At 49.2% G+C, this 105,982-nt stretch overlaps 2 protein-coding genes across 2 annotated transcripts; both read right to left on the bottom strand.

Moving 5' to 3' along the window:
- Positions 1 to 31,035: 31,035 nt before the first annotated feature.
- RAMP1 (receptor activity modifying protein 1) lies at positions 31,036 to 82,123 on the bottom strand. The gene is made up of 3 exons (XM_081241847.1): positions 81,934 to 82,123; positions 65,443 to 65,581; positions 31,036 to 31,638 (listed from the first exon to the last, which is right to left on the bottom strand). The coding sequence occupies exons 1-3, from the start codon at positions 81,983 to 81,985 to the stop codon at positions 31,383 to 31,385; spliced, it is 447 nt and encodes a 148-aa protein (XP_081097973.1). The 5' UTR covers positions 81,986 to 82,123; the 3' UTR covers positions 31,036 to 31,382.
- Positions 82,124 to 93,954: 11,831 nt separating this feature from the next.
- On the bottom strand, positions 93,955 to 101,661 carry RBM44 (RNA binding motif protein 44; the record flags this gene model as incomplete). The annotated part of the gene is made up of 5 exons (XM_081241768.1): positions 93,955 to 94,078; positions 94,214 to 94,359; positions 98,975 to 99,263; positions 101,407 to 101,480; positions 101,584 to 101,661. 5 exons carry the CDS (start codon positions 101,659 to 101,661, stop codon positions 93,955 to 93,957), a joined length of 711 nt encoding a protein of 236 aa, XP_081097894.1.
- Between the last annotated feature and the right edge of the window lie 4,321 nt (positions 101,662 to 105,982).

Here is a 105,982-nt window from a genome sequence, read left to right as displayed (position 1 = left end):
TTTGTTGTTCTAAGCATCTGACATTGTCCGTTCCGGTGAGTGATATGGGAAGAATGCCACAAAACCTAGGCAATGTGGCATTACATAATGAGACAATGTGATTGGCTCCCTAGAATATCCAAGAGGCAACTGAAAACTAAAAAAGTTTTAGTTTAGTAAAAAACTAAAACTGAACAAAGTGACTCAAATTAAAAAAAAATCAATAGGTAAATTTTATGTACCAACATCAACCGATTAGAAGTTATCAAGAAACCCTTTTCACAATGGGGGGGAGGGGAGAGAAAGCTGTAAAATATTTAAATAAGCTTGATGGCAAAGAGGCATGACCTGGGTAAAGAAAATTACAGACTTTACATTTCTCAGAATGTACATGTCTTGATCAGGGAAGAGTTTGAAGACATCGTCTGCATGGAGAAGCCCATATCACGTGAAGGAACCATTGAGAATCAGCTAGCAGGGGAGAGTGGGACCTGAGCCTGGTCAGAGCCCGCATGGGATGTCAGGTAGAGAGCAGGTTACTATCACCCCATCACTGCTGTACTGTTCTCAGCAGCATCAGCCTGGAAGCGACCTAAGACTCTACCCACAGGTCCTTGAGGAAGTCAGGTGCTTCAGGGGGTGAGGTTAGGTAGCTACTCACAGAAGCAGCAGACGGGCACCTCCTGGCATGGAAATGTGTCCACCATCTATCATAAAATGGAAAAATTAGTGGCATAATTTCATGAATAGTATAATGACTGTGTAAAAATAGTCTGTTTAGAGATAAGTTTACAAACTATTAGAAAATATTTAGAAGCATATTGTATTAGTTTGCTAGAGCTGATGAAACAAAGTACTGTAAGTGGAGTGGCTTAAACAAAAGAAATTCATTGTCTCTCAGCTCTGGAGCCTGGAAGCCCGAGACTAAGGTGTCGGTGATGTCTCGAGGGGGAATCTGTTCAGGCCTCTCTCCTTGGCTTGTGTCTTCTCCCTCTGTCCTCACATCATCTTCCCTCTGTGCGTGCCTGTGCACAAATGTCCCCTTCTTACAAGGACACCAGTCATATTGGATTGGGCCCCACCCCAATGACCTCATTTTATTTTAATTAAATCTGTAAAGGCCCAATCTCTAAATAAGGTCACATTGTGAGGGTCCAGGGGTTAGGGCTCCAACATAAATTTAGAGGGGACACAATTCCACTCGTAACACTTATACACCGACTGCTGACAGTTGCTCTGGGCTATGGGATGGGGTGGAGGTGGAAACCTGGCTTTTCACTTCTTAGAACCCTGCACTGTTGGGATTTGTATGCGGTGGGGAGGGAGGGAGAGCCTAGGACCTTGTTCAAAATATTGCCCATCAAGTGCTGAGAGGGGTGGGAGCTGCTCACCTTCCAGGTTCCAAAGCCACATAGGCAGCCCGGCCGTGGATGGTGGGGGCACTGCCCGATTGGAGGTCCCTGGGCCCGCCTGACGTGGGGAGCTGGGGGCAGAACAGCCCTGGGGCTCAGAGAACATCTCAGAGACCTCTGTAAGTGGTCTGGGAAGGTAAGGGTCTGAGACCAGGCAGTCCCGAGCGAGATAGCCTCCCCCCATCTCCTGTCACTTGGCATCTCTTGGAGGACGGGGAAAGGGAGGAGGAGGGGGAGGGGAGGGGAGGAGGAGGGGAGGGAGAAGGGGAGGGGGAGGGGAGGGAGAAGGGGAGGGGGAGGGGAGGGAGAAGGGGAGGGGGAGGGGAGGCAGGCTGCTGGGCAGGGCTAGGCCCGCAGCTTCCCCACCTCTTCCGGGGGTGGAGGGGCCGGAGGGGGGGGAAGCCGCCCACCCCCAGCTCCACCCGAACCCGCTTGCCTCTCCGAGGCCACGTGGAGGCGCCTCCAGGGCCGGGCCCCGAGGGGTGTCCTTCCACCAGGGCGATAGTGTGCGAGGTGCCTGCCTGCCTGCCAGGGTAGCCCGTGGGGAACACGGAGGTAGCTCGGGCATCCTGGGCCACCGCGTCTACACCAGCGGGGCACTCGCGGCCGCTCTGGATGCCCTTCTCGGCTCAGGCCTTAGACTCGGCCGGGCTGCTGGGGTCCAGCCCCTCGGGAGACTCCGGCTCGGTGCGACCCGGAAGGCCGGGTGCCCACCCGGTGGACGCCGTGCTCCCCCGGACCATGGGCGCGCTGACCGCAAAGGCATGCGGTTACCCTGGACTAGGGGACACGGGACGCGGGGTTACAGGGGGCGCGGTGGTCCGGAGCGTACGGTCGCTCGGGGCGCGGCTGGGGGCACCGCCCGGCCGCTGACACCACCCCCCGGGGGCCCCCTTCTCGGGCGCCCTCCGGATCGTGAGCGCAGTGGCCTCTCCCCGGCTCCACGCAGGAGGTGGCCCAGCGCCGCAGTTTTGCCAGATCCCGCAGCCCGGGCCGCCTGGGGCTGGGTGGGAACCGCACTCGGGCTGTGGGCCGCCGAGCGTGGCTCCAAGGGTGGGCCTGGGACGGTCGCGGGCAGGGCGGGGCCCGCAGGGCCGACAGCCCAGCCCAGGGCTGCGAACTGCGTTCCCGCAGCCGGCTGTCCTGGCCTCGGAGGAGGCTTTAGGAGCTGGCTGCAGGGCAGGACCAGCCTCCAGGGGGCATCTAGAGGAGCCGTGGAGAAGCAGAGCAGAGGAAAATCCGTGAAGGGGGACGCTTTATACGCCTTTGGGAAGAGCTTCCCTGCACGGGGGAGGGCGGCTACCCCTCCCAGGATGGACTTTAGGACCCCGATCCCAGCCCTCCCGCCACAATTGCTCACCACCTCACACGAGAGATCGCAAAGTGTTTCCGTTACAGGTGGACTGTAGATCTAAATGTGAATGGTAATAATGCTTTAGAAGAACTCATAGAATACTTTACTCGGAGAAGGCAAAGATTCCTTAAACGGAACCCAAAAAGCACTTAACCATAAAGAACAAAAAGAATACCACGGACTACATTAAAATTGAGACTTTCTCTTCATCAAATGATACCATTAGAATAGTAAAAAAAAAAAAAAAAGCCATAGAGGGGAAGAATATATTTGCAATATGTGTACTCCACAAAGGCTTCAAGTCCAGAACCTATAAAGATGCTGCAGATAAACAAGAACAGGGAGAAATTCCCAAAGAAAAACCAGCCAGAGACTTGGACAGGCGCCATGCAGACAAGATTACTCAAATGGCAAGAAGCACATGACACATGCCTCCTCACTAGTCGTCAGGAAAGGCAAATATTGCATTTTTTTCTGTACAGAAAACCAGCTGTTCCAACGGTATGTCATTGAGTTGTCAGCGCTCTTTCCGCGCTGAAGTGTAACGTCATGTCAATCATAGGTCAAGTACCCAAATGTGTCTGGGGCTGTTTCTGGACTCACTAATCTGTTCCACTGAGCTATGTATCTTCCCACCAATACTACCCTCTTCTCATTATTAGTTTTAGGATGGTAGATCTTAATCTCAGGTAGCACGAATTCCCTTCACAAATTCATCATCCTCCCCCTGCACCCCGCCAGAAATGCCTTAGCAGTTCTAAAATCTTTACTCTTCCATATGAATTTTAAAATCAGCTTTTCTAATTCTTTCTGAATATGTATTGGATTTGAATTGAATCACATCCTGATTCTGACTTAAGAAAACAATTAAATTTTTCTTTATAAAAATACTCCAGGGCTTGGGCATTCCCTGGCAGTCCAGTGGTTAGGACTTGGTGCTTTCACTGCCAGGGCACCCCTGGTGCCCTGGTCAGGGAACTAAGATCCTGCAAGCCACGTGGCCCAAAAAAAAGTACTCCAGGGCAGATCAGGTTTTGGGGGTCTATGGCTCAATGTACAGTTTGGAGCCCTCTTTAAGAAAGATTATACTCAATTATATAAAGTTGGTATACAAAGTATACTTAAAGAATTCAATGTTAGAGATGAAAGTGAATATTCATTTAGAGTGAGAAAATAAATAATAAATACTAAAAATATTATGAAACCCCCAAAATATGATCACATAATATTTATATATAATATGTAATATATAATATAAAATTTATTTATTTAACAGAATATATTTATTTTACTTAATATATAATATAAAATTTTATTTTATAGTATATAAAATAAAATTATAAGTAAATACAATATGTGAGTTATATCTTTTTCTGTTTTTTCATGTTTGTGGTATTTGCAATTTACTTTCTCATTCTAAATAATGTTTACTTTCATCTCTAATTTTGTAGTCATAATTGAATGTCTTCTTAAAGAGCCCCCCACCACTATATAACAAACTTCTCCAAAAGTTTTTATAGCCATTGTGATATGCAGAATATTGCGTGCACACACACACACACACACACACACACACACGCCACTTAACACCAAGATATCCTTATCCTAATCCTTGGAACCTATGAATATGTTACCTCCCTTGGCCAAAGGGATTTTGTATATATGATTAAGTGACAGGTTTAAAATGGGGAGATTAGCCTGGATTATCTGGGTGGTCCCTAAATGTAATCATAAGGGTCCTTACAAGAAGGGGGCAGGAAGGTCAAAGTCAGAGGGAGAGAGATGTGAGGATGGAAGGTCGGAGAGAGAGTGATTTGAAGATGTTGTGCTGCTAGTTTTGAAGATGAAGGAAGAGGGCCACAAGCCAAGAGAAACAGGCAGCCTCTGGGAGCTGAAAAAGGCAAAGAGACGGATTTCCCCCGAAGTCTCCAGAAGGAACACAGCACTGCAGACCCCCTGATTTCAGCATTCTCACCTCCAGAATGATAAGAGAGCAAGAGTGTGTTGTTTGAAGCCACTGGGCTTGGGGTCATTTGTTACAGAAGGAAGAGCACACACACAGCCTTGTCTCCATAGCTACCTCTAGAACCATCTCTTACACAAGCAGGGTCACACTCTACCTGAGCTCGGCAGCTTGCTTTGCCCCTTTTCCCAGCTAACAACAGTCCTGAAGGTCTTTTCTATACGCACACGCAGAGCACCTCACTTGTGTTAAAGGCTCGCAGTGTTGACGCTCATGAGCATTCCCACTGCTCCCCCAGACCCCGGGGAAGTGGGGTCACCCACACCCAAGTGCTACCCCCAGCCCCACCCCACCCTAATGCACAGCTGCCTTGCAGACATGGTCTGTGCTGCTCAATTACTCTGCAACATTAGCGGGGGAGAGGGGAGGGGGGAGTTTCTGGGGGAGAGGGGATCAAGGCATACGTACATCGAGGCCCACAATAGCACGCAAACACCAACACGGCTCCCCTCTGGGCCCTGCAGACGATCCACGTGCTGCCTGCACGTCCTGTCTTTGGTTCTACCTTCCATTAACCCACCTTGCTTTAGTCAAGATTCTTTGGTAGCAACACCCAGAAACCCACTCTAACTTGCTTCCAAGCTTGGCATCTCTAAACTGGGGGCAGATCAGCCAGCAAGCATCAGGATACTAGGAGGCCTTCAGGAATGGAAGCTTCTAGGAGGCTTGCTCGGTCCTGCCTCTCCACCACTTGCTCCCTCCTCATCAGGCTCCCTCTGCCCGGTGGGAAGCCCAGCAATGTCTACCTGCTCCCATGGCCACCCATAGGACTGGTGGGTGCTGAGTTCCAAGAAATAATATGTCAGCCAAGAGGGGGCTTATCTAGCCACCCAATTTATTAGTTAGATAGCATGCACCAGACCTTGTGCTAGGTTTTTATCATAGTTGATAAAAACCTTGATGCTGGGTTGATAAAAAGACAAGGTAGGCACGTACTTTTGACTAAAGGTTGAGGGCAGGCAGTTTACATGCTTAGCGGGATCTGGGCAGCCCAGATAGGAATCACAGAGGGGGCCTCGTTACCCACCATGACAAGATCAGGTTGGAAAGCAAAAGTCAGCTAATGTGAACATAACCTCCAGAGAACACTCCCCTTATAAAATGACCATTCTCTGTGCCTTTTAAGTTTATTTTATTTATTTTATTTTTGACTGCGTTGGGTCTTCGTTGCTGCGTGCGGGCTTTCTCTAGTTGCGGCGAGAGGGGGCTACTCTTGGTTGCAGTGCGCGGGCTTCTCGTTGCTGTGGCTTCTCTTGTTACGGAGCACGGGTTCTAGGCGTGCAGGCCTCAGTAGTCGTGGCACGTGGGCTCAGTTCCTCCACGGCATGTGGGATCTTCTCGAACCCGTGTCTCCTGCATGGCAGGCGGATTCTTAAACCACTGAGCCACCAGGGAAGCCTTCTCTGTGCCTTTTAAAAAATGAATATGGGGGCTTCCCTGTTGGCGCAGTGGTTGAGAGTCCCCCTGCCGATGCAGGGGACACGGGTTTGTGCCCTGGTCCGGGAAGATCCCACATGCCGCGGAGCAACTAGGCCTGTGAGCCACAACTACTGAGCCTGTGTGTCTGGAGCCTGTGCTCCGCAACAAGAGAGGCCGCGATAGTGAGAGGCCCACGCAATGCGACGAAGAGTGGCCCCTGCTTGCCACAACGAGAGAAAGCCCTCGCACAGAAACGAAGACCCAACACAGCAAAAATACATAAATAAATTAATAAACTCCTACCCCCAACATCTAAAAAAAAAAAAAAAAAGGAGAAGGCAAATCTCAGCAAGAACAGTTAGAACTTGTGGGTGTCAACTTACGCTGGTCCCATCCCCGGCTCCCCAGCCCAGCAGTAGCCGAAAAATGAGAGAGACTGAAATATAAACAGACAATGGCCAGCCCGTGTATAAAAATAGAACTCTGGCCCACAGCCTGCAGCAGCGGCCCAGGTCACTAACCCCTTCTCGACAGTACACAGTGCAGGAAGCCGGCTTGCTGTAAGTCAGACTTGCAGGGAATGGGATTGTTGTCTCTAGTAACAATCCAGGAAGCTAAACAATTACTTCTGTAACAATCTGCCCCAAATGGCCAGGACTGGATTAATAACTGACAGCTTCCCTAATTTTTGTCCTCATGTCCAGCTAAGGACCAACCAGAGAAAGCCAAAAATACTAATCACACGGGCCACCCCAGGCCCATGGCCCCATCAGGCACTCTGGAGCCTTCCCTGTCTCCCACTGGAAAGCTCTCCCGCTCCTCTGCCTGTCTTTGAGTCTCTGTCAAACACAAATGATGGTGGCTGACCCTCTTACTACAGCAGGCTCTGAATAGATAAGCTTTTTTTTTTTTAAGAGATGTTTAAAATATAAAAACTTGCATTTATTAATAATTACACAACCTGTTCCTAAATATAACTGAGTATAATTAATACTATGAAAGGGGCATATATGTATGTGTGGGTGTTATTATCTGTCTATCCTACTACATACTATTTATTATACACTTTAATGGTTATGAATAGATAGGCTTTGCTCTTCTCATTTGGTTGGTCTTTGTTGACTTCCACAAAAATAACAGCCCACGTTCCCGGCAGGGGGAAGAACAGACCTTCACAAAGAATTGTCATTATTTGACCTACCTGGTAACTAACTCCCTGAAAGACCAGCTCAAAAGACTTACCCTCGTTTCTCCTGACTTGGAACTCGGCCCGGGGCTTAAGCCATCCTGTACGGGGTGTTTGTCAAAAATATTCACAGGTGGGTTGCTGCTGCCAGAGGTGATGGTTAACAGGTGGGGCAAATGACAGACTAACCCAAAAGCTCGATTCCTTTTCTTGGAGAATGGTGTTAGAAACCCACATCTGGAGCTTCCCTGGTGGCGCAGTGGTTAAGAATCCGCCTGCCAAGGCAAGGGACACAGGTTCGAGCCCTGGTCCGGGAAGATCCCACAGGCCGCGGAGCAACTAAGCCCGTGAGCCACAACTACTGAACCCGTGCGCCACAATTACTGAGCCTGTGCCCTAGAGCCCATGAGCCACAACTACTGAAGCCCGTGCGCCTAGAGCCCATCCTCCATGACAAGAGAAGCCATCACAATAAGCCCGCGCACCACAAGGAAGAGTAGCCCCTGCATGCCGCAAGACCATGCACAGCAATGAAGGCCCAATGCAGGCCAAAAAAAAAAAAAAAAGAAAGAAGCCGGTGTCTGGGTGCTTGGAATGCCCATTGCTACTGGGGTTTGGACCTGGTTGGAGAAGCTGTAGGCACAGCCCACTGGATACCGGAGAGGCTTGCTGGTTTATCCTGGTCAGAATTGGTCTGCAGTCACGGGGCTAGTGGGAAGCTATCCTCCAGAGCTCCGGCTGAGAACAGCCCATCAGCTACCAATGCCCAGGCAGGCACACAGAGGGAGTGGGGGCTAGTGTTAATCCTCCGGGTGCAAGGGGATGCAGGTAAGACATAGTCAGGGGCCAGGTGTGTGGGTGAGCAGACGGGATCGGGGCACTGGTGTGGCAGGAGACCTGGAACTCGTGGTGTATCAAGGGGACCATAGGAAAGTTGTCACCAGATCAGGCTGCAAGGCTCTTAAGGGGCCATGTGTCCTCAGTACATGCTGGGGACAGAGCAGCAGCCCGCGGACCCATCCTACAGCAGCTGCAGGCAGGTGAACCTTTCTTCTTGATGTGTCCCTACAGCGCCCTCTGCTGGGGAGCTTAACACTGCTCACTGTGAGGGGAAAGGCTTAAAGGAATTACTCCATCACTGCAGGGCAGGCACTGAAGGGTGAATTTGGAGCTGAGAGGCAATAAATTGATTACTGGCATCAGTCAGGATAACTGCCTACAGATTCCCATCTACTAATTCTAACACCTGTGTCAACTCTCCATCAGTTTCAACTGATTGGTTTTGTCCACATCATGGGTCACATTTTCCTGTTTCTTTCCATACCTGGTACTATTTGCTTGGATGCCCAGTATTGTGAATTTCACATTGTCAAGTGGTGGATATCGACAACTCCTAGAAATATCCTTGAGCTTTGTTCTGGGATGCAGTTAAGTTGCTTGGAAACCGTTTGATTCTCCTGGGTCTTGCTTTTAAGACTTGCTAGACTGGACCAGAGCAGTGCTCAGATTAGGCTAATTATTCCCACTACTGAGCTAACCCCTCTGTGTACTCTACCCAGGGTCCCAGGAGTCATAATGTTTTCCAGTTTGGCTCGTGGGCACCGGCGCTATTCCCAGGTTGACGTGACCTCCAGGCACCCTTCCCTCTGCTCCCTTTGGCCGTTTCAGCTTCGGGTAGTTTCCTCACACACATGTGCTGATCAGTGCTGAATGCTCTCTCTGTGCTCGCCCCTCTCCGGGGCTCTGTCCTGAGAACTCCAGCCTCCTTGGTCTCCCTGGACTCTCAGCTCCATCTCCTCAACTCCAGGTCCACCAGGCTCTGCTTCAGTCCTCCTTCCTGTGCTGCAGCCTGGGAACTCCCCGGGCAGAGAGCTGGGGCCATGATGGGGCTCCCCTTGTTTGTTACCTGTCTCTCAGAGATCACTGTCCACCTTGTCTGGCATGCAGTGTCTTGAAAATTATTCTTTCGTATATTTTGTCCGGATTTATTTGGTGGTGTTCCAGGCAGCTGCATAAATCTGGTCCCTGTGACAACATCCTGGCCAGAGTCAGAGTCTCCTGAGATGCCCAGCAAACATCCAGATGGAAATATTGAGGCCATAGTTAGATGTGTGTATTTGGAGTTGAAGGAAGAAGTCTGGGATGGCAGAATAAATTTAGGAGTCTTCTAGAAATATAATAGATGGTATTTAAATCCATGAGAACCATGGAGTGAGTGGGGATCCAGAAAAGGACCAAGCCCTGGGTCACTTCGAACTTTAGAAGGTGGCGAAATTGGTGGGGTGATGTCCAGTAAAAGAGGTTGAGAGGCAGTGGCCAGTGAAACAGGAGGAGAAACAAGAGGCTATGGTGCCTTGAAAGCCAAATGAGGAACATACTTCAAGGAGGTGAGAAAACTGCATTGAAAATCTCTGATTGCTCAAGTTAGGTGACCTGAGAATTGGCCACAGTGAAGTCGTTGGTGTTCCTGCAGGAGCTATTTCGGAGGAGTAGCAGGGATGCAAGCCTGCCTTGTGTCACTTCAAGGGAAAACAGGAGGAAAGGAGTTGGAGACGGCAGGGTTAGAAAATGCTTCAAAGGAATTTTCTATAACGGATAATGGAGAAATGGGGTAACAGGAGGGAGATGTGGGCGTGTCCAAGGAGGGTTCATTAAGGGTGGGAGGTTTTGTAGTTTATTTGTAGGCTATCAGTAGGAATCATTCCATTAAAGAGGGAAACATTGAGGATGCCAGAGAGAGGTACAGGATCACTGCTTATGGGATGTCCTTGACAGGAGAGGGTGGGGCTTTAAGCAGAAAGCCACAGTGACAGGGAAGGCAGGGCACGTGGACGGTCCCTGCTGTGCGTCAGTCACTAGGAAGCCAGGCCATCAGCTGAGAGTGAGGGGGGGAAAGTGGGGAGCGTGGGGAGGAGCAGGGCTGAAGAATTCAAGAGCACCCGAGAGAGGGCTGGTCCCTCCTCCGTAGCCCTGGGAGGCACAAAGGGCCCTTCTTGGGGTCACGGGTTTGTAGGACTAGACATGTGCTGAGACAGACATTTTTGAGCACAAAATTCATTTCTTCTCTAAGGCTGGAGCCCAGGGAATTGAGTCTCCTGGCCCTTCACCTTCCTGAAATGAACCCCAGCGGCAGGGGCCGGGCTTCCCAATAGCCACCCTGCCCGGCCTCTGCCAGGTGCCCTGAAAGCAGGGAGGTTCTTGATCTTTGCCACTCCCAAGTTCTCTAGGGGAGTCCCCCGCTTTCTTCCTCAGAAGTAGAGGCAAGAGTGGTTGGAGGCCTAGGGTTGGGTGGGCCTGCAGACCCGGGAGGGGGCACAGTGCCCAAGCCTGGGGGGAGGAAACCTGCGGGGGAGGGACACAGTGGGGGCAGTGCCCTTGGCCAGCAGCTCCCCTGTCCCGGGTCAAAGGTGAACACACGAAAGCTACGGAAGGGGACTTCCCTGGCAGTCCAGTGGTTAAGACTCTGCGCTTCCAGTGCAGGGGGCACAGGTTTGATCCCTGGTTGGAGAACTAAGATCCCGCATGGCGTAGCCAAAAAAAAAAAAAAAAAAGCTATGGAGGAACAGGACTCCAGGTGAGCAAAGTCAAAATAAAAATTTTGCTTGGGAAACTGAGGGCCAGGTTTGGGTCGCTTTGTTTTGGGAGGGGGATCGCTTTTTTACTGAGCCTGTTATTTGGCATCACATATGTTAAAAAAAAAAAAGTTAAAGCTGGCAGAAATCATTGCACCAGGGAGTGCGAAGCAGGCGCTATTAATCCATGGAAATAAAGGTGTCCCGCCTGATTTTCCACCCATTAGTGGTGGGTTATGTGTAGTTCCAGCGGCCGACGTTCATGCAGGTTGGAGAGATTCATGTCAGCGTTAACCAGTCACCGCAGGATGGGGGCAACCCAGGGGCACTGCCCACACAGGTCCAGGTGAGGGGTTTGCGCTCATAATGCACAGGTATTGGTGTCCCGCAGGTGGAACCAGGCTCTGTGTCAGACAGACCTTGCCATCCCAGCCTTCCCTTGACAAGGGTCTAAGCCTCTTCAAGCCACAGTTTTTCATCTTTCCATCTGTAAATTGGTATTTATAATTGTACCTGTCTTAGAAGACCATTGGGAGAAATATGTAAAACATGGTAAGTGCTCAATAAATGGGTGGCATTGTCGTGAATTATAAGAATTAAGGATGACACAAGAAAAAGGACTGCTGTCCTGAAATTCTGCACCTTGTATGTTTATTGTTAATTGAAAAGCAGTCTTGGGCCGTGCCAAACGTCTGGGAATAATTTAACAACCTGAGGTTTTATATCATAATATCAATGTCATAGCATGTAATTGCGACATTGCAACTGAGATGTATTGTGGCAGTGGGCCGTCCCCACCCATGTGACAGCTGTGACAATCATTGCTCTGGAAGGATCAGGATTTTCATTGGAGACTCCAACTCAATTTGATGCTCCATTTCTAGAGACCCACCCAGCAGTGGGAGAAAATAAACAAACACTCAGAAGCTGTGAGTTTTGGACTGCCTTGGGTAAAAACAGTCAAAAATTCCAGAGAAAATATTTCAAGCTTTCTGGATGTGTTTGGGGAATAGAAAAGTCAAGGACTAGCTAGGAAAGAGGGTGTAGTGTAAAGTAAACTCAGCTGCACAGACATATGGTCCATTGGTGGAACTGGAGTCAGACCAAATATTACTCCTCAGAGAGGTAAGGCTCTGAAAAAGCCTCTCATCCGCAGGTGTGATTCCGGGCTGCCAGGGAAAGTTGTGCAGGTGTGCACTGCACAACTCAGGGCCACCATTAATATCACACATAATCTTACTTGGCAAAAGTTTTGGCTAGGATGCAGCCTTTTGATCTTACTGTGCTAAATGCCTTTCTCAGCAAGCCACTGTGAACCTGAGAGCCTGCCAGGGCACAAACACTGCAAGGCTCCCCTGACCCTTGCAGTGTGGCATCCCAGAACTCTTCCCCAAGCGCCCTCCCAGAGGCAGCTCCAAAATCTCCTCGTGGGGAGTGTGGCAGACAGACCCTAGGGTGGCCCCAAGTTCATGCCTTGTAATGCATAATCCCCTCCCCTTGAGGGTGGGTGGAACTGGTGACTTGCTTATAACCCATAGAATATGGGGAAGGTGATGGTGTGTCACCCCCATGACTATGTTACGATGTAGTTGTGTAAGACTGTCTTACTAGCACACACTAGAGAGTCTCCTTGCTGGCTTGATAAAGTAAGGAGACATATTCTGGAAGTTCACTTAGCAAGGAACCTAGCAAGGACCTGACGGGGGCGGGGGACCTCCAGTCGACAGCCAGCAAAATGCAGCACCCTCAGTCACTCAGCCAAAAGAAGATGAATTCTGCCAACAACCTGAATGCGCTTGGAAGCAGGTCCTTCCCCAGTTAGGCCTCCAGATGAGAATGCAGCCTGGCCAACACCTGTATTATAGGCTTGTGAGATGCTGCAGTCTCCGAGGACCCAGTGAGGCCATGCTTGGACTATGACCAGATAAGAATCATCTGTTGTTCGCACTGCTGAGTTTGTGGTGCTTTGTTACACAGCAATAGGTAGCTGATGCAGAGTGTCTTGGGAATACAGTTCAGTTGGAATTGGAAAATAGGTGAAAGACATAGGGAAGAAATTTGTCTTCAGGTGGTGAACATGCTATTTTGTGTTAAATTATGTGTTCATTTGGGGTGACATGGGAGTGCAGATGGAATTATGGTAGCTAAAGTCCCTACGGGCCACCCTGGGACTCAGAACTGGGCCCAGGAACCTGGAGGAGGGGGAGGCAGGACTGGAACCTGGCTTGTTGAAAGGATGTTTGCTTGGAGCATTCTTGTACCATTAACTGGTGTGAAAAGGGTTGTTGGTATCATTTTTAACTTTTGGACCCCGTTTGGTTTGGTTAGATTTTAAAAGTTATAATGTTACACATGAAATATTATGTAATACATGAACCTATAATATTCTAACAGTTTAAGAGGGTACACAAGTTTCCTTCCTAACCCGGTCCCCAGTAACTGTCCCCCAAAGGCAACCACTGTTAAGTTTCCAGTTTGACCTTCTAGGCATTTTCAGTGCACAAATGGGATCATATTGTTATGCTCTTTTCACTCATCAGTATTCACGCATCTGCCCTGTTCTTTGTAGTGGCTACATGGTTGTCCGTCGTATGGGTGGATGTGTGTTTACTGTGTCGGCCCTCCCTGGCAAAACACTCAAGATCCTCCAGAACAAGCCACAGTTCAAGGTCAAGGTGATCTCAATTCACACACACAGTCATCTACTCTCGCCTGAGGAAGAGGAGACAAAAACCTCAGCCACAGCTCCGGCTCAGCCAACCCCAAGTTCACCCCACTCCAGAACCTGTGAGGCTCCTGCGGCCAGGCTGCCCCCGAGAAGAATTTTGGGAGCAGCTTTGAGGGTTTGTAAGCAAAGGCTGCTGCTAGTGGTTTTCTCAAAGCACAGAAAGAGGTGGCGCCAGAGCTAATTCTCTCCATCCTAAAGAGAGATCTGCTTGCTACTTGCAAACAATGGACCGCCCTATTCTTCCGGCCCATCTCCCAGCACCCCACCGCCAAACACACACACACACACACACACACACACGCACGTCCAGCCCCTTCCCTGCTCCAGGTGTGGGGTGCACCTGTAACCACGGAGGCCCCCTCCGGCCCACCCCAGGAGAGCCAGAGAAGGCCTTGATAGCATCCGCCGTGAGGTCTGTGTTCTTCAAGTTGCAGCTGTATATTTAGAGCCTGTAGCCGTGTGGGTTTGGGGCCCTGGTGTCCCTGGGCATCCCTCCTAAGTAGAGCCCAGGTGGATTCAAGTGATCCAGGCCGCCAGTCCATCATGGGCTGAGCTCCAAGTGCAGCTCCAGGAACCAGGACCCATCCTTTTCCTGGGGATGGTGCCACCTGCAGATTCTCAGAACAAAGACTCCATCAAGCATTGACTGGGGTCTCAGCAGCCATGAGGTTGGCCAGCGTGATGTGACGTCCTGCCCAGCATGCTTGACTTGCCCAAGAAAGAGGGGCAGGTTTGCAAAACTGCTCCATCAGCTTTCTCAGCGCCTCTCTAAGACCTTTAATATTTAAGTCATTCTCTTGACCCACCTCCACTGTCATTTTTGCATCACATTAATTAATTAATTTTTAATCTTTGGCCGTGTTGGGTCTTCCTTTTTGCATGCGGGCGTTCTCTAGTTGTGGCGAGCGGGGGCTGCTCTTCATTGCGGTGCGCGGGCTTCTCATCGTGGTGGCTTCTCTGGTTGCGAAGCACGGGCTCTAGGCGCGCGGGCTTCAGTAGTTGTGGCATGCGGACTCAGTAGCTGTGGCTCGTGGGCTCTAGAGCGCAGGCTCAGTAGTTGTGGCTCACGAGCTTAGTTGCTCTGCGGCATGTGGGATCTTCCTGGACCAGGGCTCGAACCCGTGTCCCCTGTGTGGGCAGGCGGAATCTTAACCACTGCACCACCAGGGGAGTCCCTCTGCATCATTTTTAAATTGCAGTGTTGGATATTTGCACTCGACAATCTACAGGGACACTGACTCAGAAAGACTGGTGGCAGAGGGACAGCCACAGTTTCTGTCTTTTAAAAAATAAATGTTTTTATTTCAGGATAGATTTAGATTTACAGAACAGCTGCAGAGAGTGCAGAGTTCCCACACAGCCCACACCGTCAGTCCTGTTATTCACATCTTACGTCAGCAATAGTACATTTGCAACAATCAGTGAGCCAGTATGGACACACATCATTATTAACTAAAGTTTATACTTTATTCAGATTTCCTTGGTTTTCCCCTGAAGTCCCTCTTATATTCTAGATCCCACCTAGGACACCACATGACATGTTGTTGTCATGTGTCTCCTAAGGTTGTGTTTGGCTGTAACGGTTTCTCAGTTTTTGATGATCTAGACAGGTTTGGTCACATAGTCCCTCAGTTTGACTTTGTTTGATGTTTTTTTTCATGATTAGATGGAGCTCATCATTTTGGGGGAGGAAAACCAAGGAGGTGAAGCACATTCTTAGCACATTATATTAAGAATACTATGATTGGGGCTTCCCTGGTGGCGCAGTGGTTGAGAGTCCGCCTGCCGATGCAGGGGACACGGGTTCGTGCCCCGGTCCGGGAAGATCCCACATGCCGCGGAGCGGCTGGGCCCGTGAGCCATGGCCGCTGGGCCTGTGCGTCCGGAGCCTGTGCTCCGCAACGGGAGAGGCCACAACAGTGAGAGGCCCACATACTGCAAAAAAAAAAAAAAAAAAAAAAAGAATACTATGATCAACATGAGTCACCGCTGAAGACGTCAACTGTCACCAGCCAGCTGAGCATGTGTCTGCCAGGTTTCTCTACTGTCAGGTTACTTTTATTTTAACATTAGTTGTTTTTTTTTTTTTGGCAATTAAAAAAATTGAGATATAATTCACTTAACATAAAACTCACCATTTTAGGACTTCCCTGGTGGCGCAGTGGTTAAGAATCCGCCTGCCAATGCAGGGGACACAGGTTCGAACCCTGGCCCGGGAAGATCCCACATGCTGCGGGACAACTAAGCCCATGCACCACAACTACTGAGCCTGCACTCTAGAGCCCACAAGCCACAACTACTGAGCCCGCGTGGCACAACTACTGAAGCCCACGTGCCTAGAGCCCGTGCTCCGCAACAAGAGAAGCCACCACAATGAGAAGCCTGCGCACCACAACGAAGAGTAGCCCCCGCTCGCCGCAATTAGAAAAAGTCTGTGCACACCAACGAAGACCCAATGCAGCCAAAAATAAATAAATAAAATTTAAAAAGAAACAAAAACTCACCATTTTAAAGTATCCAATTCAGTTGCTTTTAATATATTACCAATTTTGTGCAGACATCACCACTGTCTAATTCTAGAACATTTTCATTATTACCAAAAGAAACCCATACCTATTAGCAGTCACTCCCCATTCCCCTCTAGCCAGCCCCTGGCAACCACTAATCCACTTTCTGTCTCTATGGATTTGCCTTTTCTGAACATTTCATATAAATTGAATCATACAATATGCGGCCATTTATGTCTGGCTTCTTTCACTTGGTACGTTTTCAAGATTCAGCTGTGTTGTAGCATGTGTCAATTCTTCATTCCTTTTATGGATTAATATATTCCATTGTATGGACAGACCACATTTGTTTATCCATTTAGACTTGATGAACATTTGGGTTGTTTTCACTTTTTTTTTTTTTTTTTTTTGCGGTACGCGGGCCTCTCGCTGTTGTGGCCTCTCTCGTTGCAGGGCACAGGCTCCGGACGCGCAGGCTCAGCGGCCATGGCTCACGGACCCAGCCACTCCGCAACATGTGGGATCTTCCCGGACCGGGGCACGAACCCGTGTCCCCTGCATCGGCAGGCGGACTCCCAACCACTGCGCCACCAGGGAAGCCCTGTTTTCACTTTTTGCCTGTTACAAATAATGATGCTATGAACATTCACATACAAGTTTTTTTTTCAATTATTGAATCTGTTTTTATCGAAGTATAGTTGATTTACATCATGCTAATTTCAGGTGTACAGCACAGTGATTCAGATATATATGTGTATACTCAATATTTTGTAATATAGCTTATTACAAAATATTGAGTATAGTTTCTTGTGCTATACAGTAGGTCCTTGTTGGTTATCTATTTTATATATAGTAGTGTGTATATATTCATTCCAGACTCCTAATTTATCCCTCCCTGCCTTCCCCTTTGGTAACCATAAGTTTGTTTTCTATGTTTGTGGGTCTATTTCTGCTTTGTTAATAAGTTCATTTGTATCTCTTTTTTTCGATTCCACATATAAGCAATATCATATGATATTTGTCTTTCTCTTTCTGACTTACTTCACTTAGTATGACAATCTCTAGGTCCATCCATATTGCTGCAAATGGCATTACTTCATTCTTCTTTATGGCTGAGTAATATTCCATTGTATATAGGATATATGTTTTCAATTCTCTTAAATATATACCTCAAAGTGGAATTGCTGAATTAAATGGTGAACTGTCATATTGGATATTATGACTCAAAATTTTGCCAACATGATGTACAAAAAATAGTATCATTATTGTTTGAATAATGCATTCCCTGATCCCCTTGAGGAATTATTGCTTGAATTTGCATTTCCCTGATCCCCTTGAGGAAGGGCATCTTTTCATATACTTATCATACATTTGTCACATACCTTTTCATACATTTACTCATATATTTCCATTTTCTTTCTCTGCATTCCTCATGCTCTGTAAACCATTCCAGGGCACAGAATAACGTGGTAACACAAATCTGATCACAACACACAAAATCATGACAAAAGGATTCCCCAGAAAAAAACTACAGACGCACTTAAGAATATACACGCAAGAACGCTAAAGAAAACAGAGGCATTTTGTGCATTAAATATGTTCCTGAAAATGTGTATATAGTCAAGTTGTGCAATCAGAGTGCTATTGTGGAGTGAAATCATCTGGAAATGGGTAAAGGACCTGGGAGGTAATTTGCTCCAGAAGACTCCCATGGGCAGTATCCAAGAAAAGGCTGGCCTCGAGGTAACCAGATACGCACAACACAAAAAGCAGTATATGCGAGTAGAGACTCAGGCGCTGGTGGGTGGGTGATGCAAACGTTCAAAATGGATCTAGCAATATTCACAGAAAGCTTGAATCCACTTGCTCCCCAAATTCTATTTCTAAACACTTGTTTTAAGGAATAGAATAAGGACATGCACATCCGAGCATTATTTTTACACAGCAATAAGCAAAACAGACAAACGCTGTCTTTAGAAATTTATAAAGACTGTGTAGTCATTTTGTTAAATGACGTTTTAAAAATTTAAAACGTCATTTACAAAACTGTATGGGCCCATTTTATTGTTTGTTTGTTTTTTTGGTTTATCTATCATCCATGTACTACCTAAGTACAAATTAAAGTTTGGAAGACTGTATGCCAAAACGTGTGTTAGAATTACCTGAATGGTAAGAATGAAGGCTTTTTATTTGCTTATTTTATTTTGTTTCTACAATGTACAGGTTACTTCTATTGATATAATAAAAGTTACTTATTATTGGGAAGACAATAGAAATAGAGGGAAACTGCTAATACGTTAAACGCCTGACAATGCAGGATTGGCTGATGAGGTTGCAATTCACTGTTATTATCGATAATTACAGTGAGTTAATTCAATAAGTACTTTTTGAGTGCCAACCGTGTGCAGGGCACTGCTTTAAACACTGGGAAGTTCTTTAGCTGTTCTGCGCTGTACATGTGACTAAGCCCTTAGTGAAAAAGATAAGGGACTGGAGAAAGAGAGAGAAGTAAAGACGGGTCCTGGGCTGGGCAGGTGGCAGGCGCTGCTGCTCAGCTGACAGGTCGCCTCCTGCCTTGGGTCTCCTCCGCCCCGCCCCACGCCAGCCGCGGCCTCCGACTCGCGAGCGCCCCTAGCGGAGGGCCGAACACCTGGTGCAGGGTTTCTTTTTTTTTTTTTTTTTAATTTTTTAAATTAGTTTCTGCTTTATAACAAAGTGAATCAGTCATACATATACATCTGTTCCCACATCCCTTCCCTCATGCATCTCCCTCCCTCCCACCCTCCCCACGGTGCAGGGTTTCTTACCTTGTCGTCTAAGCCAGGCAACGCCAGCCAGGCACTGTCTGAACTGCACCCCAGTTTTCTTTCCAGAGTCCCCCGCCCTCCACGGAGCCAAGTCAGGACCCAGCCAGTGGCAGCCAGGTGTCCCCCAGGCCGATAAACGGGCAGAAAAGGCATCCGGGCACAGGCCGCGTCTGAGTGGGTGCCTCTCCAGCCTGTTTCCTGATCCGTAAAATCATTTCCAGCTGTACATGACCTTCTACAGGGCCAGGACTTGAAAATCAGAAAGCAGTTATCTTTTTAAAATCACAAGGAAGGAAACTATGAACTAAGAAAGTCCCTCATCCAAACCCATCAACAGAAAATCACTGTTCTATTGGTACCAGTTTTGGAAAAAAAAATTTTTTAATTGAAAATTGGGGATTGAGAAGAAAGAACAGTGATGGAAAGGAATGTTCCCATTGGCAACCTTGGGTCTGGGTTGGGGGCTGGGGGCCTATTAGGATGTGGAGGCTGAACAAGGCAGCAGGAGGCCCGGGGTGGGGGGTGTCTGCTTGGCCCCTTACTCCTGGGACAGGGGACTGAGCCCTACTCCTGGGCTACACAAACATTCCTCCCTCAGACACGCCACCTTATGTCCCCAAAGTTTAAGCACAGCTTGTCCTGGTTGGGGGGCCAGCTGTCATCCTTCCTGGGGGCACAGGAGGCTGAGAGGCAGGAAGACTTATTAACACCCTCTCCTTTCCATAAGCTCTGGGGAGAGGCGGGGTGGAAGGACCCAGAGGCCTCCCAGTTCCTTCCCCCAGGCAAGATGGAGAGCCTTCCTCCAACCTGGTGGGCCCTGGAGAACCAGAGCACCTCGTGGGGCTGCAGGGGATGGATGGGGCCTCCCCGAGGTGGTCTCCATCCCACGGTTTCCCAAAGGATCAGTCGTGGGGCTGCAGGGGATGGATGGGGCCTCCCCGAGGTGGTCTCCATCCCACGGCTTCCCAAAGGATCAGTCGTGAGGCTGCTGTGTGGGGACAGAGGAGGGCCAGGAGGGCTTGGGGAGGAAGGAGCATGAGTCCTGCAGAGGGGGGCCCACTTGTACTCGAGCCACCTGGGGTCGCGAACACCCAGCTGTGACCCACCTCTCCCTGTCGCCCTCTTGGGACCCTCAGTTCCTGACTGTTCTCCACTCTCCTGAACCAAGGGAGGTGGCACAGGTGAGGGAACCGGGGGGCTGGGGGCCAGAAGGCTCCAGCTTCCAACCTCGGCCCCAGCACCCACGGTCAGGGACAGCTGGGCGTGTGTCGTCACCTCTCTGTGCCTCAGTCTCCTTACCTGCAAAATGGGCCTAACCTCCCAGTTCGATGAAGGCTAGAAGAGCAGAGATAAGTCAAGAGCATCCTTCACCGTGGAGCTTCTCCCCGGCCTGGCCTGCTGTAGGTGGCTGGCTGGCATCTCTCACCCTCACCCTCGGGAAGCAGGCCCAGGCTGCCCTCGCCCGCCCTCCTTCCCCGCAGCTCACAGCAGGCTGATTCTGCAGGCGTCTCTTTAACATTCTCTAACAGTCTTCCTCTTTTCCCTGCTCTCCTGAAGGTTGACCTGGTTAACTCAAGAAAAACATCTGTACTTTTTCTTCCTCTCTCCTTAGCCCTTCATTTCTTTGTTCCATTTCTGGGCCCAAAAAAGAAAAAAAAAAAAAAAAGGAAGAAAAATGACTGTGCAGAAACGCCAGCATCAGGCAAGAGGAGAACTGCCCCTTTTTCAAAAAAAGACAAGATGAAAAGTCTATGTTGCCAAACTGCCAATGCCCTCAAATGCACCATCTCTGGGGGCCTCTTAGGAATCACCACCGAGATCTTCCCCTGCCCCTGCAGCCTTGCTCTCTCCCAGAAGGAATGTGTAATGCATCTTAAAGCAGGTGTTTTATTTGATCTTGTGATGTTTCTATAGCAATCACCTTGCTACAATGCTGTTTTCTGCTAATTTTCATGGTGAATTACAGCCCTTTAGTTCTGTTGCAGCTTAAATTGGCTGCTGTAGGCCAAATGGAAAAGCTGACTGCCACCTGAGTGGCAGTTCCACGGCTGGGGAAGGTGGGCCCTTGTTAGCGCTGAGTTGTGTCCCCCTCACCCCCAGTTCATGTGTTGAAGTCCTAACTCCCAGTTTTTCAGAATGTGAGTATATTTGGAGATAGGGTCTTTATTTTATTTTTTTTTATTTTTCATTTATTTATTTGGTTGTGCCGGGTCTTAGTTGCGGCAGGTGGGCTCCTTAGTTGTGGCATATGGGATCTAGTTCCCTGGCCAGGGATTGAACCCAGGCCCCCTGCATCGGGAGCGCAGAGCCTTAGCTACTGTGCCACCAGGGAAGTCCAAGAGATAGGATCTTTTTTTTTTTAATACATTTATTGATTTTTGGCTGCATCGGGTTTTCATTGCTGCATGCGGGCTTTCTCTAGTTGCGGCAAGTGGGAGCTACTCTTCATTGCGGTGCATGGGCTTCTCATTGCGGTGGCTTCTCTTGTTGCGGAGCAATGGCTCTAGGCGCATGGGCTTCAGCAGTTGCAGCACACAGTCTCAGTAGTTGTGGCTTGTGGGCTCTAGAGTGCAGGCTCAGTAGTTGTGGCGCATGGGCTTAGTTGCTCCGTGGCATGTGGGATCTCCCCAGACCAGGGCTCGAACCTGTGACCCCTATATTGGCAGGCGGATTCTTAACCACTGCGCCACCAGGGAAGTCCCCGGAGATGAGGTCTTTAAAGAGGTAATAAGGTGAAAAGAGGTCACTCGGGTAGGCCCTAATCCCATATCCCATATGACTGGTGTCCTCAAAAGAAGAGGGGGTTAGGACACAGAGATGCACAGAGGGACGACCATGTGAAGATACAGGGGCAAGGTGGCTGTCTACAAGCCAAGGAGGGAGGCCTCACAAGAAACCAACCCCGATGACACCTTGATCTTGGATTTCCAGCCTCCAGAACTGTGAGAAAATAAATTTCTGTTGTTTAAGCGGACCCATCTGTGGTACTTTGCTACAGCAGCCCGAGCTAACACAGCTCTGCCTGCACCGAATGGGATGGACCCCAGGAGTGGGAGAGAATCCCCAAATGTCACCACTTGAATTATCATGATTCTTGTCCCTTTACACACCTCCAGCCCTCTGCGCAGTGGGGCTGGAACCACACTGAGAGACAGAAATGGATACCCAGGCACGTGCATTCACACACCCCCGCAGCCATCAGGCCCCAGATCCTTCGTGAAAATGCATCACTATGGCCAAGTGAAAGAGGGTTTATGCTGTGCTGGGCACAGTGTCAGGGGTTTTCTACAGCGACGCCCCAAAGCACCTGTGGCCATCCCTTTACAGGTGAGGAAACTGAGGACCGTTTTTACTGTGCAGAGCTGGGATTCAATTCGGTCGCAGGCAGTTTGGTGCCGTCGCCTCTATACTACCAGTTTTTTCTTTCTTACTGTGGACTGTTTCTTGTAAGGAGAAGGTGCTAGGGTGAGAGGCTGAGTAGCCTCTTGGTGTGACCTTGGGGAGCCTGGGCAGGGGCTGGGATGTAGGTGCCATCATGATAATGGGCTGCACTGACCTGCAGGCACCCCTGCCTGTCTCCACCCCCACTCAGAAAACAGTCAGGGAGCCATCTGCCCAGCCTCCTGTGAGCATGTCTGTTGGGAGGAGGGCCCAATGCAGGGAAGGAGCTCCTCAGTAGCCATCCACAGCCCAGGGATTGTGGCTGGGGGACGTTAGCCAGGAGGGGTGCTTTCGAGGGCCATACGCAAACTATTCTTCAAGCTGCCATCAGTCTGGTGTCCTCTCTCCCTGTAGCACATTTATGAAACCAAGTAAAGATGGGCAACCTCACGGCCCATCTCAGCATGTTCCTAGGGAGAAGAAACCAAAGTCAGATCCAAGTTCAACTCCAAAAATCGCCTTGAGAAATACTGCAGATCTTTCCTAAATTTGTTTTACAAGGAACCAAAGGGCAGTTACGCTCATAAAAGAGAGAAAAGTGTCTTAAAACCTCTTTCCTCTCGCTCTCTCAAAGCCCCCAGCCTACTGTTTGTTCTCCACACCCCACCTCCACCCCTACCCCACAAACATATGGATCCTCTGGCCAGGGGCCTGCTCTTTGGTGCTTAAACATAGTCCTTGGGATGGAGCTTATGACGGATGATAGGCCATCTTTTCCAAGCACGTAAACTCATCAGAGGGATGAAGAAGCTGCTCAAAGCCACACAGGTGGACAGGGGTCCAGCCAGATCCCAGCGAGCTTGAGTCTAGCCCTGGGACCCCCGACCATGGCTCTAAATGGCCTTCCATCCCAGCAATTACAGCACGGCAGCTAGATCCAAACTGTAGTGTGTTGTTACCATTTCTGTGAGTCATATTATACCGTCTTTTCCTGGTTAGATATGGCCTGGGGACACACACTCACTCACACACACAATCATACACGTACCCCAAATTGAGATCATCTCGTTTCCTTGTTTTGTAATCTGCCCTTTCCAATCAACTCTATACTGTGAGAAAAATTTCCCATGTACTTAATTTTTAAAGTTTTTCACCATCATCTGCATTTAATCTACTTGAACAGCCATCTAGTGCGGGCACTCAGGACATTTCCACTCACTCTCATATAAATAACCCTGGGGGCAGGTCATTCCACACAAGTCCTTTAGCACGTCTCTAATTATGACCTTGGAATACATTCCTAGGAAGGAAATTACTGGGAAGAAACATTTCAAGACTTTTGGTACATATATCTAATTTGTCCTCCACGAAGACTGTACTGATTTTCATATTTGATGCACAAGAGGGAATTTCATCTCCAGGAGACTCAGGGTTTTTCTCCAGAGGGAATGCCACGTGTCCAGCCTGAGGCTCACTCTACATTCTGCTGGATCTTAGTTCTCTTGGCTCCAGGCTGTTGCACTCTCCTGAGCTGCCATCTCCATCAGGGATGTCCTTTCTGTGAAGATGATCTCAGTTCAGAGCTGCTTCTTGGCTTGCAGGAAGCCCTGTCTCCAGAGCAATTGTATTCCAGGGAGCTCATTAATGTGAGCAATTTGGGAACAATACATACCTGGCCAAGTCCACTTCCCAAATCCTTTCCTTTTGTTTTTTTGGGTTCTTTGACTTCCAACCAAGTATTTTCTGGGGATTTCCATGACAAAGCTCTGGAGAAGGGGCCATTTACCTAGCTTGGGACACAAATAAAGCTAGTTCATCTTATTTTTCAAATTAAAACTGTCCTCAGCTTCCCTGGTCAGCTTAGCGGAAATCCCTGTTGGCCTGTCAGGGAAGCCAAAGAAGGTTAGCTGCTTCCATGCAGCCCTCCAGGGGCCCACCTGCTCGGCTGGGCGCTCCTGGTGGGAAAACAGGAGGGTGATCGTTTGTGATGGTGTGTAATCCACCACTGTCCCTCTTTGACTTTCCAGGCAGCCCCAGGGAAAGACTCATGAGAAGAGTGCAGAACACAGGGGGGCAGAGGGAGAGCAGTGCCCGGCGTGGTGATGTCATGTGTGCACATCACCCCTTGCCTCCCCGGCTCACCCTGGGCCTGAGCAGTGCCCCTCGGTGGGGAGGGCCCACAGCTCCCGCTTTCTTCCCCGACCCCACCCCACGGCGGACCCCTGAGCAGGGGGAACCTGAGGAGCCCCACAGCTCCTGCCTGAGGTGGCCCTGGGGAGTCTGGCATCATCCCACGCGACCCTGGCAGGTGCCCATTCTGCAACAGCGGCTGCCAAGGTCGGACGCCTCACACGGCTCTTGCCCCCTGCCCGCACCTCTTCAGGGGATGGGCGACTCACAATAGCAATTCCAGGAACACTTCTCAAGGCATCTTAGAAACTCGTTTCCTGGAAAAGTCAACCATCTACTCAGTGACCCTCCAGGAGATAACGTGGGAGGGGCCCTCACAGCCCGGGGTGTGGGACGGAAGTGGTTGAGAGTGGCTTCTGCCCAGAGGACTAGGGCTGGGGGCCAGGACAGAGCTGCCAGAGGCCTCTGCTTACCTCACCCATGTGTGCACACACCCAGACATACGCACATGCACGGACACACACACGCAAAGACACACACACGCAAAGACACACACCCAGACATACGCACATGCACGGACACACACACGCAAAGACACACACCCAGACATACGCACGTGCACGGACACACACCCAGACATATGCACATGCACGGACACACACACGCAAAGACACACACCCAGACATATGCACTGCACGGACACACACACACGCAAAGACACACACCCAGACATACGCACATGCACGGACACACACACATGCAAAGACACACACGCAGACATACGCACATGCACGGACACACACACACGCAAAGACACACACGCAGACATACGCACGTGCACGGACACACACACACAAAGACACACACGCAGACATACGCACGTGCACGGACACACACACGCAAAGACACACACCCAGACATACGCACATGCACGGACACACACACATGCAACGACACACACCCAGACATACGCACATGCACGACACACACACATGCAAAGACACACACTCAGACATACGCACATGCACAGACACACACACACGCAAAGACACACACCCAGACATATGCACATGCACGGACACACACGCAAAGACAAACACCCAGACATACGCACATACACGGACACACACACACAAAGACACACACCCAGACATATGCACTGCACGGACACACACACATGCAAAGACACACACTCATACACATGCATCGACACCCACACATACATGAAAAGACACACACCCAGACATACGCATGTGCACACATGCACACATGCAAAGACACACACACATACGTGCATGCGCAGACACACGCACAGACATACACACATGTACACACGCATGCACGTGCACACACACACACACACACGGAGTGGTCCCTGGCTCTCAAAGGCAAACCTGAAGCAGCTGTTAGAGTGGTCTGTCTATGGGAACAATGGCCTGCACCCTAGCCTTCGGGACAAGGCATATTTCTCAGGAGTTCCTGGGACACCTGGTCTCGTTCTATCACCTGATTGGTTGGGCTTTGGAAACAGCCTCTGCAGCAGGTTATTAGATGTTGTCCCCTCTCATGGCCCGGACAAAGGGGAGGACCGAGGTGGCACCAGGTCTTGAGTGTACTGGATTGAACAGTGTCCCCCACCAAATTCATGCTCACGTGGAAACCTCAGCATGTGACCTTCATTGGAAATAGGGTCTTTGCAGATGTAATTAGTTAAGTTAAAATGAGGTCATGCTGGATTAGGGTGGGCCCAACCCAATGTGACTGGTGACCTTATAAGAAGGGAAGACACAAAGACACACAGACAGAAGGTGGCAAGAACTGGTGGGACGCAGCTCGGAGCTGGGGAACACCGAGGAATGCTGACATAAGCAGAGGCTGGAAGAGGTGGGAAGGACCCTCCCCTGGAGCCCTGAGAGAGAGCGTGGCCCTGACAGGACCTCGATCTCGGGACATCTAGCCTCCAGAAAACTGTGAGGGAAAACACATTCTGTCATTTTTAAGCCACCTAGCTTCTGATAATTTGTTAAAGGTAGGCCTAGGAAACTACAATTGTCCCTTGGTATCCTCAGGGGATGGGGTTCAGGACCCCCATACATACCAAAATCTGCAGAGGCTCAAGTCCCTTGCAACTGGCCCTCTATCTGGGGATGCAGAAGGGCTGAGTGTAATAAGAAAGTCATTTGTGTGACTAATAATAACAAACAAACTAATAAAACAAAAATTCTGGTTTGGTTTATTAATTCTCATTAAGCACCTTATTCACTAGTGTTGGGTTCTTTGCCCTCAGCCCTGTGATGTGCAGACGCTTGACCACAAACTCGAACTGGACAGAAAGCCCCTGGCGAGCAGAACCTGGCCTCCATGCCAGCCAAGACTGGTGACCTGACGAGGAAGAGGGAAACCTGAATGCTCTCTGGGTCCTCCTAAAGCTTTACAGCAGAACTATTTCACTTGAAGGAAAATTCCAGATCAGGTGCACATATACTCAAATGTACTTACAAACACACATTCCAAAGTCCAACCTAAATGTTTAAAAATTATCCACAATAGCCAAGCTGTGCAAACAACCTATATGTCCATCAAGAGATGAAGGGATAAACAAAGTGTGGTCTATCCATACAGTGGAATATTACTTGGCCTTAAAAAGGAGGGAAATCTTGTCATATGTGACAACATGGATGAATCTTGAAGACATTATGCTAAATGGGATAAGCCAGTCAAAGAAAGACAAATACTGCAGAACTCTATTTACAAGAGGTACCTAAAACAGTCAAATTCATAGAATCAAAGAGTGGAATGGTGGTTGCCAAGGGCTGTGGGGAGACGGAAATGGGGAGCTGCTAATCAAGGGGCACAGAATTTCAGTGAAGCAACATCAATCAGTTCTGGAGACCTGGTGCACGGCATCGCGCCGACAGTGAACAAGACGCCACTGAACGCCTGAAACCCTGCTGAGAGGGTAGAGACCGCACGCCATGTGTGCATACAACAACGCAACATCTAGCGAAAGTTTATCTAGCAAAAAAGATTCTGTGTCACACAGGTGGCCAACAGGCACATGAAAAGAGGCTCAATGTCGCTAATCATTAGAGAAATGCAAATCAAAACTACCTTGAGGTATCAACTCACACCCATCAGAATGGCCATCATCAAAAAATCTACAGACAACAAATGCTAGAGAGGGTGTGGAGAAAAGGGAACCCTCCTGCACTGTTGGTGGGAATGTAAATTGATACAGCCACTATGGAGAACAGTATGGAGGTTCCTTAAAAAACTAAAAATAGAATTACCATATGATCCAGCAATCCCACTACTGGGCATATACCCTGAGAAAACCATAATTCAAAAAGAGTCATGTACCAAAATGTTCATTGCAGCACTATTTACAATAGCCAGGACATGGAAGCAACCTCAATGTCCACTGACAGACGAATGGATAAAGAAGATGTGGTACACATATACAATGGAATATTACTCAGCCACAAGAAAGAATGAAATAATGCCATTTGCAGCAACATGGAGGGACCTAGATATTAGCATACTAAGTGAAATAAGTCATATAGACAAAGACAAATATCATATGATAGCACTTATATGTGGAATCTAAAAAAAATTATACAAATGAACTTATTTACAAGTCGGAAACAGACTCACAGACATGGAAAGCAAACTTATGGTTACCAAAGGGGAAGGGGGGATATAAATTAGAAGTCTGGGATTAGCAGATACAAACTACTATATATAAAATAGGTAAACAACAAGGTCCTACCGTATAGCACCGAGAACTACATTCAATATCTTGTAATAACCTATAATGGAAAACAATGTGAAAAAGTATATGCATATTTATAACTGAATCACTTTGCTATACACCAGAAACACAACACTGTAAATCAACTATACTTCAATTAAAAAAAAAATTGTCTCTAAAGACAAGACCCAATTTTTTTGTACTTTAAAACATATTTAGAGCCTGCGCGTCCGGAGCCTGTGCTCCGCAACGGGAGAGGCCACAACAGTGAGAGGCCCGCGTATCGCAAAAAAAAAAAACAAAAAAAATTTAATAAACCTGAAAAATACTTTAAAATGATCAATCACTGTTCTCTTCCATTAGCTTGGGTAATTTTAAAATAATGATATTGTTTAGTGTTAGTGACACCGGCTGGAAAACGTTTTAATACTAACAGCTACCATTGAGCATGCAGCACGTGCCTGCGCTCTGCGCTTTGCAGGGGTGGTTCCTGAGGAAGAGTCTGGCAGGCCCTCCATCACCGGGAGTGGGGCTGCCCCACGGCCCCCTGCCAGCCCTGCTACCCATCGGGCCTTTATCTGCAGGCCACACTCCACGAGGCCCTTCGCGAGAGCGGGGGGCGGGCAGGTCAAGGCAGGCCTGCTCGCCGGGGCTCCGGGCCGCGGACTTTGGCGCAGGGACCCCCATGGCTTCGCCGACCCTCCTGAGATCACATGGCATCTAGAACCTCCCCCAGCTCATAGGTGCTGTGCCAACAACCGCCTCACCAGAATCCCATGCGGGCGGAAACCTGGGGCTAAGACATTTTACTTAATTAACGCATCCCCCTTCGAGGGAGACCCCATTACCCTCCCCACTTTATGGACGAGGAGGTGCGGGCACAGAGCCATGGTGGGGGGCACAGTAGGAAGGCTGTCGCGTGGCTGAGCTTGGCCTTTTCTGTCGGGTTTAACACGATTAGTCTTCATAGGCTATGATGGCAGGAAATACACTTCCAAAGGTTTGAAAACAGGTACCCAATCGTTTATCCGGAACACGCGACATTCTGACTTCATGAAATTAGGTGACAGCTTTCAGAGCAGACCTTTCAGACCAGAGCGCTCGGAAAACACATTCTTCCGATAAAACCGTCCTCTGCCTCGTAGGGACCGGCTCCCCTCAGTCCGTTTTCTTTCAAGTGAAAACAGTCATCTGGGGCTACATGTTGAAATGTGAGAAACAAGTGGCCTGCTGGCCCGCAGAAGGTTACTTTCCTTGGTCAAAACTGGAAAATCTCATTAACCTGCTGTCGGTGGTGCAGAAGTGAGCGGCCACTTAGGAAGACCTGAGGCAGGAGACGCCTTTCCACCGAGGGCGACCCCGTCCCCACCCCACGCACCTCCGGCCAGCAAACCACGTGGGGAGGGACGGCCTGGTCCCTTAAGACGCCACAGTCGGTAAACTGACTCTGGAAGGACCCCTTGCTCAGCGCTGGGCCTTGGGCCGTGCGGCCTGGGGGCGAGGGCCTGCGGGGGTCGGGGGTCGGGGGTCAGGGGTGGGGCGCGCCCTGCGGTGCCGAAGGAGAGGAGTCCCCGCGAATCACCGCGAGCGGCCGGACCGGCAGGAGGGAAGCAGGGGCCGCGGTTCCGAAGCGCCGCCTCCGGCAAACGCACGTGTCACAGGTCACGGGGTGATTCCCCGGAGGCCGGCGGGGCTGTCCTTCCGCGTGCGCACCGCCGCCCTGCTCTCCCGGGACGAGGCTCATCGGGACCCGCCCCGCCCCCGGTCCCGCCCCGACCGCGGCGCCTGCTGCCGGCCCCGCCTGCTCCCGGCCGCCCCTCTGCCGGCCCCTTTCCAGGAGGAGGATCTACGCCCCCTGAGGCGTCCGCGTCCGCGTCCTTGGGGGGCAGCTGCTCTGGCGCCGAGTCCGCGCCGTGGGGAGGCCGAGGAGCCGGGCCAGCCCGCCCCGGGGTCCGGAGTATGGACGCGGGACGCCCCGAGCTATGGCCCGTCGTCCCTGAACGGGGCTGCCCAGGGAGATGGTCGGGGCTCTCGGGCCGGCGAGGTCCAGCCCCGGGCCCGTAGCCACTGGGGCGCCCTTGCGGTGGTCCGGCCCGTTCAGCCCCAGCGCGGATTCAGCTAATGTTGAAAAGCTCGGGGGCCGTGGCCTTGGCCCCGTGTCTGGGTGGCTGTCCAGCTGGGAGGAGGGGAGACCGATGCGGAGGGCAGTGGGCCTGAGGAGGGACAGGTCCTGGGCCGGAGGCGCCGCAGCCAGTTGGGGGCTGTAGGGACCTCAGAGGGGGGGGTCTGAGCTCAGGAGACATCTGGGAGGGATGGTGCAGGGAGCTCCCTTTGGAGATCCAGAACCTTCTGGAAGCTGGAGCTTGGGAAGCATGGTGAATGGGGCGCAGCAGCAGCCTGGATGGGTGCAGAGGAAATAGCCGCTGAAACCCTGGGGGACAGAATGGAGGTGGGTGCCTGGACCGGGGGCTGGCGAGGCATCTTGGGGGAGGGGCCTCAGTAAAAACTGCACAGACCTGGCCTCCTCCTATCTGCCAGTCGCAGCCCATTGAGCCACCAGTTCTAGACAGAGTGGCAGGGAAGGGGCCGGGGCCTCAGAATCCCGGGGAGCAGCTTCAGCGCACGCACAGCGCTCAGCCCCCAAGGGGCCTCACCATCATCGTCCCCCATAAAGGTACCTGCGAGGGCGCCTCCTGTCAGAGAAAGACAAAATCCAAAGGGGCTAGAGTGTCTCCCATCCGTCTACTCCCGAGGGTCCACATCCAGAAAGAATGACGCTTCCCAAGTTCAAGGACATCCTTTAATCACAAACTACTCATCCATGATCGAGCCAGGGGGTGGTTCATAAACACCTGGGGAGACAGCTCAGAACCCTCCCCAGAAACGCTGACGGCTACGCCCTGCTCCCTCCCAGCACCTGGGCTGCCCTTGCTAGGGTGGCTTCTAGGTCAATGCCTGTGCCGCGACCACACCAGGATCCTGCTGTGAGCTCTTCTTGGGTAGAAGAAGAGGGGACCGGGGGTCTGCTCTGCTGCTGGAGTCCCAGAAGCCTTGGCCAGGCTCGGCCCCCACGCCCACCCTCTGGCCTACCCGGCAGCCTCCCCCTCCCCCGCTGGGCGCGGGAGCCCGCAGCCTACACGATGCCCTCTAGGTGCCTGCTCCTCCAGACCACCAGTGCCGTCACGAGCAGGGTCACCAGGATGGGCACCGCGATGAAGGGGCAGAGGACGCTGCTGGGCGGGTCCTGCAAGGCCCTGCCTGAGGCCGGGCAGTTTCTGAAGTAGCGCCGGTGGATGGTGAGGAAGAACGCGTCCACCGCCGCGTTTGGCCAGAAGAGGTCCAGCTTTTGCGCCACTTGCCTGGTGCAGTCCGAGAGTTCTTCATAGCTCCTGCAGATGGAGAAGCAGGTCGTCAGTCCCTGGTGGGCAGGGGATCAAGGTGGGACTCCAGCCAGAGGCTCCCCACCCCACTCCCCACTGGGGCGAGCTCCCCCAAAGTCCAGGCCCTGAGGCGGTGGCCCTGGCTTGAGAGACACAGGTCCTGCGCGGGCTCCCTAGATGTCCTGCACGTGCTCACACCCCAGAAGGCAAGCTGGGGCTAAGGGATTCCAGGAGCTGGGATGCCACACCAAGGGCAAACGAGAAGGCGGACCAGCCAGGCGTCTTCAGAAGGCAGCCTGGGACAGCGAGCCCTCAGGGGTGGGCAGATCTGCAGCCTCTTGAGCCCCTTGCTGTCTGCATCCCCCCGAGCAGACGCCCCCCAGCCTGAAAGCCCCCCAGGTGTCCACAGGACTCACTGTGAGGCCTCCCATGCCTCCCTTGACCTCCCACCCCTCATCTTCCCACGCTTGCTGAGGAGTTTCCCACAGCACTGTCACCCTTCACTGTGGCGGGTGACAGATTTATTTTGCTTATTGAGTGTAAACGCCACGAGGTCAGGGATTTGGTCTGTTTTGTTCACCTCCGTAATCCCAGTACCCAGAAGAGAACCTGGCACATGGCAAGAACCAGGAAATTTTTTATTAAAAAATTGTGGTAAAATATGAAGAACATAAAATTTACCATTTCAACCATTTTTACCTGTACAGTGCAGTGGCATTAAGTACATTTCCATTGTCGTGCAACCGTCACCACCATCCATCTCCAGAACTATTTCATTCCCAAACAGAAACTCTGTCCCCATTGAACTCTCACCCCCTTTTCTCCCTCCAGTCCCTGGCAACTCCCATCTGCCTTCTGTCTCTATGAAATCTGACTACTCCACGCACCTCATATAAGTTGGCTCTACAATATTTGTCCTTTTGTGATTGGCTTATTTCACTGAACATAATGTCCTCCAGGTTCATCCACGTTGTAGCCTGGGGCAGAACTTCCTTCCTTTTTAAGGCTGAATAATATTCCATTGCTCGTACATACTTCATTTTGTTTATCCATTCATAGACAGACGTTCAGGTTGCTTCCATGTTTTAGCTATTGTGACAAATGCTGCTGCTATGAACATGAGTGTGCAATTATCTACTCGAGTCTTGGCTTTCAATTCTTTTGGCTATATATCCAGAAGTGGAATTGCTGGATCATATCATAAGTCTGTGTTTAATTTTTTGAGTAAACTGTTTTTTAATTTAATTTTATTTATTTTTAAAAAACTTATTTATTTATTTTTGGCCGCATTAGGTCTTCGTTGCTGCCTGCGGGCTTTCTCTAGTTGCGGCGAGTGGGGGCTACTCTTTGTTGCAGTGTGTGGGCATCTCACTGTGGTGGCTTCTCTTGTTGCAGAGCACAGGCTCTAGGCGCACGGGCTTCAGTAGTTGTGGCATGTGGGCTCAGCAGTTGTGGCTTGCGGGCTCTAGGTGCACAGGCTCAGTAGTTGTGGCATACGGGCTTAGTAGTTGTGGCACGTGGTCTCAGTATTTGTGGCACACAGGCTTAGTGCTCCACAGCAATGTGAGATCTTTCCAGACCAGGGCTCGAACCCGTGTCCCCGGCATTGACAGGTGGATTCTTAACCACTGCGCCACCAAGGAAGCCCCTGTTTTTTAAAAAATGAAGATTCAGTGTTGGGGGAAATTAAAATGTATTCAGTAGTTTCCAGAAAGTGTCACTTCTGCTCAGGATGGAGAAAGCAACACAGAGTGTTGATCCCATATGAACAACAAAAAAAGCTGAAGAAACTACAAAATCATACATTTTCTGGAGTCCATCAGAGAGCTGAGACTGCAAGGCAGCAAAGTAACCTGAGTTTCAAGGAGGAGAAAGATGCAGCTGCTGTACCAGCTACATAATAGCTGAACTGCCCAGGGTTTAGCATGGGCTGGAGGGTCGTTCTGGAATTTCTGGGGCCCCAGATGCGGTGAGCGGGGTTCCATGACTCTCTGCTCTCTCCCATGAGGCTCCAGGGGGTGCTCGTGAGAAAGGTTAGGAGCAGGCAGGGGATCGGCTGCTGTTTGGGGCCAGGCACAAACACCACACGTTTCCCAACTCTTCTCACAGAAGCAGCAACAGGCTTGGGCCCCTGGAGGATGAGCAGCTGATCTTGATGATCAGTGGCTTCAGCTGAACAGGCCTGAAGCCCTTCCTATTTTCCCAGACCCTTCTCTCCAGGAAGCAAAGCCTTGACTTGAGGGAGGGACGGCACAGCCTGTTAGCTCCAGGGCACAAGAAGGCACACTGTGCCTGGGAGAAGGATGGGTGAAAGACTCTTTTCCCTTGGGAGAGCAGCAGGTAGCCATCCTGGACCTATGAGCCTGCAAGATACCGAACTGAGGTCTCCTACCACTGGGGGAGTGGCAGGAATCTCCCACCAGGACCCCACAGATACAGGGCAGAGTCTGGCTGCCACAGGGAGGAGAAGCAGGAATCCTGAGGTCGAGGGCACGGTGGCTTTCTAAGCTGAAGCTGGACCAGGAGAGAGGGAACCCCTCCCTCTCTCCCAGTACAAACCTGGTATAGACAAGCAACAGCAATCTGCCACAGGGAGGTGGAGAGAGACCCACTCTGTGGCACAGGCATGCAGGGTGGGACACACCACCAGAAGGAAAATTCTCTAGCCCCACCCTGAGCACAAGGCAGTGGTAACCCATTGCCAGAGGTATTTGAGGCCTGTGGTGCTCTGAAGGAAACCACAGCAACAACAAATCCCAAACCCAGCTCAACTCCTCACAAGATTGACTTAAATCCCACACTAACAGCCTGACACAAGAGGCTTACTCATTTCCAGATGTAAATACTATTTATCTCAATTTCTTCTATTCTACACATGCAAGTTCAACATTCAATAAAACATTAGGGGCTTCCCTGGTGGCGCAGTGGTTAAGAATCCGCCTGCCGGTGCAGGGGACATGGGTTCAAGCCCTAGTCTGGGAAGATCTCACATGCCATGGAGCAACTGGGCCCATGCACTACAGCTACTGAGCCTGCACTCTGGAGCCTGCAAGCCACAACTACTGAGCCCGTGTGCCACAACTACTGAAGCCTGCACACCTAGAGCCCATGCTCCGCAACAAGAGAAGCCACCGCAGTGAGAAGGCTGCGCACTGCAATGAAGAGTAGTACCCCCACTCGCCGCAACTAGAGAAAGCCTGCATGCAGCAGTGAAGACCCAACGCAGCCAAAAATAAATAAATTAAATAAACTAAATAAATTAAAAATTAAAACATGGAGACCCATTGTCAAAAGATAAAGCAATCAACAGAAGCAGATTCAGAGATGACCCAGATATGGTAACTATCGTACAGGGACTTAAAAAATATTAATATGATAAAGGGACTGGTTGAGAAGGTAGAAAATATGCATGAACAGACAGAGAATTTCAGCATGGAAACTGTAAGAAAGTCAAAGAGAAATGCTGGGGGGTGGGGGGAACCCCACAGTATCAGAGAGTCCATCTTTGATGAGCTCGTCATCAGACTTGACATCTGAGGAGAGAATTAGCGAATGTGAAGGTGGTCAGTAGAATTACCCAAACTGAAACAAAAAGAAAAACATAGAGCATCCAAGAGCTGTGGTAAATTAACAGCACTGTCAGTGATGTCAACTCCAGCATGTAATTTGAGTTCCAAAAGGAGAAGGAATATTTAAGAGATAATAGCTGAGACTTTTCCAAAAATAGTGAGATGAAAAATCACAAATCCAAGAAGGCCAGAGAACCCCCCACCCCCCAAAAAAAAACAGGATAAAAAAAACAAAGCAACAGCAACAACAAACAAACAGCCACCTAGACATTAAAGTCAAACTGCTGAAAAACAAAGATGATGAAAAAAATCCAAGAAAAAAGTCTTGGAGTCATTCAGGAAGAAAGACACCTACAGGGAATGGGTGATGTGAACTACAGCAGACTTCTTACTGAGACTATGCAAGCTGGAAGACAATGTGTGGCATTTTTCAAGTACTAGGGGGTGGGGCCCCAAACCCCTGTCTGCCCAGAATCCTCTACTCAGCAAAAACATCTTTCGAATATGAGCTTGCAATAAAGACCTTTTCAGAAAAAAATCCTTATAGAATTCATTGCCACCAGACCTGTGCTTCATGAAATGTTAAAGAAAGTTCTTAAGTCAAAGGAATATAACAGAAGGAATTTTGGACCCATACAAAGAAATGAAGAGCTCCCTAAACAGTAGACATGAAGATATATAAAATATACTTTTCCTTATTTTATCCAGGAAGTGAGTACGTGGAACAGAAGCCGTAAGTTAACGTTGAGGAACTGCTCAGAGAGGTACTGAAAGGCTGTTGAAAGGAAAAGTGTGGGGCCCCTCCAGCACCTACCATACGGTATCTCAATCGCTAGCTCGCTGTTTTTTCTGCCCTGGCTGCCCTCTGGATTATGACCCCAAGTGCACAGGGCACACAGGGCCTCCCTCAGTCCATGTGAGCAGCTAAGTGGATGGGGCACAACGGGGGAGGGAGTGGGCAGAGGCAGTGGAGGGTGTGCAGGACCCGTGCCCACAGGGGTGCGTGGTTTTCCTAAGTGAACGAGGACTCAGGTTCCATGTAGAAAACAGAAGTGGAAAAAGCCACGGAAAGTCAGGACAGACTGGGTCTCATTGTGAAAAAAATGAATTAGCACACGTCAAGGGCCTGTCACAAGGTAAGTGCAAGTGTGTCAGGGATTATTAAAAACCAAAGTCCAGACTTTTGAGCCGGTCGTCCATCAACCACAGGGCTGCATGTTACTAACACTAGCTTGAATGGTCGTCTTTTTCCCCACCTCAGACCCACTGAATCAACGTGTGGTTTTAGGTGTTCTGCAGACGCAGTGACACAGTCAGTCCTAAATGTTGTTCCCTATGCTCTGAGGAGTGAAGCTGGGATGTCCCTAGAAGGAGGTGTTGCCACCTCCGGGCTGGCCAGCCAGGATGGGAAGGACCCCTGACCCAGGGACCTGTGACACCAGGGACCCCACGCTGAGGCCACGATGAGGCTGAGCCGGTGGTGGGCTATTCTGGGACGAGGCACTCTCTCCTTGAAATATCCTTCCAGTCTGCAAAGCCCTCCCTGTCTAAAAATATCCCTAATATGCAGTCGGCTGCCCACTTCATCCTGTTTATTTATACCGAAGTAACAGCTGAAACTTTCAATAAATATTGTGAGCCCTGTCAGCAAGGATGTGATAAAAGAATTTCCTCCAGAGTACAGACATTCTTCTGTTCAAAAGAACATTGTACTGACTGAAGGGGCCAAAATAATCATGAAAAACTATGCTTGCTTTCACCCTCTATTTTCAGTTCTCATGTAATGGAATGATTATCCTTTTTTTTGGCCAGGACTTTCTATTCTGGGCCCCTAAGTGAACTTTGCTTGGAATGTTCCTGAACACTGTGGTGGGAGTAGTTCCCAATATGTCTGGGTCCCAAGTCAAGGCTTCTGGTACCGTGCTTCATGGTTGTTTTACTTGTTTGACAAGAAGGTGCCCACTGATGCCCACAGGGGAGTCGTCTGCTCTGGGGACACCAACTAGCCCTGTCTGGCCCTGACATAGAGTATGTGACTCTGGGCCCTGGTGCCCCGCAGAACTGGGTTCAAATCCAGCTCCACCTCTTATGCTGAGTGATCCCAAGGGCCGCATCTCACCCATCCAAACCTTGGTCTCTTTATATTCAATGAAGAGACAGGTACCCACCTGACAGGGTTACTGGGCAGATCAAGTTAAACAAGGTCAAGGGCCTGATGTATAACAGGTGCCCAGTAAGTGGACAGCTTCCTGACAGTTGGTGTGTGGCCCCTTAAGGGTCCATTTCTTATTCCATAAACTCGAGTGAATGTTGACCAGGCAATGTGTGTCTAAGACCTCAGAATATCTGAGGAGCAACCACTATTCTGGTTCACTTTCTCTGGACCAGTATTTGCTTCCATCAACCCAGGACAATTCACAACCTGGTGGCTTCCAGCAGCTTTAAATACCTGCTGGGAGGAGGGGAGGTGGCACCCTCGGCACCCTGGCAGCCGGGGCAGGTGAAGGTGAACAGGGCCCATTTGAAGCCGGCCTGGGGAGCCTGACTAATAAGCAGCTGAGAAAAATGTCTAACCTCACTTTTAAGGAAAAAAGAAGCAAACATCCAAATAGAATCCATTTTCAAATGGAGAATACTCAGGACTTCCCTGGTGGTCTATTGGGTAAGACTCTGCACTCCCAAGGCAGGGGGCCCGGTTTCCATCCCTGGTCTGGGAAATGGACCCCACATGCATGCCACAACTAAGAGTGCGCATGTCGCAACTAAAACCTGGCATAGCCAAAATAAATAAATAAATATAATAATAATAATAAAAGAACAAGGTAATTTAAAAAAATGAGAATACTCAGTGCTGGTGAAGGTATGGTGAAATGAGGCAGGTGCTTGCATCACTGCTAGTAGAAGATAAACTGGTAAAATTTTTCTGAAAAGCAGTTTGGCAGTTATGTATCGACAACTTCAAAATCACAGACAGCCTTTGAGCCAGTAACTCCATTTCTGGGAATATCCTAAGTTAATAACATGAAATGTAGACAAAAATAATGTAAGAAAATGAACATTACAGATTTATAATTATGAAAAAGAGCAAACAATAGGAAAAAATTGCTTATAAGAGCCTCGGCTATGTAGCTATTAAAATGGTATTTAGGAGGAGGAAAATATTTACGTTACAACGATGAACAAAAGAAAAAGCAGTTGAGACCAAATTATACAAACAATGTGGTTTCAGCATGAAATGGTCCATGTAGGAGGGGAAGACCTCAGAACGTTAGGAGGAGTTGTCACCACTAGAGGGTAGTGACATGAAGGCCTTTTATTCTCCCATCTCCGCTTTCGGGGGCATTTTCCAAGTTTTCCGCAGCGAGCATACATTATTTTTATAATTATATTTTTAGACAGCTCACTGAGGAAAAGCCCTGCAGAAAACTGGACATCGAGGTCCCTGAATCCGCAGCCGTGGGGCGCACATTTCCTCATTTCTGGGGCAGCGGGGGGCCTTCGGCGCAGGGGACACGTGTGCTGCTCTAACTCCCAAGCAGCTGGGAGGACTGGGTGGGAGACGGGCTGACAGGGGCTTGCTGGAGGCCGCAGCCCCGGCTGCCCGGAGGGTTGCACCTTGCTGGAGGCGTGGCTCCTCCACGTCTGGCGCCGCCCAGGGCTCAGAGGGCTGCGGTGGCCCCTGCCCGCCTCCCCGGCCTGGGGAGCCCAGTCCTGCAGACCCCGGCCCTGCTGAGCCGGCAGCCAGCGCGCCGCCTTTCTTCCCTCCACCCACCTACCTCTGCTCGAGTTGCGTGGGGTAAGCCCCGTCCCAGGCAGGGCAGCGTCCCCACTGTGGGGACACCCTCTCTCCCACCCTCTGCTTCCAGCACAAGGAGTTCTCGCCCGGCCACTCCAGTGGAAGGCGCTCTGGGACCCCCCTCCTAGGGGGCACCTGGCTGGCAGCCCTGCTCCGGGCGGCAGTGCTGGGGGCTGGGCCCCTCCAAGCGACATAATGCGGCAGTTGGGTGGCTCAGCCGCCAGCGGGCCCTCGCACACCTTCAAGGCTGCAGAACTCCGGATGTCCGGTCACTCCCCGAATGTCCCCACGGCCTGGGCGGGCCGGCGGCTTCCCTCCATCACTCGCCTCCTCCCGGGTCTGGGTTGCCTCCGGGGTGGGACGGACCTCCCTGCCGTCCCCGCACGGATGCTGCAGGGATTAGACGCCCAGTCCCGAGGGGCGTCCGGACCTGGGGGCAGGGAGGGCCCTGAGGGTAGGTGGGGGGCCGCAGGGGTGGGCTCCGAGGGCAGGACCCCCTTTCGCACCCATCCCCGCCGGCTCCCCGCCCCAGGCGCCCAAGGACACTTGGCTCCCTGGAGCGGCCCGGCCTCCCGGCCTCCTTGCAGGAAGGGCGAGGCTACCAGATGGCGCCCCCTTCCCGGGGACCTCCGCTCCCTGGTTCCCTCCTCCCCTGATCCCTTTCCTAGGGACCCTCCCTCCTCCGCCTCACCTCGCCCCTCGCCGTCAGCACCCCGCTCGCCGCTCCCTCCCTCCCCCCTGGCTCTCGAGCCTTCTCCCCCATCTGCAGCCCGGCGCATCTGCCCCCTCCTTCCCGCCAGGTGAGGGGCGTTGGCGCTCTGCAGCCCTCGCTCCTTCCCTCCTCCGCCCAGACTGCAACATCCGACACCCGTGACATCCCCACCCCCATCTGAAGCCTTGGTCCAGTGCACAATGGGCGTCCACACCTGACTCTCGGGATGCCCCCCACCCCAGCCCCATCTCTCATGCCTGGGAAGTCTTGCCCCCTCTGAGTTGCCATGGATCCCCCCATTTCCGGGGGTCCCCTCCCCTCCTCCAGCCCTGTCACTGTGACCAGGAGTAGGCAGAGTGACTAGCCTTGGTGGGTTATTACAACCACATTTCTAATACCAGCTTCCACTTCTCTGCACTGAGCATGGGCCGGGGCCTGGGCATCTCTGCACCCCTTCTCCTCCCCCAAGCCAGCTTAGTCAGGGCAGCCATCAACCCCTCCCCTGCTTTCCTCCTCTCTGAAGCCCTGGGCTCCATTCACCATTGGCTCTTGGGGCCACAGCCCTGGCCTCTGCCTTCCGCCTCCCCCAGCCCACTGTCCACACAGACTCACCCTTGCTTCAGGCTTTCAATGCTTCCTGCTGCACCTGTGCTGGATTCAAAAGCCCTCAGGTGGCCCTCACCTCTCCACTCTCAACTGTACCCTCTCCCTTTCACTGGTCACCCTGACTAATACTTCTGCCTCAGGACCTTTGCACAAGCTTCACTTTCTACTTGTAAGTCTCTTAACCCCATCTTTAAAGGTCGACCTCTGTCGACCTCAAATGTCACCTCCTGAAACAGGTGTTTTTTTATGCTTCAACCTCATTTGGATCCCCGGCAAAGTGGGGTTTTCCATCATAGTGGTGTCTTACTTTGTACCTGTACCTTAACTCTTGATTATTCACTCACTGTTGGTCTCAACAACTTGACTGCAAACACCATGAGGGCAGAGAGAGTGGAGGAAAAAAAGCCCCACTCATCCTGTTCACAGCAGTCATCTCAAAGGCAAGAGAAACAAAAGGCAGAAGGGAGAGAATGAGACAGATCTGCCTGGAGGTGTGAGTAGGACAGCAGGAGTGGTGGTCTTAGCAAACACAGCACATTCCAGCGCAGAAGACAGTGAATGGGAAGAGGGGGTGTTTCACACTGAGGAGGGTGTTGTCGTAGCTTCATAGGACGCAGACAGCCTACCGCTGTGAGTAATCGCGCTGTGAGTAATGGCGACGGACTCAACAACATCTTCAGGTTAGGTGAATAGAAACTAGTATAAAAATGAAAAATAAAGTTAGTAAGCCTGACTCAGTGACTCTATGATGAAGTTCCTATCCTACAGAGAATCAACAATCTTTTCAAAAGTCCCTGGATCCTATTTAGGCTCAAAGAAAAACTTGACAAATTCTCAAAGTGGAGATTTTAAGTCAGTATTCTTTGACTATAATATTAGAAACTGGAAATTAGTAAGAAAAGGATAAATTTTAAAAAATGGAATCCCTAGAAACAGAAGATCACTCATATAATTTTAGGGTGAAACAAAGATTTAAAAATTCAATGATAGGCTGTTAAGAAAAAATGATGACAATACTGCATGTGAAAATCAGTGAAATATAGGCAAAACTGAATTCTGAGAAAAATCTGCAGCTGTAAATTATCTTATTACTAACCAAAATGAAAATAAATGAAGAATCCAAATCAAGACATTTAAAAAAAGAACAACAAAATAAATCTCTCCAAAGGGCAAATAATTTAAATGCATTAATAATTATTAAAAACTAATATTTATTGATATTTTTAAAAACATAAAAATGAAAAAGTAAATTCGACAGTTGATTCTTTAGAAAAATAGCTACAATGAAATCACATTTCTGGATAGTCTAATCCAGAAAAAAAGCAGAGAAAACACCACTGTACAAAACCTCAGATAAAAGATTAGAAAAAGTATGAGATTAACATGCAAAACATGTATGTTAAAAATTGGAGGGCTTCCCTGGTGGCGCAGTGGTTGAGAGTCTGCCTGCCGATGCAGGGGACACAGGTTCATGCCTTGGTCCGGGAAGATCCCACATGCGGCTGGGCCCGTGAGCCATGGCCGCTGAGCCTGTGCGTCCGGAGGCTGTGCTCCGCAACGGGAGAGGCCACAACAGGGAGAGGCACTCGTACCGCAAAAAACAAACAAACAAACAAAAAATTGGAAAATCCTTGATGAATTGGGATGCTTTTTGGGGAAACAATAAATTATCAAGTCTTGATTTAAAAAGTAGAAAATCTGAGAAGAAAAAACAGAAAAAGTTGTTAAAGAATTACTTTCACAAAAGGTGCTAGGCCCAGGTAGTTCTTTCAAATTCTTAAGATCACACCTAGGGGCAGGAAAGGAATAAAGACCCAGACGTAGAGAATGGACTTGAGGACACAGGGAGGGGGAAGGGTAAGCTGGGATGAAGTGAGAGAGAGGCATGGACATATATACACTACCAAACGTAAAATAGATAGCTAGTGGGAAGCAGCTGCATAGCACAGGGAGATCAGGTCAGTGCTTTGTGACCACCTGGAGGGGTGGGATAGAGAGGGTGGGAGGGAGGGAGACGCAAGAGGGAGGAGATATGGGGATATATGTATATGTATAGGTGATTCACTTTGTTATAAAGCAGAAACTAACATTGTAAAGCAACTATACTCCAATAAAGATGCTAAAAAAAATTCTTAAGATCACAGAAAAAGATGTCAAGCTTCCCAGTTCTTTGAAAAAGTTAACAAAATCCTGATCCCAAACCTCTTACGATGGCCTGCCCATGTGCCTCAGAACACTCAGGAACAAGCAACAGATGTTCACTTTCACTTATAAATAGACATAGAAGTCTTATTTAAACGGCTAGCAATTTTAAGCTAGCCATATACAATAGAATAAAGTAGGTTTATTTCAGGAATGCTTTAATGCTATTACGATAAAATCACACTTCGATTTGTCAAAGGAAAATAACATATAATCATTTCAATACACGTTGAGAAGGCATTTGATAAAACTGAATATTCGTTTCTGATTTTTAAAAAACCCAACCTTGTAAAGCATAAAGAAGTTCTTCTTAATGTGATAAAAAAAAAATCTCTCTCAAGCCAATAGCAAACACCACATTTGCTACTGAGGCATTTTCGTCACAGTCAGGAATCCATTTATTTAATTTTTAGGTGGCCAGGTCTGTCTTCTCCCTTGTGGTTTCCACCTTTGGTGTCAGGGCTCCCAGCCAAGGCTTCATAAATAGTCACCGCAGAGCCCTTCCCAAGTGGGGAGGGGCTGCCCGCCCATCGGGCTACTTCCTCTGGTGACAGAAAGCCACAGAGGGGCCTGGCCTATGTCAGGCTTGGAGCGAGCCTGCCCGCCAGCTCATCTCTGCAAAGGGCCTCTGACCACAGACAGGAGGGTCCAGTGGCCTTCAGGGTGGGTAACCAAGCCCACGTGGGGTACTTTTCCCACAACCCACGGTGGGCACATGGGAGCTGCCCGGAGGCAGTGCAGGACAGGGCATCTTTTGCTTTTCTTGACGCTGTGGGGAGCATATAAGGAAGTTCTGTTAATGGTTTGATTCAAAACATTTCACTTCCAACCCTGGTGTCGTCCGGGAACGCGTGCTGGGCCGGCAGGACCCAAGCCGGCGCTGCACCTGGAGCTCACTTGCACCTCTGGGACTTGAAGTGGGGGTCTGTACAATGAAGCCCTTCCTAAACCAGGCAGATCAGAGAGGTCCCATCGAGCTGGGAAAGTGCAACGAGACCAAGTGACAGGAGTCGTCATGCATTTCTGCCAGCCCAGGGCTGACCTACAGGACAACACCTCGCCAGGAACGTTTTGAAATCAGTGTGACCACAGTGTGCAAACTCACACTTGCAGAGGAATGTTTCCAAGGTTCTGACTATGTCGTAGAACAGGGACTCCTGGCATCTGGGCCATCCCGTTTTCCCTGGGAGCACTGGGAATTGCCATCTCCATCCCTGTCCAGGAATGACGGCATTGGTGAGCCCACACTAGGAGGTGTCCACTAAGACTCTTGGATCAGTAAATGAACAAAACACTACAGGCTTCATACAAAGCCTGCTGAATGGCGGAGGTAAATGCCATCTCCCATCTTCGTGACCAGCTCCCTGGCTAACTGTACCACCCCGACTGCGGGCACTTGCTGAGCGAGGTGGGCTGACGCCATCCTCTCAGAAAATGAACGATACGAATAAAGCGGAGAAAAAAGAACCTTGGAGGGGAGTTTCCAAGGCAAGAAGAGGAAGACAAATGGAAAAGGGCTGGTTTTTTCTCCGCTGGGTAGGAGATGACAATCCCCCCGGAAACACCCCCAGCCCACCTGGAGGCACCGTCAGCTGAACAATGGTGGAAGCACGGTGGTCGGGGAAGACGGTGGGACCCCACTGTTGAACAAGCTCTCTTTGGCCCCATCCTCGCCATGTCCCCGCCCACCCAGGGCCTTTGGCTTCACCCCTTCTGTCTTTCGCTCTTTCAGTCTCTCTTCTCCTGGCCTGGAGCCAGCCTGGCTGCCCCACCCCTGAGACGTTCCACCAAGGAAAATGTGTCAGTGGAGTTTGGGAGCTGCTGCACAGAGGGGTCCCCCCTCACGCAGTACAGACAGGCCCTGAGGGGCCTCGGGAACCCAGGGCTCCCAAAGGCACTTCACCCCAGTCCTCATTTCCCCTAGAACCGATTCTTCTCCACCTGCCCCCCCCAGCCCCCCCCCCCCCTGCAGACACAGAGGAGTCCGAGCCTGTCTCCTCTCACACGGTCTTGTTTCTGGCTGCTTCTCAGGGCCCGCTTAGGAATGACCTGCTCCCTGACCCTCAGGCCGGATGGGATTTCACGCCTCCTCTTCCGGAGGGGTGTGGTTCTCCCAGCCCTGCTTCTACAGCAGGGAGGCGGGAGAGTCCACTCGGCTGCTGCCCCAGTCCTCCCACCCCCGCCTGCGGACACCCTGTTTTCCAACCTCCAGCCCAGTACTTTGGGGATCCCCCTCCTGAACGTCACCTCTGCGCCCCGCGGCTCCCCCCACCCCCGCCCGTTCTCGCCCATCCCTCTGCTCGCACTGCAGCTGCCCCCTTGCTGTCCGTCCTCCCCAGACTGAGACCTCAGGGAGGGCAGAGCTCAGCTCCCTGCTGTACTCCGGGCCCCGGGACAGGCGCACCGTAAGGCTCAGTGCACGATGGTCAACGGATGATGTGTCTGCAACTCCAGGAGCCACTCGGAGCCCTTGTTCCCCGAGCCTGGGCTGGGAGGGAGGGGGTGTTGGGGGTCACCGTCCCTTCCAGCCTAGGCTGCCCTGGGGCCCCAATGTGGGCAGAGGAGCCCTGGGGGCATCTGGGGTTCCTGCCTGGATATGGGGTCTGCCGTGGGGAGTCCAAGGCCCCCACTACACACACCTCTCAGAAGCACAGGCTGCAGCCCCTACATTCAGAGCTGTCAGTGTTCCCATGGCAGCCACACAACCGGACCCTCAGATGCCATATGCTGGAGGCGCATCTTGGGGAAGGAGCAGGGGAATGCCCTGAGCAGATTCTTCAGCTCAGCATCCAGACCCGTAGGCGGGGCCACCTGGAAGCAGTGAGGGCAGTCACATGGGGGCTGGGCTGTGGGAGGGGCCGTGTGGGGCCCTGTGTGGAGTGGGAAGGGTGCCCCCTCCTCCAGGCAGGGCGCGTGGCTTGGGCAGAGGAGCACAAGCTGGATTTCAGCCTCTACCTTGGCTAGCTGCCCTGTGAAGCTGCTGTGTGTCCTTGGGCAAGAGACTCAGGGTCTCTGAGCTGTGGTATCTCCATCTGGGCAGACAGCCCAGGGCTGAGATGGAGGCCAGGGAACCAATGCATGTGGGAGTGGTCCCCACTCCCCGACCCCCGTAGGGAGAAGCGCCCAACCAAGGCAACTGCCTTCAACTGAGGACGCCAGTGTTTTCCTATGTTTCTGGAAGATTTCAACAGAGTTTGGTGATAACCCAGAGCTTTGCCACCGCACGGGGCAGCTCGTGACCCAGCCCTGGTGTCCTGAGCTTGGCCCTGCTCAGGCCACGGCGCCTGTTCCCTCTCCAGGGTCTGCAGACAGAGCACCAGCTCCTTGCTGGCCCCCAGGCGTCCTCAGCCGGGCCCAGCCTGCGAGACGCACCCGCGGAGGAGGAGCAGGAAGGCCCAGAGGGGGCGAAGGGGCTGCCGGGCACCGGGCTGGGAGATCAGGTCCTAGGGACCCAAGGCTGCAGAGACCGAGCGAGGCAGGTGCCCAGACGGGGCGGGTGGAGCTCACCCTTCCGCATCTCCAGACGCCCTACTGCAGTTGTGGGGCTGGTCGGACATCCACAGGGGGTTCTGGGCTCCTGCTGGGAACACGTGCACGCTGGGCCCTGGGACAGGACAGGCCCAGTTCTCACCCCCCGGGCGATGGACGCCTGGAAATAAGAGGGAGCTGTGGGCATGCAGAACGGGGACCCGCTCAGGCTGGGGTACGCAGCCCACATACTCCCCACAGCCGGCCGTTACCCCTGATGGCAACATGCCACACCCCCGTGACAGCGGAAGGCCTGGCCCTCTGCCGTCCAGAGGACAGGACACACTACGGCTATTTACGTGGAGACCCCTCACAGCTGCTCCCCCACTTACAGACCGGGAGCTGGGGGGTGGGGCCGAGTGACGGGCCCCAGGTGGCAGAGAGGTGGTGGCCCCGGGGCCTGCCTCGGCTCTGCGTGGCTCCCCCACGTAGGCCGCTGTCCCCTGCTCCCCGCTGAAGCCCCTCCTGGGGAGGGGGCATCCTGGCCTCCTCGGCCTCCTCCGCTGCGCCTGTTCTGTGGGCCCCGCTCCGGGCAGGAAGGAATCTGGGCACCTCTGCTTAGGCCGGCAGGAAGTGAGAGGTCTCTAAATCCATCCCTGGCTCCGCACGCAGCTTGCTCAGGCACCAGGCACAGCCTAGGAGCTGCCAAGCCAGGCTCTCCACGGACGGCGGGGCACGATGCCTCCTCAGAGAACAGGCCGCCACAGGAACCAGGCTCCAGGCTCGTGGAGACGAAGCCGCAGTTTTGAAATTCAGTGGGTGTCCTCCGAGGCCTGGCAGGTGGGGCGAGGCTGAGCCCGCAGTGATCCTGCCCTGGGCTCTGAGAACGCTGGGGGCTATGCCCACTGTGGGCCCGGCCACACGTGACCCCCCTGACCCGCTGCAACCCTGGGATCTCCTGGGACCCCTGGGCGGACACCCGGGTCTAGCAAGGTGAAGTCACCGGCCAGCCGCACCCGGGCCTGCCAGGGCCTCAGGGCTCCCACCCTCACCAGGACAGGGGTGAACACACGTGTCCGGGTGCCTGCATTAGGCAGGACAGCCGGGCGCTATATTTGGATACTAACACCCCGGGGACATTATCCTTGTGAAGCAACGCTGGCGGCTGGAGGGCAGGGCTTTCTGCTCCAGTCCCCCCTCGGCCCTGCCCCCAGGGCCGTGTGGAGCACTGCTCTCTGCCTGCCCTGCCCAAGAGGCCCTTCGTCTCCCTGATGCACTGGATTCTCCTGGGACCCCCGAGAGCTTCCCAAAGCCTTGAAGGACCCACCCACACATCCCACTAGCTCGCTGCCTCTGTCCAGGTGGCCCCCTTCCCTCTGTGCCCCTCCTGCCCCACCTCCCCTTGCTCGGAGCTCAGGGCAATACTGAGTGTCGGGCAAGGGCTGTGGAACATTCTACACCACGGAACAGCGACCAGTGGTGGCCTTTGAGTACTGAGCCTCGGTGCTTCCACCTTTAAAATGGATACAGTGGTCCCGGGCTCACAGCAAGGGGGTGTGAGTCTCCCCTCCTCCCCAAGTAGGAGGCAGTCATGAGGCTAAGAAGCCCCCACTGAGGTGCCCACCATGCCCCGCACACGGGTACCTGGCCACCCCTGACCTCACAGCTGTGGAGGAGCCTCTGTCTCTGAAGGAAAGCCCCCTGAGGGCAGGCACCGTTTGTCTCCCAGTCCGGCCCCGAATGGGCATTGCGGGGGTGGGGGGGGAAGGAAGGGAGCGTGGCCTCTCCTAACTCGATGGAGCCACTGAGACCTGCCAGCAGGTGGGATATTCATGTGGAACTCTGCATGGGCCTGGCATGGGACACGCTGTCAGGAAACATGAAACGGCCCGTCTGTCTGGTCAGGTGTGCAGATGCCAGGCTGGCGGGAGGGGAACACAAAGAAATGCCCCACCCTGGGCTGCTTCCAGGAAAGCACGCATGGTAGCATCAGTGGTCACGCTGGCACAGCACGGCAGCCTGAATCCCCCAGGGCCCCATGAAGATGACCTCCGGGCAGGGTGGCACTATCCCAGGCCAGGTCACTGTGCCACCAGGACAGGAGACAGTGGCTGTGGCTTCTCTGTACCCTGACAGCTTCTTGTCCTATCCTCGCCCTGGGCAGAAGGCCATGCCGGCTGGCAGGGTGACCTCTCACCAGGTTCCTGCAGGGCGGCCTTGACACCCAGTGGGGTGTTGGAGCTGGGGCCATCCCTTCCTACTGCTGGGGTTCACCCCGAGGGAGCGTGAGGGGCTCCCCAGCAGCCAGGGTGCTGGGAGGAGGTGTCCAGGTCCCGAAGCCTAAACCCCCAGGGCTGTGGCTCCAGGAAAGGGAGCCTGCCCCCCGAGTCCCCCGCTGCTGCTCAGTCCTCAGCCAATAGCTGCTGAGCCGACTTAAATATCTGGTTCTGAACCCCTTCACGGCACCAGGGTGCTCTCACCTGACTTTTTAAAGGAGAAGAACCATAACCAAGCAGGGTAGGAGCAGGCCACCCCTGGCCCCCTGGCCTGGGGACACTCTGTCCCACCTCCCCAGGAACACGTGCCCGTGCAGGAGGGCAAGCCACTGTCACCCCGAGCAAGGGCAAAGCTCCCAGTCATCCTCAGGGGCTTCTTCGTGACCCCAAATCACGCTGGGACACAAGCCTGGACCATGAGCAGCCCCAGAGCACCAGGAGGATGAAGACACATGGAAATAAGTGTCACAGGGACCTTGTGGACCGCCCTGGCTTCTGGGAAGAGGTCTCAAAACTCCCCCACCTGCTCTGGGACCAACTGGAGAGGGCGTGTCAGGCACTGGTGCTGCCCATCGACTCATGGCCCCAGTGGTCCTGGCTGCCAGGGTATGAGGACATGTGTCTTGAGAGCTGCCCCCAGGCAGCCCTGACACAGCCATGAAGGCTCCAGGCACACGTCCTGCGTGCCTGCCCTACGCCTCTGCCATCTCTTCCTGGTCCCATAGTTCTAGCAACCCATGAGCAACCACGCCCGAAAAAAGGAGTTCAGGGCTTCCCTGGTGGCGTAGTGGTTGAGAGTCCGCCTGCCGATGCAGGGGACACGGGTTCGTGCCCCGGTCCGGGAAGATCCCACATGCCGCGGAGCGGCTGGGCCCGTGAGCCATGGCCGCTGAGCCTGCGCGTCCGGAGCCTGTGCTCCACAACGGGAGAGGCCACAGCAGTGAGAGGCGCGCGAACCGCAAACAAAAAAAAAAAAAAAAAAGAAAAAAGGACTTCATATTTAAAAGACAAACCAAAATCTCTTCTGCCTTCTCTGATAACATAATGAAAACCCAGAGACAATGGGACAACAGCTACATGAACTTCAGAAAACAAGGCTGTTCATCATAGGTTTATTATCCTGTCAAGCTCTCACTCGAGTACAAAGCCAGCGAAAAGCTCCTTGGAAATTTCTGAGGTCTGAGAATGTACTAATTACATGGCTTATTTCTAGGATCTACTTCAAATAGTTGCCTGAATTGAAAAGAGGTATGTGAAAGGGAATGATGATGTTAACAATAATGACATGTTTGAGTTAACAGTCTATTTGCACAGATAAGTAACCAAGAGCCCTGTCAGATCAACAGTTATTACTGATAAAACTCAGAGCAACAAAGAGCACAAAAAAAACCGAAAGAGAGGGCAGAGACAAAGAAGTAGGTTTTAGAACATTAGCTGAAATCTATGAGGAGAGGCAGAGAGGAAGAGATAGGTAGACAGACAGATAGATGGACCGAAGGATGGATAGATAGTCAGGTAGGTAGGTAGACAGAGGTAGATAGATAGATAGATAGATAGATAGGATAGGTAGGTAGGTAGATGGATACAGATAAGTAGATAGAGGGATAGATGGATAGAGGGGTAGATAGATAAGTAGATAGATGGATAGACAGATAGATGGACAGATAGACAGACAGATATGGAGGAAGCCAAAACCCCAGAGACTCCTGCTCTTTCATCAAGTAGAAGCCAAAGTATGTTGTTTGATAATGTAAGAAAATCAATACAGGAATAAGAACATCTGTGTTTCACATTTCATGGCTGGTTGAGTGAAAAGTAGCTTGCCAATATTTCCACCTCATTTAAAAGGTAAAAGAAAATACATCATGTTTCAACAATAGGGAGAAGAGGAAAAAATCAGCAACAAAAAATGGAGTGCCTGAAAATAGAACAAAAAGGACAAATATGATGTAATTTTCTTTGCTTCAAGGCTTGTCACTCTCCAGATGGAAAAAATAAAAGTCAGCAATAAGCTGTCTGCAAGTGAGATAATAAAAACAGAATTAGACTGGAAGCCTGAGAAGAGCTACTGGTAAACTTCAAGCAGTTGAAATACTAGGGTTTTGATGTTAATATGAAGCCAAAGATCATTAAAGCAAAAACTATTAAGTATGATGAGGAGACATATAATGATATTTCATGGTTGACAACAGGCGCATAATAACATGGAATCTCAATGTTATAAAAACAGAGCGAAATATAGACATAAGACCCACTAGAAAAATAAAATAGAAACAATAACAATATGATTAGAATGGAAGAATCGAATCATCATCAAGCATATAAAAAAATTCAGAAACACACAAAGGGCTGGATAACACAACAACGCAGAATTAATGATTGTTTTGGTGGGAATTAAACAGAATGAAAAGAATACGCTTCATTTTTGAGTATTCATGGTATGTTCACAGAAGGTCATCATATACCAGATCTCAAAGAAAATCTCAGTAAAAATACAAGAGCAGAAATGATTTGAGCTATGTTCTCTCACTGCATCAAGAAGAGATCAAGAACCAAATAGAAATAAAAAATATGAGAATTAAAATACACTTGCCTAGAAATAGAGACACAAATGCAGAGAACAAATGTATGGACACCAAGGGGGGAAAGTGGTGGTGGGGTGGTGGTGGGATGAATTGGGAGATTGGGATTGACATGTATACACTAATATGTATGAAATAGATAACTAATAAGAACCTGCTGTATAAAAAATAAATAAAATAAAATTCAAAAAATAAAAGAAAGAAAATACACTTGCCTAAAGAAAAAGCTGTAAACAAAACAAAAAGACAACCCTCACAATGGGAGAAAATATTTCCAAATGAAAGGACCAACAAGGGTTTAATCTCCAAAGTATACAAAGAGCTCATTCAGCTCAATATCAAAAAAAACAAACAAACAACCCAATCAAAAAATGGGCAGAAGATCTAAACAGACATTTCTCCAAAGAAGACGCACAGATGGCCAAAAAGCACATGAAAGGATGCTCAACATCACTAATCATTAGAGAAATGCAGATCAAAACTGCAATGAGGTATCACCTCACACAGGTCAGAATGGCCATCATCAAAAAATCTACAAACAATAAATGCTGGAAAGGGTGTGGAGAAAAGGGAACCCTCCTGCACTGTTGGCGGGAATGTAAATTGATACAACCATTATGAAGAACAGTATGGAGTTTCCTTAAAAAACTAAATATAGAATTACCATGTAATCCAGCAATCCCACTTCTGGGCTTATATCTGGAAAAACTATAATTTGAAAAGATACATGCACCCCAGTGTTCATTGCAGCACTTTATACAATAGCCAAGACATGGAAGCAACCTAAATGTCCATCGACAGAAGAGTGGATAAAGAAGATGTGCTATATATATGCAATGCAACATTACTCAGCCATAAAAAAGAATGAAATGATGCCATTTGCAGCAACATGGATGGACCTAGAGATTGTCACACCGAGTGAAGTAAGTCAGACAGACAAATATCATATGACATTGCTTATATGTGGAATCTAAAAAAATGACACAAATGAGCTTATTTACAAAACAGAAATAGAGTCACAGATGTAGAAAACAAACTTATGGTTACCAGGAGGGAAAGAGGGGGGAGGGATAAGCTGGGAGATTGGGACTGACATTTACACACTACTATATATAAAATGGATAATTAATAAGGACTTACTGTACAGCACAGGGAACTCTACTCAGTACTTTGTAATGACCTATATGGGAAAAGAATCTAAAAAAGAGTGGATATATGTATAACTGATTCACTTTGCTGTACGCCTGAAACTAACACAACCTTGTAAATCAACTATAATCCAATAAAAATTTTTATAAAAAGAAAAAGAAAAGAAAAAGCTGTCTGAAGAAGAATGTTAAGAAGATAATACCTGTCTATTAAGAAAAAAGGATGGAAAAACGGACATATCAAAATCTACAGAAAGTGATGAAGGAGGTCCTTAGGAAGAAACATCACAGGTTTAAATGCCTTTATTATGTTTTAAAAAGTGAGAAAAAATGATGAACTAAGCATCTAAATGATATCTGAGGAAAGAAGTACGTATTTTTTAAAAGAGGCGAGAGTGGATGCTGAGTTAATGCCAAAAATTTAAAAAAGACATTGTTATGTAAAACCTAGCCTATTCTCTAAAGACTATATAAATGGGCACAATTAATGAGAAAGTGGGCCTCCTGATTTTCCCTTTGATGAGTGAGGTGGCATCTACTCAAAGGGAAAAAGGGGGAGAGAAACAAGAAGATAAAACAAAACTTGGATATAGAGGATAGTAAACATTTAAGGGGATACTACGCATCCTTGTGTTTTAGTGAGAAATCTGGAGGATATGGCCCAAATAAATACATCTGAAATACAAATAGGAAATAAGAAACAGCCAAAATTAATCAATAGTGGAGGAAGAAACTGGAGAAAGGAATTCCCCAAACCATCCAGAGCTGATGGCTTCGATGATGAATTCATTCAAACTTCCGAGGAACGAATAGTTCTCGGGGCACATTATTTCCTACCCTTGACCCCAATCGTCAGCTAAACACATATATTCCATTAGGCCAATAGGAGTCTAATCCTAAAACCTGATTAAGGAAACTCGAACAGAGGGAAATCAGGAACTGTCAATCAAGAAAATGCCATTATGGGACTTCCCCGGAGGTCCAGTGGTTAGGACTCCGCGCTTCCATTGCAGGGATGGGCCGGTTCCATCCCTGGTCCGGGAACTGAGATCCCGCGTGCCGCGCGGCGCAGCCAAAAAAATAAAGAAAAAGAAAATGCGATTATACTATTTTCACTGGGGAGAAAACAGAGGCCCCCAGAGAGTTTAAGCAGTGAAAGAATCAGCAGGATTCGTGCCCAGATGGGTCCTATCGGAGCTCCACACTTTTTTTTCCCCACACTTGTTTTTTGTACTAATTGCTAAAAGACAGCACCCAAAGGTAACAAGTGGTCAATCCAACTAGGCCAGCTGCCAATCCTCAGGACGCCTGGGGGGCTTCAGGCCTCCCCATGGGAAGGACTCTTGCAAACAGATGATGCTTCCTGAGTTGACTGATTGATACTGGCCGTCTCAATTAGGATCTCAATAGGACTTTTTATGGAATTTGGCAAAATGGTTCTCCAGTTGTTACAGAAAAATAGGTGGAAAATATATCAAAGAGAGCACAACACAATGTGAAATATAACAAAAATGAACACACTAGTCTCAGAGGAGCTCTTCTAAATTGTAGAAAATATCATAAAGCCATGATAATTTAAGTGGTGGAATATGCCCCCAAAACATAGGTAAAAATTAACTGAAATAGACTCTAATTAACTGAAATAGACTCTACAAGAAGGTATTAAATGTGTTAAACTAAGAAGAACCGAACGACTGAGGTAGGAAAAACTATTTAACAAATTATGTTAGGATAATCGAGATAGGAAGGATATAAACTTTAATTCATGCCTAATGTAACTACCCACTGTGTTAAGAAGATAAACATTATTTCAAAATACAGAACAACTAAATAGAAACAGAACATAATGTGTGGCCACGTGACTCAACTGAATTTGTGGAACAGATAGGACCCTGCCAAAATCACAGAGCTCTGAGGAGAGAGTAGGGGCACATGTGTTTAACCGAATAACTAACTAAAACATAGAAAATAAACATCACCAGAATAAACACAAATGAAACATGAAGAGAAAATATTTAGAACAAAATGACAGAGAGCTAATCTCTACCATAGTCAAGAATTTGTAAAAGCAAATTAAAAATACCCCCAGTGGGGGCTTCCCTGGTGGCGCAGTTGTTGAGAGTCTGCCTGCCGATGCAGGGGACACGGGTTCGTGCCCTGGTCCGGGAAGATCCCACATGCCGCGGAGCGGCTGGGCCCGTGAGCCATGACCGTTGGGCCTGCGCGTCTGGAGCCTGTGCTCCGCAACGGGAGGGGCCACAACGGTGAGAGGCTTGCGTATTGCAAAAAAAAAAAAAAAAAAGAAAAAGAAAAAAATATACCCGATGACTCAAGTGTAAATAGCAAAGGTTAAGGTCAGATAATCTGCGTCTGAGAAAAAGCAAATTGCAAACAACTGAGGGGGAACAGCTCAATCCTACTAAGAGCTAAAGATGGGCAAATTGAAACCAAAAAGGAAATCTCATTTAAACCTGCAAAAATAGTCTCTACAAACTCAATACTCAGGAACCTATATGGAAATACATATTTTCCCATATGTTGCTGGTAATGTAAATTAGTGAAATTCTTTAAAAGGGCGACTGGGCCATACCTATCAAGAACCACAGAATGTTCATGGCATGTGTTGTAGCAAGCCCACATGCAAGAATTCTTTAAGAAATTAGTCAAAAAAGAAGTAAGGCTCAGCGTACAAAAGTTCTTATAGCAGCATCATTTATAATATCAAAACCCTGGAAATGGCTCAACACAAGTAGGATTGGAAATATCAGGACATGTTAGTTTGGCCTTCCTGCCATTGACCTAGGCTGCCTCCCCTGCCCTGGCAGTGAGGGTCAACTCACCTTCCCTGCTACCCCAGAGGAGCGTGTTTTGAACAAAGTGCGGTCTCCATTTCTAAGACAAGGAGCAGAAGGGGGCTCGCAGACCTAAGGCCTGTCCCGAGCGTGTCCTGCAGGGCACCCTGCGCATACGTGTCCAGGGCTTAAGTCCTGTATGCCGCCTGGGGAGAAAGGTGACCTCCAGAGATGCCTGGGGCGTGGGCTGCTGTGCTGTGCCTTGGCTCCCGGACCCCTCCCACAGGGGACTCTGAGTGTGCTCGGAAGAGGACCACCACCTGGATGACTGATGAGTGGATGGGTCCTGGGAGACCCTGTCACCGGGCTTGGGGTGGGCAGGGTGAGCGCTGGGGTAAAGATAGCATTACGAAGGGACGTCTGCTAGGATCCCCCCACCCAGCCTCCCCTGCCCACCAGAGCACACCCCATCCTCATCTCCCATCACGAGCCCGCCCTGCCCCCTTCCGTGTGCGCACAGCTCCCCAGACGGAGAAGTCCCATCTGCCTGGACGGTTCTGGGTTTCCCGGGCTGTGGGGAAGGGGGTGCGGCCGCGTCTCCTGTGGGAGGCGGGGGTGAAAGCGCAGAGCAGGGAGGCCCGGCCACCGGATGAACTCCGTCTGCCTGTCCTTCCGCTCAGGCCGGGATCTGCTGAGTGTCATCTGCTTCTGACCTTATATGTTCTGACACTGGCCTGATTTGATACCCAAACTGTGGAGATTGTGAAACAGGACGGTTAATGGTTTGATGGAAAAAGACGTCATGGCAGGCCGGGTGCCAGGGCCCAGAGGTCGGTTGGTCCCGCATCTGGGGACGTGCGTTCATCCTCTCCCAGGGGAGCAGTGGAGAAGCAGGGAAGCTGAGGTCAACGCGGCGGCCCCGGGGGTGGGGACGGTGAGGGCCAGGGCCCTCCTCCCCAGCTTCGGGCTCCTTGGTTGTGGGCCTGCAGGCGCATCAGCTGGGAGCTTTCTGAGACCCACCTGCCCCTCACCCTCACCTCCAGGAGCCCAGCTCGGGGTGCTCGAAGCCCCAGACGGCGCCTGCCTGCCTTCTCCAGCATGCCTCGTCCCCGACATCGGTTCCATCGCCCCAGCCCTGGATCTCTCCCCCAGGCCGGCTGTGGCTGAGCTCCCCGGCCGGGGCGGAGGGGCCTGGCAGCCCTCCTGAGAGCCCTCGGCCCGCCAGCAACAGGCCCGTGTTGGCGCTGCAGGGTCTCGGGGCGCACGGCGCACTCCTCCCCCGTGAGCTGGCATTCCCGAAGGCTCTGTCGCGATGCCATCTGGGTGCGGGCTTCAGGAAGCCGCCTTGGAAAGGGCGGGGCCAAGGGCGCCCCTTTCTTCTGCCCACCCAGCAAAGCTGAGCACGTGCTGCCTCCTTGTCACAGCTGGGGCCTGACGCACCCGGGGTGGCCGCAGGGAGCCCGGGGTCTCCTGCCCCACGGCCCACAGGCAGCAGCAAGTAGTGGCACCCGCCCACTTCCACATACCCGAAGAGCCAGCGGGAGGTGAAATGAAGCAGCAAAGAGTCAGGGAAGAGCTGGGGAGGCCCGCGGCCCTGTCCTCAGTCACCTGCATGACCTTGGCCCCCCTTTCTGGAAAGCCGTGTCTCCACCTCTTCCCCGAAGGCAGGAGCCCCAGCTGAGGCTGGGCCAGGGGACGGGACTGAGGCCTGAGCACAGCCGGCTTGGCTTCTCAGGGTGAGCTGGGGGGTGTTCCTGGCACGGTCCCTTCCCGAAGGCCCCCAGAGGTCCAAGATCGGCCGCCAGCTGTCCACACTCCTGGGCCTGAGGGGGCGGCTGTGCTGTGGGACACCTGGAGGGTCCCCGGCATGCAGGTGGGCAGAGGGTGTGGGAGGGGCGTCTGTGCCAGGTCGTCCCGACGAGCATGTGGCCTGAGCACGGGTGAGTATCAGGGCAGATCCTTGACAGACAACCCACGAGGGCCCCGGGCCCAGCTCCGAAAGCTCCCGGCTGTGAGGGGTGCGCAGGTGGGCCGGCCTCCAGGCCAGGCGTCCTGCAGGGCTCCGGTGAGAGGCTTGCCCAGCACCCTGGGCGTGGGCCCCCCTGAGCCCCGGGAGGGATGGGCCGAGCACAGCAGGAACCCCAGGAGGGTGACGGCCGCTGCCCCAGAGGGACCTCCGTGGTTAAGGAAGATGCCTGCTCCCAGTTCCCGTTGGGATCAAAACCAAAGCAGCTGTTGCAATGCTGCTGCTGAGCTGGGAAGAATTTCCTGACTTGACTCTTTTCACGGGACACACAAAGAAGGCCCTTTGTTCCAACAGCAGGCCGGGGATCACGGCAGGCCCAGGAAAGACCCCGCGGTGGGTCAGCGCACCAGGCCTAAACCAACAGGCACCTGGAACGGGAGGGCTAGGCTCGCAGCCCACGGCTGCAGGAGCAGCTCCGCAAGCCCCCTGCTCCCTGCTTCTGGGCCCTTCCCTGAACTCATTGGGCTGCTCCTCCACTCGCAGGCCAGAGACCCAGCCTCATCGCTGGGCCGCGGCTCAAGCCAGGCTGCAGGGCTCTCACGGCCCAGCATGGGGCCAGCGTGGCAGGGAGGGGTTCCCGGGAGCTGGCCACGGGGACCTGGGTCCCTTGGACCCCGAAGCTGCCGTGCGCCGAGGCGGACACAGTCAGGGTTTACAAACCTGGAGGCTTTGGGGCAGAGAGACTGGGATGAAGCTGAAGTTGGGTTCTCTGATGACCAGTCTCAGAAGGCGGTGCCCCGTGCCCCTGGGCCACCTCTGACCACCTTTGATACCTTCCCCGGCCCAGGTGACACCTTAGAGCCTGAAGCTGTGCAGGAAGTGGGGGAGCAGGGCTGCCCCCTGGTCTCCTAAATCCACCCGGCATTTATTGTCTGGGGGAGAAAATCGATATGCAGTCACTTTAAAACCAGCCCTTTCCTGGTTGAGTTCTGCACATGCTAGATTCCTCTCCCTCCCCAAACAATACCAACAGAAAGGTCTCTGGAAATGAGAGTTTCTGATGACACATTCCCCCACGTCCTCTATAGCTTCCCCAATTAGATTACATTCCCAGTTAATGTTAAATCGTGTTAAATTTCCATTAGTGAACCAGGGCTGCACTTTAACGAGCTGACCTCTGGGACACAGTGGACTTGGCCTGGCGCACACTGGGGAGCCTGCCCTGCTGGGCTCACTGGCCTTGCAGGGACCCAGAGTGGGGATGGGTCAGACACCTGTGGAATCTGAGGGCCCCCAAAGCATCCTCAAACACAGAAGGACTCAGGAGTAACCCCCGAGCCATTCTCACGACGGAGGAGCCAGGGGTCCTGGTCCAGGGCTGCTGGAGAGAGAGGTGCCTGCATTGGCTCAAACACAGAATCTCGTTGCGCAGCTATGGTCCCAGGGTGAGCTCTAACTGTTACAAACCTTGAAATGCAAAAACGAAGCATGCCAGGGCAGGTGCCTGGGCAGGTCACTCAAGAATGTCCACTGTCCTCTTGTTAGAACAAGTCATCAGCCCTTTGCTTTCCCTCGAGAAATTCCTATCCGTGAGCAGCAATGCACAGCAGCGCTGAGAGCCGGCCAGCAGGGGCAGGCCCCGGCGCGCCCACGGTGGACTCCAGCCCCAAGTGTTCTGGAGCGTGCGTCCTATGGAAGACTGTCTGGCTCGCATTTGTCTGGTCACTTAGTGCGAAGGTGATCTCCTCTGACTTGCAGCTGTTTTGAACTGGAGTCTTTTCTGATTTTGGGAGAGCCCAGAAGGTTCCCTCTGCCAGATCAGAGACGCCTTGACCTCAGGCGGCAGGCACCAGGCGGCTCTGGCCCTAGGTGCGCTTGCTTTAGGGGCTTCCCACCCTCAGCTGCAGCCTGGCCCTGAACCCCAGACCCCAACAACTGCCCAGTGCTGCTTGCTGAGCTGTGGCCTTTGCCTCACCCACAGGCCTTAGCTGCACTTGGCTTGGACAGGGGTCCTTCCCAACACCCATGCCCTTTGCCAGACGCCCACCTGGCTTGTAGCCCTCCAGCTCCAGGAGAACTCCCTGAGCCAGCCGTTCTCTGCCTGCTGGTCCCCCACCTTGGGTCCCTGCTCTCCCTCTGGTCACTGCGCTCTGGTCGTGGTGATGGCCCTCCTGCTTACACCCTCACTACGCCTAGCCTTCTCTCTGGGTCTCTCTTCTGTTCTCCTTCCACCCAATCCTTTGGACAAGTTTGTCCACCCCCAAGACCCCCCAGACCTCCACCGTTCCAGCAGACCCTGGAAAGTCTGCCCTTGGCTCGAGCACCAGGCTTGGTATTGAAACTGAGCAGGACCCTGTGGGGCTCCTGGGCACGGAAGCCTTTCTGTGTCCCCCGTTTCTTGTTTGTAGGGAATAGACTCCAGCCCCCATGACCTTCCCTGAGTTCCAGAGGGCAGATTTGAACAGTTGCTAATCAGGGAAGGGAGGGGATGCAGAGACAAGGGAGGAACAGTCAAGAAACAACAGTGCAGCCTTGGGCCAGGGTCCTGGTTCCACCTCAAGGGACACACATAGTATCTTTGAGCTCCTTACAGAACTAAAACCCAACAAATGGAAGATGTTGGCATTCTTCATTCCAGAGAAGACCAACTGAGGCCAGATTAAAGGAACCAGAGAAGCTCATCAAGAGATTACTATGAGACCAGATTAAAGGCGCACACCCTAATCTTATCAGTAACCCCACCCTTGAACTACTGCTAAAAACTCCTCACCAAATCCTCCCAGGTTGGGACACAGTTTTTGAGGGCAGGAGCCTGCTGTGTCCCCCTCTGCCTGGCAAAGCAATAAAGCTTTTCTACTTCACCCAAAACTCTGTCTCTGAGATTCTATTTGGCACCTGTGCACAGAGGCCAAGCTTTTGGCATCATTATCCAATGCAAATGAACTTCACCAGGCCCACTGGATGTTGGCGGGGGCAGAGATGGCCACTGAAGACCAGCATCCACCTCCCGGAGAGCCACACTTATACAAAAAGCATCCCCACACTGCCCCCTGAGATTCAGGAAGCGGCCGCCTAGTGCCCTTGGGGAGTGTCAAGAGCTGGGACTTTGACTCGAAGAGACCTTCCTTACTAGCTGCGACCCTGGGCAGATACAGTGGGAATTACAACAGTTCTGCCTCTTCCTGAGTCACTGCCTACTTAAATGAGAGAGTGAATGTTCAGGGCTTAGCATGATGCCCAGCTCATAGTAAGTGCTCAGTAAATGTGAGCTATAATAATAAACTCTTTTCTTGGACTGAGGGAATTGACAACTAAGTAAGCATTCAGTAGGCAGTGAGCACCCATTGATGGTTCTGGAGGAGAAATTAATGTTGTAGATGCAACATTAATGAAATTAACGTTGTAGATGTAATATGGGGAAGGCTTGAAAAGGGACCATTTATAAAAGTATGAGCAAAATGCACCGGGAAACTTAGTAAAGGGCGAAGTGGCATCTCAAATCACTGGGGGCAAAGATGGGTTCATTAATAAACAGGACAACTGGGCAGCTCATCTGGAAGAAGACAAAATTTGCTTCATAGTTCACACCACAAACCACAATTAACTCCAGGTAGACCAGGGGTTTAGACGTTGCCACTGAAACCGTACATGAGCTCAGGAAGAAAACATGGCTGGATTCCTCTTGAATCTTGGTATAGGGAAAAGCTTTCCAACTATGACTCAGATCCAGAGGTGATAAAAGATAAGCTCTCATGTGACTACTTTAAAAAAATATTATGGGGCACCAAAAATGCTAAAAACAAGTCGAAAGACAACTAAAAAACTAGGAGAAAATATCTAACATGTATCACACACAAAGGCCTACTCTCTGTTCTGACTTATAAAGAACTCTTTAAAAAGGACCAGAAATGGTCTTGACAGAAAATGGGAAAAGACATGAACAAACAACTCAAAAAAAGATTTGAGGATGGCCGTTAAACGTAGGAAAGATGTTCAGATTCACTTGTAACTGGAGACGGCAAATTAACACTCCACTCAGACACCAGTTCTCATTCATCCAACGGGGAACATTCAACATCTGATGACAGTCTGCTGGCGAGGCTTGGGGAAACGGACCCTCCACTGCTGGCGGGGTGCAAACCGGTGCACCCTCAGGAGAGCAATGGGCAGTGCTTAATAAAACCACGTGTGCTCTTACCGTTGACCCTGAAGATACAGCTCCAACAATATGAAAATGCATCTGCACAAGGTCATTCACTTCAACACTATGTGAAACTGGAGACTACTGGGAAAACCTAAATGCCTCTTCATAGGAAAGCGATGGAGATACTATGCATGGTGGAGTATTATCCAGCTGTAAAAATGAATGGGAACATTCTCTGTGCACTGATAAGGACTGGTTTCCAGGATATACTGCTCAGTGAAAAAAGAAAACCCCAAGTGCAAAAAGAATATCTATAGTGTAGTATAAGAATATCTATAGTTTAGTATGAGTATCTATAGTATAGTGTAGTATATTTATAGTATAGTATGAGAATATCTATAGTATATCATCGTACAGTATGGTATAAAGATACCTATAGTATAGTATAAGAATATCTATATTATGGTATAGTATAGCATAAGAGTATTGATAGCATAGTGTAGTATACGACTATCTATAGTAAAAGACTATAGTATAGTACAGTATAGTATAAGACCATCTATGGAATAGTATGGTGTAGGAATTCTGTAGTGCAGTATAGTGTATTAGGTTGGCCAAAGGGTTCTTTCGGTTTTTCTCTGTAAGGCGGCTCCAGTAGCATTCAATTGTCTTTAGCGTCATTGGAAACAATTTTGTTAGACTGTATGTGATAGCTGTCATGTCAGCCTGCGTTTAAAAAAAGATGTCGAATTGGTGAATTTTTGTGTAGCCATTTTAATATTGAAGATGGAAGAAAAAAGCAACATTTTCGGCAAGAAAGGTAGAAATGCAACTGAAACGCACAAAAAGATTTGTGCAGTGGATGGAGAAGGTGCTGTGACTGATCGAACGTGTCAAGAGTGGTCTGTGAAGTTTCGTGCTGGAGATTTCTCACCGGACAATGCTTCACGGTCGGGTAGACCAACTGAAGTTGACAGCGATCAAATCGAGATATTAATTGAGAACAATCAACGTTATACCACGCTGGAGATAGCCGACACACTCGAAATATCCAAATCAAGCGCTGAAAATCATTTGCACCAGCTTGGTTATGTTCATCGCTTTGATGTTTGGGTTCCACATAAGTTAAGCGAAAAAAACCTTCTTGACTGTATTTCCGCATGCGATTCTCTACTGAAATGTAATGAAAATGTTGTTTTTAAAACAAACTGTGATGGGCGATGAAAAGCGGATATCGTACAATAACGTGGAACGGAAAAGATCGTGGGGCAAGCGAAATGAACCACCACCAACCACACCAAAGGCCGGTCTTCATCCAAAGAAGGTGATGTTGTGTATATGGTGGGATTGGAAGGGAGTTCTCTATTAGGAGCTCCTTCTGGAAAACCAAACGATGAATTCCAACAAGTACTGCTCCCAATTAGACCAACTGAAAGCGGCACTCGACGAAAAGCATCCAGAATTAGTCAACAGAAAACATATAATCTTCCATCAGGATAATGCAAGACTGCATGTTTCTTTGATGACCAGGCAAAAGCTGTTACAGCTTGGCTGGGAAGTTCTAATTCATCCAGCATATTCACCACACATTGCACCTTCAGATTTCCATTTATTTAGGTCTTTACAAAATTCTCTTAATGGAAAAAATGTCAATTCCCTGGAAGACTGTAAAAGGCACCTGGAACAGTTCTTTGCTCAAAAAGATAAAAAGTTTTGGGAAGATGGAATTATGAAGTTGCCTGAAAAATGGCAGAAGGTAGTGGAACAAAAGGGTGAATACGTTGTTCAATAAAGTTCTTGGTGAAAATGAAAAATGTGGCTTTTATTTTTACTTAAAAACCGAAGGCACTTTTTGGCCAACCCAATACTTCATGTAAGAAAGAAGAGGATATAAGAAAAAAAATATGTCCACCTGCCCATTTGTACAAAGGAATACAAGAAGGAAAAACCAGAAGCTAATGAGACTGGTACCCACAGGGAGTGGGTGGGAATGGGGTGAAAAGGATGGAGAAATGCAGTGGGGGGAAATGACACTCTCGGAAGCTACCTTTGAGGACAGCTCTGACTCAGAGCCCCAGCGTGATGGGCAGTTCTCTGCATCAAGCTGCTCAAGCTTTAGTCCCTAGTTACTCAACCAAACACCAACCCTAGGTGTTGCTGGGGAAGTTCTGAGATGTGGTTCACCTCTACAATTAGCTGGCTTTAAGTAGAGAGATCCTCCTGATCATGTGGGTGGGCTTCAGCCTCCAGTTGAAAGGTCTTAAGAGCAAGCTAAGAAATTCTGCCTCAAGGCTGCAGCCTTGGCTCCGCCCAAGAATCTCCAGCCTCAGCCTGCTCTACAGATTTGAACTTGGCACACCCATGATCGTTAAGCCAGTTCCTTGAAATAAATATCATTATATATAGCTTTTCCCTACATCAAGGTTAAAGGGGGGTTCTCCCGTGTTATTTTTCTTCTTGTGCTTGGGTGGTCTCATTGGTCACATCTAAATCCCTGGTAGCAATATATGTGTATGTTTATCTTGGCTTCTGAGCATCGTTCTTTAATCAAAGGAACCGGGGCTCCTTGGAAAAATGGCTGATTCCAGGGCTGGGGCAGAAAATGCACAAAATGAGCCTGGAGAATCTCATGGTGCCAGAAAGTAAGGAACTGCCCCCAAAAGGATGCGGGGTGGGGGAAGATGTCAAAAGAACACAAAAGCCAATTTGAAGGTGCTGTAACTGCCAAAGCTGGGACAATTTAAGGACCCTTGTGATGGTGTTGGACCCACCCAGATAATCCATATAATCCCCCCATCTCAGGGTCACCTGGTTAGCAACCTGAGTTCCATCTGCAACTTACCTCCCCTTCACCATGTAATGTAACATATGACCAGGTTCCAGGATTAGGACGTGGTTCCCAGGATTAGGATGTGGTCATCCCTAGGGGCTGTTATTCTGCTGACCACAGACCCCGGGGCTGGCTGGCCCCAGCTGATTTGCTGAGATGCTCTTGTGATGAGGACTTTTGCTTCTCCCTCCCACAATTATCTTGATTTTCTTTTTAAATAAAGAAATTTCCTAGCAACCTCACCTCCACCCCCAGCTTCTATTTTCAGCTGTATCACCACACGGCTCAGCTCGGATGATGGCAAACTCTGGGGCCCCGGTGATAATTACTCCTGTTTGCACTCTAAGCAGAGTCGGAAACCGTCTGCGGTGGCTTCGTTTCTAGTAACGTGTCACCACTGCTTCGTTCAGAACGTCACTTGCCAATTGCATTACCTCTTCTGCGAGGCCACCTGTTTGGAATCTGTCTACACAAATCACTTGCACAGAGCTGAGGGGGTGGGGAATGTTGTTCCCCAGGGACCCTCGTGGTGTCTTCTCTGCATCATAATAATGTGCACTCTTTAATTTAGACACAAATCACTCAGCGGAGGCAGAAAGCCAACTAGCCTAAAGAACAGGCTCTGCTGATTTTTAACATCCTGCCCCCCACCCCCCTTTGATTTCTAACTCATGATTGATTTCTCAGCTCAGAAAAGGAGACCCTGAAGTCTGGGAAGAGGCCGCGGAGAAGGAGGAGGGTGAGGAGACCCCACCTGGCCGGGCCCCCGCTCAGCCTCTGCTCAGACCCTGGAGGGTCCTGCGGGTTCCATGTTAATTGCAGGGGCAGGAAGCAAGCATCCCCCTGCCCAGCTCCTGTGTGTCCTGCGCTGTGTTGTAAACCGAGGTGCAGGTCTTTGTACAGAGGACATCGGAGCCCAGGCTGGAAACCCGCAGACACTCTGCAGACCCTGCTTGCCTGGCAGGGTCGGCCGCCCACCTGTTACCTCGGCATCTGGAGGGTATTTCTCTTTGCCTTTACTCGCCCACTGGAGCCCTCAGATGCTCCCGGGCCCTGAACGCTGAAGCAGAAACACAACCTGGGATAGCGACTGCAGACACACCAAGTTCTGATCTTTGCTGCAGAAGACGGAGGGGACCGGGCCTGGGCGGGGAGAGACGCCGACCCCGCTGAGCGGCCGAGGGGCCAGGGATGAGCCCTGTGGGTCAGGAAGAAGGACGTCTTGGCAGAAGGACTGCGTCAGGAAGGGGAAGGGGCTCAGCTCGAGCTGCGCCGCCCATGGTTCCAGGGAGCTCCGAGCCCCGAGCAGGCAGGAAGGACAGCCCTGGCCGGACCGCGGGGATGGAGGGAAGCTGCGGGTACGGCCCTGCACTCGGGGGCTCCTGTCACAGGGACTCGGCCCGGCCGCCAGACCTTTGCTCCCGGCTACCGGCCTCCCAGACCAGACAAGGGCCAAACGGAACCCTCTGCCCGCCGCCTGCCACGCTGGCGCCCGCCACCCACCGTGACCCCAGGTCGCCGCGCTCGGGCCTCCTCCACCCCACCGTCCACGCCCACCTGGCAGGGGCGCCCTCCTTCGCCCTCACCCTGGACCCGGCCCGCGGCGCCTCCACACCCTGGACTTCGGTGAAGAACCGCAAGCGTGGCCTTGAGGGAAACCCTCTCACCGGGCCCGCGGCCCCGCCCCCCGACACGCCCCACACGCCGGAGACGCGGACTCACCCGATGGTCTTGCCCCAGTCGCACCACAGCGGCCTCCCGACGGCCTCCATGTCCACCTGGAACTGGGCGAGGCAAAGCTCGTGGAGGAGGGTGCTGAAGGTGGCGTCCTGGCAGGCGGTGGCCATGAAGAGGAGGCTCACTGCAACGACAGCCCCCAGACGACTGTCAGCCTCCGGCCTCGCCGGGCCCGCCTGCCCCCGCTGCGGGTCAGGGACTCTTCTGTCCACAGCCCACATCCATCGGGGCTCCCAGCCCAGGGCCCGCCGGGGAGCCCCGTCTGACTCTGAGGCCACCAGGACGCCCTGGGGTCCCCGTGATCCCTGGAGGGGGCGTCTAGGCTCCAACTGGATCATTTCTTCATCAGTTGTTTCGGGGCCCAGCAAAGGCCCTGCCTGCTAATAGCGGGTCTGATGACGATGTCTCCCTGGGCGACAGCGACAGAATGGGGACCGCATTTCCTCTTGTCCGGGGCACAGGGTCTCACTCTCACATACTGTTTCATCCTCACACCACTCCCGACATGGTTCCCAAGGCCTGCCCCTCACAGACATGGAAACTGCGGCCGCGAGAACAGCTTGCTGGGACCGGACCCTGGTTCATCACCCGCGAGGCCACCAGGCCTCTGCCGGGGAGTGAGGAGGAGGAATCAGCCCGCCCCAGGGAGGGCCAGCGGCACAGGGTCCTGCAGACCGCCGCCCGCCGCTCTTCCTCCGGCACCTGTGGGCTGGGCTGCAGCACCCAGCACCGAGCTCACATCCTCTGTGTCTGGATGTTCACCAGTTAGAAACCTCAAGCAGACAAATTGTCACGTGAAATGTTTCTACCCTCCTGCCTCGATGAAGGTACAGTCAGAAATTACAAATGGTCAAGCAGTGCCCTGCACAAAGCAAAATTCGCTCATTTCCCCCAAGTCTAAGACTGGCTCCCATGGATGCCAGGCAGGTGAGGAAGCTTCTCCACTGGGTCCTCCCCCCGCCAGGCCTCCTCCCCATCCCCTCTTCGGGCTGAACGTCCACTGTCCACCTTCTTGCCGCTCTTTGGGGTGGGGTCGGGGCACCGACCCTCCCCCCAGGCCCTGCTGCATCCTCTGCCTGCAAGCACCCACCCGCCCCGCCCCACCGGCTGGCCCTTCCAAATCCCTGGGGGGAGGGGCTGCGCTGGGAATTCTCAGACTCAGGGACATGGGTGGACGGCAAGCTGCCACTTGAGGCGCTCAGGCCTGGTAGGGGTGTGCGCTCAGGTGGGAGCCCCTGGCCCCTCGGACTCCTCCCCCTCTGCCTCTGTCTTCCCAGAGTAAAATGCGGAGGAGCTGGTACTCCAGTCCCTACAATATTCGGGCGCTGCTCAGAGCTCTTTACAGCTACCCTGAGGTGGGGTCCCATGGTGATCATCGACTTACAGCTGGGAACTGGGGATGCGGGGCTCAGAAGCAGCCCCGAGGTCCGAGCACTGGAAGGGGTGTAGACTAGACTGAACTAGCCCTGCCCCCTTCGGGGCCTGCGCCCAGCCAACTCCCAGACCTCGAGGCTCGGGAGCAGGCCGGAAGCAGGAAGTGGGGCAGGCGGCCTGACCTGTCCTCTGCTGCAGATCTGGGGAGGGGGTAGGTGAGGAAGGGGGGGCGTGGCCAGAGAGGTGGTGACGGCAGGGGGCTGGGAAGAGCCATTCTAGTGTGCGACCCTCGGGGCTCAAGAGTTACTGCGTGGGGGGACGAGGCGGGGGGATGGGTAGGTAGGCGGGTGGGTGGATGGCTGAGCGGCTGGGCAGGTGGACAGTAGGGTAGATGAAGGAGTTCACACACCATAGACGGGGCTCTGACCAGCCCACGGTGGGTGCGCAGAACGGAGAGCCGAACGGGAAGCTGAAGGAACGGGAAGCTGAAGGCCCGGCCGGGGCAGAGGGGAGGACGGGCTCTCAGAGGAAGCCTGTGGACTTGGGAGAGGAGCAGGTGGACAGTGGTGCTGGTTACAGGTAACAGCTGACGGGCTGCCTTAAACAGAAGTGAAGGGAAGGCTGCCCCTGGGGCCGGGAGGGCAGGCCGGGCACAGGGGCCCCTCGCAGGCAGGAAGAGCATGCTCCGTCCCTGCCCCGCCGAGAGTCTGAGGCCAGGGAGCTGGCGGGGGGCCCCGGAGCCTCTGCAGGGCTCTCACCTCCTGCCAGAGCCTGTGCGCCTGGAAGCCGGGCCAAAGTGCGCAAGAGCCATCCCCTCCCAGCACCGCTGGTTCTCAGCACGGCGGGGACTGGTGGCCAGTGACAAGCACGCCGTGTCCCGGCAGGGTCGGAGACTTGGGGTCGGGGAGGGCTGTGGTCGGAGGGAGCCACGACGAGGCCTCTCTGCTCTCCCGGGGGACGCGATGGCGGGGGCTCCACACGCCTCTCCAGGATCCCCGTGATGAGACCGCGCCCCTGGGTGCCACGTCCCCCGACATGTGACGGGGTGGGACGCTAACGAGCCCATTTACCTAATTGAAGTAACAGACTCCAGGCTGGACACATCTCGGCAGGGGGACCAAGCTAACAAAGTGACATTTCATAGCAGCAAAAGTACAACTCTGTGAGTAATTACAAATAAAACCACAAACACAGGGAACCCGCGGCACATGGAAGTGGAGGTGAGGCCAGCGGCAGAAGCTGGAAGCAGCCTCGGGCTGCACCTGCCTGCACGCTGAGGTGTCTGCTTCTGCACCCGCCGCCTGGAGGGTCCCACTGTCCCCCAGGCCTGGACAGGCAGGCCGGGTGCCTGGAAGCTGGTCAGATGGGGAGGACCCCCCGGGGTTTTAGCTCGAGAAGTCAGGAGTAATGGTGGGGAACGGGGAAGATGAAAGGCTGGCAAGAGGGAAAGCCCTTCGGAGGAGCCCCCAGGAGAGGACCGGGGGGCGGGCGGCGCAGGGCTGACCCGCCCTCGACACCCTGGGAAGGGGCGCCCGGCTGGGTGTGAAGCAGTGAGGCTCCCGGGGCCCTCAGGGGTCCGGGGAGGGAGATGCGGGAGCCTCTGAAAGCCCCTGAGTTCGCGCCGCCTCCCAACAGCCCGGGTGTGGCCCCCTCAGGGTCCACACGGCACGGCACGTGCACCCGAGGGCCAGCCGTGGGGAAGGGGCTGCTCCCCACCGCTGCCCTGTCAGGACACCCCGAGAAAGCCCATCTGCGTGGACAGGAAGCGCCAGGGGTCGCAGGTAGCTCAGGAAGGCTTAGACACAGACTCGGGGAGGAGCTGCAGCCCCATTCTGAAGGTCGGTCGCCCCTCCGTGTGTCCCCCGCCCCTCACTGCTCGTGGCATCCGCTCTGCGCTCCCCACCTGGATCGCCCTTCCGGGCAAAGCTCAGGCTCAAATGTCGCCCGGCCTCCTCCCTAAGGTCCCAGCACCCCACCCCACCCCCGCCTCTGCATCTAGTGCCTTGTTTAGGGCGGGCGGACGGTTCTTTCTTGTCTCAGAACCGCTTTGCTGTCCTCTCCTCCTGACTCACGCGGATGTCCTCCCTGGTACCCAGCGGCTCTGCATGTTAATATTTGTCAGGTGAACCAGATGGTGACGCCCAGTTTATCAGAGGACATTCTGCGTGGGAGTGAAGCATGGTGCCTCGGACTGTCCCCAGGAGGGTCAGGAAGCGCGGCAGGCTCCCCTCCTGCTCTGGAAGGGCTGGTTTACGGCGAACGAAGATGAACGCGCATCTCAGGGCGCTGGGTGCTCGCGACAGAAAGCCATGGGCTGATGTGAGCGCTGGAGGGGTCTGATCTAAGGGTGCTGGGTGGTTCCCGAGTCCCTGGAAGGTCAGGGAAGCAGGGGCCCACAAGCCCCGGAGTTAGTGCGGGGGGTGGGGGGGGGCAGAGGCCGAGGGCCTGGTTGGAATGGGCTCCGAGGGCCGTGTCCTCAGGCCACAGTCCCCCCCGTGAGGGGGTCCCTCCCCGACGCTCGGGTCGGCCTCGTCCTGCTGCCCCCCCGCTCTGGGCTGCACACAGCCAGCAGCCACCTGCCCCCGCCCCGGCCGGCTCAGGCCCTGAGCGGCCACCCTGCCCTTCGGCCTCAGTGGTCACACTCTAGCCCGCACTGTCTGTGCACCGCCCTGCCCTGGGCTGGCTGCAGGGCCTGCCCTGTGGCCTTGACCCGGCCTGGCTCTGGGCTGGTCCCTGGGCGGCAGCTCCCACCCCTCTGTGAGCCACAGTCTGTCTCCCGAGGGCGGGACCTGTGCTCCTCGGAAACAGACGCCCCTACCCCGCTGCCCTTGCTCTCCTGCCCTGGGGGAGCCCAGAGCCTGGCTGTTCTCTTTGCTGTCGTTCCTACAACTGGGATGAGGCTGGGCAAGCTGTTTGCGTGATTCTGGAAACCAGTTTCATTTTTAAGTAGAGGAGAATGACACTTAGATTAAAAAAAAAAAAAAGAGCCTGATGTGGTTTCTTTCATTGGGAAGAGAGGAAATCGTTATGGTTTTAACACTGAATAAAATTGCCCAAAGTTTTAAAACCAGCTGTTTGGGGCCAGATGGGTTCCAATCCTGGGTGGCTGCAAATTTAATCATTCATAACTCATGTCTTTAAAAGGCCGAGTGCAAGGCTGCCAGGCAGACAGCAGCGAGTCAAGGCAGGACCTTCCCTGGCGTCTGCATCATTCAGTTCAGTGAGCCTGGGGGCACCTAGAGAAACAGCTGGAAAATGTCCCTGACGGGAGGAGAAATGGCAGTGAGATCCCTACGGCCATGTGCCTGGGGCCAGAAAGATGGGGCGCAGGTCCCCCCACGGGGGACCTTGGGGCTCTGGGGCATTTGGGTTCTCTAACGAGAGATGAGGGCTCAGAAGTGAGGACCTGATAGGTCTCGCTTCATGCCTGTGCCCTTGGCCTGTGGCCGCACGTCTGCAGGACGGGCCCACCTCACGTTTGCAGAGACGGAGCCGCAGACTCACACGGTCCTCCCAGGGCTGGGGCGACCGGTGGGAGGTGAGCCGAGGGAAGGGCACCTGCTGGGGGGCCTGCTCGTCAGAGTGACTGGCTGGGGGCTGAATTCAGAGCCCGTGAGCCTCCAGGGCCCCCAGCACACTGCCCACCCCCACCCCCAGGCCAGGCCCAGAGGAGGCCTCGCCACCTCTCGGCCACAGTTTCTTTCTCTGTGAAATGGGAACATCCCCCACCAGGTGAGCAAACAGGCCTGGCTTCCAGAAGATGTGTTCACAGAACCAACCCCACCTCAAGACGAGCGGCCCTCCCTGTGGATTTGCAAACTGAGTGGCCCTTAGCGACTCACAGGAAGTGCCAGCCTGACCCCAGGGCCCAGCAGGGGTGATGGGAGGGGGCAGGAGGGGGAGGGGACAAAGGCATGGGACACTTCTGGAGGTGACGGATATACATGCTTACGGTCTTGGGTCCACGTGGGTGTATACCTGTGCCAAAACCTTCCAAATGAGACAATTTAAACATATTCAGTTTATTCTACGTCAGTTATACCTCAATAAAAACAATAAATCTGAAGGGAATGTCAAGAGGGGGTTATCTCTGAGTGGTGTAATTACAGATGATCTTTATTTTCTGCTTTATGCTTTTCTACATTTTCCACAGGTTAAAAGTATAAATTCTAAAATATTCTCTCTGTATTCTGTCCAGACCTTTTCCTAATAGCTATCGGAAAAATCCTTGCTGGGCATGTTCTTGTTGAATCACTTTTTGCTCACCCAGATAGGGCCAGCAGGGTGAAAACCACCCACTTCCAGGACTCTCCTGGGTACAGCCACTTGGGAGCCAAATGCCCAGGCAGCTACATGCCTGGCCTGTCACTGAATGCCCCAGAAGATGATGTAAACAGAACTTGGTTTGAACATGTTACCTTCAGCCTTTCTCAGTCTACTCTGGGAAAGAAATCAAAAACGCAAACGACAAAATGAAAAAACAGGAACTCTGTGTGTCCAGTAAAAACTCCTACTCAACCCTCAAGGCCCAGTGAACCATCACCTCCTCTGCCCTGCTCAGCACAGAGCCCTCTCTGACCATGCATCACGCCGTCTTCTAACCCTTGGTTAGCCACCGCGGGGCCTCGGAGACTGCATCTCCTGCACACCCAGCGCCGGCCCTCAGCAGGCTTCTGGCTGACGGCACACTCACTGAAGGAGCAGGTGCGCTGGGGCACACTGCGCTCCTGGCCAGGGACAGCTCTCTTAACTTTCCCGGTCTGTTCTGGCTTCTAGAAAGCGCAGAGTGGTTTGGGCCTCAACCCATCCTCAGCCAGCAACTTGTGAGATGCTTCTCTCTCCTCCCTGCTTAAATACTCTGTTGATTTCATCCCCTCTGGAGGGTTTTGGGGACTGCGTAATGTGATACCAGGTCATATTTTGGTGCCTTAAGGTGCCTGTGTGTCTATCAAGAGCCACTGTCTGTATTCTCTTTGGAAGAAAGTTGGTATAAATGGAGAGAATGCAGATCAGGCTCTAGATCGGTTACACATCAACTGCAAAAGGCCTGCTACTTCCCCTCCCACTGCCACATGCTGGGAAAGCACCAGGGAAGGTGGTGACAGCTGCAGCTCACGTGGCCAGCTCCTGTTCCTAAGCCCTCTACGGGCATTAGCTTATTTAATCCTTGCAAGTAACCAACAGGGCAGGTGTTATTCTCCCATTTTACACATGGGGACAGAGGGCCCCCAAGAGGCTAGGGAACCTGCTCAGAGCCACACAGCCCAGGAGTGGTGGAGCTGGGGTGCAACCCCTGGCATGCTCATCTCAGACCACGTGGGAGAGATGGGGAGGGCGGCCACCTCGACGCCAGAGACCCTGAAAGCATCCCCAAAGGCTATAGATGGTCGATGTCCACTGAGGCTTTGAGAGCCTCAAACCAAGTCACCTCTGCAGGTTGGCTTCCCCAGGGCCACCTCTCCATGAGCGGCCTGGAGGGGTCTCACTGGAGAGGTGGGAGTCCCATGAGATGGATGCCTGGCCGCGTGCAGGTGCCCCGAAGAACACGAGGTCAAGCCAAGAGCCAACGGCCGAGCTGCCTCTCCTCTCGGCACCAGGTCCTCCTGGTCCCAGGGGCCCAGCACTTTCTATCCGAGCAGGTACAGCCGACTCAAGCTCATTGCTCCCACTAAAATCACTGTGTCCTTAAGGAACACGTGGTGCCCTCAGAGGAAAGCAAAAGGATTTTCATGATTTTAGAAACTAATTTCAACATCTCACTTGTTAAGGGAGTCTATCTTTGCATGATTTTCTGACATGCAGATGAATCACCACGCAGCGACTGGAGAAGCGCATCCCAGCGACCTTACAGACAGGGGCTGGGCCAAGAGAGCCTGGAGACAACCTCCCCAGAGGATGGAGAGCCTGGGCCCAAGGGAGGAGCTCCCCAGCCCATCCGAGTGCCCATTCCTGCCGCTGGCGAGTCAGGTTCTCCTGAACTGGCTCCATCGGTCACCACGCTCCATCATTGGCGGGCCGGAGGGCCCCTGTGCCAGCCCCTGAGTGGGTGCCATGGTCCCTCCAGCATTCCCCACGTGGCTCCTGGGTGTCTCGCCGCTGCCAGGCTCCGTCACACTGAACTTCCTCTAGAGCGAAAGCCCCTCGGCTTCCCCTGAGCTCTTCCTCTCCCGTCTCTGTTCCATCTAATGCCCTCTCTCTGCAGGAGGTCAGCTGGTCCAGCTCGCCCCCTGTCCCAGGATGCTCTCCATGCCTGGCAAGAGAAATTCCCGCCCTTGCCACCCTCTGAGCAGCCAGTCAAGGGCTGAGAGAGAGGAGGAAGAGTTCCCTCCTCCCGGCCCAGGGGCCCTTCCACTTCCCCCTCAAGCAGCAACTTGCTCCAACGAAGCCCTCACCTAGAAGATTCTCCTGACTGTCACCTGATTTTGATCCTTGTGGTCAGCCTGCAGACCCCCCCATCCCCTTGCTCTGTCCTTGAAGTGCCTGCTCTGTGCTGGATGTGGGAGGGCCTGTCAATGTGTCCCCTGAATCCATGAGAAAATAGGATGCTAAATCAGATCAAACACCTAAGTGATGCAGAATAACATCCAAAAGGTGGGCAGTGGAGTCAGACAAATGTAAGACCAAAAAATAATAAAGCACAGTATCATCCCTGACAAAGTTAAATTCCACCTGGAAAGAAAGAAAGGGCATCCCACACCCATCAGGACAGCTACCATCAAAAAACCAGGAAAGAACAAGTGCTGGTGAAGATGTGGAGAAATTGGAACCCTGTGCACTGTTGGTGGGAATGTAAAATGGTGCAGTTACTGTGGGAAACAGTATAGCAGTTCCTCAAAACAGTAAACATAGAACTACCGTATGATCCAGCAATTCCACTTCTGGGTATTTACTCAAGAAAATTGAAAACAGGGTCTCTAAGAGATACTTGCACACCTAGCAGCATTATTCACAATAGCCAAAAGGTGGACGCAATCCAGGTGTCCTCGATAGATGAATGGATAAACAAAACGTGGTATATACATAGGAGGGAACATTATTCAGCCTTAAAAAAGAAGGAAATTGTGACACATGCCATAGCATGAATGAACCTTGAAGACATTATGCTAAGTGAAATAAGCCAGTCACAAAAAGACAAATACTATATGATGCTAATTCATGTGAGGTACTTATAGTAGTCAGAATCAAAGAGACAGAAAGTAGAAAGGTGGTTGCCAGGGGCTGGGGGAAGGGGATGGGGAGTTAGTGCTTCATGGGTAGAGTAACATTTGGGGAAGATGTAAAAGTTCTGGAGGTGGATGGTGACAATGATTGCAGGACAATGTGAATAGCCTCAATGCCACAGAACTGTAACCATCTTAAAATGGTTAAGATGGTAAATGTTATATGTATTCTACCACAATTAAAAGTAAAAAAAAATAAAATTAAGAAAACAATAAAGAGGGGCTTCCCTGGTGGCGCCGTGGTTGAGAGTCCGCCTGCCGATGCAGGGGACACGGGTTCGTGCCCCGGTCCGGGAAGATCCCACATGCCGCGGAGCGGCTGGGCCCGTGAGCCGTGGCCACTGAGCCTGCACATCCGGAGCCTGTGCTCCGCAACGGGAGAGGCCACAGCAGTGAGAAGCCCACGTACCGCAAAAAACAAACAAACAAACAAAAACAATAAAGAGGACACGGAAGGTTACGCTATAAGAACTCCTCACGTAGATGTGACTGGCAGGGATTAGGTGTGTGAATTCCCCACTGTCCCAGTGGCACAGAATGTGCAGGAACTCAGCGACAGAAAAGTGAATCAGAGAAGCAGCGTGGGGTTGAAACACAGCTCTCACAGCCCTGACACAGCTGGGGGACTACGATAAGTAAGGATACGTAAGTAATATAGTTTAAGATGATGACTAGGATCAACACATAAACACTCCACACTCGGAAATCCCCTGGCGGTCCAGTGGTTAGGACTTGGTGCTTGCACTGCGGAGGGCCTGGGGTTTGATCCCCGGTCGGGGAACTAGGATCCTGCAAGCTGCTCAGCACGGCCAAAAAACAAACAAACAAACAAAACTCCACACTCTTCTTGTGGGTTTAGGGGCCTTTTACAAAAGGGAGATTCTGCAAGGCCCAGAAGGATCCCTTCGTGCACATTAAGCCGTGGTGGTGGTCTACGACTGCTTCCTGACCACAGAGTGTCAGGGGAGAAACCAAAAGGCTGAGTCACTGGGATTGTTAAAAACTTGCTTCCAAATAAGTCATATTTTAAGAAGATATAAAACCCACAAAGACAGAAAATCAACAAAATATTAGCAACGGTCACAAGACTGAAAGAAATTCAGGGGTTGCAGCCATGATGCCAAAGAACAAGTTTCATTCCTGAAGAAGACAGAACAAAAACAAATGGATTTGGCATCAAGGGAAATGAACTGGTTCTCCTGGGGGTAGGGGAGGGGCCTAATAACAGAGATAAATCACTGTCTCTTCTGATCGAGAGATGACAGGAAAATGCCAATTCAGACCAGAAATGGCAAACAGATGTCCACAGATACAGTGGGAAATAGAAACATAAGATACCTATATTAATGATATATTGGATAAAATGGACAAGTTCACAGGAAAATGTGAAACATCATCACTATAAGAAATAGGAAACCCAAGAGGACCAAGACCCATGAAAGACACTGAAAACGTTCTCAGTTATCTTTCCTGCCAAACAGGGCCCCACTCGATGGTTTTGCAAGTGAAAATGAAGATCCTTCAGGTCCTGGAGGAGCTGATCATTCACATCATCCCAACTGCCCTGACGCAGACAGAAAGAATGAACGTTCACACGCCTCTTTTGGGAAGAAACCCCAGTGCTGCTAATAAAACCCACCAAAGTAAGTGCAGAGCAATCTCACTTAGGAAGAGCAAAGCATAACTCAGAATAAGCAGTGGGCAACAGACTCCCAAGTCTGCTGAAAGGCAGCACAGGGACCCAAGGAACACTCCATTCATCCCAGAAATGCAGGAAGATTCACACTGGCGAACCCCCTCTCCACCTGGGGCCCCATTTCACCAGTGCCAGCAGCCCGTCCCTCAAGGAGGGAATTCAGAGCTCTGCACGCTGCCAAGGAAGAAATGATTCTTCCTTAACATCACAAAAGAGTATTTCACGCATGGAAAGAAGACTCATTCTCTATCCCTCCCCCTCCCCGTCTCTAGCAAAGATAGAATAAAATTTAAAAAGCGTCTTGCCCAAAGGAGAAAGACTGAAGGTTTGAGGCACTGTTGCCCTCAGCCAGGAATGAAGGAAGGCAGCTATGGCCACACCCCCTACTCAGCAGAGAGTCACCCTCCAACCCAGCTGGAGCGGAGAACCAAGAGGGTCAGCGTGGGGAGGAGGCGACACCCTTCCTTACAGAGGATCTAATGATCTAGCTGCAAAAGCCCAGGGGGAGAAGAAGGAAAACAAAACAAGAAGCTGGCACTGTTAGAAACCACGTGCACAAAGACGGCCAAGCGTAAAACAAATGCACAAAAGTGGAGCTTATGTGCCAGCAAAGACCAGATAGAAGATAAACTGGGGGAGATCTCCCAGTCATAGTAGCAGCCAAAAACCACAAGATTTCTAGAAATTGGAGAAGTAATCTGCAGGAGAAAAGGAATCCTGTGGGTGGGGTGGAGGACAGACCTGCTGTTTCCTGAACAGGTGGTCTTGTTAAAATCCTCCCAGATCAATCAACAAATCAGGGCACTCACCATTCAAATCCCAACAGCCATTTAGCTAGAAAATCAGCAGACATTCCAGATGAATCAAAGATCTGCATGTCTAAAACCCTGGCACACCGGGGGAAACCCTCAGTAGGCACGCACTCTGGTTGAGCCCTCTCTGCATCTTCTCAGAGGACCTGACCTTCTCCAGGTTGCACTAGCTGTCACCTTTTCCACACTCGCCTCCACCAACTGCCTTCCCCAGTCTCTGTCTCAGCCTCTCCTTGGCCTCGGCCTCCCCTCCCCGGCCTCCATCGGGAGCCTGCGCCCCACCTGCATCCACACCCCCGGGGCCATCCCTTCTATCCGAGGTTCTCACACCATCTTGACACGGATGCCACCCCAGACGTCTCTCCCAGCCACACTTCTTCTGTGCCCTGCAGACACCTGCCTACTTGCCACCATCCCTGAGTGTCCAAGGGGACGTGTCACCCAACGTGGCTGCTGTGCATAGGGCCGCCAGCTTTAGCAAATAAAACAACAGGACGCCCAGTTAAACTTGAATGGCAGGTGAACGAGTTCTTTTTAGTATACGTACGTCCCCAATATTGCTAGAGACACTCTTATACTAAAACAATTAGTCGCTTCACTGACACTGAATTTAACCGGGGCCCTATGATTTCCTGGAAGCCTCAGCTGTGATGCTCCAGCTCTCTGGCCTCCGCCCGCTAGGTGCCCAGCTGTTCTGCATTCCTCGCTGCTTCCTCCCTTCCCACGCCCGAGCCCTCTGTGCACCTGTGGAACCCTCTGGAGCCTCTCCACTCCTTCCAGCTCAGCCCCACCTTCCCTCGCCCTGTCTCCCACCTTCAGCCCCCGCCCAGCCCCCGCTGGGCTCTGGCACAGCAGCCCAGGGCTCTTTAAACCATTTGTTCCATCTCATCACCGCGTTTAACATCCTCCAGGTCTGCCCGTTGCCCTTGCAATGAAATCTGAACTGCTCCCCTTGGCCCAGAGGATCGGGTCCTCCTGTAGCTTGGCTCAAAGCCCTCTTCCCCTCATGCTTCCATCACAAAGGCTTCTGGAAAGTTCCAAGAACCAAGGCCTTTGCGTAACTGTTCTTGTGCTCTGGAGCGCTCTTCCCGACTCCCTGGGGCTTGAGATCAGGGGCCCTGCCGCCCGCGGCTTACTTCTTTCTGCAGAGATGGCACCCTTCGCATACGTGGCTCAACGGGAGCACGGCTTCTCAGCCTTGGCACCATGGGCGTTTTGTGCTGGACCCTTCTTCGTGTGGGGCTGCAGCGGGCAGCCCCCAGCAGTAGGCTGTGTAGCAGCACCCCTGGCTTCTACCTACTAGAAGCCCCTTCCAGGCCTGACACCCTGGGGCCCACTTGCGTTCTGTACCAGGTAGAAGTTACCAGGAGAAATTAGTGCTTCCCCGGTGCTCCCTTATCTGCTCCCCCACCCAGCCCTCAGCCATCCTTCCTCTCGCAAATGGACCCTGGAATCTTCTGGAGGCAATACAGGCACATGCAGAGAGCACCAACCTGGGGTGTCAGTGTCACCAAGTTTCTGTTACCCGACTACGCCTTTCAGGCCTCTTCCCCCGTAACACGGGTTTGCTATGTGATACATGAACTGCTTTCATTCCAGCCGACAACTGGCCTGAGTCTGTGACAGTAAGGCAGGCGTTATCATTCAGTCATTTGCTGGGTAAATCGCTGCCTTTGGGCCTCCCAGGTGAGGTCTGGCTCAGGAGAACCCTTCCTGGTGAGCCTGTCGGGTGTCGGGGTGCAGAGTCCCGGGGAGCAGGGTGGGCACTGCCCGGCTGGGCCGTGGAGGGCACAGGGATGCGGGCCAGGTCTCGGGTCCCACAGAATCGACCGTGGGAACTGCACCCGGGAGGGAGGGCGCAATCGTGGAGGGAAATAAGGGAGGCACTGTGAGGCCTAATGAGGAATAAATAAGAACGGCTTGGCTGTGATGCGACGCTCGGGCCCACGGGGTCCCCTGCTCCCCTGCCGAGACTTGGCAGTGGATCCTGCTCGAATGAAGCTGCTTAGAGTCTGTGTTTTGAATGATGACTGAAGTGATGTCTTGAAAACACTAAAATAAAACAATCTTAGGGAAAAAACTTTTTTCTCCACCGACAACAATACCGTCATTATGTTACAAAGAGTAACTTCTTGTTTAGGTTGGGAGCCTCCTCTTGCTGCTGTGTTGACATAACCCTCCTAGCTAAGAACAAACGCGTTCTCTAGAAATGTTACCCAGGCCCAAGGTCATCCATCCTGGAGCAGGGAGAGCTGGTGCCAAGGACATCCCTGTAGGGAGGGAGGGAGGGAGTGTGTGTGTGTGTGTGTGTGTGTGTGTGTGTGTGTGTGTGTGTGTGTGTGTGTGTGTGTGTGTGTGTGTGTGTGTGTGTGTGTGTGTGTGTGTGTGTGTGTGTGTGTGTGTGTGTGTGTGTGTGTGTGTGTGTGTGTGTGTGTGTGTGTGTGTGTGTGTGTACGTACACAGGACAGAGCCCCATCAGCATCGTGTTTTTCTCCGTTTGCCAGAAAGAAAGTGAAGAGCAGGGGCGGGCGGGCGGGCGGGCACAGGGCCAGGGTAGGTGCTAAGGCCATAGCAGCCGCCCCATCTCCCTTTCACCCCTCCTAAGGCTGCAGCATCTCCTCCTCGGGTCTTCCCGGAGTCCCCAGCAGAGCAAGAGGCTCTTGGGCAGGGATCCCACAGCCCTCAGGCGTGTGCCCATCTCAGAGCCCCGTGAGCCTCTGCCACATATCAGGCACTGTTCTGCAAGGGACATGCCTGGCTCAGATGTGATGGGGTTACAGGATTGAAAAGTTCACCTCTCGGGGCTCAATCTAGGCTCAGTCAGGCTCAATGAGGAGAGGGCTTGTCTGCCTCTGTCGGCTTGGACAGGTGCCCTACTCCCAGTGCCCCGAGGTTCCTGGGATGGGACCTGGCACCCGGCACTCACATCCAGCCGGGAGGAGAGAGTCAGAGGCTCCAGGAGAAGACAGATTGTTCAGCCTGGGTCCCGTGCTCCTCCCTGAGATGAGCCTGGGGGGCGGGCTGGGGCCGGGGCCCACTGAGTGGGGAGCCCTCCGTGCCAGGTGGACCTCGGGAAAGACGGGCTCTGTGCCCGAAGGAGTGGGATGCTGGTGGCCAAACCCGCGGGGCTGCATGGTCGGCAGCTCAGCATCTTCACTGGAATTCACACCACACGGGGCGCCCACATCGCACACTCTGCCAGACAGCACTTCTGAGTAGAAGCTGTGAAACTGCTTCGTTCTGGGAGAAAAAAAGTCAGGAGGAACAGACTTTCCGAACTAGCTATTTGCCTTAAGTAAGGATTCCACCTACAACATTTCCTTGACGTGTTGCTACCACCACTTCCAATGAGGGCATAAACATCTCTCAACAGCCCTGGCCTGGGACTGACACTGCACACACCGACTGGCATGCACCCATGGAAGGAAGACAAAACCCAGAAACTTCTCCCTGCACCTAAATAGAACAGAGAGGGTAATAAACAAACACACCAGGTCGATTAGCGAAAAGAATCCTTCCGATTTGGACTCCAGGATTAGAACCGCCTCCAGACGTAAAACATCACGGTCATCTGCAGTAGTCACATCGACTGCATTTCCTGGGACGCCCCGGTCGGTCCCAAACAGTTATACTTGCATTTATACAGAGTCACATATTTCAATAAATATAGCAGCCTCGCAAGAAAACCCCCAACCGCCCCCAGCATGCCAGGGAAGGTGCGTGTTTCCCAGGACAGATGACAGATGAGTTCACAGCGGACAGTGTCAGCCAGCCCTCTCGAGTTAAAGGTGGACTCATAAAAACAGGAGCTTACAATGAAGTCATCATAGACTAACTCTGGGTCCTCTGGAAATGCCCTTCTTTTCTGATTGATGAAAAACAAGAAATGCCACCTTGCTTTTCTGGGTAGAAAAATCTTCATCACTAAGGAGATCTAGCTCACATCACCACTTGGGAAGAAAACTGTGTGCTCCTGTAATTCTTCTAATTACTGCTGGGCTCCAATGACACTAATTAACGGTAACCTCATAAAGCTGTGTTTCTTTTTCCAAGATATAACATTAGCCAGACCTCTCAGAATAATGTTAAGATTCTAGGATTTTGAACTTCCACCAGAACATGTATTATTTTCTTGGTAAGCAAGGAAGGTCTTTATATGTGACCATGAAATAGTGTTTTATTTATACAAGCTTTAGAGGGTGCAGTTTCTGGACAGCAGTAAAGAACATTTATTTGTTTATTTATGTTTAAGAAATGAGCCAACCCGGCTCTCTAACTTGCTAAAACAGAAATGTTCATTTCTTAGGAAACTAAAACAGTAGGTTCCACATCAAGCCCATAGATCCTAATGCAAAAGAAGAGAATAATATTATTATAAGACTGGGCTTTTCACATAGCTTCAGCCAAAACACTTTAGTGGCAAGATCAGCTTTCAGATTACACTCTACTGAAGCAGATACTAAGGGTTTTAGGCAGATCCAACACTCCTTGGAGAGGTGTGCGAACAGGGAGATTGGAATTGCAGCCCCTCTCGTCCCAGACAAGCCCCCACGGCCCCAAGCTGCTTCTCCAGCAGCTACAAAGCAGTGTGGTGTCACCTCTTCACCGAGGGGCACCTCGCAGCAGGTGCTTCAGACCAGCATCACCTGTTCGGCAGCCAGGACACAGGTTTCCCAGGGCCACTGGATTCTTTCACTTTAAAAGACCTATTTAGTTTTTACTAAAAGGTAGCTAACTAAATACACGAAATGAGCCCAGCAGTTAAAGCAGTTTAGGAAGGCTGCTTAGCATTTTGTGAAAACATTGTGGACAGGGAAGTGAAGATGACAATTTCTCGTGAAATTTTGCTAAGGCCGGTGCAGGTTCCTGTCACCACTGGGTTTCCATCTAGTTCCTCAAAACAGAAAGCCGAGCGTGTCCTGCCCCCGCACCAAGGGTCCCTCTTGGAACTTCTATTAGCCAGAAGTGACAGGTCAACAACAAACAACAACAACAAGCTGTGGAGATGTCCCCGAAGAGGACAAAGAACATCTGCAAAGGAGGCTTACTGGCAAATCAGCAACTGCTGGCTGTGACAGAGTCAGATTTTCAGTTTTAACTGATTTTCTAGGTAAATGGCCCGTGGTCTGATTCCGAAACCCTGAAACGGCCGCACCCGCAGCGCAGAGCCGGGAGCAGAGGTGCGGGAAGGGGGGCCGCGCGGCCGCTGTTTCCTCCTGAGCCGAGAGCTCCTGTGGGGCCGGGGTTGGGGGGAAGCGCCCGTCCCTCCAGAGCCCGCGACGCCTCCGAAGCCGCCCCTTCCCCCGACGGAGGTGCCGCCCGCGGCCCCGTCCCGACCCGGAGCCGGGGTGGCCGGGACCCCCGCCCTACTCACCCAGGAGCAGCCAGAGGCCGCGCCGCGGGAGGCCGCGCAGGCCGTGGGCCATGTCCGCAGCCGAGTCCGCCCGCCGCGCGCCCCGCCGAGGACTGAGCCCGCCGGGCGGCGCGCCGGGGGCGGGGGCGGGAGCGGAGCGGGCGGGAGGCGGCGGCAGTGCGGCCCGGCGGGTAAGGGGGGAGCCGGGACCCAAAGGGAGGGCCGACAGCGGGGGAGCCGGGCTGGCCAGCACCTGCCGGCGGGGCGCCGGGGCAGAAGCTGAACCTGCGAGGCGACCCGGCCCTGGGCGAGTAGCCCTGAGAGCGCGGAGCGAGCGCGGGGCCAGGACCCTTCCCGGGCGAGCGCACATTCGGGCCCCGGGGGACGCTCCTGAAGTGTTTGACAAACAGACACTTGTTTAACTAGGGCGGCTCTTCTAGACAGGGCATCTCCACGTCAACCCGGGGACCATCCCTTCTCCTCTCCCTGGGTACAACCGCCCACTCCTACCTCGGGGATCTGCTCTGCAAAAGGCCAAGGCCACCCTTGCCCATCCACCTCTCCCAAGGTGCAGGCACTGGGGATCCTGAGAGGACAAAACCAGTCCCAGGGCCTGGGGAGACTCAGGGTAACCAAAAAAGGACCCATAGGTTCGATGAGGAACTGGAAAGACAAGATGAAGAACACGGTGCGGGCGCAGGGGAGGTGGTGCACAAAGGTCCTGGGGCTGGAGGGAAGAGGGCTCTTTCGGGGAACAGAAAGGTGGCCCTGGTGGACTTGCTGCCTAGAATGGGTGGTGAGAGGCAGAGGAGGCTGGGAAGGCCTCGTTTTGACTCTGAACTTGTGTAAAAAGAGAAGGGCTCCCCTAAGGTGACACATGAGCCCCGGGAAGCCTGAGGAAGCACAGATTTCCCCAGCTTGCTTGCTCAGACCTGACCTGGGAGGCATCAGCCCAGCATAGATGAGCTGACCTGGGCTCTTTAAGCTCTTCTGGTGGCTGGAATTCACCTTGCAGTGGTTCCTTCTTGTAACAAACAATTCTAAGAACTCTGAGCAATTGAGTAAACTTATGCTCATGCTAAGGAATCAGCCGCTGCCCTAGGGAGGAGGAAGAGTCACTACCCCGAGAGCAACTCACATCTTTGTGGCTGAAGCTTCATACTCGCAGCAGAGTGCCTAGTGCAGGATTCTGTGGTCAGTCCACGTGGGCTGACTCAACACTTCCCTCTGCTGAATGAAAGGGAACAGGGCCACCTGTTGTCAGCTCAGAGAACAGGCGGCAGCTGACAGCCAGGTGGTTGGGAGGGCACTCAGGGCCAGCATGCCTACAACCTGGGGGTCCCAAGTGTCCCGATAGGGGTCTGTCAGATGGTCGTGGAGGCCACATGCGCTCTTGACTTGAGTAGCCCCTCTTCTCAGACCTTAGGAAGATACATCCCAGCGGGTGGCCTGGCCACTCTCACTTTATTCATTTAAGAAACATCTGAGTCCTAACTGTGTACAAGACTGTGCTGCATAAACAAGGCAGGTCCGGCGCTTCAGTTGGTGGATCTAGTGAGGAACGTCCAGAAGATCTAGGTAACATGAATGCTGTGACACAGGAACCACACGTATGGGGCCTGGTGCGCCTGGCTCAGCTGCAGTGTAAGAAGCCTTGAGGACTGGGTGGAGGAGTGTGAGGGGCTGCAGCCAGAATAAAGAGCCAGTGACCGGGGACCAGGCCAGGTGGGAAAGGCGCGGTTACAGGAGGTGAGTGGGGCCCAGCCCAACCCTGTGAAGCCTATACCGGGGCCAGCCAGCCACTGGTTAGGGAGAAGGGCGGGCATCTCTGCCGCTCTCAGACTCGCCCTCCACTCACCCTTTTGAGTCACCCTTTCCACCCTTGGCCTGTGGGCCTCCCTGCATCTTCTGGTCAGCTCCTTCTTCATTACCCCAGGCACCTTCATTAACCGGGGACCCCACTGGGGTCAGCAGGAGCCATTCTTTGCAACATGTTCTTTGAGGCTCAACTGCAACAGGACGCCTGGTCTGAGCAGGGGAAGCCCTCGGCCATTTCTCCTCCGTTTTCTCACACTCACCACCCTGACAGACACATGTACCTAGCAAGACAAAGTGTTGTTTCTCAAGTTCATGTACTTAGGAAGTTCACAGTTCTCTTGGGAATGCCAAAGTCAAGAGGTATACACACCATGGCACTTTCTCCCCTAATGGTTTTCTTTTCTGCACCTTGGGTCTGGCTAAGAGATGCCCCAGTAATTACGATGGGTTTCCCCTTCTGCAGAGGTAGGAAAGTGGGACAAACTCTTTAACACTTGTTCTTATAGCTGTGACACGTATCTAAGAGCTGACAATTTTGCCCTGGCTAGATTTTGTCTGATGTATCTGTATTTCTAGCTGGTAGCATGGAAAATCATTCCTCTCCCTAGGCACCTCCATCTACATGGATGCTAGGTTAAACAATGGAAGAGTTGAGAAAATGGCCAAGTGCTTTCCTGTATGCACAGTAGGGTTAAAGACACAATCTAGATAGTTCAACAAGACCTGGTCAACTTTACTAAAAATTCAAAATTAAAAGAAGGCTTCTGTTTCCAGCCACGATGAAATTAGAGGGACTGGATTTACCCTCCCCATTTCAACTAAAAAACTGGACAAAACAGATCAATAACACTTGTCACACTGGACCACAGGAGAGGGATCCCTAAGAGATGGGAAACAGCTCTATTACAAATACATAACACAACCACACTGAAGGCTATCAGGAATAAAAGACAGAACCTAAGTAAATTTAGAGAATGATATTCTGACTGCACACTGTAAGGATAAAGACAAAAAGAACTATAACAAAGGATAAAGACAAAAAGAACTATAACAAAAATTCTATAACAATTTAATATAATTAACCAATGTCAAATTAGAGATCTTAGAGAATAAGATAAATATTGCTTTTTCACTTGCAGTTCCAAAGATTCATGAATTTCTCCAGTTTCTACATTTTACTTGGGAAGCTTAATAACAGTGATCAATTTACATGGTCATGGCTAAAAGCCTTTTGATCTAAAAGTTGCCTTATCTTTACATACCTTTAGGTTTTGAAGAGGACATCTTTATTTCAAAAAACCTCAAAGTTGTAATTTCAAATGATCCTTTCTGTATTTTCAATTACTAAATTGAATTCAGTAATTTGGTCTCTATGTATTCTAAAAGAGAATTCCACTGAGTTAAACCCTTTTAGAAACAAACGACTAGAGGTATACTTCTCATGGCTGCTAGTACGTTAAAAATAATGCTACATGTAAAAGAATGAAATGAGAACACTCCTTAACACCATACACAAAAATAAACTCAAAATGGATTAACAACCTAAATGTAAGACCAGACACTATCAAACTCTTAGAGGAAAATATAGGAAGATCACTCTTTGACATACATCACAGCAAGATCTTTTTTGACCCACCTTCTAGAGTAATGGCAAGAAAAACAAAAATAAGCAAATGAGATCTAATGAAACTTCAAAGCTTCTGCACTGGAAAGGAAACCAAAAACAAGATGAAAAGACAACCCTCAGAGTGGGAGAAAATAACTGCAAATAAATCAGTGGACAAAGGGTTAACCTCCAAAATATACAAACACCTCATGCAGCTCAATGTCAAAAAAAACTAACAACCCAATCAAAAAATGGGCAGAAGACCTAAATAGACATTTCTCCAAAGAAGATATACAGATGGCAAAGAGGCACATGAAAAGATGCTCAACATCACTAATTATTAGAGAAATGAAAATCAAAACTACAATGAGGTATCACCTCACACTGGTCAGAAAGGCCATCATCAAAAAGTCTACAAATAATAAATGTTGGAGAGGTCTGTGGAGAAAAGGGAACCCTCTTACACCGTTGGTGGTAATGTAAATTGATACAGCCACTGTGGAGAACAGTCTGTAGGTTCCTTAAAAAACAAAAAAACAGAACTACCATATGACCCAGCAATCACACTACTGGGCATATACTCAGAGAAAACCATAATTCAAAAAGACACATGCACCCCAATGTTCATTGCAGCAGTATTTACAGTAGCCAGGTCATTGAAGCAACCTAAATGCCCACTGACAGATGAATGGATAAAGAAGATGTGATACATGTATACAATGGCATATTACTCAGCCATAAAAAGAATGAAATTGGGTCATTTGTAGAGACGTGGATGGACCTAGAGACTGTCATACAGAGTGAAGTAAGTTAGAAAAACAAATATCATATTAACACATATATGTGGAATCTAGAAAAATGGTACAGATGTACCTGTTTCAAGGAAGAAATCGAGACACAGACATAGAGAACAAACCTATGGACATAATGAATTGGGAGATTGGACTGACATATATACACTAAATAATATGTATAAAATAGATAATGAATGACAACCTGTTGTATAGCACAGAGAACTCCACTTTGCTGTACAGTAGAAACTAACACAATATCGTAAAACAAATATACTCCAATAAAATAATAAAATATATTGAAGTAAAAAAAAAGTCTAATCCATGTTTCAACTTTATTAAAAAAGGTTACTCTGAATGTAGCCTTTTAATATAAATAACCATATGATTTGACAGATAGGAAGAAATCTCCATAATTCTAGGATTCTACTAACTTGATGTATGGCCAAAACTAGAGAATCATCTACTAATTTGATGATTCTCAAGTTTCATTTAATCGAGGCCTTTAAAAAATTTTTTTTAAATTAATTTATTTATTTTTGGCTGCACTGGGTCTTCGTTGCTGCACACGGGCTTTCCCTAGTTGTGGTGAGCGGGGGCTACTCTTCGTTGCAGTGTGTGGGCTTCTCATTGCGGCCGCTTCTCTTGTTGCGGAGCACAGGCTCTAGGCGCGCGTGCTCAGTAGTTGTGGTGCACGGGCCTAGTTGCTCCACGGTATGTGGGATCTTCCAGGACCAGGGCTCGAACCCATATTCCCTGCATTGGCAGGTGGATTCTTAACCACTGCGCCACCAGGGAAGTCCCCCCCAATTTTTTTTTAACATCCTGGAACCCAATTTCTGGTAGACGTTTGGACTGGGTCTGGTAATAACCAGAGACAAATTAATATACGAAATAAGCCCAAAAAGTCCATGAAAGAGGAAAAATTTGAAATGCAATAGTTTGATCTATAGCCTTACTGTCCATTTGTATTCCATATAAACACTGGTAGGTAATTTACACTTGGAAAATGCCAACAAACTTGCAGCAATTATTAAATTTTACTATAGATTCTACCTTTATTAAATATAAGTACACCAAATATAAATGTTAAATGGGTAACTTTTAATCAAGCAATACCAACTAAATATTGAATGCTCTAAACATTGTAAACATTTGAAGAAAATGCATATTTGTTCATCTTACTAGTAAAACTCCAACTTTAAACAGTATGTTACTTTTAAAAGTAAGCAATTAAAGAAATTTGTTATCAGATAAAGCATAAAATTAGGTCTTGAAAAGTGTTCCAATTTACACTCTAACCTAATATAACAGAACTTATTACAAAATGAACATAACATGGTGACCATTTAAATTTAAGTACTTTACCAAAGTTCACTCTTCCTAGTGAAAGCAGGGAAAATACATCTAAATGTTTACTACTAAAGTCATAAAAATGCATTAAATGTATCACAACAGTAATTTAATTATTTTGGAAACTTAAAAATATACATATTCCAAAATGTATATCTATAGGCTCATTTTATTTGCTCTCCTATGGTCCAATGTAAGAGTCTTAAGACAACTGAAAAGTGGAACTAAGAACTTGAGGTAAATTATATTTTTCATGTATGAAATAATAATAAACCTTTTCTTGGGCAATATTTAAAAACTGATTTAACAGAGTTTTAAAAATGACACCATTTCTGTTTCTGATCCAAAACATACAGCTTTAAGTCTGTAAGTAACAAGTTTGAAATATAAAGTTTATAAACATTAAAAATTATCTTTTAATTTTATATATAGAGATCTTTATATTGTAGAAACAACAGTTGCTAGATTTTAAGAGAGGGCTATATAAAGTAGAATATTATAAACAGCTAAACCCATTTACCAAGCCTACTTAATTGCATCGTTTTGCTGTTACCACAACTTTTTCCTAAGTGCTGTAGAACATTCTCTGCAGGAGGCAACTCATGCTTTCCAAAGAAATTCTACAGGTCAAGAAAAGAAGGAAGAAATCAACAATAAAATGTGCTATGCTAAATCTAAAATTCCAGAAAAGTATATAGTTATCAGTACATTCTACTACTAAGCCAATCATTGTAATTAAACTGATTTATCATATAAACGAATATCATACCTATTTACCATTAAGTTCTACTCCTTGACTAAGCATATCACTAAACTCAGTAAATACTCATAAGTGGAACTGTTAGATCATGTGATAATTCTAGTTTAATATTTTGAGGAAGTGTCATCCCATTTTCCACAGTGGCTGCACTATTTTACATTCTCATCAGCAATGCACAAAGTTTCCAATTTTTCCACATCCGCACCAACATTTGTTATTTTCTGGTTTTTTCGGGGGGCGGATACCAGCCATCCTAATGGGTATGAAGTGGGTATCCCAATGTGGGTTTTTTGTTTTTTTAAAAATAAATTTATTTTTGGCTGTGTTGGGTCTTTGTTGTTGTGTGTGGGCTTTCTCTAGTTGCGGCGAGCAGGGGCTACTCTTCGTTGCGCTGCGTGGGCTTCTCATTGCGGTGGCTTCTCTTGTTGTGGAGCACGGGCTCTAGGCATGCAGGCTTCAGTAGTTGTGGCACGTGGGCTCAGTAGTTGTGGCTTGCGGGCTCTAGAGTGCAGGCTCCAGTAGTTGTGGCGCACAGGCTTAGTTGCTCCACAGCATGTGGGATCTTCCCAGACCTGGGCTCGAACCCGTGTCCCCTGCACTGGCAGGAGGATTCTCAACCACTGGGCCACCAGGAAGTCCACCCCCCCCCCACCGCCCACCACTGTGATTGTGATTGCATTTCCTTAGTGACTAGTGATAATGAGCCTATTTTCATGTGCTTATTGGCCATTTGCATATGCTCTTTGGAGAAATGTCTATTCAAATCCTTTGTCCATTTTTAAATTGGGTTTTTGTTTTTGAGTTGTAGGTATTCTTTATGTATCTATATAGATAAGATATATAGATAGGTAGATATAGATATATTAGATATAGATATAGCTATATTCTTAATATCCTTATCAGATAATATGGTTTACAAATATTTCCTCGTATCCTGTGGGTTGCCTTTTCACTGCTGATAATGTCCTTTTTTTTTTTTAAACTCCTCCCCTTCTAAAGGTAACTACTTTTTTTTTTTTTTTAATGTTGGGGGTAGGAGTTTTTTAATTAATTTATTTTTGCTGTGTTGGGTCTTCATTTCTGTGCGAGGACTTTCTCTAGCTGCGGCAAGCAGGGGCCACTCTTCATCGCGGTGTGCGGGCCTCTCACTGTCACGGCCTCTTGTTGCGGAGCACAGGCTCCAGACGCGCAGGCTCAGTAGTTGTGGCTCACGGGCCTAGTTGCTCCGCGGCATGTGGGATCCTCCCAGACCAGGGCTCGAACCTGTGTCCCCTGCATTAGCAGGCAGACTCTCAACCACTGCGCCACCAGGGAAGCCCTGATACTGTCCTTTAATGCACAAAAGTTTTAAATTCTGATGAAGTTTAATTTATCTATCTTTTCTTTTGTTGTAAATCTTTTTGGTGTCATATCCAAGAAATCAATGCCAAATCCAATGTTGTGAAGCTTTTCCTCTGTGTTTCCTTCGAAGAGTTTTACAGTTTTAGGTCTTACGTTTAGGTATTTGATCCATTTTGAGTTAGTTTCTGTATACAGTGTAAGGCAGGAGTCCCCAACCTTTCTGGCACCAGGGATCAGTTTCATGGAAGACAGTTTTTCCACGGGGGTGGGGTGGGGGAGGGAGTGGGATGGTTTAGGCCGTAATGTGAGTGATGGTTTAGGAAGTAATGCAAGCACGGGGAGCAGCAGATGAAGCTTTGCTAAGCTAGCCCGAGGCTTACCTCCTGCTGTGTGGCCTGGCTCCTAACAGGCCATGGACCCATACTGGTCCCCAGGGGTTGGGGGAACCCTGGTGTAAGATAAGGGTCCAACTCCACCCCAGAGATTACAACTATACCCTATTAATCAAAGTCTGATATCAACTGGTACATGTGTAGCGAAGAACTAACAGAGCAGGGCTGAGATGACAGTCATCCGCAGAAAGACCTGCCTGCAAGGTCGGCCCTGGTGTCAAACGTAGTTCCCTCCAATCCTAGCAGTGACGAGTGGCTGTGTCACAACTGTGTAAACAATGCAGTTTGTGCTGAACAGCTGCTTCCCTTCTGAGAGTCTGGAACTTTTGCTACATGCTAGATGGTGGGTACCTATGTGCCCAGCCTCCAACAAAAATATGAGGCACGGAATCTCTAATGAGGGTAGACAACATTTCATATGAGTTGTTGTAACTCATTACTGGAGGAAACAAGCAGGTCTTATGTGACTCTACTCGGAGGAGGACTCTTCGAAGCTTGTGCCTGACTTCCTCCAGACATCATCCTATGTGCCTCTTCCCTTTGCTGGTTTTGCTCTGTATCCTTTCACTGCCATAGTCATGAGTACAACTATATACTGAGTCATGTGAGTTCTCCTAATGAATCACTAAGCCTTGGGGGTGGTACTGGGGACCCCCAACACAGGACATTTTACCCTCTTCCCAAGCTACAAGATGCTCAGAATAGTTGCAGTACTTAATCCTCTCTCAATTTATATGCTACTATTGTCATACACGTTAATTATATTAGACCCTATAAAATACCATTATTCTTGCTTTATACAGTATTAGTTGATATAAACATTTTGATCTTCAGTACGTCTGCATCTCTGACCTTTCATCTAAAATCACTTTCCTTCTTCCTAGAAAACACTTAGTATTTTCTTTAATACAATGGGTCTTCTAAGTAACAAATTATCTTAGTTTTTAATTGGGTAAAAATATATTTATTTCATTTATTCTTGAAGGCTCTTTTCCTGAGTATAGAATCCTAGTTGGTAGAATTATTTGGTGGCTTCTGTTGAGAATCAGATGTCAGTTTAATTGTTGCACTCTTAAGGTAAATTATTTTCCCTCTAGCTGCTTTATAGATTTTCTTTTTGGTTTGAGTTTTCAAGAAGTTTGTGTGTGTGTGTGTGTGTGTGTGTGTGTGCATGTATTGCCTCTTATTTCTCTTGTGTATCCCTTATTCATAAAGCTTTGGGGCTCAATACATGGTTTTGATTGACTTTCAGCAGCTTTGCATGGTGGTCACAAGGACCATAATATTCAGGCAGTTTTTCTGATGCACTGAAGCCTTGCTGTAGAACCTATTAACTGAGTTATTCATATTCATTTAAGTAATTCTCTTTATTAATGGAATTTCCATTTCAAAAATATTTCCAGTTCTATACTAGAATTCTCAATCCTGTCTTTTGTCTCCTTGAACATAATACATCTGAATTAATTAGCTTTTGCTGTGTAACAAATCACCTTCAAAACTTAGTAGCTTGAAACAATGACCACCTACTATTTAGCCTCTAATTCTGCCAGTTAGCAATAGGCTGGACTCATTTTGGTGATTTGTCTTATCTTGGTTGGGCTCACTCATGCATCTGTGGACAGCTGCCAGGTTGGGTAGGTTATCTGCTGATCTATGCTAGATTCTGTCACGTGTTTAAGGGCAGCTGGCTGTAGGCTGGAATGTCTTAGCTATCCTCCAGGTACAGTTGGTCCTCCATATCCGTGAGTTCTGCATCTGCAGGTTCAACCAACCTTGGATTGAAAATATTTGAAAAAAAAAATTCCAAAAGGCAAAACTTGAATTTCTGGCAAAACTTGAATTTCTGGCAACTGTTTACAGCATTTATATTGTATTTACAACTATTCACGTAGTATTTACAATTGTATTAGGTATTACAAATAACCTAGAGATGATCTAAAGTATACGGGAGGATGTGTGTAGGTTATATGCAGATATTACGCCATACTACATAAGATATTTGGGCAAACTCAAATTTTGGTATCCACGGTGGGTGGGTGTGGGGGGACGTCCTGGAACCAATCCCCCACGGATGCTGAGGGGTGACTGTAGCCTCTTGTCCTCTAGCAGGCACCCTGGGTGTCTCTATGTGGCTGTAGCAAATTTCCGAGAGAGCAGAATGATCCAGGGCTCTTGAGGACCAGGCTTGGGAATGGCATAACTTGTCAAAGCAAGTGAAAAAGTCAGCCCAGATTCAGGGGGTGGGAAAATAGACTCCACTTCTTGATCAGAGGAGCTTCCAAGTCACACTGCAAAGGGGCATGGTTATAGGGAAAGGAATAATTGTGGCTGTTTCTGCAATCTATCACATGCAAGTATGGTTTTTAAAAATGTGTCTGGGGGCTTCCCTGGTGGCACAGTTTAAAGAATCTGCCTGCCAAGGCAGGGGACACGGGTTCGAGCCCTGGTCCGGGAAGATCCCACGTGCTATGGAGCAACTAAGCCCGTGCGCCACAACTACTGAAGCCCGTGCTCCTAGAGCCTGTGCGCCACGAGAGAAGCCACTGAGATGAGAAGCCCGCGCAGCAACAAAAGAAAGCCCTCGTGGAGCAACGAGGACCCAACGCGGCCAAAACTAAATAAATAAATTTATTAAAAAAAAAAAGTTTGTCTGATAACTCAATTAGCTGGAGTCCCTGTGGGTAATTTCTATTACCTGGTGTTCATGCTAGTTTTCATTCATGTGGTCTTATTTCATTTATGATTAGTTATTTTTGATTGTGTACTCTTATTTACAAAATTATTAGTATGTGCAAAAATTTTGGTAGAAACAATTTGAGGCCTAAAATGATACTACCTTCTTCCAGAGGATTCTTACCTTCATTTCTTCTAGGTGCATGGCAGAACTAGTAACCCCAGATCATCTCAATCTAACGTAGGTTCTGAAGCTGAGGTAGTCCCTCAGAGGAACTACCTACTTCTGGTTCAAAGTTACTCCTGCAGTAGAGTAACCGATTGGTGTCCCAACTCTACTGCTGAGGCCCCACCCCCCTGGCTTCAGTGCTATCAGAAGGGTGCCTTTAAACTCCTAGCTGCCCCACCTGCAAAGAGTATTGGGGGAAAGTGGTCCCGAACAATGGGCATATTTCCCTGAGACTAATCTTCTTTTACACTGGCCAAATAATTTATGGTATCTTGACAGTTCTCCAGTGCCTTCAAGCAGATGTCTTTTTATTTATTCAGCTTTTCTAACTGTTCTCCATGGAAAGTTGGCTTTACTCACCTGGACAGCTATAACTGGAAACAAATCCCCAACCATTATTTTGTAAACAGGGGTTCTATGTTTGTGTGTGGTAATTTAAAAATACATACACAAATTCTTTGATACACCTTTCTTCAAAAGCGTGGACTGCACGTAGTGACTTGCCTCTGATGGAATGTGGCAGAAACGACAGACTGTGACTCCTGAAGTTAGGTCACAGAAGATACTGCAGCTTCCATCTTGCTCTCTCTCTCTCTCTGATGGCTCTTGCTCTGAAGAAGCCAGGTGTCATGTCGTAAAGACACTCAAGCAGCCCTATGGCAAGGCCCATGTGGTGAGAAACAGAGGCCTCCTGCCAACAGCCATGGGAATGAGCCGTCTTACAAACAGGTCTTCCAGTCCCAATCAAGCCTCCTGATGACCACAGCCCAGGTCAACATCTTGACTGCAACAGCATGAGAATCGCTAAACTAAAACCACCCAACTACGCCATTCCTGAATCCTGACCCGCGAACTCTGAGATGATAAATATTGTTTAAGCCAAATAATTTTGGGGTAATTTAACATTACCCCAAATAGTTTTGCATTAGTAGTTTATGCTTGTTTTTAGCTTTTATGTTATTTTATTATTTTCAATATAGTATTTTTATTTGAAAAGAAAATGGAATCCATAGCTTAAAATGTTTACTATTTAAATAAGAAAGGTATGACTGACTTACCTCTTATTGCTTCTTTTATGCCTAACGGGAAGCAGAGTTTTCCAAAACAGAGGAAGTCATTCTCACAATAGCGTTAACAGACAGGCCACTGAGAGAGCCTTTATGATGCATTCTAACCTCCTGAAGAGCGTTTATAATGTGATCTCTGTGCCAAAGGAAGACACGCATGAGCAACTGCCCTCTCCAAAGCAGCACATTCTAGATATGGCTAAGGTACTGAAAGGAACGGTAGTTTACATACAACTTATAAAACCACTTAAAACGTAATTGTAGTCACTACCTGCCAGCTTTCGGATGTAGTTCAGCCAGTCTCTTCGTGATCTTGGTAAAGCTACGCAGGTTCAATGTATTTGGAGGTACAAACTGAATAGGTGCATCAGGTAGTAATTCAGTGGATTCAATCTGTTTACAATTCTTCTTGACACCCTAAATAAACATTTTTAAAGTTTTATTTAAGTCAGTAATGGTTACACAGAGATAATCCAGCTTATTCTCAATTTAAAAATTACAAATAGTAAAATCAAAATTCCTAAGATATTTACGTTGATTTGGGATTCTTTTTTCTACCAAGTAATTTTACTTGAGATGTAGTCAGGGCCATTTATTTAAAAATGCCAAATACATGATGAAGTATAATATACTGGCTATGTCGAAATCAGCTTTTCTCAAACAGGATTCTCATCTGATCCACAGAACACAAAAAATGATGTTAACTATTTCCTCAATTTTCCCTAAGATAGGACCTAACTATTCCATTCTAGATGCACAGGAGAGAGAGTCATTTGCTATATACAATGGATATCTTAGACTTAGGACATGAAGGCTGAATTCTCTTACCCAACCTGACAGAGAAAGGCTGGTCTACATGGTAATTACATGTACATATTTACATCGTATATTCTATATCTTAGTCAGTAAATGTTTCATGTACACAAACTATATGCCCAGAACATGCTGGAGTGGGGGTGGGGAGACTAGTGCAATCAAAAAGAACCTCCATCACTTATGTATCTTACAAGTCACCTGAAAAGGCAAAATTAAAATGATCACTTAATTACTATTAACCATGCGCGTAGGATACAAGTTGTATGAACCGCTGTCCACCCTATGACCGTTCGACGACCGTCGGGGTAAGACAGACAGACAGACAGACAGACAGAGTGTTAGACGACCTGTCACATCAGACGACTACATATGTCACTTATTTGCGTATTGTCTTATCTCCCTCATTAGACTTAAGCTCTGTAGCAGCACGGACTTTTGTCTGTTTTGTTCATTGCTACTTTCCCAGTGCCTACACTACTGTACACAGTTGGTATACTGTTTACTGAACAAATAATTTTGGGATACAATAGTTTAAATAGTAGTTGGAACCACAGAGAGGGTGGGTTTCCCAAGAAAGAGCCAAACTGCTAGTAAATAACAGTAGCTACTATTTACGGAGTACATTCTCCATGACAGGAACTGTTCCAAAGAATTTTCTGAATTAAAGTCATTTAAAGCTCACAACAGTTGTGAGGCAGGAACACTTATCCCCATTTTACTTTTTATTCTTTTTAAATAACGTCATTTATTTATTTTATTTATTTATGGCTGCATTGGGTCTTCGTTGCTGCATGTGGGCTTTCTCTAGTTGCGGCGAGCGGGGGCTACTCTTCGTTGCGGAGCACGGGCTTCTCAGTTGTGGTGGCTTCCCTTGTTGCAGAGCACGGGCTCTAGGAGCACGGGCTTCAGTAGTTGGGGCACTCGGGCTCAGTAGTTGTGGCACACGGGCTTAGTTGCTCCGTGGCATGTGGGATCCTCCTGGATCAAGGCTCGGACCCGTGTCCCCCGCACTGGCAGGCGGGTTCTTAACCACTGCGCCACCAGGGAAGTGCCTATGCCCATTTTAAAATAAGGAAGCTCAGACACAGAGGGCAGTAACTTGCCCAGCCCATGAGTAGGAAGCAAAGCCAGGTTATGAATCTATTGTTCTTAATCATCACTACCTCTTATTATAGACAATAAGTATTTTCTAAATGAATGAATATAATGAAAAAATGTTCAGAATCTGAGAAGAAAGGTGACAAGAAACTGCTAGAAAAGTAAGAGTATAGTTTAACAAAGACAGCAATAAGAGCTGCCCTGTCCACACACTCTAAGACAACATACTCCGACCCTAGCCCACGGTGCCCTATTTATTTATGACACATAACCTTCCCTCTACCAACTCCATGACCTGCTTCCTCAGCTAACAAGACCAAGAGTGGTGCTACCTGAACTCATGAACACCGAAATCATGGCCTGGATCAGATTCCCTGTCTAAAGAATGTGGAATTGGAACACAGAGCAAATGAATTAGTCAAATGATGACAGGAGCTTGAACTGAAAAGTACTCTAGAGTTAGAATTAAGCAAAATAAAGCCTAATGGAGGAAGAGAGAAGTCATGAGCAGACAGAGAAAGCCAGTGTGCAGAGAGAAACAGGAGGATGGAGCTTACAGGCATGCAGAGGCAAGAAACCAGGGGCACCAGCTGAGAGAGGCAGGGAGGAGCCATAGCTCCCAAATCTCCAGCTCAAGCGCCCTTGTAGCCTGACTGCAGTTTGTTTCCTTCCTTCCTATTGTGGATTGAGGTTATGCACCAAAAACCCCATCCTAAACACGAAGTGTCACTGAGATTAAAGGAAAAGAGATGAAAGGAAAAGAGTTGAAAGAAAGGAACGACCGGCACCAAATAGGCTAAGTGGTCAAAAAGAAGGTAGACAGAGAAAGACCAATAAAAACGTCACTAGTGACTATAGAAAGAGCACTGTAAATAAAATTTTAGAGACTGGGGTCAGATTATTAGGATGAAGAAGAGAAACAATCAAAGAAACCCAGACATTGGGTATAAACTACTTGTTTGGGAAGTTTGGCAGGAAAAACACAGAATAAGGACGGTAACTTCAAAAGAATGAAAAGTCAAGTGAAAATGTGGTTCGGATTAAGAAGAGTTGTGCATAACTGTGAGTAGAGAAAGGTCTGTGAGTACAGAAATGGCACTAATGGTACAGAAAAATAATGGGATAACTCCAGGAATTAGGAAAGGACGGGGTAAAGGACATAGGGAAAAGAGATCCCTTTATCTTATTCTTATGGAAAAAACCAAAATTCATTTATTCAACAAATATTTATTCTTTCATCCCTTTATTAAAAAGGAATTTTCTGTGATGTGTAGAGTCAAACTAATTCCAGTAAAAATCCAAGGACTTTTTTAATAGATAGTGACAAGCAGAATTATGAAATTTATACAGAAAAGCAAAGAGACTAGAATAGCCAAAATAAATTTTGAAAAGGAATGAAGTTGGACTTACTATTTCAAGACTTACTATAAAGCTATTATGATCAAGATAGTGTAGTACTGGTGGAAAGTTTAAGAGACAGAAGAGAACAGAGAGTCTAGAAATAGATCCACACAAATATGGTCAACTGATTTTTGACAAAGGCACAAAGATAATTCAGTGGAGACAGGATAGGCTTTTCAACAATGATGCTGGAACAATTCCATACACAAAACAAAAACACAACCAAAAAACGAAAACCACCTCAATTCATACCCCACACATTATAAAATTAACTCAAAATCTTGTGACAATGGATTATGCAAAGATTTCTTAGATACAACATTAAAAACACAAGTTAAGGGACCTCCCTGGTGGTGCGGTGGTTAAGAATCCGCCTGCCAATGCAGGGGACATGGGTTCGATCCCTGGTCCAGGAAGATCCCACATGCTGCAGAACAACTAAGCCCGTGTGCCACAACTAATGAACATGTGCTCTAGAGCCCGTGAGCCACGACTACTGAAGCCTGTGCACTGCAATTACCAAGCCCATGCCCTGCAGCTACTGAAGCCCATGCACTCTAGGGTCCTCATGCCGCAACTACTGAGCCAGCATGCTGCAACTACTGCAGCCCGTGCGCCTAGAGCTCGTGCTCCACAACGAGAAGCCACCACAACGAGAAGCCCACGCACTGCAACAAAGAGTAGCCCCCACTCACCACAACTAGAGAAAGCCTGTGCGCAGCAATGAAGACCCAACACAGCCAAAAAAAACACAGAAAACAAAAAAACCCCCACAAGTTAAAAAACAAAAAATCGACAAACTGCAATTGGTTAAAAATTAAAACTCCTCCTCTGAGAATGACACTATTAAAAGAATGAAAAGACAAAGTCAGGCTGGGAAAACGTATTTGCAAAATACATACCTATCTGATAAATGATTTATATTCAGAATATAAAAAACTCTCAGAACTCAGTAAGAAAATGCATAAAGCTAGGTGAAAGAAGCCAGACTAATAAGGCTATATAATATTTCACTCACAGGAGATTCTGGAAGAGGTAAACTTATAAGAACAGAAAACAGAGCAGAGCACAGGAGAATGTTTTGGAAAGATGGAACTGTTCTCTACCTTGACTGTGATGGTGGTTACATGCCTGCGGCATGTGTCTAAACTCAGAGACAGCAAAAAGCGAATTTTACTATATATAAATTTTTAAAAATCTATGGAATACCTACAGGATGCCACGCATTTTGCTGCGCAGTGGAGAGACAAGAGTGAGTAAGTCAACTTTATCACCTTCCATGTGGCGTTTAAAACCTCAATGTGGTAAAGATGAGAGCATGCATAATAAAATGACTATAGTTTATGGTTTACATAATTATGAGATGAGGTTAGCTGTGAAAAAAAGAATGATGAAAGTGTTAAGTAGCTACTTATAGAGTAACACTATCCAAGAATAAAGAGATACAAAGACTGAAAAGCATTGGTAGAGAGCCTAGTTACAGAGAAACGTTGTCTCTCTGCGGCTAGGCCTGTAAAGGTCTGTGCTTCCTCCAGGGATGACTGGGGTTGTACAAGAGCAGGTTAGGGCGGGTCCAATGTTAGACACAGTTCAGACTAATGTCCTTATTCCCACTTCAAGACTGCTGTCCTGGAGTTATTTGTCCTACAAAGCTGCTTATCACAGTACAGTGTATATATGAAGACCACTTAAGGGCTTGATCGAGAAAACTAACCTTTTGGTCAAAAGGGAAAAACTCACTGTCCTGCCCAGATCCCAGCGGCTGCCTCGGCCTAGTTCTAGGCAATCTAGAAACAGAGGAGGCTGAGTTGATTTCTTTGCTCATGTTTTTCTCCGAATTGTTGAAACTAACTTTATTTCCATTTTTGGACGAAAGTGGTGATGTATATTCTCCAGGAGTTTTGACAAGCCGCACATTTACTGATTTCCCATTTATTTTTATACCATTCATTTCTTTCACAGCCAGCTTTGCATCACTGTTTTTTTTTAAAGCAAGAGATGCATATCTAAAATATAAAAGCAGAAAACCAAAAGGTTCTTTGTTAATGACTTTAAATGGCCTCAAACTTCATTGTGTAACTACTGGCTAGCATATATCTTTTATAAGAATAACTGCTCTTAAAAATAAAAGTTACTATACTTACCTTGGGATCAGGAAGAATATTAAGATAACTAAATACAAAAAATTAAAGATGGGAAATAAAAGGTAGTTAGTATTTCTTCTGAATTATCACCTGTTAATTTTATATTAAAATGTAATGTAGGGCTTCCCTGGTGGCGCAGTGGTTGGGAGTCCGCCTGCCGATGCAGGGGACGTGGGTTCGTGCCTCGGTCCGGGAGGATCCCACGTGCCGCGGGGCGGCTGGGCCCATGAGCTGTGGCTGCTGAGCCTGCGTGTCCGGAGCCTGTGCTCCGCAATGGGAGAGGCCACAGCAGTGAGAGGCCCGCGTACCGCAAAAAAAAAAAAAATGTAATGTAACATTTGCAAAGATGATATATGACACAGTTGCACAGATTAGTGTTCTCGGGACAACTGGTTATCCATACCAAAAAATTAAAATTAATCCCTATACACAAACATAACCTCCAGATACAGCGAAGGCGTAAAGGTGAAAGGCAAAATTTAAAAACATTTCGCAGAACACAGAAGAGAATGTCCTTATGGCCTTGTAGTGAAAAAATATGCAGTCCAAACAGAGTTGGAAAATCTAACCAGAATTGTAGCCATAAAATTGAGAAAGCTGGGCAAGAGCCACCCTTCTGAAAGTGCCAGCTCCAGATAGTGTCAATGGAAGGATATATACCAAATCTGAAGAGCAGTTGTCTCCAAAAGATGGGACTATGGATAAATTTTTATAACCTCCTTACACTTTTGGTATTTAACTGTACTTCCTAAGTCTCCACACAGAATGTATAATGCTTCAAAGTAATAAAGAACCATGAAGTTTCTTTTTTTCCTCAGCAAAACACTCCAAGAATCTTTCACGTCAAGTAATACTCCTAGGAGTACAACACCACTGTAATGTAACGAAATATAGTAACAATACATTAGTGAATAGGTCCAAGAAAAGCATATGATCTTAAGTGAATTCATTTAAGACAAAATTAAACACTTATTTTTAATAAATTTCAACCCAACTACAAACAGGATCCTTTTTTAATTTATAAAGATTTTCATATCTGAAATAAAGAGCTATCATTTTTTGTGATAAAATAGTAAAGGCATTTCCATTAAGCTATCACCATTCTTTTTTTTTTTTTTTTTCGGTACGCGGGCCTCTCACTGTTGGGGCCTCTCCCGTTGCGGAGCACAGGCTCCGGACGCGCAGGCCCAGCGGCCATGGCTCACGGGCCTAGTCGCGGTCTTCCCGAACCAGGGCACGAACGCGTGTCCCCTGCATTGGCAGGCAGACTCTCAACCACTGCGCCACCAGGGAAGCCCAAGCTATCATCATTCTTATTTGATACTTTTGAATGTTCTGATAATGTCACAAAACAGGAGGTTAACAACAGACATACTGGAAATGACTATATGTAGATGATATAGCCATCTACCTAAAAAATAAAAAAGCATCAACTAAAAAGTAATTAAGATAAAAAATAATAAAATTAAATATAATTTTCTGAGTACCTACTATATGCCAGCCTTTATTTCTACTGGTTTACTTATTTATCTCGTAATAGTTCCACAGTAATGCTATGTAGGTACTATTATTATCCTCACTTTATAGATGAAGAGCCTCAGATACAGAAAGGTTAAGTAACTTGCCCAGACGTATTCATCACATTACTGACGAAGCTGAGACACGGACCCAAGACACCTGCTGTAGAGCCCATTCTCTTAACTAATGCACTCGACTGCCCCCATGAAATGGTATGAAACAAGATAACTGCAGAAAAATCAATGACTCTCCTATATCTCATTAGTAAAAGTTAAAAAGTATAATGAAAGAAAGATCTGATTAAGAACAGCACCAATTAATGACTGTAGCTATTTGTCAACGTGTATCCCTCTACTAGGCTGGGAAACCCCTGCAGGAATGGCGCCTGGCTTAATCACCACTGTGGTTCATGTTCAGTACAGAACAGACCTGTTAGAACCTAGGGCATACCCAGTAAATGTACATTCATTGAATCTGGGAAACATACCTGTAATTAGGAGAAGAATCATAAATTGAAATGTCAGAAATTTCATATTTCTGGAAATGAGACCTTAAATCAGCCTAAAAGAAGATAAATAAAAGTTTGTGAAAGGTGGAAAAACAATCAAAATATGAACAATTAATAGATTTGAAAGTGAAGCTCAAAAAATAAATCCTGGCATACCTCAGACACTGAAGGGCAGAGACCACCAACATGTATCAAGTAACCTTTATCTCTTCGTAAGGGTTCAACATTCTTCATTTCTGCTTGAAGATAAACATACAACAGAAGATAGTCATTATTTTATCAATATTTTTAAGAGAAAATGTGAAAATTGTTCAGTATTTCATTTTTTATTATCAAAAAGATTATTATAAAGTTATTAGCAAATATCAGCACTAGGCTGAAGATTAAGAGCTTGGAGTATAGTTTCAACATTTCTGGGCTTTAATCATATGTGAAAAACAAAGAGGTTGGACTGATTGATATTTAGTCTCTTGTGGCTCAAAAATGGATCAATAAATAGGTAGTCCTGGCTGTCTGATGGAAACTGAGAAGCTTTTTCTGTTCACTATGTACCCCACACCTGCGAAGTGCCTGATGAGGGTTCAGAGGAAAAGAACACCTGAAGGAATACTGACGTTGGACTAGAGTAGGGAGAGAGAATGGTGGGCCTCTATCTACTAACTAAATCTTGGACTTAAGCTTTTAGCAGACAGTTTTCTGAAAGAGAAATGAACATTTTAAACTGATTTACTCTTTAAAAAAATGACATCCAAATGACCAATTTTCTCATTTTTCATATTTATAAAGAAATACAAACAGGAATAAAATATTAAAACAGTGCAATCCCCCAAAATAATACAGAAGAAGATAAGCACTATTTTATAAATGAGCTAGGTTAGGATTTCTTGGTAAATTGTTAAGAACCAACCTAGTGTAAACTTGGGATCCTCTTTGTCTTGTACTATTTGATTTTCTTGTATTCCTGAGAAATCAGCTCCAGTCACGTTCTCTTTAGCATCAAACCAGTCTTCACGTATTTCTTGGTAACTTGTGGAGTCTGAGAAATTGAACACACTTAGCAAGGAACTATGTACAATGTTTAACCGTGAGAAGTTATCTGAGTGATGTGCTTCCCAGCTTTACTTTAGTTAACACTGATTCCTAGCTTATTAAAAGCCTTACTTTTCTGATTTTTAATTATCCTTTATTGAAGAAGAGATTTATCTTTATAGACAGAACAACAGTGAACATCTTTAAAAACGGGTTAAGTCGTGCTGCAAGTCTTTATTTCACTAAAAAAGGATCTTTCTCTTCTCACTGAGGACAAAACTAAACAAAACTAAAAACCCATACAATTTACAGAGATACAAGTTGGACAGAGAAAAGAATTTTCAAAAGGGAAAACATGAACCAGAAGAACAAAAGTCTGTATTATTATTTGGCATTATCAGATATATTAAGTAACCTTAAAGATATCAAGTAGATGTAATAAGAACATACTTAACATTCATAATCTGAATGATGCCATTCAATTAAAAATATTCACTTTAACTTAATAGAGGGCACGAGGGATATTTTAAATCTTATTATCTGCTTTCTGGCAATGACACAAGACAAACATTTTTATACTGACCTTTATTATCAAGTTTTAGTTGACTAAAGCCTATATCTATGTCACCATTTTCTAAACCATCCTCTTTGGGTGATGTATCTTGTTCAGGATGACTACTGTCAGGTAATAGAGACATCTGAGGATTAAAATAATAAAAACAACAGTAATAAATAAGGAGTAACAGTTATTGCACTCTATGTGACAAGCATGCTTCACTGGCATTATTTACCCTCACAACAACAAAGGCTATGAGACAAAGTCACTATCGACCCAGTTTATGGGTGAGCAAACTGAACCTAAGTAACCTGTTGCTTTATGTCTGTCACACAATGAGAATTATGATTTGAAGCTAGTCTATGTATAGTGACTGTATGCTAACACCACCATTATTTAGCAAAGTGTGGCATCCACACACTAGAAGTACCTGAGATGATTTTTGGAGCTGCACATGTAAGTATTTTTCACATTAACGTCAACAGTTATATATTTAACGTGTGCTTATATGTACCTTTCATTTATGGGGAGTGTTATTTCTTTCTCATACATAATAAGTTACTCTTCACAGATAAATTTTTTAAAAGAGGAGAATCATTTAAAAAAATACAAAGCAAATAACATTATAGGTAATACCTGGCTATGAAAAATTGTGAAGATGGTACATAAGTAGCTGAAATTTAGAAACACTACACTATATGATGCTGCTTTTCATTCATAACTTAATTTAGTAAGGTGGGTATTAAAATGTAATCCTAACAAAGTAGATATTGTTTTAGAGCCAAAATTAAGATTATAAAAATGTTATACCTGCATCTTGTACTTTTAAAAAGATTTATTATTGTTCTGCCCAAATAAGCAGGTTCCATCACTGCTACCTTTACAATGATGAAAAAAATAAAAAAGTAAAAAACAAAACCCCTCCAGAACATTATATATCATTAAATGGACAAGTTGGTTAAGCAAACTATGTAAGAAATTTGAAGATATAAAAATCTGGTTTTAGGGCCTCCCTGGTGGCGCAGTGGTTGAGAGTCCGCCTGCCGATGCAGGGGATACGGGTTCGTGTCCCGGTCTGGGAGGATCCCATATGCCGCGGAGCGGCTGGACCCGTGAGCCATGGCCGCTGGGCCTGCGCATCCGGAGCCTGTGCTCCGCAACGGGAGAGGCCACAACAGTGAGAGGCCCGCATACTGCAAAAAGAAAAAAAAAAAAAAAAAAAAAAAATCTGGTTTTAGACCTGTTAATTCTTTGTGGATAACTGAGATTTTCTTTTTTTAAAGAGCAGAAAAATGGAATAAATAATTTACTAAAATAATTTACTTTTAGTCATTTATCTTAATAGAAAGGAATATAAATCAATCAAGTATTTATTTCACTTTTGGCTTTGGGATGCATCTTATTGTTTAAGACTACCCAAATAATAATATAACCTCAGGGTTAAGACTAAAGTCAAAAAGTAGAAACAAACTTCAGGGAACTTCCCTGGTGGTGGCGCAGTGGTTAAGAATCTGCCTACCAATGCAGGGGACATGGGTTCGAGCTGTGGTCCGGGAAGATCCCACATGCCGCGGAGCAACTAAGTTTGTGCGCCACAACTACCGAGCCTGCGCTCTAGAGCCCGTGAGCCACAACTACTGAAGCCCGTGTGCCTAGAGCCCGTGCTCCACAACAAAATAAGCCACCGCAATGAGAAGCCCATGCACCGCAACGAAGAGTAGCCCCCGCTCACCACAACCAGAGAAAGCCCGCGCACAGCAATGAAGACCCAACGCAGCCATAAATAAAAATTAAAAAAAAAAAACCTTCAGTTTTCCTACTCCATGGATAATGGAATATAACTCATGTTTCTCTATCACTTCACAGTTTGCAGAGTGCTCTTACACAGACTGTCATCTGACAAACATCTCCTTGGGGTAACCAGAGAGATTAAGAAAACCTATGAAAGGCACTTAAAAATTATTTTCATCATTTCAGCAAAGGAGGAATGAAAACTTTGCCCTAAAATAAATGGGGAAAAAAAATAAATGGGATATTATTATTTTAACTAATTAATGAATTATTTTTGGCTGCACTGGGTCTTTGTTGCTGTGCACAGGCTTTCTCTAGTTGTGGCGAGCAGGGGCTACTCTTTGTTGCGGTGTGTAGGCTTCTCATTGCAGTGGCTTCTCTTGTTGTGGAGCACGGGCTCTAGGCGTGTGAGCTTCAGTAGTTGTGGCTTGTGGGCTCTAGAGAGCAGGCTCGGTACTTGTGGCGCACGGGCTTAGTTGCTCTGCGGCATGTGGGATCTTCTTGGACCAGGGCTAGAACCCACGTCCCCTGCACTGGCAGGCGGATCCTTAACCACTGCGCCCCCAGGGAAGCCCAGGATATTATTTTATACTATCTCATGTGATGAAGGCATAACATACTAGTTTTTACTACATTGCATTAACACGATGGGGGCCAAAAATTATGATTTGCCAGAGACACTCCAGGTTTATACCAACTGTCATGGTGAACTACTAACATCACTACCTTTTATCCTCAGAAGTCTCCTGATTTCATGATAAATTATGTGGTCATCTTACCCAACATAGACTATGGACATCCGTTTGATCAGGACATTATGCTCCTTCTAGTCAGTTATATCCCTCAAATGGCAGTGCACAAAATAAGCCAGCTGAGTGAAAAGAAGGATGTGAGAGCTTCTAAAAATTATAGTTTACTTTGTGCAAGCCATAAGATTAAAGATTTACACTCGATGAAGTACTCTAAAAAAATCTCACTTGAGAGAGTGCCTTTTTCAGGCTTGAAGAACCATCAACATCACGTGTACTTTGATTATCTAGTTCAGAATCTGCTCCTGAAAAGCTAAACAGATAAACATTTCATTAAAGCATTTATCAATGTTCTGAATAAGGACCAAAACAGAAAACAAAGTTAACTGAATTACCAATGTTTAAGATCTAATGAATTCTAAATTAGATG

The sequence above is a fragment of the Mesoplodon bidens genome, assembly GCF_964165515.1.
Source record: "Mesoplodon bidens genome assembly, chromosome: 8".
NCBI lineage: Eukaryota > Metazoa > Chordata > Mammalia > Artiodactyla > Ziphiidae > Mesoplodon > Mesoplodon bidens.
The sequence above is the reverse complement of the archived record's forward strand: the minus strand, read 5'-3'. Positions and strand labels throughout refer to the sequence as shown.

Bases quoted from the DNA above. Each gene is read 5' to 3' on its own strand.
- RAMP1 (XM_081241847.1), bottom strand. From the start codon at position 81,985: ATGGCCCACGGCCTGCGCGGCCTCCCGCGGCGCGGCCTCTGGCTGCTC. The intron at 65,582-81,933 runs GTGAGTAGGGCG...CTGTCGTTGCAG, and splicing joins CGGCCTCTGGCTGCTCCTGG to TGAGCCTCCTCTTCATGGCC. The intron at 31,639-65,442 runs GTGAGTCCGCGT...CTCCATCTGCAG, and splicing joins GACTGGGGCAAGACCATCGG to GAGCTATGAAGAACTCTCGG.